The sequence below is a fragment of the Spermophilus citellus genome (assembly GCF_964194105.1).
Source record: "Spermophilus citellus genome assembly, chromosome: 10".
NCBI classification, from domain to species: Eukaryota; Metazoa; Chordata; class Mammalia; order Rodentia; family Sciuridae; genus Spermophilus; species Spermophilus citellus.
In genome coordinates this window covers 131390449-131519922 of record NC_138197.1, presented here as the reverse complement: position 1 = coordinate 131519922, position 129474 = coordinate 131390449, and the positions used below count along the sequence as shown (strand labels likewise).

General features: G+C 50.4%; 1 protein-coding gene across 8 annotated transcripts; it reads left to right on the top strand.

The window, feature by feature from the left end:
• Positions 1-13329: 13329 nt before the first annotated feature.
• PACSIN2 (protein kinase C and casein kinase substrate in neurons 2) lies at positions 13330-127098 on the top strand. 8 transcript variants are annotated; one of them, XM_081311126.1, is made up of 12 exons: positions 13334-13487; positions 90661-90731; positions 98950-99088; positions 108180-108336; positions 110055-110290; positions 111392-111547; positions 115349-115524; positions 117581-117701; positions 119980-120101; positions 122330-122452; positions 122997-123193; positions 125465-127098. In XM_081311126.1, the coding sequence occupies exons 3-12, from the start codon at positions 99029-99031 to the stop codon at positions 125575-125577; spliced, it is 1461 nt and encodes a 486-aa protein (XP_081167252.1). In that variant the 5' UTR covers positions 13334-13487; positions 90661-90731; positions 98950-99028; the 3' UTR covers positions 125578-127098. The 8 variants fall into 8 exon arrangements, with proteins under 8 accessions (XP_081167249.1, XP_081167253.1, XP_081167254.1 ...); XM_081311123.1 differs by lacking the exon at positions 90661-90731 and having other exon boundaries at positions 13330-13487; XM_081311124.1 differs by lacking the exons at positions 13334-13487; positions 90661-90731 and adding an exon at positions 62177-62339.
• The last annotated feature ends 2376 nt before the right edge of the window (positions 127099-129474 follow it).

Sequence of the window (129474 nt, the reverse complement as noted above, 5' to 3'; positions counted from 1 at the left end):
GGTGGGCGGAGTGATCCGGCAGGAAGGGGACCTGGTGAGTTAATGAGCAGTTCTCTGACAGGTCAGCAGTGGGAGGAGCTGCTTCACTAACAATTCTTCAGGAAGGGCACCGTTGGCTGGGCTTTGGGGGACATTGACATTTCCATCTCCCACCAGGCAGTCTCCAACCTCTGGGACCCAAACTAGTTGGTGGATTTTCCTCCATCTGGCCCGATTTATCTATCTCCCCTGACTACCTATTTTTTTTTAAGGACACATTCATTCAGCGTCATGATCAGACTATTGCATTTAGCAATCAACCGCACGAGTGCCAAAAAGAGTCTACATTAAACCCTTTGTTGGAATGTTTACGCTTTCCACAGAACAGAACTAAAATAACCTGTTACACAATTAGTCACAAATACAGAGTTTTGGGGCTGGGGATGTGGCTCAAGCGGTAGCGCGCTCGCCTGGCATGCGTTTGGCCCGGGTTCGATCCTCAGCACCACATACCAACAAAGATGTTGTGTCCGCCGGAAACTAAAAAATAAATATTAAAATTCTCTCTTTAAAAAAAAAATACAGAGTTTTGGGCCCACACACATGAGCACTGTCTGAACCGTGTCTTTGCAGCAGCGAGGCCCGGCCACCACGGTGCTTGGCTGAGTTCACAAATCTGTGACCTGTGGCTTCCCTGTCACTTCCTGGTTCTCCTCTCCTGAGAAGCTCTGTTTCCTGGCAGTATCAAAACCTCTGCCCCCGCCAGAGCTCCTGCTGCCGCTGCTGGAGCCCCCAGAGCCACGTGGGTCTTGTGGTGTGGCAAGATGTTGGCCTCCTCCACCGTAAGGTCCAGAGCTTCTGCCTCCAGAGTCCCCCGCTTCAAGGATCCTTGTAACTGCCCAAATCACTGCAGCTTCCACCACCTCCAAAATCGCTCCCGTCATTACCAGATCCATTGTAGCCATCCCCACTGCCACCATAGCCACCACCACCACTGAAGTTCCCTCCACGGCCGGAATTGTCATTTCCACCAACACCACCTCCACCTCCACCTCCACCAAGGTTTGCAGAACCACCTCGACCTCTTTGGCTAGAGGAGGCACCAGCCTTCTCTTGCTTGGACCTGGCTTTCCTCACGTCACAGGTGTGGCCCTTCACAGCAGGGTCTTTCTGAATGACAGTCTTATCCACAGAGTCACGGTCATCAAAAGTTACAAAAGCAAAGCCCCTTTTCTTTCCACTGCCGCCGTCAGTCATGATTTCAATCACTTCAATTTCCCCTACTGTTCAAAATGATCTCGTAGGTGATGTTCCTCAGTGTCTTCTTTAATGCCACCAACAACCATCTTTTTCACAGTTCAGTGGGCCCCTGGTCTTTGAAAGTCTTCTCTGGAGACAGCCCTCTGAGGTTCCACACCTTCCATCCACCTGTGTACGAGGTCTTGCATTCATGGCTGCAGCTGTTATGCTTGAATTCGGGACCCCCGCAAAAACACAAGAGACCAAGATCGATGTAAGCAGCAAAGAGGTGTTTATTGGGAGCTAGCTGGGTCCTCCGTGCACACAGCAACTGGTGACGCTGAGAGGCCCCGAGCCCAGGGTTTGCAGCAATTTTATACACTCTTTGGAGAAGGCAGGGACCCCACATACATCATAGCATCTCTCAGCAAATCATCACACACCGCAGGAAAATCAAATAACAACTCTAAAACATGATTAGCACATTCACTGGCAGGAACAGTTGGGTAGGGGTGATTGGTTAGTACAAGAGGGGGATTCATTTGAACTGATTGGTTTAAGCCAAGATGGGTGTTCATGACGAACTACATGGTTTCCCAACACCATAAACTACAGGGAGGGTCATCTGGCGTCCCAGGTATTTCCCTGTCTCGTGCTGATTGGTGGCTGCTAGGGGATTGCTATGGGTCCCCACCTAGCCTAACTGAGTCAGGGACACCTGGCTCCTCAGATCTCTCCTGTTATTTGTAGATAAACATCTTAGCAGGGTGGCAATGTGCCTAGGAGTGCTCTGTGGGTCTTTCCAAGGACAAAGGTCATGTCCCTTCCTTGGACAGGCTTTGCTCTGAGGTAGAGGCTGGTTTTTCACAGCCACTTCCTCCACAGTGGCATAGATGACAAACCCAAAGCCCCCAGAGTGTTTTGTGTTTGGGTCTCTCATGACCACACAGTCCGTGAGTGTCCCCATTGCTCAAAATGGCTTCTCAGTCTCTCCTCAGTTGTTTTAAAGCTCAGTCCTCCGATGAATAGCTTCCGCAGCTGTTCGGGCTCTTTAGGGGACTCTGATTTAGACATGAGGCAGCAGGAAGAGAGATTTTAATGATGCTTTCTCAGCGGCATCCACGGGCAGAAAGGACCTGACTACCTATTTTTAATTCTGGATTCACTAATTTGCTGAGGCTGGCCTTCAACTTGCAATCCTCCTGCCTCAGCCTCCCCAGCCGCTGGGATTACAGGCGTGTGCCACCGCGCCCAGCAGTTAATATTTTTGTTGTGACTTTTGTTTAAGATATGGTGCCTGTCCTCAAAGAGTTACAAGGCATATTCAACAATGACAAAGACAGTGCAGGCTCAGTGCCAGAGAAGTGGCATGGATGAGACACCCCCCACAGCTGTAAGTTGGGCTGGCTGGGCGATGGGGGGCTACCTGCTTGTCACTGCTCCTTGCAGCTCAAGAGCTTCAGAATGGGTGGAAAGATTATGAAGGATTTGGGATGCCTGTCTAAGAATTTGCACCAATTCCTTAGGGACTAGGGAGCCACTGAATGTTTTTGAGGAGCAGAGTGATAAGATTGGTGTTCCTAGAGATGTGACTCTGGGGGCAATTGAGGGGGTGGTGGAGGCCAGGAGACTGGCAGGAGCCTGGCAGTGGAGGCAGATGGGGAGCTGAGGATGAGAACCAGGGCAGACTCGGAAGACCCAGTGGGGAGCTGGGCACTAGGAGACTGCTCACAGGCAGAGGGCGTTGTCCAGAGCAGTTCTCAGCTGCCCAGCAGGGGGCAGACGTGTCCAGGGGCTGGAGCCTTGAGAGAAGGATTGCCAAATAACACCCCCTGCAGGAATCCACCCCAAGGCCAAGAAGGCTCCGATTGGCCCAGTTCCTGCGTCTTGGATAAGTTATAACAAAAATCAGAATTTGGGGAATGGGAATTAATTGTAATGGGAAGCTGGACCTGAAGGCGACCCTCCCACACAGCCGTCCCAGGCACCCAGCATCAAGGGCAGGGGTGAGAAGGGAAGAGCAGGAGAGGAGGCCAGAAATCAGGGGCCGGCTGGCAGCTGCTGAGGGTTTGGGAGCGGCCAGGCCTCCCAGGTGGTTTTGAAGAGCTGCTGGGCTCAGGCCATTCCTATCTGAAGAGGGCCCTGGGCTCAGAGGGGGCCCCATAGATGCACCTGTGCAAATTGGGCCAGGGCTGGAGCTGCTCTCCAGGATCCAAGGGGCTAAGTTCATAAGGTTCCGTGTCCTTGGAGATCCGCCCAGAAGGCCCCTGAGCTGGCCGCCTGGCCCAGGCCTGCCCAGTGCCTCCCTTTCCTCTCCCGATGGCCCAGTGCTTCCCAGCAGTGGAATGCCCCCGGTGTCCTTCCGGATCACCGCAGCCCACAGACGTAGCCTGGGCTGCAGGGCCGGCGCCTGTTGCATGGAACCCAGAGAAACTTTTCCTTTTTATGTTGCTGGTGACGACCCCAGGCCCTGGGCATGCGAGGCAAGCGCCCTACACGGACCCCCACCAGGCGCTTTCGCTCCTCCTCTCCTTCCTTGAGACCCGGTCTCACTGAGTCGCCAGGCTGCCCTCGGCCTCTGAGTCACTGGGATCAGGGCTGTGACCACCACACGAGGCCCTCTGAGGGTCTAACCCTATAAAAAGTCGCCAGGTCACAGCGAGGTGAGCAGATGGAGAGCAAGGGGGGTGGTGGCCAGGAATGGGCCTGGGAGCTGAGGTCCGCGAAGGTGGAGGTGGGAGGGGTCGCCCGGTAAGAGGGAGGGCTGAGAGCCCAAGGGAGCCACAGGGTGGTGCCCGGGTCACGTGGCTGAGATTCCAGGGTGCCTTTGTAGGCAAGGGCAATGTCACCGAGTGGCATCAATGTCCCCAAGGAAAGGGATCATCCGCATAGGCAAGCCTTTCAAGGAGGGTGGCCAAGGGGGGAAGACAGGGGCTGTGCTCCCAGTGGGTCCATTAGGGTTCCTGAGCTACTTCTGTTCCCTGTCCCAACATTCACGGGTGCCCTCTGTGTGCCGTGAACTGTCCTAGGTGCTGGGGACACTTGGTTAAATGGGACGAGAAGGTCTCTGCCAATGGAAATGGGAGGAGAGAGCGTTCTGTGACCAGCTTTATGGAGGCATAATTGACATGCCATAAACTCATTCGCTTTCAGTGTGCAATTCAATGATTTTTAGAAAATTCACAGAGTTGTGCAATCATGAGCACAATCCAGTTCTGGAACATTTCCACCGCCCCAACAAGGTCCTTCATGCTCGTCTGCAGTCACTCCTTGTTCCTACCCCAGCCCCACAGCGCAATCCCAAAGCCACTGACTGTTTCTATATTTGTCTTTTCCGGAAATTTCCTGTGGCATTCTGGTTTTGAGGTTGATGCCTGCTGTAACATGAATCGGCATTTTGTTCCTGCTTTGGGCTGAATGGGATTCCATCATCAATGGATAGGTCACATTTTCTTTCCCTCCCCCCACGCCCATGACTGCCGCAAAATAAGTGGAGGGGGGGCGGGTGACGAGCAACTTAAGGGCTGAAATGGTGTCCACTATTTGGCTATGGTGAACAGATCTGCTATGAGCATTTGCACAAGTCTTTGTGTGGACGAGTGTTTTCACTTCTCTTGAGCAGACACCTTGGAGCGGTCTTGCTAGGGAAGGAGACATTGCAGGGTATAAACGGAGCGGTGTGTAGGCTCCCTGAGCCCTGGCCAGCAGGGTGAGGATGGGCCACCTCCACAGCTTCTGCTCACTTGCTGATCTGCTGCGTATCCCTGTCTCCCAGAGGAGGTCTGCCCCACAAGGGCAGCCCCCTGTCTCATTCATCACTCCTCCCCAGGGCTTAGAACAGTGTCTGGCACTTAACAGGTGTTCAATAAACCTCTGACTTCAAATCCTAGGCTCTAGATCAGGAGTCCCTGGGGAATACCTGTCCACCTCCTGGCCATGTGATCTGATCTGGGCTCTCCCATCTCTGTTCCTTGGCAATGGTGACATGAGAATGACAGGTATCCCTACCTGCCAGATGGGCAGCAGTGGTGACTGACCACACACCCCTGGGCCTGAGCCAGGCCCCGGTTCCCTCCCTGCTATTCTTAGCAGCCATGATGACAAGCCTGTTGTTGAGAGCAGCCCCTCCCCGTCCCACCGTCCCCTGGACAGGCAGTTTCCAGACCCTGCCCACTGCCCTCTGACTTCAGAGAAGGGCAGCCCAGCTGGTGGAGCCAGGATGTGGGTGTGTGCCAAACCGGAGAGGCTCAGGGCTGGGAGAGCCCTGGGCTGGGTGAGGGCTGAGTCACAGCCATAAAGCTGGGGGTGTGTCCTGGTGACACCAGACACCCACTTCCGGCCCTGAGGGACTGTGTCTCAGGCCTCCCAGGCCTCTCACGGAAAGCCTTTGAGAAATACAGGAAACAGGACCAATGGAAATGTTTGCATAACAGCTGCTCAGCCTGGGAGCTCCCTTCTGCTCTGGAGGTCTTTGACCTGTACCTGGTCTCACCTGTCACTCGGCCTGGGCCTGGAGTGGCTTTCCCAGTCACAGATGCAGCAGAGACTTCAGAGTCCCCTGCCTGGCCCTCCATGCCCAGCAACCCCTGCCCCCCCCCCCCAAGGGCCACCGCTATGAAGTTCCTGTTCCTGGCAGGCTTCCTACCCCACCCCCACCCCCAGCACTCGGTGGAGACCTTTCCCTGAGGCCCGAGGCCTCCCACCACCTTCAGACCCAGCACCTGTCACTGTCCTCTGCCTGTCCTTGACACTCAGGCCTTGGACACCCCTGGCGTGTCAGTGGGTGCTCCAGGCTCACCCCTCTGTCTCCAGCCACTAAATAAATTGTCCACGCCCCGCCCCCCACCTGTGTGAACAGTCATCTGATGACCTCAAACAGTTCCACTGACCTCCACTCACAGTTGCCCAATCTCTCATAGGGACTTTTTCCGTGGCCTTATGACAAAGCAGCCTGCCGCGGGCCAATAGCACTGTCCTTGGTGTTTACCAAGGATTTGGGAACTTAAGTTCACACACACAAAAACCTGTGCCCAGGGCTGGAGCTGCGGCTCAGCGGTAGAGCACTTGCCTAGCATGTGGGAGGCACTGGGTTCAAGTCTTAGACAACCTATAAATAAATAAAAAATAAATAAAGGTCTATCAACTAAAAAATATTAATAAAACAACAACAAAAAAAGCTGTTCCCAGATGATTGTAGCAGCGCCTTCGATAAGTACATTTTTAAAGAAACCAACTGGGCACTGTGGAACATGCCTGTAATCCCAGAAGCTCAGGAGGCCAAGGCAGGAGGATTGCAAGTTTGAGGTCAGCCTCAGCAATTTAGCGAGGCCCTAAGCACCTTAGCAAGATCCTGTCTCAAAATAAAAAAATAAAAAGGGCTGGGGAATGTGGTTCAGTGGCTACGCACCCTGGGTTCAATGCCTGGTGCAAAAAAAAAAAAGACGTGGCCCTGTTTTTCGCTATAGTGCTGAGAAGGCTCCTGGCCGCGCCTGTCCTTCCTCTGAGCTGCTAACAGAACTCACCACCCCTTTCTTCTCTCCCCTGAGGCCTCAGCCCTCACTGGAGGCATTTGTTGGCTGACTTGTTTTCCTTCCTCTCCTTCCTGCCGCCTTTTCTTTCTTTTGATTGAACCCTGGGCTGCTCTACCCGGGGCCATAGCCCCAGCCATTTTTATTTATTATTTTGGAATAAGATCTTGCTAAGTTGCCTGGCCTTGAATTTGGATCCTCCTGCCTCAGCCTCCCCAGTCACTGGATTATAGGTGACGAGTCTGTTTTTGTGACAAACCCCCTCCTGTGGTAAGGACATTACTCCACTCACGAGGGGGGAGCTTCCATGACGTTCCAACCCTGTCACACTGGGGATCCAATTCTCAACATGTGAATTTTGGGGGGTCACATTCAAAGGATAACACCCAGACTCTTCTGCATGGCCTCGGGTCCTCGTCATCTGGTTGAGGAGAGGATGCAAGTATTTAAAAAAAAATGCAGACGTTACACAGCTGTAGTCTGACAAAGAGAGCAGGAGAAGAGGGAGGGGAGGTGACTTCTGCTCACTCAGAAATTGTGGCTGCAATGTCAGAGGTGGTCTGGGGTCTTCTGGAAGGTTCTTCCTCACCTTTGTCTGGGTGGGAGCGTTAGCAGTTGGGGTGGGGCTGAGGGGTCCGAGCCAGGAGGTGGGAGAGGGCTCTGCTTAACCAAAGCTGTGCTCCCAGAGGCCCTGGGTGTGAGAGCCTGCGGGAGTCCGGGCTTCTCTCTGTTGGAGACTCACCATGGCGAGGGGCGGTGTGGTGTTACAGGTGTGGCTTTGGCACCCTCTGAGAGCTGCATGACCTTTACCTCTCTAAGCCTCCGTGTCCCGAGTGCAGAGTGGGTTGTGGCTAGGTAGAAAGCACTGAGCTCCGAGGGGGCCAGCTGTGTGGCAGCCAGTTCAGCTCTGCAGCTCTTCCTGGGCTCACCCCATCCTGCAGGGTCTGTTCCAGAGGTGGCTGACCCACGGGCTGCATGCATGAGTGAGTGGGGAGCTGTGCCCCAGGAAGGGGCCGGCGCTGGTGTCCGGGTCTGGGCATGAGCAGGAATGCTCAGAGCTGTAACTCACCCAGGCCTGGCTTGGCCGGCCAACAGGCGCTGCCCGGGGCCCAGGCCTACTCCCATCAGCCCTCATGAGTGCACGTGCTGCAATCTGAAACCCTGCCCCCGGCTGGAACCAGTTGCACAGAGAATAGAGTTGTCACAACAGGAAGGGTGCGTCCAGAGCTGCAGAGGGACATGGGGGTGCAGCTTACTGCACTCCAGGCCCCTGGAGCAGCTGGGACCCAGATGCCTGGAAGAAGGCTACTGAGAGGTGCCTTTGGCAGGGCACTGGGTGAAGGCCCTTCTGGCCACCCTGACTGTGGTCTGGAGCTGTAGGGGAGACTGTGCACTTGTGCTCTGGCACTTTACCCTCTCTGTCCCTTTACCTGTCCCTCAGACACCCTCCCAGTCCTTCTTTTTTCTGAGGAGCTGCTGAAAGTCCTCTTCCCAGAAGCCTCGCAGGACCCCCATGCCCTGCTCAGCCCACCTCTGGAGCACAACCCCTCTCCGGGTCTCCACCCGCCAGGAGTCACTTGGAAGTGGGGGTGCTTCTTAATTCGGGCCTAGTGTGTGTTTCTGGTGAATTAAACCAGACAGAAGAGGGAGAGAGTTTGGTTCATTGAGGGAAGAACTAGAGAAGGAGCCTGGGGGCCCAAGTTTGAGGGGGGCCTCTGCTCTCTGGGAGCCCCCTGGCAGTCTCCTGAGTTCCCTGGGCCTCGGCTTCCTCACCTGGAGGCAGGGTAGACCTCCCTCCCTCCTCTTTGGGGTCCTCTGGCTTTGCTGTTCTGTGGCCCCAGATGCTCATCAAGGCCTTGTCCTGCCACTCTCTCTGACCAACCCACTGCTGCCCAACAGGACACTTGGATGGGAAATTGTCACCCTGTTCTAACTTTCTGACCACACGTTATGTCTACTCTCTATCATTCATGCTCCTGAAGAGGAGGGGAACCGTCTTTCATCGGTGTGGGGGCACACCCCTAGGTCCGGTGACTCAAATAGATGGTAGGCTTGGGCCTACCATCGCCTAGACCCAGAGGCAGGTGGAAGCGGGTGCCATGGGCAGTCGTCTGGGCAGGAGAGTTGCTTAAAAGGGACATGGAGTTGGCCTCCCCACCTGCTGCCCCCAGGGGCTACTTGGGGTGGAATGTGGGTCTCAGACTAGGTCTGGAGGCTCTTGCAGAGGAGGGCAGGAGATGAGGCTGGGCAGGAATGGAGCCTGGGAGGAGCAGCTGGCTGTGGGTGTGGGATGCAGGGTCTGGGGCAGAAGCCTGGAGGGGGGGGAGGGGGCTGCCTTCCTCTGCCCCCGATAACAGCTGGGAGAGGGTGCAGACCTGAGCCCCAAGCCCAACTCCACTGCCACTCGTCCACTATTGAGTGGCAGGAGGCCTCAGCCACACTCCTCCTGGGGCAGGCGGTATGGGGGGCGGGCAGGAGCCACAGGTCTGAGCTGCAAGCAGGGCACTTCATCTACTTGAGGTGGCGTGGTCACAGCACTGGTGGAGAGAGCACTGACTGTGTGCTAGCATGGCCTACAGGAGGAGAGGGACTCAAATGCATCTTTGTTTTTGTCCCAGAATGGCAGGAAGATATGTCATCTAAACTCTAGGCTCAGGTTTATGGAACAATTTTCTCTTTTCCTCCCTTCCCCTCTCTCTCTCTCTCTCTCTCTCTCTCTCTCTATCTATCTATCTCTCTCGTTCCCTTTCCCCCAGTATGAAAGGTGTCTGTGCTTATGACAGTCTATGGAGGCCATTTTAGAAAAGCAGACAGGAGAGGGGAACCTCAGCCATGGCTTTCTCCTGCCCAACACTGGCACAGGAGTTCATTTCCTGTGGCTGTGGTGACAAAGTACCACCAACTGGATGACTTACAGAAATTTACCTTTATAGTTCTGGAGGCCAGAGGTTCAATATCAAGGGCAGACAAGGACCTTGGTAAGGAGCTATTCAGGGGACAAGGGGGTCCTGGGAGCCAACAGGGATCCCACTCTGAATCCTAAGTGTCATTTCTCCTTTTTCAGGGTTCTGGATTGAAAGGCACCCTGCGGTGGTTATGCAGGAGCAGAAGGTGCTGGGAGAAAGAGTTCCTGAGGGAATTGATATTTTTATCAGGTATCCAGTAAATCTGACTTTGTCAGGTCTTCATTCAAAGTTGCAAAAGGTCAGTTTGGAATTCTTGACACTTGGCTCACGTTGGTACAAACGGTAACATTGTAACCTTAACCCCAGCAAAAGAGATTTTTCACTTAGTAAAAGTTAGACAGTAACCATCCAGATTTGGCCCTCACACAGCAGGAGGCAGAAGAAGCCACTGAGGAACTCCTGAGAAGTCGGGTGATCCTGATTCTGGTCACCCTGGTGATGCCCCCTGGGGAAGCCCTGTCCACTTGAAGTGTCATATCCCACTGCCTTTGGGTGGTGCAGGCTCCAGTCGATGGATGGCATGTGTGTGAGCGAAGTGTTGTACTCGCTGGTACAATTTTATGTGAGCAGAGCACATAGGCCAGGGAACAAACCAAAACAAAGCAAGAAGGGCTGCAGCAATTGCCTCCTAATCAATGACACATTCCTGAGGAATTCAGATATTTACACACTTGGCAGGGAAGCTTCATTCCTAGGTACATCCAGAAATGTATTGCTCCAGCTGCAACAGTTAACGCTTTGGTGTCTGCAAGATATTAACATGCGAAGGACATGTTCTGTTTTTCCTTTCTTTCTTTCTTTCTTTTAATCTTATTTATTTATTGGTGCTGGGGATTGAACCCAGGGCCTGGTGCATGCTGCGCATGCTCTTTACTACTGCACTATATCCCCAGTCCTCAACCACAAGTCTTTTTTTTTTAATATTTATTTTTTAGTTTTAGGTGGACACAATATATTTTTATGTGGTGCTGAGGATGGAACCCAGTGCCTCATGCATGCTAGGCGAACACTCTACCACTGGACCACAACCCCGGCCCATCAACTACAATTCTTAAAAAAGTCGAAGCACTTTTACAAAAGGTGTAGGGGTCTTGGAACACACAGAACAAGTGGAGACTGTTTCAGGCCCCATTCCAAGACCACTACATGTTTAAATTCAGGCAGCTGCAGTGACTTGCCCAAGGGCCCTAGCTGGAGAAGGGCAGAGGCTGCAGGGGGCTGTAGGCTGCCTGAATAGGGTTGAAGGAGGTGGCTGGGCTGAGATACTGTGAAATGATCCCAGCCTGCAAAGAAAGGGGAGTTGCATATGAAAACTACCTGGATAAGCTGCTGGGATAAAAGGTGCCCCAACCCAAAGAATTTAGCAAACAGTATCAAACTGCTGGGCTCCAGAAAACAAGAGGAATTTTGTTTCTTTTGAGGAGATGGGGAGATAAGAAGAGATAATAAGAGTGTGAAAGGAGCCAGATGCTTGCAGAGCAACTGTATTTCTGCATGGGTCACATGACCAGTCAGTGACCCCTCACCCCTGGGGCCAGGAGGCCAAAAGGGCTTGATGCCTTTCTGTGGCTTCCAGTTTCCAGGACCCCTGATGGGATGTGTAACAGCAGAAGGGTGATGGTGAGGCCAGTGAGCACTGGGCACAGGAAGAGCAAGGGGCCACAAGAAAGACTGGTGCTCAGAAACCTGGGTGGCACCTCTGGATTGCTCAGGGCATGGCTCTGCAGCACCAGCTGACCTTAGGCAGGTCTTTAGGGCAGGGAACCCAGCTGATGCCTGGGTCCACTCAGGTGGTCTAGAAGTCCCTGTGGACAGAGTCCCGGAGAACACATGGGACTTCTTGGCAGTGGTTTGTCTTATCATCAGGTTCTTTACTCTCTTTTACAATTTGTGTATGTGTGTATGTGTGTGTGTGTGTGTGTGTGTGTGTGTGTGTGTGTGTTGCTGGTTGGGGATCCAACCGAGGGCCTCACACATACTAGGCAAACTTTCTTGGTTCTTTTCTTTTTGGTACCAGGGATTGAACCCAGGGATGCTTAAGCACTGAGCCTCATCCCCAGACTCCTTAATATTTTATTTAGAGAAAGGGTCTCCCTGAGTTGCTTAGGGCCTGGCTAAGTTGCTGGGGCTGGCTTTGAACTCTCAATCCTCCTGCCTTAGCCTCCTGAGTCCCTGGGATTACAGGGGTATTACACTGTGCCCAGCTACTTTCTCAGTTCTTATAAGGACAATGCAACAGAACAGTCTAGAAGGTGAACAACCACTATTTCTTTGTGACTCTTCTAGTTCCTACCCATATGCAGTAATAATTAGAGAGTTTCCACCATTTTTAAATCTATCCTGCTTTTACTTTTTTTAAAGACACTTATTTATTTTTATGTGGTGTCGAGGATTGAACCCAGTGCCTCACACATGTTAGGCAAGCACTCTGCCACTGAGCCTAAATCCTAGCCCCTGCTTTTACTTTTTTTTTTTTTTTTTAGAGAGAGAGTGAGAGAGGAGAGAGAGAGAGAGAGAGAGAGAGAGAGAGAGAGAGAGAGAGAGAGAGAGAATTTTTAATATTTATTTTTTAGTTCTCGGCGGACACAACATCTTTGTTGGTATGTGGTGCTGAGGATCGAACCCGGGCCGCACGCATGCCAGGCGAGCGCGCTACCGCTTGAGCCACATCCCCAGCCCCCTGCTTTTACTTTTAACATTTTAATTCCAGCATTTTCCATATTGCTACAACAGTCCTCATTACCATTCTCACACGGTGATGTGGGACCAGCACAGGCCCCGGGTTTGGTCCAGAGGATCCGGGCTTCTAGTCCTGGCTCTGCCATTTGCTCTTAACATGATAACTTCATGTTATCCCCAGCAAGTTACCTGGCTTCAGTTTCCCAACCCTCACTTGGGCATACCCTTACCATCCTCTCTCACCAGAATGATGTTCAGGAAATGTTAGCCCATTTGACTCACTATTTCCCTCTGTACACAGAATGGGGTTAATATCCTACCCTATCAAGCAACGTTTTTTTTTTTTTTTTTTTTTTTTTTTTTGTGTGTGTGTGTGTGTGTGTGTGTGCTGGAGATTGAATCCAGGGCCTTATGCACGCTAGACAAGCCCTCTACCAACTGAGCTATACCCCCAGCCCCACTATCAAGCAAGTTTAGTGTGAGAATGAGAAAAAATGTGGGTATCTTGCCATCGAGATGCACTCTTGGCCCTGTTTAAATTAAGCTGGCTCAAGTGGATACATTCAGAGTTTTCTACGGGAAGAAACTTTCTGAAAGTCTACCTTCCCCGAGCTCCCAGTCAGGCACGGTGCTGCCCTGCTGCAACCCCCACCCCTAGGAGCTGATTCAAGCCGCAAAACGCGCGGACCAAGGTCTTCCTGAGGCTGCAGATCTTGACCCCCTCAGCCCTCTCAGTTCTTTAGGAAGGTACTCCCGCTTTGATTGATAGAGGAAACCGCCAATGCACGTTCAGGGGAGGCCCCTAGAGCTCGCTAGGGGGCGTGCCACCTCCTTGCTCCCCTGGCCCAATCCGAAGCTTCAAAGGGGCTGTAGGGCGGAGCTCGGCGTCTGGCAGCCAATGGGGCGAACACAGCGGGCGCGGCGGGGGCGGTGCTGTGGCGGCTGGCGGCAGAAGTGGCCGCTGCGGGTCTGGGCAGGGTTGGGCAGCGCGGCCGGAGCGAGCGGGGAGCTGGGGCCAGAGCCCGAGCCGTGGCTGGAGACGCCGTCACGGTAGGAGCCGGGTGCGCGGCGCGTCCGGAGGCGAGCGGAGGCCGAGGTGAGCTGCGCTCCGCGACGGTTGGGCGCCTGGGCGGGACGCGGGGACGCGGGTCGGCGGCCGGGCCCCTGCCTGACAGGCCGCCGCGCAGGGGCCGAGCCGAGCTCCGCGCCCCGGGAGCAGCTGTGGAGCCGCGTCGCGCGGAACTTCCCTTCGCCGTGGGAGGGGGCGTGTGCGGAGGAGCCGGGGCCGCCGGGAGAGGACGCCGCGGCCAGTGGGGTGCGCTTGCGGGAGGAGTGGGAGTTGGTGAGTTCTGGGGCGCGGGGCGCGCTGGAGAGGAGTCCGGAGCAGCGCCGTCCGGGCCCACGGGCCGCTCGCGGGGGGCTCTAGGCAGCCGCAGAAGTGGGAGGTGGGCGTCTTCAGGAGTCTGAGCGGAGCAGGGGCGCGATTGGAGAGAAGGCGGAGAGTCCCAGGGGCCCGCGGGTGGGCGAGGGGTGCCGGGCAGCGGGGCTGGAGGAGAGGTGTGGCCGGGGAGCGCCAGTGAGCGGGCAGGAGCCGCGGATGCGCCCATTCTGGGCTCTCTGATGACCGCCCTCCATTTCCTTCCTTTCCACCCTCCCTGTCCTGGCTCTGTGTGCGTGTGTCTGGGGAGGGTGGGAGAGCAAAGCCCTTCCATGTCAGCAGGACCTAGGATTGGGGGACCAGCAGGAGAGGCTTGAGTGTTTGCTCATTTGACTCTCCAAGTTTCTCCAGACTCATTGAATCCCAGATGGGGACTCTTGCTCTTTCTCTGGGGCTTGTAAGCTAGTTTATCCTGAGAGGTATGGTAGCTGCTGAATTTCAGCGATTCATTCAGTTTCGCTCACTCAGAGTCGGATTTTCTTTCCAGAAGGAGAGCAAGCTGTGCTGTCTCCTTGGGATCAGTACAGTCCATCTTTGGTGCCCCAGGGAGGCCACGCTCTGATAGGGTGCCTGAGGGAAGGTGGCCTTTGGGTGGGGTGTACACATCATTCCTGGGTCTTGCCTCTTCTCCTTTACCCCAACTGTCCTGAGTTTTTGTGGTCAAGGAGAGATGGCAGCTCACAGTCTCCAAGGCTACTCGTTATACTGTTTACCAAACACTCCCTGGCTGTCCTGATGAAAATCAAGAGACCAGCTCAAAGAATTTAAACCTGAGCTGCAGATGTGAGCTCACACTTTCCTTCCCTCTTCTTGGGTTCCTCTCTTTGTAGTTATTTCAGAATGCTGAAGTTCTGTTTTAACCCTCCTAGGATTGCCAGCTTGGATCCCAGGGAGAGGGGACCAGGTGGGTCTTATTGAGTGCTAGCCCTCTTGTTCCATCTTGAAACACTCTTATTCCCCCGGCTTTGCAAGCCTGCCCAGAGCTGCCTCATAAAGGTTTGAATGGGCGCCAGTGCAACTTGGATTTCTCTTGATTCACCTGGAAAGCATTGATCTGTGTTCGTTTAAACTTAACTGGAGTTGTTTGGCAGCCTCCTTTGTGAGGTTGTGCTGGTTGAGATACGAGGCCACTACATCAAAAACTTTCCTGAGGGGCTGGGGATATGGCTCAAGTAGTAGCGTGCTCGCCTGGCATGCGTGAGGCACTGGGTTCGATTCTCAGCACCACATAAAAATAAAATATTGTGTCCACCTAAATCCAAAAAAAAAAAAAAAAAAAAAACACAAACAAAACCCAAAAAACAAACAATAACAAAAAACTTTCCTGAAGTATGTTTTTCTTTTGACAATTGTCTTAAAGTTATAAAGAAATTGGCCATTAGGCCAATGATATTTATTACTTGGGAAAGTAATATAACACAGGAGTAGATGAACAACTCATTTGAATGGAAATGGTAGTTTTTTTAAATAATATTTTTTTTTCATTTTATTTGTTCTTTTTAGATACACGACATTGGTGTGTATTTTGACATATATAGGGAGTATAACTTTTTCTAATTAGCATTCCATTCTTGTGTTGTACATGACGTGGAGTTACACTGGTCTTGTGTTCATATATGAGCATAAAAAAGATATGACCGATTTATTCTACTGTCCGGAAATGGTATTCTTACGCTGTTTTGGGAACTGGAACTTCATTACTTTTAGCCCAGATGTTAAGAGGTCATAATATTTAAATAATTTAAAATTATGCATATGTAAAAAACAATATCTAGGTTTTCAACAGGGCCTGCTGCTGTGAAGTAGGATTGCCTTTACCTGGTCCTGGGTATCTAGTCCAGATTTCGGATAACTAGGTATTTCTGGGGTAGGAGCAGAGGGGTTCTTGTCCTTAGCCCTTTCATTACTCCTCTGTCACTTGAAAGTCTGTGCTGAGTTAAGACATAATGCCAGGCTTCCTGCTTCTGAAGGGATCATCAGTTGATTATTCCAGGATGTGTGGAATATCAAACAAATTAAAGTAATATTTATAATAGCAATGGCACCCTGTGTTTAGATGTTGCTGTAGCATTTACCAGTGCTCCCAGCCCCCCTCACCTGAACGGCCAGCTGACTCCAGCCTGCCTTATCTGCCATCTGATTGTATTTCAGCTTCATGGAGACCGCCCTGTAGATTATGTGGGTAATGGCCATGTTCACATGAGTGATAGTGTCAGTTCATTTTTTTTTTTCCCCAGTTGTTTGGAACTGCCACTGCATACCTGAATGCAGCAGAACCACCTTGCATTCCATAGGTAGAGTCCTTTATGTACCCACCTGAAAGCATTGCTCTTTTGAAACTTGGCTTCTGGTGGGTCTCAGTGGTGTTGTGATAGTTACGTTCTGCCTGCTGAACCTTACATCTTAAAACAATTCTCCAAGTATTTTGCACAGTGTGACATTTTTGACATCTGTGTAGTTTCAAAGGTAACTGCTTGAGGGGTAGTAGGCGTCTGAGAGCACACATTTTGGTATTTTGATTAAAATCACATGTAAAGCCGGGTGCGGTGGTGCACTCCTGTAATCCCAGCAGCTCAGGAGGCTGAGGCAGGAGGAACTCGAGTTCAAAGCCAGCCTCAGCAACTTAGTGAGGCCCTAAGCAACTCAGTGAGACCCTGTCTCTAAATAAAATACAAAATAGAGCTGGGATGTGGCTCAGTGGTCGAGTGTCCCTGAGTTCAATCCCTGGTTACCGCCCCCCCCTCAAAAAAAATCACATGTAAAACAAAGATCTTAAATCTCGGGGCTGGGGATGTGGCTCAAGCGGTAGCGCGCTCGCCTGGCGTGCGTGCGGCCCGGGTTCGATCCTCAGCACCACATGCCAACAAAGATGTTGTGTCCGCCGAGAACTAAAAAAAAAAAAAAATATATTAAAAATTCTCTCTCTCTCTCCCTCCTCTCTCACTCTCTCTTAAAAAAAAAAAAGATCTTAAATCTCTACTTAACTTATATATTGATTCATGCTTATTCTCATCAGTGTGTGTTTATTTTTCTTGCTTAATAAAGCAGAGTACCAGGTAATCATTATTTTTTTTCCTTAAAATAAAGTCATTTCCTTTTTTTCATTTTTCCTCCTTCCCCGCCCCCCCTTTTTCTTTCCTCCTTCTCTGTGATGGGGAACCCAGGGGCTTAGTTACACAACCTAGCACATTCTAGAGAAGTCCTCTACCACTAAGGCTCACCACTAACCATTTATTTATTTATTTAATTTAGTTGTAGGTGGATAACATGTCTTTATTTATGTTTATGTAGTGCTAAGCATTGAACCCAGTGCCTCTCATATGCTAGGCAAGCGCTCTGCCACTGAGCTACAACTCCAACTCCAACTCCCACCCCTAGCCCATTTTTAAAAATTTTTAATCTTCAATCACTCACGTTTCTTGGCTCCACACAGAGAATGTGGCAGTGTATACAAAACAAACTCAATTATCAAAGATCTCAACAAGAAACTTTAGAAAGGATAAATAAGGATAGAAACTTTGCTATAAATTTAGAAACCACGGGTGTGATGGTTTGTGTAACATGCTCTGTAGCTATATGAAATTTTTTTTCCCTCCCCAGAATATGGGATGGTAGTGTGGTAGGACATGATGGAGATCAGGAGCCCTAGGCTCTGTCCAGCCTTTCCCTGACTAGCCCTGAGGTCAAGGACAGTCAACACAGATCTTGAGGTCTCAGTTTTCATATTTTCTTTTAATATTTTTTAGTTGTAGATGGACACAATACCTTTATTTTATTTTTATGTATTTTTATGTGATGCTGAGGATTGAACCCAGTGCCTCACACATACTAGGTGAGCACTCTACCGCTGAGCCACAACCCAGCCTCATCAGTTTTTCATATTTTCTTTTGAAATTTTTTTGTAGTTGTAGATGGGCAGAATACCTTTATTTTATTTGTCTATATTTATGTGGTGAGGAGGATTGAACCCAGTGCCTCACACATGCTAGGCAAGCACTTTGCAGTGAGCTGCCTCAGTTTTCATATTCTTAAAATGTGGAGCTTAGAGGTTCTTAACCTTTTGAAACTCTGATAATAACCATGATCCCCTTCCCCCAAAAGATGCATGTGGCCAGCTTTGAGGGGCCTGGAACCCAGGGTAAGAGTGGGATCTGCTCCCCCCAAGCCGCCTCTCGCATGGCCTGGTGGTATCGTAATGGGCATCTCGCATGGCCTGGTGGTATCGTGGTGGGCTTCTTCAGCTGCCTCTTGCCTCCCGTATTCTATAACCCTATTTTCCTGGTCATCTTTGAGCTAATAATAACAGTGGCTTTTATTTATAGAGGACACACATTCCAAAGCATTTTCACTATTATTTTTTGTGTCCAGAACATTTCTGAGTGGATGGCAGTGGTAGATGTTCCTTTTTGTAATGAAGAAAGGGTCGCCAGGCGTGGCCACCACTCTGACGGGATCTCGAGTGAGGCCTGTCCTGAGACTAGAACTGGACTCCAGTTGCCAGCATGGTTTTTTTCCATTGGGTTTGCTTCCTTGGTGGTTGTCATTATGAGTTATGTTTGGCAGTGTAAATATCCCAGAATGTGTCACTTGCAGAGGAAACTATTTGTGCGTCTCCTGAAGGACTGTTTTTCTGTTGGAATTTGGATCCCTAAAAACCTTTCTGCCTGACCATGAAAAGGTTATTTATATATTTTTTTCTTGTCACATTTTTCAAAGGGGCAAATTTGTAGAGCTTGGGTTTTTGAGCGGATTTAATGTTTATTGATTAAAGAGTACATTGAGATGATGACTTCTCAGTTGCTTGGCACTTCAGAAAATTGTGAAATAAATGTTATTTGAAAATTCCAAATGTTTGACTTGTCCTATCCAAATATGTCCTCCTGGGCGAGACGCTCCCTGTGGCCTGAGGTTCCTCCCTGGGCCCAGAGTCTCTGGGTGGGTTTGAAACTTGGGTGTGGATTGTGCCAGTGACCATGACTGTCTAACAGTAGCTTCTTGGGGCCACATTCCTAACACCTTATGGATTGAGTTTTGTCGGTTTATAAGCAGAATAGAGAGCCTCAGCTATGTAAAGAGCACATGTATGTGAAAGAATACAAAACTTTTTAAAAAAAATATATTTATTTTTTAGCTTTTATTTATTTATTTTTTTAGGTAGTGCTGAGGATCGAACCCAGTGCCTCACACATGCTAGAGAGCACTCTAACACTGAGCCACAACCCTAGCCCCATGAACACGAAACTTTAAAGCTGCACAGATGTTAGATTGTTTATTTCTGATGAAAGCAATCATCCTAATCAGTGTTTTGATTGTGCAGCATGGAAGTTGGTAGAGCTGCTCACAGTAGGCATCACTCACGAGTGGCAGGTAGCAGAGGAATCCCCCATCCTCCTGACAATCCATGCTGGGGTCTGTCAGGACAAGGGCTGACTAATCTTCATCATTGAGATGTGGAAAAGAGATCTGTGTGTATCACAGACCATTCCTTTAAGATACCTGCGAGTACAAGGTGGCCATGCATGGCCTCAGGGACATTGGACACGAAGCCTCTCCCAGGGAAGGGCCTTCTTGCGGTGAGAGGAGCTGTTGGAGGCTCCCGCTAAGGCTGACTGGTGAGCAGTGGGCCACCTCCCAGAGCGGAAGTCTGGTGGGAATCCAGGCAGTCAAAGGCGACGCTGTGACGGAAAAAGAGCAGCAGGTTGTGCCACCAGGCAGGACGGTTCCAGTTACTGTGGAGTGTGGACATGGCCTGCCACAGGCCTGCTTCTCGGCTCTGCCTGCACTGGGGCTACTCTTCCCTGCAGCTACTCTTCCCTGCGGGTTGGCCCATCCCTTCTGTTGGCTTCCTCTTTGATTTAGATATCAAGGAGGGGGCAGGGTGTCAGCAGGGAGCTGGGGACACCGATAAGCTGCCATGGAAGTGCTGGGGTTTCACTACTGTCACACTCTGGGCTGCTTGGAGGTTGTCTTAGCTGCTGCTGTCTGGACGGGCATCAGTAGCTGAAGGGAAATGGGTGAGGTGCGGTTTGGGGGCTGCACTGGCAACTGTGTTTCTTTTGTGCCTCTGGCACCTGGCTCTGCCTGCCACTCTGGGCCCTGAGATTAAGGGACTGTTGTGCTCTGTGGAGTCAGCTCAGGGTCAGCAACAGGCCTAGAAACAGTTATGTTTCACGGTGACAGTGCCAGATAGGAGGGGGTGCACTGTGGGAGGGGAGGAGGGCAGGTGGGACTGCTCACGGGATGCGGCTGAGACTGGCCTTCGCCAGCACCTAGGTGGGATGATGGAGGAGAGTCTTGGGCAGACGGGTGTGGAGGAGGGAAGGTCAGCGGGCAGGCTGCCTGTGTGCTGGGCTTGGGTCTGAACCCCCTCCTGGGGACTGGGGCCCACACAGAGCCACTTTAGGGTATTCCACAGAGGAGGATGAAGGTCTTGGCAGAAGTGGGAGGTGGGTAATGGGTCAGCTGCCTGGGTCTGCTCTTTCCACATGGTTCATGCTCACAAGTCTATGAGGTTAGAATGGAACCTTCACTGTCAATTCCTGCAGGAAAAAGGTCATGTCGCATTAAGGAATCAGAGGTTAGAAACATGGCTTTGGCGCTTTTTTTTTTTTTTTTTTAGTTGTAGGTGGATATAACATCTCTATTTTATTTATTATTTATATATGGTACTGAGGATCGAACCCCGTGCCTTGCATGTGCTAGACAAGTGCTCTGCCACTGAGCCACAACCCCGGCCCCTAGAAACATAGTTTTATTTTATTATTTTTATTTATTTAGTTTTTCTTTTTTTAAGGTAGACACAATATCTTTATTTTACATTTATGTGGTGCTGAGAATCGAACCCAGTGCCTCACGCACGCTAGGTGAGTGAGCCACATCCCCAGCTCCTAAACATAGTTTTAAGTAAGCCCTGGGTTCTGTTTCCAGCTCCACCACCAGGTGACCCTGTGACCTTCCTTGGCCAAATGTATCAACATTTCTGAGACTGGGTGTCTTAGTTTGAGCTGCTGTAACACAGAGTACTTCAGACAGGTAGATTGTAAACAACCGGGATTTACTACTTCTCACAGTTCTGGAATCTGGAAGTCAGATCAGGGTACCAGTATGGTTGGGTTTTTTCCCAGATTACAGACAGCTGAATTCTGATTGTACCTTACAGTGTACCTTATAAGGCCATTAATCCCATTCATGACGTCACCCCCTGTTTAGTTCTCAGATCCCACCTTCCAGTACCATTGCAGTGAGGGGCAGGATTTGAATAAAGGAATTTGGGGGAGACATAGACATTCAGTTAATTGTACCAGGACACCGACAGCCCCTTTTTCCTAGGATTGAGGTAGGTCCTATGAAGTAACAGCCCCAGAGTTCATCATGTGTGCCTGATTGATAGTCCTGGCTTAATAATTTTGGTGTCACTCAAAGTATGTGTAAAGTGCCATGTTGATTTTATTATATACAATTCTGAAAATCCTTCTAAAATGTTTTGTTCTTCCTTTAGGTAGAGTATATGTAATGTGTTAGACTTCCCTTGGCTACAGGGGTCCTGTGTGGCATACCCTTGTATCCTGGCTCTCCCAGCCTGTCTCCTCCCTTCTCACCAACTCTGGGTTTCTGCCTGCTTCTCTCGACTTTTTGGGAGTGAGGCTGAGGTTGGACGCCTCTTCCCTGGGTTTTGAGGGCAGCCCTGCCAGGTAGGGGCCTTCCTCCCGGCTTGATGACTCTGTGCTGAGGGTCATGTTGGTGGCTTGCAGAAAGCCTGAGACTGGGATGAAGGGATGTGGTTGTGACTGCACATGGTGCCTAAGAACAGGAAGGGAGCCTGTGTGACTGTGATAATCACTCACATGTAGGCGAAGAAAAATGGAAGGACTTGGAAAAGTAAATGATAAGGGCAGGGACGCAGCTCAGTGGGTAGAGCACTGGCCCACGCACAAGGCCCTGGGCTCGATTCCAGCACCACCAAAAACTGTATGTGCACTGATCTGATCCCATGTAAAATATTATTAAAATTTTATGCAGCAGTGATAGTTAAGGCTGTGGAATTATGGAAAGTCTTCTTTTTTTCCAGAGTGTATCATTGCCCATTATGTTTCAGAATTAATATTTAAGTTATAACTTGATTTTATAATTAAAATAAGTATATAAAAACAATCTGGGGGCTGGGGTTGTGGCTCAGTTGGAGAGCACTTGCCTGGCGCATGTAAAGCACTGAGTTCGATCCTCAGCACCACATAAAAATAAAGGTATGTGTCTATCTACAGTTAAAAATTTTATTAAAAAAAAAACAAAAAATAATTTGGTTGCCAAGGTCTTTGCAGCTTATCACCAACTTCCCCACAGCCTTCATTTTGTTTTCAGAACAACCTTGTTGGTTTGTTCCCCTCTTCGTGGTTCAGAGGAGAAGAGGCAAAAGTGGATGGGTCAGTGACTTTGCCTGAGGCCACCGACCCAGACCCTGCCTGAGCCAGAGCTCCCAGGGAGGTAGTTGAGAGGCCCTCTGTCTGTACCTACAGGGTGGTCTGTAGTACATGAAATCAACTGTGGCAAGTGTTTTGAAGTTTCCTATTGAATTAAATGGAATTTTAGTATAAAGTGATGCCTAAAATGTAGTTTGTGAACATTTTCATATTTTAAACCATGTTTGTGTTCCATTATACTAAATTATGTTGCCACCAAGTGAGTGTGCCAAGGTTGTGAATTGCGGTCTTCAAAAGAACCACGGACAGGCTCTGCTCCCTGCACAGACCTCCAAGCCTGCTATTAGCGGTTCTGGAACTGGTTGATTTGCTGAAGCCGGCCTACCTTGGTGCCCTTTAGCTTGGATACGACCCTGTTTTGACTAAGCAGTTGTGATCCTGCACCAGCACCTGTATCATCATTAGGGAGGCTGGGCCTGGGTGGGAATGGGATCAGTGGTGAGAGGGTACCCCCTGCTGTTGGGTTTTCCGAGTGACCATAAAAGAAAGTTTACATTCTTGCTAGTTGAATTCTTGCAACAAGATAACTTTAATTCTACTTTACCCAGTAGTAAACCAAAGTTCAGAGAGATTAAGTCACCTTCAGAGGGTCAGAGTTGATGCTAAAGCCCACACTTAGGTCGTTTTACCCGTGTTGCCTAAGTAGATTTGGAGCCACTTGCCCTCAAATATGAAAACAATCTCTCAAAGTTAATCTCTCTCTACACCCCCTGAGAAACAGAAAATGAGGCAAATTATGTGGTCTTTGTTTAAGACAGTATCTGTGCTTGCGACTGACCTGATGAAGGTAATTTGAAAATTCTTAGTACTTCACGCAGCAGGACAGGTGCAACTGCTGATGTGTGGTCAAAACCTGGTCATCCCTGAGCTCATGCAGGTGGGTTGGTCAGTCATGAGGAGCACACCCAGGATTCCAGAGGCCCTGACTTAGGGGCCTCACCTTCCACAGCTGCATTCTAAGAGATGTCACCTGCTATTAAAAAGCAGGTAGTCGAAGGAGAAGAAATTGCATTTTTGTGTGCTTGTCTTACACTGTACTTTGTAAAACTGAGAAAGGCTTACATTTTGTTGATATCTTGTTATCAAATGAAGATGATTTGTGCAGGTAAATTAGAGCAGATGTTTTAATGCTTGTGATAGTTACCATTTTTATGCCAAAATGATTTTTTACTTGTTTTTTTTTTAATATATTTTAAGTTGTAGATGGACACAATACCTTTATTTTATTTTTTTATTTATTTTTTTATTTTTAAAGAAAGAGTGAGAGAGAGAGAGAACCTTTTAATATTTATTTTTTAGTTTTCAGGGAACACAACATCTTTGTATGTGGTGCTGAGGATCGAACCCCGGGCCGCACACATGGCAGTCCAGCGCACTACTGCCTGAGCCACATCCCCAGCCCCCTTTATTTTATTTACTTATGTGGTGCTGAAGATTGAACCCAGTGACTCACTTGTGCTAGGCAAGCACACTACCACTGAGCTACAACCCCAGCCTTACTTTAAGATCTTTTAAAAATTGAAGGAACATTTGGGTGTGGTGATATACACCTGTAATCCCAGGGACTCGAGGCTGAGTCAGGAGTATTGTGAGTTGGAGGCCAACCTCAGCAATTTAGTAAGACCCTGTCTCAAAAGTAAATAAATAAATAGGGCTGGGGAATGCCCCTGGGTTCAATCCCTGGTACTAGAAAGAAAGGGAGGGAGGGAAGAAGGAAGGACAACATAGAAAATGGGGTTTCCTGAAGAAATGCTTTTGTGTGTTATCTTCCATATGCACAGGGTTTGTTTATTTTTGTTTATTGTAGTTGTAGAAGGATAGAATGCCTTTGTTTATTTTATGTGGTGCTGAGAATCCAGCCCAGTGCCTCACACATGCCAGGCCAGCGCTCTGCTGTTGAGTTGCAGCCCCAGCCCTGCGGGTTCTCATGAGTCCTAGAGTGGGTACCAGAAGCAGGTGCTGCTGCCCGTGGACTGCGTCTCTAGCAAGCATTAGACAGGCAGGAGCAGCACCTCGCCTCTGCCATCTCACACATTGCTCTCGGGCTGTCAGTCTGAACGCGGGGAGCCTGTGGGTCAAAGATGGTATTCTTACTCCAGAGTCATCCATTGTAAATGGGGGACATTTGAAGCCTGCACTGACCTCAGGTGTCTGCCTTCTTTTCAGTAATCAACACTGTTATGGTTACATTTTTCAGATTCACTTAAATATTTTATCAAATATTTTCCATTGTTTTTCCTTCTCGGTCCCTCCATTCATGAGACTCAGCAAATATGGGGTAGGGTTGCTCTGCTTCTGAGGATAAGTACCAGGAGGCCTCCCCCATGTTCTTATCATCATCTTTAAATTTTTGTGTGTGTGTGTGTGTGTGTGTGTGTGTTTGTGCGTGCACGCACGCGCGCATGCAGGCTTGGGATCACCCCAGGGCCTTGTACATGCTAGGCAAGTGTTTACCACTAAGCTATACACCCGAGTCTACTCCCCAGTAGGTTTTTTAATGGCTGTATTATTCTGTTAAGGTAATGAGATTAAAACATTCCCTTGTGCTGGACATTTTAGGTTATTTCCGCTTTTTGGCTAATGTAGATGATTAACAGTTTTCAATTTCACTTTTCTTTTTCTGTAATTTGTTTCTGGGGATAAATTCCCAGGAATAGAAATCTTGGATTAGGCTGGGGCTATGGCTCAGTGTAAAATGCTGAGTACTTTCTCGCACGTGTGAGGCCCTGGCCCAACCCCTAGCGCTGCCAAGAAAGAGAAAGAAATCTTGGATTAAAGGCTATGAATATCTTAGAGTGTTTTGAAATCCTGCTCTACTGCTTGTAAGTCTTTATTTTTCTGGCATTTTGGGTGAAGAAAATAGGAGATTATTTCTCCTGAAGGTGCCTTGGTCTTTAGACCTTGTGCATAACTGTGAGATAAGAAACTTTTGTGAGGGTTTCTTGAATGAGTCACATTTCCTTCCTAAGTTTCTGGATATCTTTTTACTTGAGTTGGATGCTTTATTTTTGTGATGAAAAGCCCTTACTTGGGGCTGGGGGTATATCTCAGCAGTAGAGCTGGTGCCTAGTGTTATGCAAGGGCCTGTGATTCCCAGAGCGTACACACACACACACACACACACACACACACACACAGAGTCCTTCTTTATTATTAATCCCTGAGCTAATGTTCTACGTTCCCAAGGCTGTAAATGTTTATGGTAGCATTCCTTCATCAGTTTTGTCCTCAGGATACTCTGAACCACAGCAACTCATAGGACACGTTTTAGTTTGCTTTCCTGCATTTGCGTTGTGCATGTTGAGGACTGGGCAAGGCTATTTCTGCTGGTTTTACTCAAATCAGACACCAGCATGGTGACACAACCTGTAATCCCAGCAACAGGGAGGCTTAGGCAGGAGGGTCCGAAGTTTGAGGCCAGCCTCAGCAACTTAGTGAGACCGTGTCTCAAATAAAAAGGGCTGGGGATGTTGCTCAGTGGTAGAGCACCCCTGGAGTCAACCCCCACTACCACCAAAACCAGAAAACAACAACAAAGACTTTCATTTGGAAATCAGGATAGCTCTGGGTCCTGTGAGCCTGTGGCTGTTGCCTCTGCAGTAGCACTTTCTGGGTGCTGCTGTCCCGAGTGTCCTGTGTCTCCTCCTTGCTGGAGATGAACATGTCAAGAGGAGCTTCCTGGGGAGTGTGTCACGCTGGTGCTTTCTCTTGGTTTTGTTCATTTGCTTGTTTGTTTTTTCCATCCTAAAGTCCACTGTGGCTTTCTACCATGTCCCCTCCGTGGACTGATTGGCTTTTCCACCTACCACTGTCCTCAGGTATTCACTTTCAGACTAAGTGCAACCCTGTTTTCCTGTTGGCTCATTTTCCAGTGTTTGCAGAGGACAAGATGCGTAGTGGGGACATGGAGGGGGCCCAAGTAGGGAGCCAGGGGCAGGCCTGCCCAGCTCAGCTCTTACCCTCATCCCCTTCCTTCAGTTCCTGCTGTGACAACTGTGTGTGTGTGGGGTGTCCACCCCTTCCCTGGGGCTGTTTCCCCTTTAGTTTTCTGTCCTCCTCTTGGGCAAAAACTGGCTTTTCTTGGTTCCTCTTATCCCAGCTAAGCTGACATTCACAACCAAACCAAACCAAAGGACTTGATTCTATACTAAGGTGGGAATAAGAGGAACAATCACAAATGACACAAAAGCATAAGTGTTTTGTTCCCAGTGCAAGCTGGCTGTGGTGCCAGCCCTCCAGGGCTGGTCTACTCTCAGCTCTGCTGGGCGCTATCACTTCCTGCTCCCCGCCACCCTGTTTATTCTGTCAGTAGGACCAAATTTTTGAGTAATGCTTGGCTCTGTGCTTGGCTGCTGAGTTTTTATCACAAGTGTAGAGATTGTACTTTGCTCTGATTTCCACAGATGCCTAAACATGTCTGGGTTGCCGTTGCCTCGGCAACTGACTGAGCAGTGCTTGTGAGTGCAAAGGCTCTGGCCGGGCTAGGTGGGCACCCAGGTCATCCTTAGGGTGCCTCAACCAAGCTGAATGGTCACAGCTGAGTCCTTGAGGCACTTGCCCTTTGCTCCCCTTTGTCCATCCCATTTCCTTTTGATTTTCCTGAGAAATCTCTGCTTACCTGCCCCTGTTCTGCTGGGGGACATGGCACAGAGCAGGCGTAACCCTGAGGCACCGTTCCACAGCAGCCCTTGACCTGAGCATTATTCTGGGATGGTGCCCGGTTCCTCATGCTGTCCTGTCAATTTTCTTTTGCTTCTCAGACCCGGGGCTGACAGTTCCATAGAAACAGGGCCTTGTAGTGGGCCAGAGGGATAGTTCTGACTTGGCATAAGTCATGGGGAAAATGCACCGTGATTGGATCACTGGGCCCTGCAGTGTGTTTCCTTTTATGAAGACTGAGTGAAGGGGTTGGTCTAATGGCTCCCAGACTTACCCTTTGCTCTTCTCTCTTAATGTGGGTTTTGTTTCCTTTTGGGTTGCTTCTTGCTCTTGTAAGCCTGTGTCTGAAGTTGCTCGACGGTGGTGGAGGACGATGGGAGCCGTCTCATTGCCTCCCTTTAACGCTCAGGTAGGCTACTTTGCGCGCACACACATGCACACGCACCTCATTTCCAGAATGGGTATTTTGGACATGTCTGCTACTTCTGCCGGGAACGTGCGGGTTTACAATGTTTAGAAATAGTTTAAAATGGCTGTGCTCTTACTAATAAATAAAGGGATGGGACACCTCCTCGTATCCCTGCCCTCCAAAAACTTCATGTTAGCCGTGTGATTGGCAGAGAGGGAGACAAACTCAGCCCAGGGGGAACTCCAGGGGGTCCTGGGGCTGGTGTGTGGGTGGGGCAGCACCCCTTCCCCAGTGGATTGGGGAATCGCCAGCGCCGTGCACTTCACAAAGCCTGGGAAGTTTGTCCCCTCCCTCTGAAGGCCTGGGTCCTGACCTGGGACCCAGGTTGCTTTCCCTGTACGGAGCCCCTCTCCAGCAGTGGGATAGGGACTGGCCTCTGTTGAGTTTGGGTCTGGGGCCCGCCCAGGGCTGTGGGACTACTGGTGTGTCTGGACTCCTTGCTGGATCAGAACTCTGCAGTCAGAATCCTGGGCTTGGCCTGTCCCTGCCGTTCATTGTGGGACCTGCCTTGCCTTTACAGTGGAGTGCTGAGGGGACTGTTGTTTGTCCTGGATGAGTGCCTGTCAGGGCCCAGGCACGCATCGCCCACAGAGCTCCCTGTAGCACAGCTCTTGCGGCGGGACCCTCCCCTCCCTCCAGCTGTGTGCTTCCCTTCTGGGGGTGGACACTTCAGAACTCTTCAGACCCATGTTCTCGCTTCGGTGCATGGGTGGTCCCCACAGTGGCTCTGGCTCCCCAGGAAGTCAGCAAAGGTCTGCAAAGGACCACTCCTTCAGGGCTGTGCCCAGCAGGCATGGTTTAATAATCTGATATGTATGTGCTGCACCCCCATTTATACAAAAAACATTCATATGTTACTGTTATAAACCATGCTGTGATATGATGAAATACTAATTCATTTAAAAACTAGAATTTATAATATCCTCTTGTCACCTTGATTTCCTATGCCATTGAATGCAAAAAGTACTATCATCTAGTGATTTAGGGACCTTGTCAGTCTTACAGGACCCTTTTCTTGCAGGGATGGTTAGTAGGAGTTTATTGTTGTCTTTTTCCCTGCCCTCTGGCATCTGCGTGCCTGTTAGGTCAGGGCATGTTGTGCAAATGCGGTCCCTGGTGTGGCAGGGCTGAGCTGTGCACTGGAAGCAAGGTCAGGTGCCCCAAACCCGATCAGGTTCAAATAGGAGATGCCAGAGCACTGGCGGTTCCCACGGGGAGGGCCCTGAAGGAATTCTGCTGAATCTCTCCCTAGAAACGGACTCAAACATTTTTCAAGCAATTCTAATTGGTTTCTAAAGCCCTATCAATTTGTACAGCAAATATTTGAATATCTGCTGTGTTGGCACTGGAGCTACAAGACGAAAACAGTAGATGAAGGCATTACATTCTGATTAGGGGAGACAGAGTATAATTAAACTCCCTCTGGCCCAGTGTGCAGGGAAGGCTGGCCTCGGTGGGCTGAGGATCTAGGCTGGCTCCCTTCCAGCTGTCACATCCCTGTCCTGGATGTTTTTGTTTTTTAAATATTTTTAGTTATGGATGGATATGATACCTTTATTTTATTATTATTATTGTGTGTGTGTGTGTGTGTGTGGTGCTGGGGATGGAACCCAGTGCCGCCTCACATGTGCTAGGCAAGCCCTCTACCACTGAGCCCCAGCCCCAGCCCCTGTCCTGTTTTTGACCTTACCATAATGTTTTTTTAAAATTTGGTACATATTGAGGTTTATTTTGTGCCAGGTGCCCAGCTTTCCCCTGCCTGATTACACTTATCCTCAGGACAGCATTGTTTTGCAGGTAAGAAGCTGGGCTTAGAGGGGTGAGGTGCTGGCCCCCAGTGAGTATGTGCTGATGATGAGTGTGCAGTGTGGGTTTTGGCACTTGGGAGCCAGGCCTGAGCATGCCATCAGAAATGCCAGCAATAAGGAAGTGTGGGGCTGGGGTTGCGGCTCAGAGGTAGAGTGCTTGCTTAGCCCACTGAGGCACTGGGTTCGATCCCCAGTACCACATAAAAAAACTACATCAACAAAATAAAGGTATTGTGTCCATCTACAACTAAAAATGTTCTTAAAAAAATATTGAAGTGTGGGCTGGGGATATAGCTCAGTTGGCAGGGTGCTTGCCTCACATGTACAAGGCCCTGGATTCAATCAATCCCAGCACCCCCCCCCCCAAAAAAAAAAAAAAGAAAATAGAAAGTGTGTCCCTTTTGTCCTGGCTCATGACTATTCCTCTGTCACCAGAAATTTAATCTTCACTGTGACTGTCACATCAGGTTGCTTTGCTCAAGTAGGGAAGGGTGAGTGGAACATGCTTTAAGTTCTCTGCATGGTGGACATTACTGACACTTGAAGTTATTAAGTCTAACTATTTACTGTTAGCAAATTGTGTGATCTCATCCTCAGTCCCAAATAATTGCCTCATGAATGGCATTTGAAATGCAGCATTATTCTTGACTGAGAAGATACATGTGTACAACAGTTTTCTTGTTGTGACTTTTAAGGCACTGCCCACTGGACAGAGTCACTTCCTGAAGAGTTACTTTTAAAAAACACCTTGACTCTTTGAGGGTGGAGGGACACACATTTGCCCCTGACGTCAGAGTCATTATTCCTCCTGGAAGTTTGCAAGCTGCCATCTTCCTGGCTCTGGCAGCTGTGAGTTCTTTAAATATTTACACTTAATCACTTTGTGGCTCTGCCTTTTTCTAAGAGGTGCCTCACTTGTTGTGGGGTGCAGGATGCACGGTTGCATCTTTATGCCTATTTTGGAAGGGCCCCGCTGTCTGGGTTAGGTTTCTCCGCAGGTGGGAAGGTGCTAGCCAAGCACGCCAGCGTCCAGCCGTTCTTCTTGGCGGCTGGGGTGGGTGGGAGGGTGGTGGTGGTGCTGGGATGATGCCCTCTTTGTCTGTGTGATCAAGGGGCCATTGTTAGACAGTCCTGCAGTCTAGTGGAGTTTCCGGCTTTTGCAGGCTGCAAGAATGCAGCTCCAGATGTGGATGTGCAGGGGTGTTTAGGGAAGCCCCCAATATGAGCTTTTTTATATGCCAGGGTCACTGTGGATTGGCACATAGGACCTCTGGCCGGGACCTTCTGCAGAGAGACCATGGGGTAGTGCATACCTGTAACCTTCTATACCATGCATGGACACAGGGACTCTGGGATACCCTGGCCCAGTGACCCCAGCCCACTTAACAAAAGAACTGTGTAGGCTTCCTCCCTGAGTATGTCCCCCAGGGTGGTTTGTGCTCTAGGTGCACATGCCTGAGACCCACAATAGCCAAACAGTATGTGTGGCCAGAACTGCGATGTGTGGATTGGGGTGTCCCCATCAGTGTGTGTGAGGATCCTTGTAGTACAGGACAAAGACCCATAGGTACACTTGGTTTCTTGAAATAAAAAAGTCTATGCTTATTTATTTGGTGATGTCTGCCCCTCCTTGTTTGACAGATGGGGCTTGAGACCCTGCCTGGAGCCCTGGTGCCAGGGAACCTGGGTCCAAGAGCAGGCCTGCCCCCCTGGGCAGCCATTCTTTCCAGAAACCAGTAACACACGAGGAGGCTCACTGGCCACTGCCCATTTCCCCAGTCTTCCTTTAGGGCTGCCTGATATTCTTTGGGTTTTGTCAGCATTCTGGCAATCAGAAGGATTCCTGCCTACGCTGTGGTCTTCTTTAGAGCTCACATTTCATTTCCGCTTTAGCTCAGCAGATTTTAGCTGAAAGCCTTCCAGTGAGGAGTCTTCATGTTGGCGTCTGAGCTCTTCCTAGTGCAAACCCAGCCGCTCTGGCTCAGGGTCCTGCTGCTTGCAGAAGCAAGCCAGTGCCCCTCAGCTGCAGGCAGTGCTCTAGGAACCTTGTGGAGCCTTCTTTTTGTGATCTTGTGGGTTTTTTTTTTGTTTTTTTTTTTTTTAATGCAGCACTAGGGATGGAACTCAGGGGCATTTAACCACTGAGCTATACCCTAACCATTTTAATAATTATTTATTATTATTTTTAAAAATATTTTTTAGGTGTTAGTGGACCTTTATTTTTTTTATTTATATGCAGTGCTGAGAATCAAACCCAGTGCCTCACACATGCTAGGCAAACCCACTACCACTGAAGCACAACCCAGCTCCTAATTATTTAAGGTGGGGTCTTGCTAAGTTGCCAAGGCTGGCCTTGAACTTGCAATCCTCTTGCCTCAGCCTCCTGAGTAGCTGAGATTACAGGTGTGTACCTTCGTGCCTGGCCTTCTTGTGACTTATCCTCTGCTAGGGAGTGAAGCAGTGTCTTGGTCCTACAGTGCACATGGCCATCCCTGGCACTGTCCTTCTAGGAGGGATTGCCAAGCTAGCCATGGAGACATAGCAGGGAGAGCTTTGCCTTGGGCTTGGTGAGCCCAGTTGCATTCCTGCCACAGGGTCACAGGAAGTGGTTGGAATGTGGGTTCTCGCCCACATGAGAAAATGATAGTGGTCTTCACATATGTCTTATGAAGGAACCTGTTTTGGTATAAAATCATGATATTGAACCTGTTTTAAAATGTCCTTTCTTTTAGTATTGTGGATAAGAGCTGGTAGGGTTTTTTGGTGGTGCTGGGGCTCAGGTCCCAGGCCTGGACATGCTGGGTAAGTAAGTGCACTACATTGAGCTGCATTGCCAGCCTGGGACTGGTAGTTTCTGAAGAGAATACTTACTCGACAAAATGAAAGTTAACATAATTAACCCTATGTAATTCTCCCCGAACACTTCAAATACTCAGTGAGTTACAGTGAGTAGACAACAGGTTGTCCATATTTAAAGTGTACAGTTTGATAGGTTTTGACATATGCACACATTGTTGCTGTGACACACTGGAGAGTGAATGCGTGGTCACTCCAGGTTTCCTGCGGTGGCTTTGTAGGCCCTTCCCCTCTCTGCTACAGGCAGCCACTGAACTGCTCCCTGCCGCTGTAGATTGGTTTGCATTTTGGAGAGAAAGTAAATGGAATCATACACTGTGTACTCTTTGTAGTCTGTCGTTTTTGATTCAGCAAAACTATTTTGAGATTGATCCATGTTGTTTATTATTAATTTCTTTTTTCATCAGTTGTATGACTCTGTCCCAGTTTGTCCACTTACCCACTGATGGACATTGGGTGGATTCTAGTTTGGGCTATTGCAAATAATGATGCCATGTATGAGTTTTTGTTATGCATGCTTTCCCGTCTGTGGGGGCCTGGAGTGGACTGGGTGGACGCCACACCTTCACATGCTGCCGCATGCTCTCGGAGTGCTGTCCCGCGGTGCTGTGTGTGCAGTTCCTCTTTCCTTGCCAGCAGGGCCCAGCCGGTCTTTTCCCTCTTTGCTGTTCGGGGGGGGGGGGGGGGGGTCTCCCTGGTGCTCAGAGTGGTTTTAAATGGCATTTCTCCTGTTTGTTGTTTATGTCTTCCTTGGTGATGTGTCTTTTCAAATCATTTGCCCATTTAAAAAATTCAGTTTTTTGTTTTATTAGTTTTTTTTTAAATTTTTTTTCCAAGAGAGAGTGAGAGAGAGAGAGAGAGAGAGAGAATTTTTTAATCTTTATTTTTTAGTTTTCGGTGGGCACAACATTGTTTGTATGTGGTGCTGAGAATCGAACCCGGGCCGCATGCATGCCAGGCGAGCGCGCTACCACTTGAGCCACATCCCCAGCCCCTGTTTTATTAGTTTTGAGGTATATATTTTGGACATAGGTCTTTTATCAAATAATGTGATTTGCAGATATTTTCTTACCATCTGTGGCTTGTCTTTTCATTGTTTTTTTTCAATTTTTAAAAATTTTTAGTTATAGTTGGACACAATACTTTTACTTATTTATTTTCATGTGACGCAGAGGATCGAACCTAGGGCCTCACACATGCTAGGCCAGTGCTCTACTGCTGAGCCCAACCCTGTTTTCATTCTTTTAACAATGTCTTTTGAAGTGTAGAAGCTTAAAAAACTTAATGAAGTCAGTTTGTTCTTTTGTGGCTTGTACTTTTTTGGCTGGTGTCACACCTAAAATCTTTACCCAATTCAATGTCACAGATATTTCCTCTGTCTCTTCCAGAAGTTTTAGGTTTTGCATTTAGGTCTGTGACCCATTTTGAGTTACTTTTTGTGAATGGTAAAAGGTATGAAATGAAGTTTATTTTTTTACCTCTGGATATTTAGTCGTTTCAGCACTATTTGTTGAAAAGTCCCCCAAATTTGGGGGAAAATCTTGAACCTGGGAATGAGGGTTCTGGCACCAAGGTCTCTTTCCTTTCATGAGTGTGGATTGTTCTCTGCTGCTTCATCTGGCCTGGCCTTGTCTCCTGGCGTCCTTGGCCCCTGGTAACTGGGTAGTGGGTGAGGAAGGGACTGGTGTCCTTCTCCCTCTGCTCCACGCTGCCGGGAGCCCTGGGCACAGAGGCGTTAGACTTCCTGGTTGGTGGGTTCTGGGCAGCAGCATCATTTCCAGAGGCGACTGTGGAGGCTTGCCAGGAGAGAGAGATGAAAGGACAATAAGCCTTCTGTCCCTGGATGGGTGGCTCCCAGGCTGGGGACGAGGCTGTGTCTGCAGAGGGCGGGAGGGGCTGTTCCTTGTTCTGCAAGGGCTAGCAGTGGTGTGACCTGCTGGCTCCATTGTGCCCTGGTCCTTCATGGCCAGCTGGATGACCATGTGGGTGGCCCAGTGTTGATTCCTCTTTTCACTTGAATCTCAGAGTGGCTTGAGGAGTCTCACGATAGTTACCACTGCAGCAGCTTCCAGAAGGTGGGTGGCCTTCGTTTGCTTTGGGACCTGAGGCAGTGGGTCTTGGTGATGCAGGTGCTGTTGGGGCCAGCACCGACAGTGCTGCTGCCACCCAGCAGTGATGGAGCTGTGCCGGGTTTCTGTTCTCGCAACTAAAAGGCTCAGGGGTCACTCCAATTAAACTGGGCTAACTGGGCTGCACGAAATAACCACACAAGAGACACTTTGGGGTTGCTGTGACGGCTCCTCTGACCTTAAGGGTCTGCAGAAAGAGAGAGAGCGAGAGCACGTGCTGATCCCTTTTATTGAGGAGAAGTTATTTAAATAAGGCAAGGGGTCAGGTTTCAGGGGGCTGAGTCTGTCTTCATGATGTCCACTGTCAGCAGGTTGACTGACACCTGGGTAGACCACACCCCAGGGCACAGTAAGAGAAGGGGACACACACAAGGCACTTCCATGGAAGATTCTATCCTAAACAGGGCAAGGGGTTATATTACAAAGGAACAGGTGAGTATAGCTTCACCCATGGGGCTGTAGCAAGACACACCCATTCACTAGATACTGACCCTCAAACCCAAGAAGGGTGGTGAAAGCTCTGCCACATTTCTGTGACTGAGCGCCTCAGCACCCAGCCGGGGAGTTTGACTCAGTCACGTGTAAGGATGGTCTCCCACAGAGCTGCTTCTCTGTTCTGAGCTCTTGTATATATTGCCCCCAGTCAGTCTTCACACAGCCTTATGAGGTGGTGACAGTCAGTTTTCCAGACAAGGAAACTGAGGCATAGAGAAGGCGGCCATGTGTAAGAGGTCTTTGAGCCATACTTGTCATTACTGAAGGTGGAAGGATTGAGTTGCTTCATTTTTCACTGACCCTTTTATTTAGTTAGTTTTTATTGGTACATTATGATTATACACAGTAGTGGGATTCGTAATGTGATATTCGCATATAGCATAGTGTGATCAGTTTCATTCCTTGGTACCTTCCCCTTCTTCCTCCCATTTGTCACCAACTCTTGCATTAAATAGAAAGAGTGCTTTGGATGGTTCTCTTTGGATACTGCATTTCCTTATCAGCAACAGGGAAGGGTTGGGCTGTTTGGATTAAAATTTTTCAGTGGCACCTTATTGCCTGTGTGTGTGTGTGGGGCGGGGGTAGGCACATCCGCAGCTCTTTTTATTTTTTAAGTTTTGAGACAGGGTGTCACTAAATTGTCCTCCTGCTTCATTCAGCCTCCCGAGTCTCTGGAATTACAGGCATGTTCCATAGCACCGGAAAAGGCTTCTCACTTTCTATTTTTAATGCTGGGGGTGCTCTTCTACTGAGTTTTACCCCCAGTTCTTTTTTTTTTTTTTTTTTTTGGTACCAGGGATTGCACTCAGGAGCACTCAATCACTGAGCCATATCCCCAGCCCTATTTTGCATTTAGAGTCAGGGTCTCACTGAGTTGCTGAGTGCCTTGCTTTTGCTGAGACTGACTTTGAATTTATGATCCTACAGAGTCTTGTTAACTTGCTGAGGCTGGCCTATAATTTGCCATCCTCTTGCCTCAGCCTCCTGAGTTGCTGGGATTACAGATGTGCACCATCACACCTGACCTTTTTTTTTTTTTTTTTTTTTTTGAGACAGGGTCTGACTTAAGTTGCCCAGGCCTGGAACTTTCAATCCTCCTGCCTCGGTATCTCAAGGCACTGAGATTATATGTGCATGTCACAGCACTGAGCTCTTGTTGCCATCTTAATAAAACCCTGCCTTGTTGACTGGCCCTTGCTTACCACTTGGCCTTCTCTCTTGACCCACTGCTGAACTTCTGGCATTTCTCTTCTGATGTGCTTCCCATAAATCCTCTTATCTCTGCTGCAGCTGCTCTTTCTCCCATCGTTGCTTGCTGAACTCCTCCTCATCCTTCAAAACCCAGCTCTGATTTCATCCGCCCCTTTCCCCGGTGTCCTGTCCTGTGGCCTGCGGAGCACATGGTCCACACCTGTCCCAGTGCTCCTCACTACAGGGTGACTGACCTCCTGTTTGCCTTCTCCCAAGGGACCAGGAGCTGGGTGAGGCAGAGGGCAGGCACTGCTTGTTACTGGTGTCTAGTTAAGCCCTGCACTGGCGGTCCCAGGCGGCAGGCGTGACTGAGCAAATGTGCACGTGGGGGCTGTGAGGATCTTCCAGTTCTAAGCTGTGTCATTCTCATCAGTGTTGAGTAGTTTGAATTTTGAACTGGTTTACATAGCTTTTTCTTTCTCTAAGGACAGTTTCATTTCTTTGACTTTTTTTGATCAGGGATTTAACTTCTACATTCCCCCCACGTGTCTGTTTTCATGTAAGCTCAAAGAAACGTCTCTGTGGAATTGGGCAGTGAGGCCACTGTGGATTAGAAGGGATCAAGCCCTTGTCTCTGATGGGGAGAACTCTGGTGGGAAACATGAACTGAGGTGTTTCCTGCTGTGGGAAGCGGGCTCTGAAAGGTGCCTTGCCCCCTCTGCCTGCCCCCTCGGCTGGCGGCTGGCCTGCGCTGCTCAGCTCTGCTCTTGCTGCTCCTAGTCGAGGAGGTTTCTATAGTTCAGGGGGCGGTTAGACTTCCGGCCAGTGGACTCTTGGGGGCTCTTGAGGTCTGAGCCTTGAACCAGATTCTCAGTTCATCACATAATGTATCTCTCCCGTTAGCTACCGGGAGGAGGTTTCCTTCTCACCTGTCTGCCTTTGTGGTTGGTGGGTGAGAGGAGAGGATGGTAGAGAAATGGAGGTGGAGTTGTACTTTTATGAAAATGAGGTCAGGTTTTGTTTGGTTGGGGTCCGTTATCGTGAGGCGGCTAGCACCTGACCAGGGTAATTTTTCCTGTGTAGGAGGGGACAAGCCACCTGAGAAAATAGTCAGAAATAGTGAAGAAATAAAAGACAAAGTCAGAAAAATAGTTTGAAATGCAGAGCACCTGCTAGGTCCAGCCCGCACAGGAGCTGGAGCTGAACAATTAGAAAATGATTCTGTGGTTTTACTTAAGGGGCACATCAGAGGCAGGGATGAAGTTTCGGGGTGGAGTCCTGCTTCATGAGGCCTTGAAGTCAACAAATTGACTGGCATCTTGGCAGGCTACACCCATCTCAGAGGGGCTGTGTGGCTGCAACAGGTCACCCCATCTCTGGTGCTGTGAGGGACCTGGCAGAGCTGAGTAGGACTCATGCTTACCTGTGCGATCTGACCAGTGGGATTGCCACTGGGAGTTCCCAAAAAGCAGATTAGCAGATTTTCCTATTCATTGTTGATTTGGTCCACATATAGTCCACGGATGGCTCTCGACAATCCACTCCTGTTCCTGGCACATGGCTGCCCTTTTTTTTTTTTTTTTTTTTTTTTTGGTACCAGGTACTCGGAGATACTCGACCACTGAGCCACATCCCTAGCTCTGTTTTATATTTTATTTAGAGACAGGGTCTCACTCTCACTGAATTTCTTAGTGCCTCACCATGGCTGAGGCTGGCTTTAAACTCAGGCTCCTCCTGTCTCAGCCTCCCAAGCAGCTGGAATTACAGGCGTGCCCGACTGTGCCCAGCCCACATGGCTTTTTTAAAAAAAAATATTTATTGATTTATGTATCTTTAGTTTTAGGTGGATACATTAGTTTGTTTTTATGTGGTGCCCAGGATCGAACCCAGTGCCTCCCTCATGCATGCTAGGCGAGCACTCTACCACTGAGCCACCACCCCAGCCCCACATGGCTGCTTTTTTAGGCTGAGTGTCCCTCTGGAAAGTGTCCTTGTCCTTGTGAGCTCTCTGACCATGAGGGGACTTGGCAGTAGCCATGAATGACAAGTATTCAGGGACTGTCTTCTGTCTTTGATATCTGGGGCACACCTAAATTTTCCCAAAGGAGTTTTCTTTCATGTTCTTTGGGAACAGGTATTTTAAATGAAATTCCTAGAGGTCTCAAATTTGAATGTAGCACTGTTCTCTGAGCATGGTGGCGTGGGTGTGTGTTTGGGGGGTGGTTGTTCCTGGACTCTGAATGGGCTGCCTTGAGCCACTGTGGTGGGTGTTCAGTGAGGTCCCTTGTTTAGTGATATCGTCTAGGGGCTTAAGAAGCAGTGCTCTGTGGCAAGTCAGCAGCCCATGCAGAGCAGCGTTGGCCAGTGTTTGGACACTGCCACGTGGCTGGCCCTTCACTCTCTTGACTTCCACTGTTCACCATAGCTCTGCAAGGGCGGTGTCACAGGGAAAATGTGGGCTCACAGAGGTAGGTGAGTCACGTAACTAGGTCTGAAAGGTTAGCCCCTGTGTTGTGTAGATTCAGTCACCCCCAGTCACGGACAGTGACTTCTCTTTTCTGAGTATCAAGGTAGCCTAGTGTCTGCAGGCTGTCAGGAGGTCCCAGGGGATTGCTAGTCAGCAGGGCTTCCTGGTGGAAGTGGAGTAGCTCTCCCTGCTTGTAGGTGTGTGTAATTTACATACAGTGAAACCTGCCAGGAGCCTGGGTCTCAGGCTTCACTGTTCAGGAAGTGGAAATCAACAGAGGCTTTTAACCAGGGTGAGGCCAGACCTGGCCTGGGAAGGTTTTCCTGGAGTGGGTGGAAAAGGACAGGGACTGGATGGGGACAACGGAATGCTTTGTGCTGTGCTGCTCACTTCCTGGAACGTCCTTCCTGGCCTTCAGGTCAGAGTGCCAGAGCCCCTGCTCAGTGGCATTTAGTCTAAGGTTGCTCCCTCCCCAGCGTCCCTCTGCCGGGTGCTGACGTTACTGTTTCCACACGGGTTTTGGTGCAGGTCTCCATTCCTCCATGAGATGTCCACAGTCATGCAGGTGTGGCCAGTCTCTTTCTGTGGCCTCTACTCTCGGGGTGCTGTGGGCTCTCAGAGTGCCCAGTGAGTTCGTGGCATGGGGAAGCAGCGCAGGGCTGGGCACTGTGATGTCAAGCTGGTCTGGCAGGAGCAGGATGGGGAGAGGGAGCCAAGGTCATTTTTTGGTATTTAGTTTCACGTGACCAGATTAATGCTACCCTGGATCCATACTTGTGCTGTTTCAGTTGGGTGGCCACTGCTCTTTCCCAAGCAGCTGGGATGTCTGCCAGACTCATGGCCACTCCTGCAGCCAGCTTTGTGGCTTGTGACAGCGGCATGGTTTTGCTGAGTGTGGGTCGCTTTCCCTTCGGGTTGGGCGAGTTTCTTTTGCCAGCCATCGTTTCCCTCTTTCACAACCTCCAGTGTGGCTCCTGGGCTCCTTTTCCCTTGTCAATACTTACTTTTTCTGTATTCTAGGAAAAGCAACTTGGGGTCTCTTGACAGAGACTGCAGGGCGGGGTGGGGTGGGCAGGCTGTCGACCTTGAGATTCATGGTCAGTCTCCTAACTCAGGACTTTGTGCTTGGTTGGCTGAACCTTGAGGCTTAGTCAGGGTGACCTTGATATGTCCTTTGTGCTGCTGGTGTGGAGGTGAAGCCAGGTAGCCAGTGGTAGTGGCCCTCAGTCCTGCAGTCAGGGAGGGAGGGTGTGGTGGGGTGGGGTGGAATGGTTCAGGAAGAGTTAGGAACCAGTGGAGTCTGGGTAAACATGCGGGTTTGCTCAGTGATTTCTGGGTGGAGATGGGGGGGAGGGGAAGGCTCTGATTTCAAACCTGTCCCTGGCTCCAGAATGTGATGTGGTCCTGAGGAAAACAGTTAATGGCAGCTGTCTGGGCCCTTCCCAGGAGTCGGCTGAGTATTGTCTCATTGTTGGGGGTGCTGGTTAGTAAAGGGTGACCTTGCTGAGTCTGGAACTGGGCCTGGGTGTGGAGGGAAGCCAGTTCCAGGTGTTGGGAGCACAGTAGAGCCTCCAGGCACCTATCTGTGTCCCCAGCGGGGGGCTGTGGAGCCCATTAGGAGTGGCGTGAGAGCCAGCCAGCCTCTGGGGTGTGCACCCCATCACTAGAGGTATGTAGCCCAAAGAGGAGAAGTCTCCTTCTGGTCACATGGATCCTGCATACTTCCTGATTCCATATTTATAGGAAGCAGCCTGCGTTAGCTTTCCTGGCCTTTGGTTACCAACCAGAACAAACTAAACCCACATATATCCATCTCTAAGGTTTAATTTAGAATAACAAATACTAAATATGTGCCCCACTTTGGTTTTCCACACCCCACTTTTTTGGGGACCAGTAGTTACTGCTTCTGGATAAGCCAGTCACAGCTGCTTGGCTGGAGGAGCTCACTGTTGGGAAGTCGGGGTGCTGCGGATGTGCCAAGGGAGGCCGTGTCTCTCTGTAGTGGGAGATCCCCCCTTCCCAGGGTTAGTGAACCCCATGACTGGCACAGACGCCGCAGCTCTGCAGTCCTTCAGCTCAGTTGAGGTCCATTCCCAGTGGTTTGCTTTGCTCCTTTCCCCATTCCCAGTGGTTTGCTTTGCTCCTTTCCCCACATGTCCCAAAGCACTGGTTAAAGGGAGCATTGTTTGCACCTGGACTGGCTTTGGGTCAGGTGTAGCCAGCCTGCTGTTCTGGGTCAGGCAAAGTCACCTTCTCTAACAGGACAGTTTCTTCCTCACTCCAGGTTGTCCTGGGAGATGACGTGGGGCAGGCTGACTGTCCACATCAAGAGTCGCCGAGGGAAGCCTGTGTCCTGCAGCTTGTCTTTCAGGCTGGCAATTGAGAATTCTGCATTTCTTCTTTCAACAACTGTTCACTGAGGGCAGGCAAGGACATTGTTAAGGTCTTGCTGTGGCCTGTGCAGGCTCCTCCCCCTGCCCTCCCCCAGGCTCCTTTCTCCACTGTCTCCTCCCCAACACTTGCCCTGACCAGCATTTGTCTCAGGAAACTGGGACCAGCCGCCAGTGGGCTGCTGAAGAAGCTTCAGATAGGTCTGTGTGTACACTCGCTTATGAACCTATGAAATAGTGCACAGTTGTTTGTATGAAAACTAGAAGTTGTTAATTTTTTAAAATTAAAAAATATAAAGGCTGGGGTTGTGGCTCAGGGGCAGAGCGCTTGACTAGCATGTGTAAGACACTGGGCTCATCTTTGCACCTCATAAAAATAAACAAATGAAGGTATTGTATTCATCCACAACTAAAAACAAACACACACCTGCTGACCACATTATAGGTGTGGGTGAGACAAGTGTACAAGATTGGGTGAAAATCTAGAAAACTTGAGGATTCTGTGCTCATTTCTGTCTTCAGTCATCTTTCAGCAGAAATCAGAAACTCAAGAGAATAAATTATGGATATGGTTTTTACAAAACCATACCTGGCAGTTCTGGTCAGTGAGTGAGCCCTGAATGTAAAAGGAAAGGCCTGTGGGGTGGGGCATGGCTTAGTGGTGGGGCACTTGCTAGCAGGCACAGGCCCTGGGTTCAGTCCCCAGCACCCAAAAATGAGAAGGCCAATGAAGGATTGGCATGTGAGAGTGCATTAGTTTTTTTTTTTTTAGTTAAAAATAAAATGCCTGAACTATGTTGTTTTTTTGGCACTGCCGATTGAACTTGTGGGCACTCGACCACTGAGCCACATCCCCAGCCCTATTCTGTATTTTATTTAGAGACAGGGTCTCAGTGAGTTGCTTAACACCTCGCTGTTGCTGAGGCTGCTTTGAACTCTCCATCCTTCTGCCTCAGCTTCCTGAGCCTCTGGGATTACAGGTGTGCACCACCACTGTGCCCAGCAAACTATGTTTTTAAAAACAATTATCTCTTCTGCTTCTTCAGTTAACCAGCAAGTGGCCAGTGTCTCACCTGAGATGAATCCTGAGATCACTTGGCCAGGTGTTATGTCAGTGCTGGGGACGGTGTTGCCTCAGAGAGGAGACAGGAGAAGGTAGGGTGAGAGCAGGTGGAGGACCCTCCACAGGCCGCCGCACAGCACTCGGCAAGACCTTAAAAATGTTCTTGCCTGCCCTCAGTGAAACAGGACAGCTACGTAAGTTGTTTAAAGATAAGGACAAATAAATGAGAGTGTGTATATTGTACATTTACAGTAAGAATCAAAATTGTCATAAGCAGAGACTTGAGGACAGACAGGTCCTGCACACTGGGCAGCTTGCGGGTCTGTTTGCCACATTTAGTAAGTAGGGGTCTTCCCTTTAGTAAGTAGGGGTCTGTATTTAAGTACCCACACCACAGGTTAGGCATGGCAAATGTGCCTAAAGAGAGGACCCTACCCCAGCAGGACAGCTCAGATGCATAGAGAAAATGGCATTTGCCCCAGGCCATTAATTTCTTTTTGTGTTTAGTTGACTATTTTTATATTTAGTTAAATATTTACATTTTTCTATGAATAGAGATGTAAACAGATACAACTGGTCTTGGGCTGGGGCAGTGACAAGAACATCCAGAGTTCCTTGTTTTCCTCTGGTATTGGGGGATGGAACCAGGGATCTGTGCTAGGCAAGGGCTCTACCACTGGCCACATCCCCAGCTCCTTTGAAGGACTTTTGAAATTCCTGGGTCGCAGCCCTTTGTGGAGGCATGTCTGTTTTTCCTGGGTGACAGAACTCCATAATTCTGTTGTTTGTACTCTGTTGCAGGGGATTGGTCAAGAGGGACAGGTTTGATGGGCGCGGTGGCACATGCCTGTAGTCCCAGTGGCTCAGGAGGCTGAGGCAGGAGGAACTCGAGTTCAAAGCCAGCCTCAGCAACTTAGTGAGGCCCTAAGCGACTCAGTGAGACCCTGTCTCTAAATAAAATACAAAATAGGGCTGGGATGTGGCTCAGTAGTCAAGTGCCCCCGAGTTCAATCCCTGCTACCAAAAATGAAACAAAACAACAGTAAGAAAAGAGGGACAAATTTCTGTCTGTCAAGAGTTCAGTAACCTGATCAGAAAAGCCATTTTCTTTGGAAGAACTGGGTGGGGTGGCCTCACCGATTCAGAGAAAACCTGAAGAGGAGCCGGGGGGAGGGACTGTGGTTTCCAGGGGGAGGGAAACCACTGGCTGGGGTGCTGGACACAGTGTGCCCATCTGTCTGGAAGTGCTTGTGCAGCACCTTGTGGAATAGGAACCAGGACCACGAGGGCCAGGCTGCGTCCAGAATGCCAGTACCCCCCCCCCCCCCCCCGCGGGGTCTCAGTCGAGTCTGCCTGAACGTCTGGAAACCAAAAGTGCAGCACACCCCTCACAGGACCTCCCTGAGCTCCCAGAGGCGGTGGCTGTGCAGGGGAGACCTCGCCAGTGTGCCTGTGTGGGTGGTGCACTTCGTGCAGGGGGGCCACAGCACTGGAGGGCCAGTCACTGGAACAAGGTGCCTCCTGGCTGTCCCACCAATGCACCGTGGGCCCTGGGTTCTTATTTTGTCCTACGTAAACGAGGGCTGTTTGTACTATTTCTTATTGGATTTCTTAGAGGTCTTGGCGTTTGTTGTGTGCTCCTGCCAAGTGAAAGGAAAGACGGTCAGCAGCTGGAGCCTCAGCCTCAGCCCTCAGGCGGGCTGGCCAAGACTGCTTGGGGGAAGAGGGACCTGCGCCTTCCCTTGTGTTTTAAGAGGACGCTCCGTGAGCATCACCAGCACCTTGCTGTTTCCGCTTCCCTTGAGCTTCACATGCTTGAACTTAAGCGCTCTGGAGGAGGCGGGTCTGGGAGCGCTGGGTGTCGTGGGTGCTTGGTGCTGAGCGGCTGTGGTGTGCTTGCATCTCTCCAGGTGGCTAGTTTTGTTGGCTTTGCCAGAACGACTTGCTTCAGCCTCTGGTCGACTTGTGGCCACAGCATGTGGGCATACCCCTTTGGGCACCCCACCAGCACTAAGGTGTTGTTTTATTCCAAGGTGAGAATTCCTTTGTTGTTTTCGTTAAATTTTTCCTGAATAATAGTAGAGTGGGACATCATTTTTCGTGTTTTTTGATTGTTTGTATTTCTTTTTCTATGAATTTCATATCCTTTGCCCCCTGCCAAAGGACTGCTTTTCTTTTTGATTTCTAGGAATTCTTGGGTTGTTAGGCTCCAAGTCATTTATTGCATGTATTGCCAATACGCCCCCTGGCTATGGTTTCTATAATTTGTTTTTACTTTGTTTAGGTGTCTTTTGCCATAAAATGTTGAGGTTTGTATGTAGTCAAATATGCCTGTCTCTTTTTTATAAAAATATTTGCATTTCCTATTCTACCATGGTCTAGAGAAAGCAGTAAGACCAGTTTGATGTGTATGTGTGTCCTTATGCATGTATGTTTATACATATTTGCTGCATTTCTAAATACATCCCTCAATTGAAAAATCTGAATACAGTACTATATTAGAAGATGAATCCCCCTCGAACAAGTAAGTGTATTCTGTAAATGCAAGGGTAGCCAAACACCAGGGAGTGTAGTAGCCAGAGAAAGTGTCCCAGCCATGCCATCCACTAATTTTCTGACTTTGGTCAAATTATTTAGTCTAACTAAGGCCTAGTCTCCTCATCTGTAAAATCGGCAGGACAAGAATAGTACTCCTGTATAAGGATTGAATTAAGGACCAAATGGGATAATTCCCCTTGCGTGGTTAGGACAGGGCCCGGTACACGGTAAACGCTCAGTTAATTTCATATATAGCAATTCTCTACATCAAATTAAAGTCGGAACCCATGTGACCATATCAACAGATGTCTGAAAGGCATGTAATATGATTCTATAGCTAATCCTAGCAAAAATATGAGTAAAACAGTCATAGAAGAGATCTGTGTCTGTATAGAAATATTTACCAGAGCAGCAGTGAGCACATGGTGGCTGTTCTGTTCCACTCCAGGCTGGACGACTGGGAGGCGATGCCTGGCATTGGCAGGCTTTGGAGCCTGTGTGGGCCTGTGGCTCCTGCTGTCCAGAGCAGCTGGCCCCCAGGCCTGCACCTCCCTGGGCCTCTCACAACCCTGGGTGTGGCCTCTGGCCCCACCCTGTGGAACCTGGAATTCCTGGAGTTGGGCAGGGAAGACCTGAGGAGGTCCTCCCTGTGATGACCTTCCAAGCGATGACCCTCCTCAGAACATGCAGAGAAGCAGAGGAACAGGTTGTCCTAGAAGGAATTTTGGGAACCCAGAGAGCTCTTTGGAGCTCCCAGGCTTAGCAACAGGTGGGCTGGCTGGGCAGGAGTCCTTGGTGCTGTATCCCCTGTAGGCGAGGAATTAGCATAGGACTGCAGGCCAGATGCCACCTTGCAGACTGGGCTGGAAAGCTGGGGGCTGGGGGTGTGTCTCAGCACTGGCCTGCTTTTGCTGAATATCCGTATTTACTTCTGAGTCTGTCTTGGGACATTTGTCTTGTTTACTTCTTATTTAGAAATGTTTTATTAGCTTAAACTTCACGTAAAACCATAGAGATGAATGTGTAAGAGTGTGTGTGTGTGTGTGTGTGAGAGAGAGAGAGAGAGAGAGAGAGAGAGAGAGAGAGAGAGAGAGAGAGAGAGAGATACTGGGGATCAAACACAGGCCTGGCTCATGCTAGGCAAGGGCTCTGCCGCAGAGCTGCACCCCCAGCCCTTTTTAAATTTTATTTTTGAGATGGGATCTAGCTAAATTACCCAGGCTTTGCTTGAAGTTGTGATCCTCCTGCCTTAGCCTCCCAAGTTTGGTATTATAGGCTTGTGTTACTGTACCTGGCTGTTTCTGTAACATAATGATAAAAGCCTCGAGCCAACCTCCCAGCTTCAGAAGGGAACCATTGTTCCAGAAGTTAGCTTCTGGAGGGTGCATCAGGAGTGGGCTTGGTTCTGGACTTTTCATAATTCCCTTGTTGTTTAGAATACTTATACACACATATATGTATCTGTAAATAATACATTCAGTTTTTGTATAAAGTGAGAATTATGAATAATCTGCAGAGTGCCTTTTCATTCCTTTTTGCTGCTAGATAATTTTCTATTGTGTGCATCGTATTAGGGATCTCCAGAAACAGCCATGTATCCCCTGCATGTTGTGTGTGTATGTTTGTATGTGTGTATGATTTATTATAAAGAATTGACTCATGCATTTATGGAGACTGGCAAGTCCAAATATGCTGCGTTTGCTGTCAGGCTCTAGACTATGGTAGCAGATAGTGCAGTTCTAGCCTGGAGGCTGGCAGGTAGAGTTCCTCAATGTTCCTGTTCTGTTTAGGCCATCAGCTGATTAGATGGGGCCCACCCACATTGTCGAGTGCAGTCTTCAGTCCACTGATTAAAGTGTTAATATCATCCAGAAATATCCTGGTAGAAGTATACAGAATGTTTGACTAAATATCTGAGCATTCCATGACTGAGTCAAACATGCACAGACCATATTTTTGTTCCATCAGCAGATCCTGAGTTGCTTCCATTTTTTAAATTATTATGAGTACTCTGGCTGTGAGCCTTCTTCACCAGTTCTCTTGGCACACAGAAATCCTCATTTTTCTTAGGTTTGTGCTTAGAAGTAGAGTTTGGCTCGTGGGGCGGTTTGCTCAGCATGCAGGGGAGGTAGTGAAGTAAAGCTTGCCTCTACCCTGTGAGGTCAGAGGTGCAGTCTTCTTTGTGACAGCTGGAGAAGCTGAAGCTCAGAGGTGAACTGATGTGTGATTCTGCAGCTGGGGGCTGTGCACTGGGTTTGAACTGGTCTGCGCTCCACACTGAGACGTCTGCACCTGGGCTGTGTGCCCAGAGCTCAGGCTGCCATTTCTCTTATGGACTTTTCTCCATTCTTCTTTGGGTATATGCTGGCCCCATAGGGCAGTGAGGTGTGATGGAGATGAGCATGGGGAAAGGCCCAGGCCCAAGGACCAGACAGAGAACAGGCCGCCTTCCATGGCCGCACAGGAGGGGAGCGGCTCTGGGGAAGGCCATGTCTGGGGATTGTGTTAGGCTCGCCAGACCTGGGTAGAGAGCATGCAGTTGGCCTGGGAGCTGGCCACAGCTTTACAGCCCCCCCTCCCCTCGGTGTGTGAATTCCAGGGGGTTTGGAAAGTTTCCAATTAAATAAAATACTTTTTTAAATGAATGGGAAAAGCTCATATAGCCTTGTTCTTGCTGAGAAGATAGGGATGAAATGACATGGTGTTGAGCATGGGGGTACTGTGTGGATTCCCAGATGCATAATCCGGAGCATTGGGGAAGTCTTGAAAACATTTTGTCAGAAACTCATCAAATACTGGGTAAGAAAAAAAGTTGCTCAAGAGGTCTTGATTCACTGGGAGAAGCACGTCAGGCTCTGTTATCTGGAAACTTGTTCTGGAGAACAAGTGTGACCTTCTTTAGATTGCCTTTTCAAAAAAAATTTTTTTTAGTTGTTGATTGACCTTTATTTTATTTATTTATATGCGGTGCTGAGAATCGAACCCAGAGCCTCACATATGCCAGGCAAGTACACTACTGCTGAGCCCCAGCCCCTAGATTGTACCCCCCTTTAAAATAAAAAGATAATTTTAAAACATCACTGCCACTTGCTCGTACTCCTTCAGCAGTCTTGTGGGGTGTTTTGAATGGGCATGCTTCGCAGAGGTCCTCACTGGCCAGCATTCTCAGGCCAGGCGTGTCTGCTCCCTTTCCCGGGCAAAAGCTTTGTTAAAAGTGCTTGCCTCTGGCTTGACCCCCACAGCAGAAGTCGTCATAAATCCAGTTCAGAATACGTTCAGCCCCCGTGTGGTGGCCATCACTTGAAATCCAGGTGTGTGATTTGGTTTCAAGGATCTTGTCGTGCTGTTTCAAATGCAGGGAGACATTTTTATGAAGACGCACATCCAAGACTATTTAAGGGCCTGGTGGCATGTGTCTGTAATTCTTGCAACTCTGGAGGCTGAGGCAGGAGGATCACAAGCCACTAAACAAAGGAGGGGACTGGGCTTTATACAGGTTATGGGTGATTTAGTGAGCATGTCAGTTTGGGCACTCAGGAATTTGGGTCTTTGGGCTGGGGGGTTGGGTTGGTGGCCAGCACCTGGAGAGGGTGTATCTGGGTATTAGTGTTCCCTAGAGACCATCACTCTAGGTGTGATGAGACACTTTCTCCCTGCCTGCAGGAGGATTTAGCTTGGCAGAGATGAAAGCTGTCAGTGCATGGTTTTCTTTTTCACTCCGTTTCCCAGGCCTCACTATTTGGGGTTTTTCATTTTCCGTATCTAATACTAGGCATGTAGCTCAGTGGTAGAGAGCCCTCGGGTTCAATCCCCAGCACCAAAGTTAAATAAACAGATAAAAACATGACTGAATTCTTTGCCTGCTCGAGGCAGCTGGTAGGCTTAGAGTTTTTTTTTTTTTTGTCCTCCCCTTAATTTTTTTTATATTTATTTTTTAGCTTTAGGTGGATCCAATATCTTTATTTTTAATTCTTTATTTATAATTTAATATCTTTATTTATAATTCCTGAGTGCCCAAACTGACATGCTGAGGATCGAACCCAGTGCCTCATGTGTGCTAGGGGAGCGCTCTCCCACTGAACCACCACCCCAGCCTCTCCCTTAATTTTGAGGTAGAGTCTCATTAAGTGGCGTATTCTCCTGCCTCTGCTTCCCCTTTAGCGGGACTATAGGCACATTGCCTATAGATGTTTTTCTTTTTTCTCTTTTTTTGCACCAGAGATTGAATCCAGGGGCACTAAACTACTGTGTCACATCCTCAATTTTTTTTTTTTTTTTAAATTTCAAGATAAGTTCTCACTAAATTGCTGAGGCTGGCTTTGAACTCATAATTCTCCTGCCTCAGCCTCCTAAGCCGCTGGGATTACAGGCCTGTGCACTGCACTCGGCTTTTTTCCTGTTTTGTCTCAGCAGTCCTAAGTCTGATCTCCGGATCAGAAATTCCAGAGGCAGGCTTTTACTTCAGCTCCTTCTCGGCTGCCCTTACTACGAGGCTGTGACTTCAGGTGTCCTGGTGCTGAACTGAATCAGTTTCTTTTCCCTGGATAGACGGAGGGAGAGCTGTTTTTGTAGTGTGGCGTCGCAGGGTGGTTTGTGATGCCAGCTCCTCTTGTTGTTCTCAGCTTAGTGTTAACCCTCAGAAACTCCAAGTGGGTGAGGAGGGTGCTGGGTGGGCTGCAGCAGAGAGGGCTGGGGGTCCGAGGGAGGTGGGAGTCAGTGGGCCAGGGAGCCCGCGCGCTGCCTGATGAACACCCTGGGCTGAGTGAGCAGACCCTGCAGGGCAGCCTCGTGGTCTGGAAGTCACCCTGACTGATGGCGCCATCTGTGACTGTGGTCAGCTGGGGTGGTTCATCCTCCTGTGTGACCTTCAGCTTACAGAGAGCCTGGCCTTCGTTTCCAGGTCCTCACTTTCTTTGAGGTTTTTAACAGATTGTTTTCTTACATTGGGCTTCATCTTACCTGGATAAATGTTGAAATGAAGTCCACGTTGTCACTGACTCTGTTTACAAAGGACTTCATAAATATTCATTAGGCAGTTTACATTTTTATATTTTTGTAATTAGCTTTTCTTTTTGAAAAATTTTTACAGATACAGAAGAGTTACAAAGCTGACGGAGGTTCCTGTATTTCACGTGGCTTTCCCCAGTGTTGACATCTCACAAACCATAGCACATCTGTCAAAATTAAGACATCGACATGGCTACAGTATTAAGTGAATTATAAACTTCATGGATTTCATCAAGCTTTCCCTACATTCCCTTTCTGTTGCAGGATGCCACCCAGGTTCCCGTGGTGCTTAGCTGTCACGTCTCCTTAGTCTCTCAGGTGTGACAGTTTCTCAGACTGTCCTTGTTTTTCACGACCCCAGCAGTTTTAGGAGTGTGAACTGGGAATTTGGTTGAATGTCCTTTAGCTCGGGTTTGCCTGGTGCTTTCCCATTAGTGGGCTGGGCTTCTGGGTGGGGTGAGAGTCCCCCAGAGGTGGAGCGCCCTCCTGTCACAGCATGTCTTGTGACCTCAGTGTGACTCCTGGGAGGCTTGTTAGCCTTGTAGGTTTGCCCTTGTCCTTCCTTGGCTTCACGTGTGTGTTAGGTGCCCTGATTCCCCACAAGGGGGCTGTCCTTGCACCCCGGCTGCTTGCTTTGTGCCCCTTCCAGGGTGAGGCTCTGCTGCACCAGTCTGTCCGGGTGCTGCCAGGTCAGGTGGAGAGGTGCTGGGGGTGTTCACAGCATGAGACACAGGATTGGTCAGGTGTTGACCATTGTTGAAGTTGGGAATCTTTATTCCAGTCTCTACTTTTAACATTTGATATTTTTCATTGAAAAAGAGAAAGAGTAAAAACATCTCCAACGCAGAGCTAGGATGAGTCCCAGACTAGTTGATGTAGGTGTTCTCGTCTCAGTGGCTGCCAGAGCCCTGAATGCACTGGGCTCTTTCCCAAGGCCTCTGTCAGCACAGCGTGCATCTAAACCAACAGTAGGCGGCCCTGCTAGTGGCACTGTATAAGAATATTCCTGAATATCTTTGAGAGTGAAGGATCATTGGTGTGTCACCAGAAAAAAAATTCCAATTAAAAGGAGGTTACAAATTAGTTGGAATAAATTTATAGAAGAAAAAGAAGACCTTATCATATAACATCATGCTAATTTGTTGGCAACATTACCTGAATCTCACAAATTTGGAAACACCTTTTTAAAATAATCTCTGTGGTATTTTGATGCTTCGAACTGTGAGTACATCCTTTCAGTGAAGTAGCAGAGAAGTTCTGATACCACCTATAGATCCTAGTCCAAGCTCCTGAACCCCAAGACAGTTATTGACAGTGGGGACTCTGAATGGACCGGGAGTGGTTGCGGGGGCCAGATCCATGGGCCTAAGGTCTGGGTTAGCTCATCCTGCCGCTGTGGTTGCCCGGCTGTGAGTTGTGAAGGTGAATGACACAAAATGTATACAGAACAAGCACACTTGGGGGCTGGGGCTGTAGCTCAGTTGCAGAGCACTTACCTAGCACGGTGAGGCACTGGGCTTAATCCTCAGCACCACATAAAAATAAACAAATAAAATAAAGGCATGCTGTCCATCTACAACTACAACAGTCAAACAAACAAATAAACTACTCTAGGCAGAACAAGAACACTTGTAGGGTTGAATTTAAAGAAAATGTCCACCGGTATGTGGTCAGTACTTAGCACTCTGAGCGTGCCAGTCTGTCTGTTGATTTGTTCTGCTCATCCAGCAAACTAACACTTATTCACAAGAAGGTCTCCCTCCTGCCTACCTCTGCCTGGAATCAATTCATGTCGTTGACATCAGAGAACCTCCAGGTGACATGGCAGCCTGCTGATTCCAGCCTCGCTGGAGTGGCCGACGCCCTGGTGGAGGAGCTCCCTGGGCTGTGGACTCTGCCTTGAGTCTAGCAGAGTCCTGACTCTCCCTAGGCTTTGTTTCACAAAACCTCCCACTTTGCATCATGGAGTAAATAGTGCAGAGTGACCACATTTTTCTCCCACATGAAATGGATGAAAGAGGCTGAAGCCGGCTGTGGGGTGTCAGGCTTTGGTTAGTAGTAACTGTTTTTAGTGTTCATCCAGCATCAGGGATTTTGTGAAAGCCCTGTGACTTCTCTGTGCCTGCTTTGGAGCAGGTGGCTCTGAGCCCCTCTGTTCTCTCTGCAGCTCTCTAGTGCAGCCTGGCTGTCTGTGCAGGTTGGAGTCAGGGAATTCCCGCGGCTTTCCTTTCTCCCCTCTCCCACCCTTTTTGTAGTACTGGGGATTAACCAGGGATGCTTAAACACTGAGCCACACCCTCAGCCCTTTTTATGTTTCATTTTGAGACAGGGTCTCACTGAATTGCCAGGGGCCTTGCCAAGTTGCTGAGGCTGGCTTTGAACTTGCAATCCTCCTGCCTTGGCCTCTTGAGCTGGAGCTGCTGGGATCACTGGTGTGCACCACTGTGCCGGGCTGTGCTAATTTCTTCACTGTCAAAATCAATGCCCTTGGTCAAAACAAAATATTCAAAAGAAGAAAATCACTGTCCATATCACACTTTTCTAGATCTTTGTATTCACACATACACACAGTGATTTTTTTGAATATTTATTTTTTAGGTGTAGATGGACACAACACAATGCCTTTATTTTTTTATGTGGTGCTGAGGATCGAACCCGGGTCCCGCCCGTGTTAGGCAAGAGCTTCTACTGCTGAGCCACAATCCCAGCCCCACACACAGTGATTTTTTAAAGAATAAAAGTGGAATCATATTATTTTAACTGTTTTGTAGCTTGTTCATGTTTAGCTTTTAGTTTCACACATGAGAGAGAAGTGTCCTTTGTCTACCTGACACCTTGAGTCAGGTCATCTGTCACAAAAGCATGTGACTGCCTACAGGGCCATGTTCCTTGCTTTCTCCCCCTGTGATGGCTGCTAAGATGGCCAGCATCATGCTTGTCACAGCAGTCCCCACCCCTCAGCAGGAGCCCCAGAATCCCTCTGGAGCTCATCCAGTCAGCTCCTGGTGAGGTGCCGTCCCCATATTTTCCTTCATGTGACCTCTGAGCCAGCCCTGCCTGTACCTATGCTTGGTTCCTGGTGGTCTCTCTGGGCCTAACAGTCACTCCTGTGTGGACTTTGTGGCATGGATTATACTTTACGATTCATTGCTGGCCCACTCTGAGTTTCCAGGGGTTGACCGTGTGCCGGAGCCACGGCTGCTGTGCCTGCCCTCCTGAGCTTCAGCCCTGCTCCTCGAGGCCCTCTTGGCCTCTTCTGTGGTTTTGTGCTCGGCCTTTTTGGGAGCTTACCTCAGTCACCAGGAGGTGGGCTTCACCTTTCTCCAGGTCACACATTGTGCCAAGCCCTAGGTGCACACCTTCTCATTTAATCTCAACAAGCCCACGAGGTGGTTATCGAGCTCTCTACTGTAGCACAAGGGGAATCGGAGGTGAGAGATTTCCTGGTCTCGCAGCTACTCACAACCCCCTTTGGTTATTTTATCTGCTCCACTGTTTCCCACACAAGTGCATGTGGAGGGGCTGCTGGGACCCAACTCAGCTAGTTACTGTCCAAATCCTCTCATCCCAAGCCCAGAGACCACTGAAAAATTATTTAAAAGACTTTAAATATAATGTACTCCAATTTTAAGTGGCAAAAGTAGAAGAAAGATAAAAGTTATAAAATGAGACACGTTAAGATCGTAGTTGGTAGTCTGTAATATTCGCCTTATTTCATGGAATGGAAGCTTTTAGAAGTCAGCAGCCATGCCTTTTAAATCGTACTTAACATAACACCATGCCCAGGCTTCAGTTGTATGTTTGTTCCATACCAGCTTGAGATACAGCATTGAAAGTCCCGCCTTGGCATGTGGAGTACTTGGTCTTTTCCCATCTTTCCCACTTCTTTTTCCTTGGCATTGGTCCAAAATGGAGAAGGCGCAAGGGGAAGTCTGGAAGGTCTCGGGTGGTGATTGCATTTATTTACATATTTTTACCTTTCCTGATTTCACAAAGGATTTGAGCTGGTGGTTGTTGGGAATACAGGGGGGAAAAGAAAGACCGACCTCCTCCTTCCATCCCCAGATCAATGACAATAAGATAAATGTTTCATTCTACCATGCACCTCAGAGATCACCTCGAGCCCTGTCCCACTGTCCCCTTGTGTGTCCCTTGGGTTTAGGGCCCAGGGCACACTGTGCTGTCACACATAGCAGCTTCACGCACTGCCACCTCTGTGTGACTGTGGGCAAGCCACTTCCCCCTGAGCTGCGTTTTTCCCATCTGAAAATGGGCCAGTGCTCCTGTCCTGCACAGCTAACATGAGCACAGTCACTGTACACAAAGGCCCTGGCAAGCACGTCTGAAGTGTCACCAAATACACACTCAATAAAGTTGAATTGGATGGAATTGTCCCCTTGCAGGGTTCCTCAACCCCAGTTCACGATGGTATTTTTCATTGTCATGCAGCCCAAAGATCAGCAGAACGATTATTTTATAAAGCTAAAAATGCTTAGTTTAAGCATTTTTTATTTATTCTGAGGGTATACTACAGGTTATGCATTCTGTAACCCCAAATCCAAAATACTCCAAATCTGAAACTTTTTGAGCACTGTCATGACACTGCAAATAGAAAATTCTACAAATGAAATTTTGTTTCGTGGACAAAATTATTAAAATATTGCATAAAATTACCTTTGAGCTATGTGTATAGGGTATGCGTGAGGCAGATGAGTTTCATGTTTGGCTTGGGTCTCACCCCCAAGACCTCTCATGTATGCAAATATTCTAAAATCGGAAAAAGTCTGAAATCTGAAACACACTTAACCTGTAACTGTTTTAGTGTTCAAATGCTTTTTAAAAATTATAAAATGGCTTTGAAATGAAATAATGGGAGGTAATAGGTTTTTCCTTTTATTAATGCCCTCAGTGGGCAAAATACAGTTGGCAGCCTGTGCTGGCAGCTTTAGCTTTACTTGTCCCTAGTAAGAGATGGTGGTCAGCAAGTTGTGAGCTCCTGTCTTGCCTCTGCTCTCCCTGGAGGAGGAGGAAGCTGTAGCCAGAGAGGGAGAGGACAGCCGAAGCGCAGGGGACGCAAGCCCTTGTTTGCCTGGCTCAGCTGAGCACTCTCTTTCCTGGGACTTGCCCACATGTCTTCCTTGCCCCGGCCCCAGCCCCAGCGTGGCTCCCTGCTTAGGTCTGCTCTGTGGCCCCTGTCATTCCGTGTGGTCCTCTGGGCAGTTGTTCATCTGCCTTACTGTAGGCTCTGAACTGCTTACGGGCAGCAATGGTGAATTATTGAGTCTGTGACTTCCATAATAAAGAGGGTGCTGATTGCAGGTTTTCAGATGATATTCGCTTCCCGTGAGTGTAGCAGATATCTGAGCTACTCGGCTTATGAAGAGCAAAGGTTTGTTTTGGCTCACACTCAACAAAGTTGAATTTGATGGTATTGTCCCCTTACAGGGTTCCTAACCTGTTTTTGGGAATTTCATTCCATGGTCAGTTGGCCATGTTGGTTTTGGACTATGGCAAGAGCGTGTAGCAGAGCATAGATGCTCACCTGATGGCTGGGGTGCAAATAAGAGAAAGAGGAAGAGTCGAGGGCCCCATAGTTGCCTTTAAGGCTACACCCTCTATGACCTGAAGAATTCCCACTAGGCTCCACGTCTTTAAGTTTCTGCCATCTCCCCAAATTGCCACACTGGGTGGGGACTGAGCCTTTAACACACAGATTTTAGTGGGGACAGTCAAGGTCTAAACTTCAGTCGGCACAGTGGTGCATGCCTGTAATCCCAACAGCTCAGGAGGCTGAGGCAGGAGGGTCCTGAGTTCAAGGCCAGCCTGAGCAATTTAGCAAGGCCCTAAACGATTTAGATTCTGTCTCAAAATAAAAAGAAAGCTCAGTGGCACAGTGCCCCTGGGTTCAATCCTAGAACCCCCCCCCCAAAAAAAAATCCAAAATTTAGCAGATGGCTGAATTAGAATATAAGTAAATGAGGGAGAAAATCATGTTACAAAACATTAACATAGCGGGCTGTCTAACTTTTCCCGAAAATGCCCTGAACGCACTGTGAACCTTGCCTCTCGAGGTTTCCTTTCTGAACTTAGAACTCCTTTTCCATCTTCAGTGTATTGCCCAAAGGAGGCCTGAGCTTTCCTGACTGCGTGCAGTGTGGCATCTCAGCCACCACGGTGACATCTGGACCACTCAGACGTGTTAGGAAATTAGGTGTTGCTTTTCCTGATGGCCTTTGGGGGTTTATAAAATGTGTAAGAAAAAGCTTAGCACATCCTCTCTGTCCTGCGTGTGCGCAGGCGAGCTTTCTGAGGAGCTTTCTGCTTTGATTGTCTGGCGGCAGCTGCTGCCTTCTCTCCCTTCCTTCCTCTTCCCTCCATCTTTGGACAGCTGCCAGAGTGGAGAAGTGAGGTGAGGGACTTCCACTTTGCTTTGCTTTGCCAAAGATAGAACTGGTACTCAGCTTTGTCCTGGCACCTTCTTTGATAGAGAGTGCTAGAAATCTGGCTTGGTGTACCCCTCTTTATGGGTGGTGGGAGGAGCCCAGCAGGATGGCTCTATTGGACGAGGGGCTGACAGGATTTGAGAATGGTCCCCACCCTCCCCAGCCCGCCCCCAAGACTGACCCATCACAGTGTTTTCACATGATCTTAGTTATTGGTAGGCATTTTCCAGAATTTAATGTTTACTTAGCATTTGAAGACAGTCTGCACGTTAGCTTGGTAGCTGTGTGGTGACCGTTGGAGCCCTCCACGGAAAGCTGCCATTTCTGTCACTTCCCTGGTGTTACCACATTCTGTTGCAGTGACAGTGGCGGGAACCCGAGTTAGGCTGGCTGGCAGAGTGATGCTGGGCACATCAGAATCCCTGGTGTGTGGCAGAGCGCATTGTCCCAGGGCTTGAGACGCAGTGAGGAACACTCAGGCCAACACTCGTTCTAGTCTGTGACTCCGGCACCTTGTGATGCAGTTCGTGGTCAGCGCCATCTCCACTGCGGCAGAAGCAGGGCCGGGGGGGGGGGGTGTCTGTGGAGGGCTTTTCTTCCTGCTCTCCCCCTCTCCCGCCTCCTTTCCCCTTGTCCCCCTTCTCCCTTCGGTCTTTCTCTTTGAGATACTGTGACAGACAACTGAATCCTCCAGGTGTGGACCTTGACTGGGGGACACACCTGTCCAGATGGAGCATTTCCACAGCCCTCAGAAGTTCCTGGAGCCCTTTGTAGTCCCCGCCCCGGCCCGGCCAACAGTGATGCGGCCTGCAGAGGGGTCTTGCCTGGCTTGGGCTTCATACTCTCAGGCAGATACAGCACGTGCTGTTCGCATGGGGCTGCCTTTGCTCAGCGGAATGCTCTTGTGATTCCCCACGTCTGTCACTTGGTAACCCGTCCTTTTTCATTGTTGAATAGTTTTCTTTCTTTCTTTCTTTTTTTTTTTTTTTTTTTGAGAGAGAGAGAGAGGGGGAGAGAGAATTTTTTAATATTTATTTATTTATTTTTTTAGTTCTCGGCGGACACAACATCTTTGTTGGTATGTGGTGCTGAGGATCGAACCCGGGCCGCACGCATGCCAGGCGAGCGCGCTACGCTTGAGCCACATCCCCAGCCCTGTTGAGTAGTTTTCTATGCGTGTCACTGCCACACACAGTTGTGGTGCGCGTTGAAGTCCTGCCACTGCAGGGGTATACGCGTGGTCCTTTTTAGTCCCCCACTTCCTCCCCAACTTTCCGTAGGTTTATGGCAGGCAGAGTGACAAGCCAGATTTGGGGCTTTTTCATAAAGGCCTGGAGTCCTGGGAGTCCCTACGCAGTTTGGCTTCTCAGAACAGCTCTACGCTGGCTTGGGCAGGCAGTACTGTTGCGATGCTCGCTCTTCTGGAGATGGGGACATTGGATTCCTAATGGCTAACGCTTTGTAGTCAGGGGCTCCTCCTGGGCTCTTGCGTGGCTTCTGACATCCCTCCTGATGGTGGAGCACCTGGCTCTGCATTTTGGGCTCCTTAAGTTCAGGGACCCAGATATGTGCGGATTGTGGAGGCTCTCCAGGTGGGACTGCCAGACACCTCCCTCCCCTGTGGCCACTGCTGTGGAGGTGCCCGCTTTGTTCTCACCTTGTTCTGCCTCATCTTGATCTTTAGTCTTGTGGGGTGGGGAGACTGATGGATGGGACAGCAGATTAATAACCCAAACCAAATATAGGCAGAGACAGCAGGGTTGCAGGGTTGAGGCCAGCCTCAGTAACTTCAAAGGCCTTAAGCAACTGACTTGGACCTGTCTCAAGATTTAAAAAAAAAAAAAAAAAAAAGGTTGCGGGGAGAAGGGGGCTGGGGATATGGCTCAGTGGTGTAAAAAGCTCCCTGGGTTCAATCCCTGACACCAGTCAACAACAACAAAAGCCATGACCCAGTCTGTGTGCCCGCCACCCTTATGAATACGGTGTAAGAGGCGGGCTGCCTGGTGCCGGGGGGAGAGCTGGAGGGGGGAAGGTCCACTGATGAGTGTGGGCTCTTCTGAGGTGATGGAAACACCATACGTTGAGGAGGTGATGGTGCATCCCTCTGTGGGTATGCTAAACACACGGGATTGTGCTCTGTAAATGGTGAAGTGGGTGGCATGTGAGTTAGATCTCAATAAAGCTAGGAAAAAAAAAAGGACTAGGGCAGTAGCTTAGTGGTAGAGCACTTGCCTTGCATGTGTGAGGCATTGGGTTGGATCCTGAGCAATGCCTAAAAATGAAACAAATGAAACAAAGGCATTCTGTCGTCCTCGTAGTCCTCGTCCTCCTCCTCCTCCTCCTCCTCCTCCTCCTCCTCCTCCTACTACAACAACAACAACAACAACAACAACAAAAACAGGACAAGGTGACTCTAAAGCAGGGATAGACCAGTAGAGGTTCAGGGGGAAGATCATGCTGTATAAATTTTGTCCCTTCCTCACAAAACATGCCCTGTTGCCAGATATCCAAATTTCTGACCTGAATGTGATAGAGGATATTCTTTGAAAGAATCACATGGGCCTGAATTTGACTCCTGTTCTGGCTTGTTAGCTGACAATTTACTTAGCCTCTCTGTTGTGGTCGCCCTTCCTGTAAAACTGGGCTAATAGTACCAATCTTATGAAGTTGGTATGTAATTATTTATTTTTCCTAGTTACTGGGGTCAAATCCAGGGCACTTTACCACTGAGCTACATCTCCAGCCCTTTTTATTTTTATTTAGTTGTCAAGGCTGGCCTTGCACTTGAGATCCTTCTGCCTCAGCCTTCTGAGTAGTTGGAGTTACTGTAACTTGTGAACTTAAGCCATTTCACTGTGTAGCATCAGACAGAGGAACAGCCACGTTAGATCCTTGACCCATTGTCTTTTTTTCTTCTTCTCTATTTTGGGATGGGGATTAAACCCAGGAACACTTAACCACTGAGCCATATCTCTAGCCCTTTTTATATTTTATTTAGAGACAAGGTCTCACTTAGTTGCTTAGGGTCTTGCTGAGTTGCTGAGGGTGGCTTTGAACTCACAATCCTCCTGCCTCAGCCTCCTGAGCTGTTGACCTTACAGGCATGTGCCACCATGCCTAATAGTCCCAATGTCTTTGAGTTTGGCTTGCTTAATACTTCTATTGGCTTGAATTGCTACCAGGAGACTTTCCATCATATGATGTGCCTGATGTGTGGGCACTAAGCCACTGGATGAAGACCAGGTGATGGACAGCCCTGGTCATCTTTAGCAAACTGGCTGGACTTTCAGTTGTTGAATTTTTTTTTCCTGCCTTAATCCACATAGTTTGAGTGGGCTGAAGGCAGGTTCTTAGAGAATCAACTCCTTTGGGAAGACTTCCCTGACTTTGCTACTAATTCTGGATCATTGCTCCCTTCCTTTGCAATGTCCCCCAGCACTTGGTACATGCTAGGTTCTAGCATTTATCTGCTGTCACCGTTTTTACTTATTTACAGTTCTGCTTGGCCCACACACCGAGAGCCAGTCCAAGGCAGGGACTTGGCTGCTTCAGCTGTGGGGTGCTAAGTCCCTAAGGACTGTCCCTGGCACTCTTTATTGAATGAGTGCCCAGTGACTTCAAGTCTTTGGTGACAGGAACCAGATTGGGACTGGAAATACCAGCCGAGGTGTTGCGTATGGAGGTTACCAGGTGGGTTTCTGGGGCGGTGTTTCTGTCCCAGCACTGCGCCCGGGGGCTGTGTCCCTCCCCAGAGCAAGACTGCTGCCTGAGCCAGTCCTGTCCCCTGCCAGAGGGGCTACTATTCCTCCTGGAGTCCTCTGTTGAAGCGTGCCTGATGTTATTGCCAGGCGAAAGTGCCCCAGCCATGCTGGAACGTTGGGCTGGCTACTTCATAGTCCCACTGCCGTCCGTATTCTTGATTCAGGTTGAATTCAGAGGTTTATTAAGTGGCAGTTGTATCAGAGACCCCGTTCTGATCCTTGAGGAAAGCCAAGATGGAGAAGCAGTGGGTGTAGCAAGCTGAGACTCAGATGGCTTACTACTATGGGAGAGGGGTTCCAATCTGCACCCCTCTCCCATAGTAGCTGTGGGTCACGGGTAAGCTTTGTGACCTCTCTGTGTACCCTCAGTTATCAACTGTGGAAAGTTGAGCTGACAATATTTCCTCCATAGGGTTATTTTCACAATTAGCCAGAAATAAAGTAAGCACTATATAAATGTTTATTGAATAGCCTTTGTTTGTTTGATTTTTAAAAAGATAGAATGAGACTCTTTTAAAACAAAATTTTTTTAGTTGTGGATGGACCTTTGTTTAATTAATTTATTTATATGTGGTGCTGAGAATCGAATCCAGTGCCTCACACATGCTAGGCAATTGACCTACCACTGAGCCACAACCCCAGCCCCAGAATGAGACTCTTGAGATGATTTTTTTTCTCTTTTGGTATTTAAGAACCCAGGGGCTCTTGAGCACTGAGCCACATCCCCATCCTTTTTTATTTTTTAAATACCTTTATTTTATTTATTTTGATGTGTGCTAAGGATCGAACCCAGTGCCTTGCATGTGCTAGGTGTGCGCTCTACTACTGAGCCACAACCCCAGTACCACCCCCATCCCTTTTTATTTTGAGACAGAGTCTCATTAAATTGTTTAGGTTGGCTTTGAACTTGCAATCCCCTTGCCTCAGCCTCTCAAGCCGCTAGGATTATGGGCTGCTTCACCAAGCTTGGCATATTATAAAAGATATTTTTTTTTAAATTAAAAAAAAATTTTAGTTGTAGATGGACACAGTACTTTATTTATTTATGTGGTGCTGAGGATTGAACCCAGTGCTCGACACATGCGAAGCAAGCACTCTACCACTGAGCCACATCCCCAGCCCTTTTTTATATTTTATTTAGAGACAGGGTTTTACTGTGTTGCTTAGCACCTCAGTAAGTTGCCGAGGCTGGCTTTAAACAGGCGATCCTCCTGCCTCAACCTCCCAAGCCTCTGGAATTACAGGTGTGCTCCACTGTGCCCTTTTCCAATTTTATTGTGAGAAAGTATCTTGCTAGCTTTCCCTGCTATTAAACTTGTGATCCTCCTGTTGCAGGGTAGCTGAGATTACTGGCATGCATCATTGCGTCTAGCTAAAAACTCTTTTTTAAAATTTACTTCTTCACGGATTGGAGTGTGAACCCAGGGGCATTTTACCACTGAACTATATCCACGGTCCTTTTACAATTTTGAGACAGGAACTAAATTGCCAAGTCTGGCCTCAAACTTGCAATCTTTCTGCTTCTGTTTCCCAAGTCTCTGGGATTACAGATGTGTGGTGGCTAAAACTCTTTATTGAAGAATATCATGCATATACAACAGTACCCGATCACAAGTATGCCTGTGCCTGAACTTTACATGCAGTGTGCACATAACCAGTTCAAGGACCAGAGCACCCTTGGAAGCCCACCTGGACCTGCTCCTGCTGCTCTTCTCCTGGCTATGACACACGGGGACTTTTGCCTAAGGGGACTCAAGTGCTATGCGGTCTTGTGGGCACATACATCTTAGAATTAGGAAGGATTTGTTTCCTGCCTAAAGTTACTTTGTTTTTTTTTTTTTTTCTTCACTTTCAGTTCTTTCTCAGAATGGAAGATGTGGGGTGTGTTTCCTGTTTTACTCTACGAAATGACACTTGACTATTTGAGTGCCCTCCCTCTTAGGAGACAGTGTAGGACCCTGTGTCCCCAATCCTCTCTCCGATGTCAGGGTCCACATTTATTCTGCTAACAAGCTGCATTGCGTGATGTGTGCAGCATGGAAAGACGTGGTGCTCTGTGTGGGGGGCAGTGTGAGAAGAGTGCCCCCAAGCCAGTTCCTGCCACTGGCTCCTCAGATACAGCTGTGCCTTTTTTATTGTTGTTCCTAAGCAGACCTATCCCAATACAAGAAGGGGGGCTGGGAGGATAGTGTAAGTTGGTCTATATACAAGTTGACCTTGGGGCTGATGTTATATAAATTTCTTTTTTTTTTTTATTATTTTATTGTTGGTTGTTCTTTGTCAGACTCCTTCTTCCTGATTTCCCATGGAAACACCAAGGTTTCTGTGGCCCCTTTCTGAAAAGAGCTTTTCTGTGCTGGGCGCGGCAGGCAGGAGCCTGCAGAGCCCTCTGAGAGCCTGGTGCTTTACAGTGACTGCAGCAGTGTAAGGGAATGACCTGATCTCGGCAGCCAACAGGAAATGATGAAATGTGCTGGAGAATTCGGCAGGGAGACGGAGGTCAGACTCACCAGCAGTGCTGGGCAGAGGCAGGTGCGGAAGCTGCTGGCAGTCGGGGGCAGGAGCGAGCCAGCTGCTGGCCAGTGTGCATTTCCGGAAGGTAGACCTCCTGCAAGACAACGTTCATGGCTGGGTTTTGCCAAGCGACTGGTTTACCAGCAGTCTCAACTTGTCAGCAACCCAGGTAGTTTCGGAATTCCCGGAGGGAAGTGTCCCCTTGGACCAGTGCTAACCGGTGTGGACCTGCTGTCCTGTGCGGTGAGTATGTTCTTGGTGGATAGGTTTTGGACAAACTCAGGAAGCTTGTGCCTTAGCATTTGGGGCTGGTTTTAGAAGGTGTGCTTGTGGCGTGACTTTGCTTTTGGTCTCAGCCTGGCTGCTGCCTCCTGCTGCTGCCTCCGGCTGCACTTTCTTCTTGCCGGGAGCTTGTGAGTTTCCGAGCTCGCTGTGCTATAGGCTGGCTTGTCCCTCACTCAGACACGTCATGCTTATCACATGCTACCAGCGCCTTCTCACCAGCCACCTCTAAGCTGGAGGTCTGGAGAGAAAAGGAACAAGGAGCCTGTCCAGTTGACCGCAGTTGCTGTTTCTTGCCTGCCCAGGCTCTGAGTTGGCATGCCACCTGCGCCAGCCCCATCCCTGTCCCCCTGAGTCAGCGCTTTTTAATTTCCTTCTCAGCTGGACCCTGTGCCCTTGTTTCCATCAGAGGGGCTGCCACCAGGCCCAGTGCATGTCCTTAGCAGATAGTGAAATGTAGAAGTTTTATTATTTTATTGTCTTAATACAGAGCAGCCTCACACACACATTTTTAACTGTTTCTTTTCTTAGATGTCACACTCTGGAATTGAAAAAGCGTGGCTCCCTCTTTCCTTTATGCAGCACTGCAATTCTAATTAGAAGGTTTTTTTTTTTTTTTTTTAACCCCAATACTGAAGTAATCACCCCTAAGCAAACTTCACTTATCAGATTACCTGTGGCCATGAATGTCCACGAGGCAGGGTTCTGTTGCTGTTCTCCAGAAAACACCATGCTGTGTGGTCTGTGCCACTTGGAGAAGCATGTTTTGCTGCTGGGTTGGTACCTACTGTGATTCGTGTATGTCCAGTACTTTCATAGGGTCTCAAAGGAATGGTTTCTAGAAACCTCTGAGGTAAAATGCATCTGTGAGACTTTAATTTGATCCGCCAGTTTTGTCTTTTTTTTTTTTTAATCTTTTTTTTTTGTTTTGTTTTAAAGAGAGAGTGAAAGAGGAGAGAGAGAGAGACAGAGAGAATTTTAATATTTATTTTTTAGTTCTCGGCGGACACAACATCTTTGTGTGTGGTGCTGAGGATCGAACCCGGGCCGCACGCACACCAGGCGAGCCCGCTACCTACCGCTTGAGCCACATCCCCAGCCCAGTTTTGTCTTTGTTCTTATAGCTCTGCATAGTTTTTCTCAGATCCTGACCTTGACAATAAAATATACTGAATTCTAGACCAATTTTAAATGGTACATTTATGAAAATAATTAAGAGGTTTCTTAACTTCAGAGCCTGCCCTGCAGGTGTGAGATTTGTGCCAATTAGTAAAAATAAGCCTCTCTTTCTGTGCTTTTCTTTTTTGTACAGTATTAGTCCTTTGACTCTCCTCTACCCACAAATTCTTCACATTTGGTGGCATGATTTAAAAGGCGGAACACAGTACTTAGCATTGTAGTGGCTGTTGGGATGGGTATAGCCAGGCCCCTCATCTTAACAAAGGAGTAGGACCTCGAGGTGATGTGGCTTGTTCAGGGTCCTCGGCCTGCAAGCAGAGTGAGTGTGGAGCCCAGGTCTCCCACCTTCTAGGTCGTGACCTTTCCACCCACATTATTGTCTCAAGATAGCAGTGCTTGGCTGAGTGGCACTTTCTTCTGCTCACTTTTAATTTGTTTCCTTTTCAAATACTCAGCTTTTGTTCAATAACAATTTCCCTGTAGGTACTATTTGACACAGGTGTGTACTGAGTACTGTGTAATAAATTATATAGTGCACAGTGGAGTGCTTTTAGTACAAAGAGCATTGAGGTTTTTGCTTCTTACAGATGCATTTTCTAAAGAGTTGTCTGTTTCATAGTTTTCCTGCCTCTCCCCTCAGTCAGGTCCCCATCAAAGAGGACTTCACTGTGTGATTATCTGCTGTATGAGGATGCCCAGCTAAGATCACAGCTTACACGGAGCAGACAGATACTCAGTTCTTATTTGAAAGAGGATTCCTCGGGATGTGAAAGGAAAACCCTGAACTTTTCTCCCCCATTTCTCAGCATTTCGGGTCCCGTAAAGATCTACCGACAGCGCTCAGAAGGCCTTGAGAGGGACTGAACAGATTAGAACACTGTAGTGGGATGTAAAGAAAGAGTGATTTTATTTATAAAAAGAGAATTTACTCCCAGCTTCTCAGGATCTCTAAAAACAGTCTCTACAGGGGCCTCGCTCAGCCGTAGGTCACTGAGAGAGTGTGAGGCCTGGGGTTCAATCCTCGGCTCCGGGGCTCGCATTCACACAGAATTGCCTAAAAACTGAATTTGAAATCTTCTGGAAATTCAAGTACGAAAATAGAAGTGCACTGAGAACAGTAGGTGACTTCCCTTAGACCTTGGCATGCCTCCTACTGTCTGTGCAGAGCCACCGGCAGCGCCCCAGGTAGATTCATATAATGACAGGCGTTTGTATTTCCTGAAGTATTCAGTGCATATGGTGATGCTTGAGGAATTTTTGAAATAGATACACTCCAGGAAAGTGTTCATTTTCATACATGTTTTAATTGTACTTGAAATTGAATTTAATAACTTTATACCTATTTTAATTAAAGAGCTACTAGGATGAAGAGGGATACATGAGCAATATTTTTATGCAACAGGACAGAACTTCCCTCGGGAGTTCTGGTGGGCAGGATTTGTCAGCATCCTTGAAGAAGTTGACTCTTGGATGGTGAACTGGATGGTCACTGCTGGTGGTCAGCAAGAGGACTGGGAGCCGCCCAAGGTGCGGCTCAGGTCACTTCCTTGTCTGGTGACTTGTGTCCCCCGCTAGCACTTCAGACTTGCTGCTGTCTTTTCACACATGGGGCAGCATGGGTACTGCTTGGTACCCTTTCTTTCTGTCCCCTATTTTCTACCTACATTAATGTTGTGAGACTGAGAGTCGTGAAGGGACAGCGGCTCTGCAGTTATGGCTTTGCTGCAGACAGGAGGTTAAAGGGTAGCCCTGGGGCTGCTGGGGCCCAGACTTCTCTGAGAAGTTCAGCTGTCTGTCAGCACACCATCGTGCCATGGGGGGGGGGCGGGGGGGTTGTTTGCTTCCATCCCTGCGTGGGGCTTCTCTCCAGACCAGAGCTGAAGAAACTTCTCCCTGCTGCTCTAGGCCTGTGCTTTCGGTATGTAAGATGGTCACTGTAAAACAGAGGTCATTGATTTGAATGAAAGAGTGAGTGGACTAGTGACTTGCAGCCTTCTGTCTGTATGGATTTTGGCTGTTGCTGCAGTGCCTGAAGCGTGCTGGAGAAGGCTCTGCAGCTGAGCTCTCTCCCAGCTCGAGGTTTGTCTTGAAGGCACTCTAGTGGTCTCGACACATTTGCATATCTCAGTTGTGTCTTGATGCCCTGGACAGGCTGGGTGTCTATTTGATGTCTTCCTCAGCCCTGGGAATCTGGCATACTTTTCTCATTCGACCCCTATCATCCATGAATCATAAGAAAATGACTCTCTGTGTGGATTCATGAAGCATATTGTTCCATTTTGGGAAACAGAATCTAACAAAGTATTCTGAATTTGAAATGTGTGCCGGTGGTCATCACAGTAGTACGGGATTTAAGCTTTCTTTTTGTTAACCTAAAGCTTGGACTGTGAATTTCATAGTCTCATTTCCCATCAAAATTTGTTCTATAGTGCAATCCTTCTAGGAGTGCAGGGGATGATTTTATTGGAAATGGTTACTTAACAAGACATTAATGTAATTAAGCTGAAATGTTGAACTTCCCTAAATTCCTAACATATAGTGGTGGCACTAGTTTAAGAAAGTAAATGAAGCACAGGGCAATATGGGGACAGTGAAGAGCTTTTTCTTTTCTGATTTTGGGAAGAAAAAATGGTGCAAGGCACAGTGGTCTGGCCAGCAGTACCTGTTGACTTGGAAAGCTCACCTGTGGAGGAGGTGAGCTCAGGGTCACTTAGATCCAGTCCTGCCTGTGCAGGAAGAATGTTAGAGCAAGGTCATGAAGAAAGCAGCAGACAGCTTTTAGAGGTGAAGTCTCTGCATTCTTGACATTGAACTCTGTAAGACATTAAATTTATTCTTGGGCACATCCAATAAACTGCTAAGATTGAAGACTTTGAATTGGGATAGCAGAGGTTGTACTGATGGACATTCTTTGTGAGAGGCTTATGCAAACTGTGATTGTCCCAGCATCTCACTGCCTTTGTTGATGGACATGCTAATATCTGAGTGAGCTCCGTGCTTATTTCCAGCCATTGATTAAGTTACTACCTGGAGGGACAATCTACCAGGATGCTGGCTGGATGGACTGATTTGTTCATTCATGCACACATACATTCATTCATTTAATCCATCCATTTGTTCTCTTGTTCACATCAGACACTGCTAGACCCTGGGATCCACAGATGGTTGAGACTGAATTCTTTCCAGGTCTGGTAGCACACATGTAATCCTAGGTACTCAGGAGACTGAGGCAGGAAGATTGTAAGTTTGAGGCCAATGGGGGAACAGAAGAGGGGGAGGGGGGAGAGAGAGAGAGATTTGAGTTCTTTTTTTTAAAATATATTTTTTAGTTGTAGTTGGACACAATACCTTTATTTCACTTATTTATTTTTATGTGGTGCTGAGGATCGAACCCAGGGCCTCACATGTGCCAGGTGAGAGCCCTGCTGCTGAGCCGCATCCCCAGCCCTGATTGAGTTCTTGTCTATGAAAAGTCATAGACCAATGGGGAGAACACGTCTATTTTATTTTTTTCACCCAGTAGTGGGATTGAATCCAGGGATGCTTTATAATTGAACTACATCTGCAACCCCCTTTATTTCCTGAGACAGGATCTCATTAAATTGTCGAAGCTGGCCTTGAATTTGAGATCCTCCTGCTTCAGCCTCCTGAGCTGCTGGGATTATAGGTGTGCACTGCAGGGCTTGTGTTGGGATAAGCATTTCTAAACTGCAGGGTGGGGAGTCTTCTTATAGCGCTAGAGGGACCTTATTCTTCCATGAATAGAGGAGGTCATGGAAGACTTCTCAGTTTGGGGATGAGTTTTGAAGAGAGGTTTTGTGAGGTAGACAGGGGAAGCAGAGGAACAGTACATGCTTGAGAGTTTGATGTCCTCTAGAGCTGTGTTGTCCCAGTTGAGGGCTCTGGGGCTGCAGCTCTGGGGCTGTTCTTGGCTCTTTCCAGGGAAGGCTCCTCCGTGGTTTGGATCCGTTCACTCACTGTGACCTCCAGGAGCACACACCTGTGGAGGCCTCCGCCAGGAGGCCCCTCTTGTGCTTCCTCATGTTCATGGCTCCCGCCGCCTCCTCTGCTTCTGGTCTTGATGCTGTGTGTCATCTCCTCCGGTGTGCGCTGTTCCTGCCCTCTCTCTGTTAGAAGTACATCCTTTAGAATTCCTTCTCTGCACATTGGTTTTGGAGGTGTGTATTTTACATGCCAGCAGTCTAGTTCTCTAGACGCCATGTGACCCGGTTCTGGCGGGCGTGGCTGCTGCTCAGCGTGTTGAATGGCGTGTTCCAGTACTTGCTGCCCTCGTGGTGCTGTTAGTCCAGTTGTGATCTTTTTGAAGGGCGCTGTCTTCTCCTTTGGCTGTGTTTACAATCCTCACTGAGCCTGGGAGGTGTGCGGTGAACTGGTCTTGGTGACTCTAATTTAAAGTCTTGCTTGGCTCCTTGGACTTCTGGACTGGATTTAGTGTCTTTCAACTTTCTGAAATATTTTCTTTAAATTCTGATTTTTCCTTTTCATCAATATTTTTTCTTTCTGGAATATCATTAAATATAAGGTAGACTTCACTATTTACTAATAATCTGTTATTTCTCGTTTTTCTGTTACCTCAGAGAGAAAGCTGACTTATCTTCTTATTTATAACGTAGAGGCTTTTATTTTTTGCAGTGCTGGGGATTAACCAGGTCTTCGCATATGGTAGGTGAGCTACACTCCTAGCCCCTGATTTCTGCTTTCAATTTGCTACTTTGGTGTCTTTAGAGGCCCTTATTTTCTTGCCAGTTCAGTGACACGTCTATTTTTTATTTAGCTTTGAAAGTCCTTCCACAGGAGAGCTACTTAGACACCTGACTGCTGATGACAGCAACAGGGTCTAGCTGCTGCGTGTCTGCTGCGCCTGCACGTTGCTGGACTCGGTCACCCAGGTGTGACTGTTGATTGCCTGTCGCCCCAGTGCTGGGAACTGAGCAGTGAACAGGAGGAGAGAGACGATGTATAAATACATCATCTGGCAGGTGGGAGATGCAGCAGGCTGTCAGAGGCTGGGAAGGACAGGGCAGGCTTTCCTAAGAAGGGTGAGTTTGAGCACTAGCTGCCTGGTGCTGGGTGGCGGCAGACTGAACCTGGAGACACAGAGGTGCCAAGGTCAGCTGGGCCTGTTGAATTTGGGGAACCATAGGCAGCTTGGGGGGGGGAGCTTGGTGCTAGAAGCAGGGGCCAGATCACAGGGACCTGTGGGTCGGGGTGGGGAGTGTGGATAACTGATGAGCAGCTCTTGGCAGGTGTCGAGTAGCTGAGGCTAAGATGGTGGGAAGTGGCCACGCTCCCGCTGGCTTAGGGTGCATTGCAGGGGTGTGGGCATGAGGTAAAGGGCAGTTGGGATGACCCACCAGGGTGTTCTCCAGAGAGGGGCAGATTGATCGGGGCTGGAGTAGCGGGAAATGGGTTTTAGCTGGTGCCTCCGGGCCGGGGTGTGGGGGGAGCTCAGGGAAGAGTCAAGAGGCCTCAGCATGGGGACAGGTTTTAAAGCCACCAGAGTTTTCTAGGCTTTATTCCTGGGTAATTGTCCACTTATATGTTTTTAAATAAGCTTAAGAGTCCAGCTGTTTAGATGTGGTTTGAAGCTACTGCAGGTCATCTTTGCACTGGCTGGCCGTTGGGCTTGTTTTCTGAGTTTCCACAGCAGTGGCTCAGATGTTCCCAGGGTTCCTCCGCCCGCCTTGGTCCAGGCCTCCTCTTCCAGCTGCTCATGTGTCTGCCCGTGCTCCCTGCCAGCCTGCCAGGGTGCCCGTCTCCCCTCCTTAACTTCCAGTTCCCCGCCATGGGCCTCGTTTTCACTGCCATCCTGGCTCTTAGCAAGGCTTCCAGCTCTGAGGGTCATCTTTACAATTATTTTTATTTTTATTATTTATTATTTTTGGTGGTGCTGGGGATTGAACCCAGAGCCTGGTGCATGCAAGGCAAGCACTCTACCAACTGAGCTATGTCCCCAGCCCTAGAATATTTTATTTATTTATTTATTTATTTATTTTAAAAGAGAGAGAATTTTTTAATATTTGTTTCTTAGTTTTCGGCGGACATAACATATTTTGTTTGTATGTGGTGCTGAGGATCGAAACCAGTGCCTCACCCATGCTAGGCGAGCACGCTACCGCTTGAGCCACATCCCCAGCCCCCTAGAATATTTTAAGTAAAGAAAATTGGGAGAAATATGTATGTGTGTATATTATTATTAGAGTGTGTTAAATATATAATGTTAGAGACAACTTTTGATTTAATATTATTTTACTCAGCTTTTTACAGCAAAGTTAATATTTTGTTCAAAATAATTAAACATTTGGGATACAGGTTATTTCACAGGTCAGTCAGACTGACACATTTTATGAAGGATCTTTGTGTGTTAGAGAGAAAAGCATTATCTTTGAGGTTAGATAGTAAGCAAGATATTTTCTTCAAGGCTTCCCAGATAATATTTGGCAAGACAGGTCTGGGAATCCGGCATTTTGTCGTAAATGTGAATGTCATTGGGGGCTGGGGATGTGGCTCAAGCGGTAGCGCGCTCGCCTGGCATGCGTGCGGCCCGGGTTCGATCCTCAGCACCACATACCAACAAAGATGTTGTGTCCGCCGAGAACTAAAAAAAAAAAAAAAAATATTAAAAATTCTCTCTCTCTCTCTCTCTCTCTCTCTCTCTCTCCCTCTCTCTTTAAAAAAAATAAATAAATGTGAATGTCATTGATTCTCTCCTTCATAAAGTGGCCACTGGAAATGTTTATGGGGCAGGTAGCATGTGGAAAACAAAAGTTTTCAGGGGTCAGCCAAGGCACGAGGGCTGCTCGAGCCCTGCTTGCTGAGGGCGTCTGCCCCGTGGAGGGACAGCAGGCCAGAGGGGCGGGCAGGAGTTATGGGGGACAAGGGGGTCGGGCTTAGGGAGCCTGGCATTTCCTAAGTACCTAGTATATGCAGGCCCTCCCAGGGGTCACCTAAATTCCTCATAACTTCCCACTGAAGTAAGTCAGCCATATTTATCCCCGTTTTTGGATAAGAAGGAGGCGGCTTAGAAATTGACCTGTTCCTGTGCCAGGTACCGTGGAGTTCTTGCCGCTTTCCTCATTTAAGGGAAACCTGTGATTAATTTATGCTTTGTTTTAGCTTGGCAATTTCAGAATGTTAAAGTGGGTTCTTTATTCATTTTTCCATGTTACTGGAAAATGAGAACTCAGTTTTCTGTATGGTCACACCAGGTCCAACCTGGCCCTGTGCTCTGTGCTGTCTAGAGGAGAGCGCTTGGCTCCAGGCAATGCCTGTGGACGGCTAGAATGATTTATTGAGAAAGTGGCACCATGTTGAACGCAGAGATGCTCACAAAATAGTTAAAAATCCCGTCTTTGTGGGGTTTGCACGACTTGTTGACTTGGACGACGCTTGTTGATGGTCTAGCTTGAGAAGTGCCTGAGCGGTTCCTTGCCTGTCAGTGACGAGTCGCCGCATGTCTGTTTCCTGCTCTCCAGTCTCCTCGTGCTGGGCTGGGGGCAGGCCTGGGGGACAGGCTGTGTGCTCTGGGCTGGAAGTGCTGCTCTTTTATTGCTGGTTGGTGGGGTGGATGGAGCAGAAGTCACTCTTATGGTGACTTGCGTTACAGGCTGTACCCGTTCCTTGCACCCTGCTATTTGTAAGTCTCTGTTTCCTTCTGTCAAAGCCACAGCTTCTCAGGGCTCCGTCCAGGGCCAGCCAGACCCTGAGCCTGGCGCGCTCTTGTTTCATCACAGGTCTCTTCCTGAGATACACTCCCTACTTTTCAGATCAGCCCTGGTCACCCTTTCTGATCCTGTCCACATCCCCATAATGTCTTTGCAGAACTTTTTCCTAGTGTGTGGCCATGGTGTTGGAGGAGGTTGTGCCTGTGCCTGTCAACCCTGTGGGAAGGCCCCCCCCAGGTGATGGGCACCTAGCCATGGGTGTCATCCTGTGGCTGCTGCTGAATTTGAAGACCCTTATTCTCCAGAGGCCGTGCCAGGTCCCAGAGGTGTGCCATTTTATCTGCACAGCCTCTTAGGCAGATTGGATTCCATTTTACAGATGAGCAGGTATTTTTCTCTGAAGTGCTTGGAACATTAGAAAGTCCTGTCTTGTGGAGAATCAAAGTTAGGGCCGTGGTTGTGGCTCAGTGGTAGAGCGCTTGCTGAGCCTGGGTTGATCCCAGCACCACATAAGACTAAACAAAATAAAGGTATTGTGTCCATGTATAACCAAAAAAAATTAAAAAAAAAAAAAGAATCAAAGAAGCAGATTCCAGAGACTGTCAGAGCCTGCATCCCAGCGCCCCGTTCTGTTGCATTGCTCTCTTGCTGTCTCCGATCTCTCATTTTCCACTTTGCAATTTATACCCTTATCCAGAGATGTCCCTCCCTCGAGGGTTCTGCCCCATCAGAGTGTGGGGTGGGGAAGAACCCCAGAAACTGCTGCCTGTCTGCACAGGAAAAGCATCCGCTCCTCCTCTGTGGACAAAGGACCACAGAGGCCCTTTGTGTGACAGGAAGTCCTGTGTCTAGAAGGGGCTGCCTCAGAGTGGAGGGGTTCAAAGAAGCTGGAGGGGTCGACCTGGGGCCACTCTGACTCATGCTGTTGTTAATAGTGCCCTTTGTCTGTCTTGGGAACCTGGGTGGCTCCTCCACGGCTGCCCCCAGCCCCTGTTCCAGGCGGTCAGCGTTTTTCTTCTCCCTCTTCCCCCCTCACGTTTGCCCCCGTGGAGAATGCCCCCATTTTCTGGCCTGAATAAAGGACAACCCCTTGACCCATTCTATATTTTTTTCCCTTCTACTTTTGCCAAAGATTATTTTCTGAAAGATTATTTTCTGATTCTTCTGGGTCTATGTAGGTTTTTTTTTTTTTTTTGGTGCTGGGGATCGAACTCAGGGCCTTGTGCATTCGAGGCATATCCCAGCCCATGTGTAACTTCTGTTATAGGGGTTTTTATTTTTGGTGCTGAGGATTAAACCCAAGAGCCACATCCCCAGCCCTTGTTAAATATTCTATTTAGAAACAGGGTCTCCTGAGTTGTTCAATGCCTTGCTAAGTTGCTGAGGCTAACTTTGAACTTGCAGTCCTCCTGCTTCAGCCTCCAGAGCTGCGCTATCATGCCCGGCCTTTTTAGGATTTACATGTAGTTCTTTTTTTTTTTTTTTTTTTTTTTTTTTTTTTTTTTTTTTTAAAGAGAGAGTGAGAGAGGAGAAAGAGAATTTTTAATATTTATTTTTTAGTTCTCGGCGGACACAACACCTTTGTTGGTATGTGGTGCTGAGGATCGAACCCGGGCCACACGCATGCCAGGCGAGCGCGCTACCGCTTGAGCCACATCCCCAGCCCCCTACATGTAGTTCTTGAATGGGAAACTCTGCAGCTTAAGGAAGAGGCACCCACGAGGAAGGTGCATCTGACTGAGAGGGGATCTTCAGGAAGTGCTCGATGTGACATAACAGCTGGCCCTGGTGGTACCCCTCAAAGACTGGCACAAAGGGGAGCAGAGACTCGAAAGTGCAGGGAATAAAGATGAAATGCAGTCCCGAATCAGTATTCCAGTCCTCTACAGCCTTGTCACCTCTCTTGTCACTTTGGGGGACTGTGGCTAGGATGTGAAGACACCCTGAAGTGAGGGGGTCCTAGTGTGCTCAGTCCTGACGCCTGGCCTGATGTCAGGGGAAAGAAGCCTGTGCACATGTGTGTGATGCAGGAGGGCTTCTGAGCCCGTGTGGGAGCACCTCGGCGGCACGTGTGGCAGAGCTGGCGGGCTCCCTGCTGTGCGATGTCGGTGAGTTGAAAGCACTGTTCCCACAGCCCTCAGTGAGTGGCTGCGTGTGGCGGCCTGGGCAGTCAGGTGGCTGCTCGTGTCTGTGGGCAGGAGGAGCTTCTGTCTGACGTGCCTCACTGGAGCTGAGATTTTTTGAGATCTCAGTGACCGTGGGTGGGCATAGTCTCCATGTTCAGAACAGGAGAAAATCAAACTGCAGAAACGCAGTGTACCCAGCAGGCGGGTTAGAACCGGGAGGAGGGGGCAGAGCGATGGTGGGGGTCAGTGTTCACCAGGAGTGAGCAGGAAGGAGTGGGCATCAAGGACTGGCAGTACTGCTTCTGTGGGGCTCTGAGGCTGGGATGAAGATGGAGCAGCGGCCAGTGCCAGACAGTGGGTGGTGGGTTCCGAGCCAAGGACCGAGGAGGGCTGACCCATGAGGCACTGCTCTTCAGGTTTCTGGTGTGTTATCCCATTAATGCAGATACCAGCTCAAAGGAGGAGCCTGATTCTGTGATGACCGGCAGGAGCCGAGGCAACGAGGCCTGGGCAGGTCTGGAAGGTCTGGATGATGAGGTGCTATTGTGTGGGTTTCTGGAGGTGCTTTGGCCCCTACAGGGTAAGGGGAACCCAGAGGGACCTCTCCCAGGCCTGACAATGCCAAGTGGCCTGCCAGCCCCCCTCTGAACTTCAGGAACCCCACTATGGAGGAATTCCTTCCTGGAATTCCTATGGAGGAGATTCCCCGTGAAGGAGGAATAGCATTTCTCCTTGTTTATTTCAAACACACACATCTTCTACAGAACAGAGGCTGCCGGGCCTCGGCCCCTACCACCCTTGTCCCTGCCAGCCTGCTTCACTGACTTGGCTCATCAACGTGGTTAGGGTTGGTTCAGACATGCAGTCACCCGGCAAACATTTGAGTGTCCATCTATAATATAATAGGCCCTCTAGGGAGGCAGGGGAGAAAATGCCAACCCTCGCCCCTGACGCTCACATGTGATCAGTGTCTGTGTGCAGTTTTGCTTATGCCCAGTCTCAAATGCAGAACGGCTCACCTGCTGTCCTTTATGGTGGCCATGCAGTGTCCATTCTTCAGTTTACCCTGGTGTCCTTGGTGTTTGAACTTGTAACTTGTCTCCAAATGTCTGCTACTGGGATGAACAATCTGTTCCAGCTCTTTTCCCTTGGGACTTATTTTCTCAGAGCGTAGTACCCAGAGGGGACTGCCGGGTCAGAGGTTGGTGGCTGTTAGCTGCCTTGTTCTGTGTTTCCAGATTTTTCCATGAAGCCTGTCATCAGTGTTGAAACACCTTCCTACTCCCCCCAGCCCCACCCAGCTGGCATTGTCGAGTTTCTTGTATTTTTACAAGTTGTTCCCATTTGTTGAGGAAGTTGTGCTCTCTCTGCCACACAGCAGTTGGTTGTGTTGTATTAGGCTACGTCATCCCCCAGGAACAGGCGGACCCCAGATTTCAGAGACCAAACACAGATGTCTTTATTTTCGCTTTGCAGTCTCCTGTGCTGTGGCTGAAGTGCCGTCGCACGCAGCCACCCAGGGGCCGGGCTGCCTCAGGAGCCCACTGTCCTGCAGCTGCCCCTCGAGGCCTGCTCAGTGGCTGGGACAGCAGCAGGAAGGAGAGGGCCCGGACTCTGTGCGGCCTTTCCACCCGGCATGTGACCCAGACAACTGGCCCAGCCTGGCTGAGCAGCTGGGACTTCCACCCCTCTGGCTTGGTGCGCTCTCCTCCTCTTTGTCCCTCTCAGCTTCTAAGATAGTGGAATTGGATCCCCAGTCTTGGTGGCCATCTTTAGAATATTTTTGGTGATGAGATTTTATCAGCTGTGTCTTATTCCTTTCTTTGCTTTCTACATTATGTCGTGTTATGCAAAGGTTCAAATAATTACATGTTTGGAGCATATTCTTGTTTTTCTCTGATATCTTTTTTTTTTTAAACATTACAAACTCATCTTCTCAAGGCCAGAGAAGAACTGTTTTCTTTGAGTTGCTTAAAATGGATCTTATTTAGTTCCCAGGATGTTTCAAGTTAATCAAAGTATGTAATGGCAGGTCATTGTAATCCAAGGTAACTTTGGTCCCTCATGATGCCTGTTTGTTCTGAAACATTAAACTTACATGCACAACATCGCCATACTCCTTAGGATCAAAGCACTCAAACGAGTTAGGAGTAGCTTGTCTGGGTGGAGGGCATCAGCAAAAGGCAGACCTTCCCCGTGCCTGGGATTAGGATGATGACTGCTCTCTTGCTTCTTCTGTTCAACATTGTGTCAAAGGTTCCAGCAGGAAAACTAGGCAAGAGGAAAAAATAAAAGGCGTATAATTGGAAAGGAAAAAGTTAATCTGTCTCTGGTGACAGGTGGCATGATCTTATATAGAGAAGTCTTCCTTAAACTTGTAGTCCACCAAAACCTAATAGGTTTAGTATCCTTTATCCAGAATGCTTGGGGGAAGAAGTGTTTCAGGGTTTGGAGTTTTATAGATTTTGGAATATTTGTGTGGACTTTATTGGCTGAGCATCCTTCACCTGAAAAACCAGTATCTGAAGTGCCCTCAAATCAAGAGCTTTTTGAGTACCAACGTGACACTCCTCAAATTTCAGATTTTGTATATTTGAAGTAGGGATGCTCAATCTGTATTAGAACTAGTACAAGTTCAGCAAGATTGCAGAATACCAGGTGTGACGGTACACACCTAAAATCCCAGCAACTCGGCTGAGGCAGAAGGATCACAAGTTTGAGGCCAGCCTCAGCAACTTAAGTGAGGCCCTAAGAAACTTAGTGAGACCTTGTCTCAAAGTAAGAAATAAAAGAGCTGAGGATGTGGCTCAGTGGTTAAACGCCCCTGGATTCAATTCCGAGTATAAAAAAAGAAAGCCAACAAGCCAGTTTGGAAATTCCTAAAATTCAGGGACCTAGAGTACTTAAAACAGTTTTAAAGAACCAAAACAAAGTTGGAGTACCCACACTTTCAAATTTCCAAATTTTTACCAATATTTTGTGCTCTAGACAGTGTGGTACTGGCATAGATGAACACACAGAGCAACCGGGTAGAATTGAGAGTGTGTAACAAAACTCCTGTATTTGTGGTCACTTGATTTTGGCAAGACACTGAGCCGATTCAGTGGAGGGAATGATAATCTTCAACAGGAGGTGCCAGGATGACTAGATGTCACATGAGAGGAGCCAGTTTGAATCTCTGCCTCATGCTGTGCATAAACTGAACTCCACATGGTAGACCAGAGACCTCAGCCAGGCTCTGTGGTATGTGCTCAGAGGCTGAGGTAGGAGGATCACAGGTTCAGGGCCAGCCTGGGCAACATAGCTGACCTTCATCTCAAAAAACAAACAAGGCTGGGCTGGGGCCGTGACTCAGCGGTAGAGCGCTCGCCTTACATGTGCAGGGCCCTGGGTTCGATCCTCAGCACCACATAAAAATAAACAAATAAATAAAAGTAATGTGTCCAACTACAACTAAAAAATAAATATTTCTTAAACAAAACAGGGCTGGGGTGTGGCTCAGTGGTAGAGCACTTTCTGGCATACACGAGGCACTGAGTTAGATTCTGAGCACTGCATATAAATAAATAAAGGTCCATTGACAACTAAAAAAAGAAAAATAAAACAAACAGAAAGACTTAACTGGATCAGAGACCTAAATGCAAGCATGAAACCTGTAAAACTCTCAAGAATAAAATATTGACGTAAATCTTTGTTACCTCGAATTAGATGATGATATCCTAGATATAAAGCCATCAACATCAAAACACAGACAACAAAAGAAAACGTGGATCAGTTGAACTTCGTAAAAATCAACCTTTCTGCTTCCAAGGATGCTGTCAAGAAAGTGAAAAGGCAAGTCACAGCACGGAAGGAAACACTCTGAAGTCACACATTGATCCAGGACTCTTAAAACTCAACAATGAAAAACAGACAATTAAAAAACGAGCAAAGGGTCTAAAGAGAGACCACTCCAAAGATAGTGCTCAAATGGCAGTCAGCACAGGAAGACATCAGTGTCATCAGTCATCAGGGCAACGCAAACCAGAATCAGCGAATCAGACGGTCATGAGGAGAGCGAATGCTGGTGAGGACGTGAGAAATGGGAAGCCTCACGCCCGCTGGCAGAGTGGCGCATCCGCTGTGGAAGACGAGCGCTCTGCACGTCGGGAGCCCCCGACTCTGGGAAGCAGCAATTCCTCTTGTAAGTTTCTACCGGAAAGAAATGAAGACACATGTCCACAAATCCTCGTGGTCTTCTTCATACTGCCCCACAGTGGTAATGGGTAAATAAGTTGTGGTGTGTCCATTCAATGGAATATTCTCTAGAAACGAAAGGAGTGAAGTATTGATAAGGCTGCAGCAGCCTGGGCCTCACAGAAATTGTGCTTAATGAAAGACGCCAGTCACACAAGGCCACACTGAAATGTCCGGAACAGGCAAATCTGGAGACAGACAATAGATCGGTGGTCGCCAGGGCCCTGGGTGACTGCTAAAGGGGGTGAAGCTTCTTTTAGGATGACAGAAGTATTCTAGAATTAACCTACAAATCACCATGTGCAAGCCAGACACCGTGGCGCATGTCTGTAATCCCAGTGGCCTAGGAGGCTGACGGAGGATCACAAGTTCAAACCCAGCCTCAGCAAAAGCGAGGCTATAAGCACCTCAATGAGACCCTGTCTCTAAATAAAATACAAAATAAGGCTGGGGATGTGGCTCATTGGTCGAGTGCCCCTGAGTTCAATCCCTGGTCCCCCCCTCCAAAAAAACAAAAAAACAAATCACCATGTGTATCGTAAGTGGCTGGATTGTGTGTGAGTTCTATCTTAAAGCTGTTAGTGAAACAGCAGAACTTCCTAGTGCTCAGTGCTCAGCCGTTGGCCCTCCTGAGCAGCTCTCCTGGCTACGCCATTTCATTTCTTTATCTATTCTGGACAGACTTGCACGAGGCCCTTACAGCCAGACTCCTTGGCACCCTGCATCCAGGGTGGTGCAGAGCTGTAGGGGACTTGCGCAGTGGTCCACGGTGGTGTGTGTTTGGGGGGTCAGTTTCAGACTTTGGCCCTTTTTAGTGGAGTCTGCAGGGACTCAGGACAGGATCTGTGGCTCGGGAGTGAAGCACCTGAGGAAGTTGTCCCCAGGAGCCAGTGAGAGTAAGGGGACAGAAGGAGCATTTTTCCAGGACCAAAGGTTTCCCTTCCAGCAGTGGCCGCAGTTAGTTACAGGAGATGAAGAAAGCTGATGGCCATCAGCCCGGCCCCTGCACAGTGCCATGAACATGAGGCCTTTGAAAAGACTATTCGTCTGGGCCAATGTCAGTTTTCTTTAAGGTAAAATCATGGGAAAAAACTGTGAAATCCAATTTAAGTTTAATCAGCCAGAACAGAAGCAGTGAACAAACCCTGCTGAGCATAAAAACCATCAGGAGACCTTTTCATTGTAGGTACAGAATTTCACTCTTTTTGAACCTTCTAAATTGTCTTCCAGAATGAAACCCGAGGCCTCAGGGCAGGGTAGGCTGAGGGGGTGCTGTGCCAGCTCCAAGGGAAGCCCAGGGGTGAGCGGGGCTGCCCTCCCCAGGCCATGCTTGTGAGGGCACTGTGTCCCTGTCCCCTGGCCAGGCCTGCATTCTGGGGGCACACTTCCTACCTGACTGGCCGCTCTCCCAGCTTTCATCATCCATAAAAGAGGAGTGGACACCGAGCTGAAAGTGCTAGAAGTGCCTAGTGCACGTGCCTCTGCACGCAGCCCACACCTTAGGCAGAGCCCCAGTTCCCAGCTTCTGCTCAGAGACGAAGACAACACAGGCCCACAGCCTCGCGACTCTCTGCCAGCCACTTCTTTCATTGCAGAGTCGGAAAACCTATTTTTGGAGTAAAATGACTGTTCTAATGACTGAGTAGTGGAGAGCGAGTTTGAGTTTTTACAAGCAAGTGCTTCCATGTAGCTGTAGTCTGTCTCCCCTGAACAGCCGGCTGCGTCACAGGGGCTGGGTGCAGGTGCGAAGCCCACTAGGAGCGCCTCGGCCTCCACGGAGCAGGCGCCTGGTGCGCAGGCAGGAGGACTCAGCTCAGGGGTCTGTGGCGGTTCTGCTGTGCAGCCTCCTCCTGCAGGTCATCAGAGTCCTGCTCATGCCCTCCTCCCTCTGCAGTCTCCAAAGAGGCAGGAACACGCAGGCACTCAGGACACCTGAGTGACCCAGTGAGAGACCGCAAGAGGCAATGATAGTGACCTGTCATTTGGCCTAACTGCTGGACAAGGCTTGTCCCTCCCTCTGGTAGTGGGTGAGGAGACGGAAGCTGCTGGGAAGTGTAAAAGCCAGGTTTCCCGACTCACCCTCACACTGTGCGTTCTGCCCCTCAGCCTGGAAAGCAAAGTAGTTACATGTTTCTCATAAAAACCCTCCCTGGGGGTGCGCACGGCTTCCCACATGGCTGGCCCTCTAGGAGCTGGAGGGCACCGTGGCCGACGCTCTGGTTCACCTAGTGCGGACGTAAGTGGGTCGCTGTGGATCATTTCTCTTTCAAATCTTTAGACTGTTCCTGTTCGTTTCCTTGCACTGCTGTTTACATTCTCACATTAATATCCGACTTGAAAACTGTGTCCTTTTTGTCCTTTTTAAAGTAACTCTATTTTAAATCTGTGGAACAGTGACTCAATATTTAGGCTGGAAAATCTTCAGGCTGAATCTCCATATTCCCAGGGTCCTTGCCAACCAGATGTCTAAAGAAACATTGCTGTACAGTCAGCCTAAGGCACAGATCTGTCAGCTGACGTGTTTCGTTATGTAAGAAAAAATGATGCTGGGGACATTTCTGACCATGCTGCGAGCGGCAGCCCTTCACCAGTTCCATCCTGGGGTGAACCGACAGCTGAGACCTTGTGACTGTGGGCCTCCTCCTACCTTTGCTGTTGGTTCTCTGTACCCTGAGGCTGCCACACCCCAGAGCATATCTAAAATGACCAGACGCCTGGCCGTCAGCTTGTCTTCTTGCACTGTTAGGTCTAAAAGTCATTTTAGGGGCAATAGTCACTTCAAGGGGCAAACGGTTATTGTAATGGTTACTGCATGCACCCACACCCACCATTTGTTTCATATTTCTCACAAACAGTGTTTTTTTCACAACACCTTTATTCTATTTATTTTTACGTGGTGCTGAGAATCCAGCCCGGACCTTGCACGTGCTAGGCGAGCGCTCTACCACTGAACTACAGCCAGCCCACGAACAGTATTTTTTTAATACTGACTTCTCTACCTTCAGGATCCAGGGCCGACAGCCTCTCCTCTCCTCCCTTCCCTGGCCTCCCTGCTCACTTCCTGAGCGCCTGATTTGGGTCCCACATAGATGAGCAGAGCAGAAGCCCTTCCTCATGGAGCTCCAGGTGGAGGATGAGGAAGACATGCTATGGGAGGCCTGGCAGGGGTGGCCCACAGGAGGCAGAGAGGGGTTCAGAATTGCTTGAACCAAGCCAGCAGAAGCCCCCAGGGGTCCATGTCTCTGGCCTCTAAATGGTGTGGGACCCCTGGGGTTCTGGACCTTCTTGCTTCCTGGAGCTGTGTTGGGTAGAGAAGGCTCAGGCCATGTTCCTGTTCCTCACCCACAGGGGGCCTTGAAGGGACAGTCGAGGTGGGGGCCACAAGGGCTTGTGGTAGGGTGGGTGTGACTGTTGAAAGCCTTGGGTGTGCTGGTGTGTGTCCAACCCCTCCTTGTACAGGACTCAGGGCAGGGCCACATCTGCATGCACACACAGCAGCTCCTGAGCACAGGCTTGCGGATGATTGTGCCAGGAAATCTAGTCCAGGCAGGGGTCAGTGGTAGACATTGAGGGTGAGACAGAAGTTGCAAGAACGAGGTCATTTTGTTCCTTAAACTCATGCGTTGTCATCGCTCCTACTGTCTGGGTGGTCTTGGCGTCACCCTCTCCCCTGGGCTCCTGCAGTAGCTGTCTGCCCTCTGCAGACACTCCAGCAGCCTCCCTGGCCGCGGCGTGGGCTCTTCCTTTTGCCTGGGCTGGAGGCCCAGACATCTCCTCCTCCCAGATCATTTCAGGTGTCAATGAGGCCGCCCCGGTCATTCTGTTTAAAGCGCCTCTTTTCGGCTTCCTCCTGGTCCCTTTCTCCCACCCTTTTCCTTGCCTTCTTTCTCTGCCTAGCAACTTCTCTGTCAGTCACCTGTACCAGAACACACACTCCACAGGTGCAGGGATTTCTGTTTTTTTCTGTACCTGGTGGATTCCCCAGGATGTACTTGGTTGGGGAAACATCCCCAGAATGTTCTTGGCTGCATGGATTCCCAGTGCTGGGTGTGGGAAGAATGGAAAGTAAACAGAGGCTGGGTAGATGACCAGTGTGTGCCCAGTAAGTGTATGCTAACTTAAAGGAAAACCGCCTCTCATTTGTTTATTTAAAAATCATCTGTTTTGACACCAGGTGCACAGTATGTATTCTCACTTATGACTTCCAGCAAGTCCATCCTTTGCCTGTGCTCCCAGCCTCCCCTCAGGTCGTTAGAGTCTGAGCAGACTGAAGGATCACCTGCCTTAGGAACAGGGAGATCCAAGGTCCAAGGAGGCTGTGCCCTGCCCCCAGGCATTCTGCTCAGCCTCACTAATTATGCCAGAGCCAGCGAAGGGAGCCTCTGCGAGTCATTGCCAGACAAGAGGCAGGTGCCTCCCTGTAATCCCTGAGCTAAGCCTCAGGTCATCCCCACTTTGGGTAAAGACTGAATTATCTCGGAGACCTGTGCACTCACTGGACACTCGCACTCCCACCATGGCTATTAAACTTGATGGCTGAGGGTCCTGTGGAGCCCTTCTGGAACCTGCTCCCCAGGACGCACATTGATGTTGCTGCCTGCAGAAGGTCTGGTGCACCTGCTGATAGCATGTTCTCGTCAAAGGAAGTAGTTGTCCCTCCTTGAAGTTGGTGTGCATTTGGGTGGTTTCCTGGCGTTTTGGAAACAAGACAAATTGAAATTTCAGTGATTATGCAACTTAGTGAATAATTTTTGTTGTAAAAGATTGAAAAACCAGGCTTACAGAATTGATTTTCAGGGGCTGCCAAAGTACAAGTCGTTGAAAGGGCTCAGCCAGCAGCAGAGCTTGTTCTCCACAGGTGTCCTGGAGCTCTGGCTCCAGACCTGGGGTGGGAGGGGACCTGGTGTGTTCACAGGGTTGCAGGCAGAGGGGCAGTTGGTACCCGAGAGTGTCCCCCCCCCCTTTTTTTTTAAATGGCGAATGAGAGAAGAGATGCTGCAAGTTAGGGCAGGGAAAAGGGAACGGGGCGGAGGGGCATGTCCTGGGTACAGCAGTCACTGAGCAGCTAGCTGCAGGTTCCATGCAGGCACCAGGGCAGCCAGGCGACTTGAGTATGGTCCCTAGGAGCTGACGGCTTGCTTGGGGGAGCAGCAAGGTGGCCAGGTATGGGCACTGTGTAGGACTGTAGCAGCATGGAAGAGGAGGGGTGAGGTTCCAGCCCGGCCTTGCAGCTGACAGGAGTGGACTAGGAAGGGCAGTCAGGCCACAGCATGCCACATGTGAAGTACGGGAGGTCAGGGCCGAGCAGGTAGGGCAGGCGTGAGTGGGAGGCCCCGAGGGTTTCCTGTGTGAGGCGGCAGGTGTAGTTAGAGGTGGTGCGGGAAGACCGGATCCAAGGTGGGGGGTGTTCACACAAGCCAAGAAGGGGAGCACGGCATTGTGCACAGCTGCAGCTGGAAGGTAGAAGCCATGCCATTGTTCTTGAGATTCACTGATTTGGACAGTGGGTTTGGCACACTCTAGGGCCCTGGTTATTGTTTTGAATTTAGTTTGCTCTTATGAAGGGCCTCAGTGCTCCCGATGAATGTTCATTTCTCTACTCCCAGCCCAAAACATAAGATCTTATTCATGTGATAAAATTAGAGAAAAGTTCAAAGCTGCCTTTTTACTCCTGTTTGCCTCACGTTTCTGCAGTAGGGGAAATGCCTGGAAGACAAGAACGGGCTGTGCTCCAGCACTGAGGGGAACAGGGTGAGTCAGTGTAGCTTTTTGCTGGTATTTGAGTATCCGGTTTATTTTTAAACAGCTCTGCGCAACTGGAGTTTCTTTGGTTTCTGTTACCATGGCTCCATAATATTTCTTCAAATCTGCTTGTTCATACTTTCACACACTTGAGCATCAACTTTACAACCCTTAGACTCAGAACCTCTTGTTCATAATGTCCATGTTCCTCCAGTTGTGACGGCAGTTTTCTCCACAAGGGAGGGGTTGGTTGTTTCAGTCACCTACAGAGGTTGGGAGAGGGAGGGTTGGCTCTGTGATGGCCCATGCAGTGGGCATGGGCTGGGGGCTCCACTGGAGTTTGAGTGGACAGGTCATGTCCTCTGCAAGCAGCCACTTCCACTCCCGGGTTCATGGTGTGAGAACAGGCTGCGTGGGCCTCATGGGTGCAACCACTGTGCAGTGTGGTCCAGACAGCCAAGAGACCCTTGGTTCTCAGGCATCATCAAGCATGAGTATACTTTTGTTCTCTTGATCTTGTTTAGTAATTTGTTTTTGGACTTGACTGAGACTTCCACTTTGGGCAGATCCATTGCTTCAAGAATCTGTAGTCTAAAGAAAAACCATGTTGGTCTTGTTATTCTCTGGCCACGTTTGCCTTTCCCGTTCTTCCAGGCATTTGGGATCATTCTAGGAGATTCTTCTCTGCATTTCAGTGCTTTGAGAAATGTGAATTTACTGAAGAATTGTTCAGGGTTTAAAGAAAGCCCCAAGAATGCATGGAACCGTAGAGCTAGTTTGTGTCTAATCTCTTGAGGTCTGTGACCACCTCCACTTGAGTGATTCCTGATGCTTGAAAATTTTGAGTGTAGTTGATTGACGTATTTCCTGACAAAGTTGGTTCTCCTGGTGCAGAGGGGATTTGAAGAACAGAAGCAATGCAAACATGTGGCCTTCTAGAGGTGTGTGCTTCTGGGATGTTCTGGAGGCAACAGGAGGCTCCAGATGGGGAGGGCTTCTGACTTGATGGGCTGCACCACTGGCTGTTGAGCAAGAATTGGCATTTTGCCTTTATTTGTTTATTTTTTTAAGGATTGGCTCTTTAAGGATCACCAAAAAAAAAAAAAAAAAAAAAAAAAAAAAAAAAAAAAAAACTTAAGTTTTACTCTCAGCTCAAGAAATGTCTTTGGTTAATCTGAGTCTATTTTTTTTTTCTTTCCTGTGTTATACAAGAGTTGTTAATATATAGCCTTCATGAGTGAAATCGATAGTGTAATTACTGTAAAGTTCCTGACCCTGATACGCTTTTCTAAAGTCAACACTTTACTCTTCAAAGACCTCAGCATGTGTCTGCTAGTTTGACGGGCAGGGAGGACCTGTCACCGTGGGTGAGGGGCCCGTGGGACCCCCTCTGGGAGAGGCCTGCTGTAGACAGCACCAAGCTCTGCGGTGGTGTGTGCTCTGAAGGAGCCTAGGAAGAGTTAGGATGAGAGCAGCGGGTTAGAATGGTGGCGGTGGGCTAGATTAGAGAGGATGATCAGGGAGTGTCCCTGAGGAATGGCCCAGTGGTCTCGGGGAGCCAGCCATGCAGTTACTTCAGGGAAAAGCATTCCAGGCAGAGAACAGCATGTGCTTGTGCCCCAGAGTTCTGAGGTGGCGAGGTAACAGTGGGACGATCGCCGTGCTGGAGCAGAGCAGGACCAGCAGGAGAGGAGCATGGAGGGGACCGGTAGGAGGGCAGGCAGAGCCGGCCCCGAGTGACCTGCCACAAGGGGAAGGAATCGGGGTTTAACAGTGACGCAGTGCATTTGGAGCAGGAAGGTGATGTGATTTGAGTGTCTGCACAAGTTACCATGAGGAGACTAGAAATTGTAAAGGAGGGTGGGTTTTCCTACCTAACGTTGATATTCCTCCGGGAAACATCAAACTTGTACTTTCATTTCGCTTTGAAAATGTGAAGTTATTGACATATAACTACCTGTATCTGTTATGATCCGGGATTCTGCAAAGTTTTCTGGGCTCATTTGGAAGAGAGTGTTGTGTCATTAAACAATAAGAGCGGCATGATCTGTGTGGTCCTGGTAATTTAAAACAGTATTTACAGCATGTAAAATAGTTCTTAGTCTAGCCAGTAGCTGGACAGTTACGAAGTGTGACAGTGTCTCAAGTTTGAACCACACAGGGATTTTGGGTAGAAAGACCCCAGTTCTCCCTGCCCCCTCACCCCATCCCCTCTGGGCTGGCACCAGTGTCCCATGGACACTGATGCCTGTGCCCTCTTCTGCCCCATCCACATCCCACCTCCACCCTTACCTAAGGTTTCCTGTCTGGGGCGCCTGCCCCTCCCTGTATACCTGCGGTGTCACTGGCTGGGAAGCTGCTTCCTTAGAACCCTGGGTGGCACACAGCTACTTCCACCTTGATTGAGGTTCATCTAATCTTGACCTTGAAGAACAATTTGTCCCTTGACCTCATCTGAGAGGCACTTCAGGGAGGGAGATAGTGTGAAAGGAGGTGCAGAGCCCTGACAGAGCAGGGCTCTCCTTGGAACCCTGAGGTAGCAAAAGCAGCCTGCAAACTGGACCAACTGGAAGTAGGTCACCATTGTAGAGTGGACATCCTGTATTTGACAAGATACCCAGCTGTGTGGTCAGTATGACATCCATTCTAAGAGTGGGCAAGCTGACCTTGAGAGAAAACCGGGTGGGTAAGTCACCTGCAGGTGCGCTGTTCCCAACTAACCTTTACAACCCACTGACCCCTGCTGCGACCGTGCCTGGCCTCCCAGAAGCGTCTTCGGTGAGAAGTCTTGGGACCTGGGATCAGAACACCCATGAGTTCTCGAGGCAATGTGTGTTGGTTGCTATCAGCTTTCCCTTTGAATTTTAGCATCTGTAGGCATAAGACGTGTTGGATTGTTGAGCTTCTGTGTTCACTAACGTTGTAATTTCTGTGATGTAGATGTGCTTGGGAAGCTTAGGCTTTGTGTGGCTTGTTTCACATGAGACCTCGGGAAAGAGTTCAAACCTGGACACTGGGGTCCTGGTGCGTTGGGATGTGCTCAAAGGGTGGCTATAAGGCTCAGGTGCAGTGAAGTCCAAAGGCATTGCATCATTAAAGTCAACACAGATACACACTCTCCTCGTTTCTTAGCTTTACTCCATGCAAGTTCTTTCACAATCTCTTCCCACTAGGAGGCTCTTCTAAAAATTTTTAATTTCATCCAACTCTGTTCTTTTCAAATGAAGGCGATGAGATGCTAAAACAATAAGGGGTCTGTCCAAAGTCCCACAGCTGTTTGATGGCAAATTTGAGACGAGTCTTCCAAATTTGAGCCCTGAGAGCCCTTTGTGATATTAAAAAAAGATTTTTGAATCATTAAAAATTATGTTCAGTGTAGCTTTCTTCATTTTGTTTATTTGCAGATATGTGAATGCCTGGGATATTTTTCTTTTAAAATTGGCGTTCCAGCTGGGTGTGGTGGTGCACGCCTGTAATCCCAGAGGCTCAGGAGGATGAGGCAGGAGGATTGAGAGTTCAAAGCCAGCCTCAGCAATGGCGAGGCACCAAGCAATTTAGTGAGCCCCTGTTTCTAAATAAAGTACAAAATAGGGCTGGGGTGTGGCTCAGGAATTGAATGCCCGTGAGTTCAATCCCTGGTCCCCCTGCCAAAAAATAAATAAATAAAATAAAAATTGGCATTCCAGGCAGTGTACACCAGTGGTTCCCTTCTCCCCACATCTAGGCCACAAGCGCACTATACCCATTCTTACCTATTGGGTGCACTTAATCCCGTTCAGATATTGGCACGTCCTGCCAAGTTCAAAGGAGTGGTCCCCGTGGGTATCTACAGATGAAGCACTCTGATAGCTGATACTAAATAAGTTTCATATTTAAGATTTTATGAGTGTCATTTATGTCCTTGATGTTTATTAAAAACCAAGCCAGCCTGATTCCTGTTCCTGCCAAGAGTGACTCCACGCAGCCAGCCCTGCTTTCCTGGGAGCTCTCTCTACTTCCTCCACTCTGTCCATTTCTTACTCATCACCAGTCATGTTTGGCTTCCTGAAACCTCCTCCTGTAAGGTGGATAGCGAGTTACGGGGTGCTGTAGGCGGCGGGGGGTGGGGGGAGTTACTGCAAGGACTCCCAAGACGGCAGCACTGTGTGCCGCGGAGTGTCTGTGGGGGGTGGTCTTCCCGCTCCTCTCAGGGTATCTCCCACTTCTTAAGGGGGTGCGATCTGCCCTTTAAGTGGAGTCATGGGACAAAGGCGCAGAGCTGTACAGGAGGTGCCCTGTCCCCAACCTTGGCTCTGACAGGACAACCTGAAATGCTGACATCCGATGTAAGTGCTGGACCACAGGGTGATGTGTGAAAGCCGTTGAAAGTGACAGGGAGACTGGTGGACCTCAGGGAGAGGTGCCTGCCATGCGGCTAAGGAGCAGGCCACAGGCTGGTTGGCTGTGATGACAGTGGGGCCGGCCCAGGACGGCAGAAGAAAGGCCGGGAGGCAGCACCGGCGCTGGAGCAGAGCCTGGTGTGGAGTGCCTGTGGGTGGTGCCCTCGTTGGCTGTGACAGCTCTGTGCTGGCTGAGGGATGGCATTTGGATTTTCAGTTGTCATGGGCCTCACAGTACTGGTGGCTGGAAAGACAGAGCTAGAGGGATTGTGCCCAAATGGAAGTTGGAGGCTTCGGCACGGAATCTGTGTCTCGGCTGGGTTCTTTGGCTGAGAGGAATCTGGATTCGCTCTCCTTTCCAGGCTGAGATTTTTCTCCTTGCAGGAGGAATAGGACTGCTCTGCTATGTTGAGTAAAACAAAGTAAGAGGCGTTTCCCTACATTTCCTTTTCTTTTTAACTGATATTTCAGCCTCTGAGTCACGCTTGTGTCTGGGGAACTGGCCTGTGTCCTGGTGGACTCCTGACGTGCCCCACCTCTTGCCAGCCCACCCTGCAGCTTGCTGTGGATGGTCTACACCACAAGGTGGTTTAAGATCCTATGCTAGCCAACCTGGTTTTCAGGTGAGGGTTTCCAGGGCAACCACAAGCTGTGTCTGCCTAGGGGCGCTGACTGTTTTTCTAAAACTTTATAGTCCTACGGTTCTGCTGTTCACAGTTGTGAAAACGTACTCTGGCTCTTGCTGCCCAGGACCGGACAGCCTTGAGCCTCAGCGTCCTCCTCATAGGGGTACCTTTAAACTCAACGTCTTGCAACCCAGTGTTTTTTTCCCAGTCCTGAGTTAAGTGCACCACGCAGTGTTGCAGAGATTGCTGATCTGTATCTCTTCCCTTTGAGGAGTGTTCACTTTTCCAGATGAAATCATTGGAAACAAAAGAGGTTGGGCCAGCTACTTGAGCTTTTACAGCTAGAGGCACAAAGCAGTGCACTGGCTCAGCCTTCCTCCCGGAGGCTAGGGGGCTAGAGAGAGGCAGGAGACCAGTGCGGCAAACAGAAATGGCCCATGGCCAGGCTGGCAGCAGCAGGGACTCGGGCCTGGGACCCTGGGCTGTCGGGTAGTAGGAGGGCCTGCTGGGTGGCTGGGGGTGGATGGTGGCCGAGCTGCATGTCCCCCACCGTGGTTACTGAGTCCGTTTGTGGTGTGGTGTAACCTGTACCGTAGTGTTCATCACATAATTCTAACCACTGGAGTTAAAGCATCTTCAAATAAACGTGCCAGTTAGTTTCCATCTGTGGATCTTCAGTCTGTATGAATGACTGGAGTCTTCAGTTCAGCTTTCCCCTTTCTCCCCTTGTGCTGGTGCTGGGGACTGAACCCAGTCCTTTACCACTGAGCCACATCCCCAGCCTCGTTCATTTTTTCTTATCCTGAGTTCCTCTCACAAGTTTTATTTTATTCTTTAAAACTTTATTTATTTATAAATAATTTTTAGTTGTTGATGTACCTTTATTTATTTTTAATTTATTTATATGTAGTGCTGAGGATTGAACTCAGTGCCTCATACATGCCAGGCAAGTGTTCTGCCACTGAGCTAAAGCTTCAGCCCCTCCTCTCGCAAGTTTTAACAGTGACTGTTACTGTGGGACTCTGGCTGCTGGCGCTGTACCATTGAAAATGGCGTCACCAGCGCCTGCCCTCCTGGAGCATGCATTCTACTGGGCAAGGCAGATAGTGAACAGAATAGGGAAGTAAATCCCGTAGCTTGTTGGGAGGCCATAGTGCTTGGGACAGCAAAACAAGGCTGGGCGGGGGCTGTGCCAGGCCACGGAGGCAGAGGGGGCCTCACTGAGGTAGTGGCTAATACGGGCCTGTGTAGAAGGAAGGCCACTCTAAGGAGGGGATGACCAGTTGGCTGTGCCCCTCAGTGCCACCACCAGTAGAGTTACCTGGCTGGAGCTGGGGTTGTGCTGGCCGGGGAGAGGCCTGGGGACCCGGTAACTTGGGGGAGGTGAGCAGAACACAGCTGGAAGGATCTGGGCCCTTTCTCTGCATGAGGTCACTGCAGCGGCTTGGCAGGAGCCATTGGGAGGGCCCATTGTTGAGAATAGACTAAAGTGGGGCTGAGCATGCTGGGAGGTCTGCTAGGAGACAGATGACAGCAGTCACACGAGGGCAAAGTGAGTGGCAGTCTTGATGGTAGAAAGAAGTCACCTCCTTGGGTTTGCAGAGGGGAGCCAGCCCAGGAGTACAGGTGGGACCCCAAGCTCTCCCAAAGCCCCAGCATGTCCTAGGGTGGGGTCCCCCTCCCTTCCAGCTCAGGCCAGTCACAAAACAATGGGGTATTTGCTGGGGTTTTATTAGCTAGTTTGTATACTAGCTCATACCGATGGTCAACATCCTAGAGTAGTTTGGGAGGTTACCAGGTGAAACCTGAAGGTCCCCCCTTACTCCTGTGACATATCCCTTGAGACCCTGCACTCGTGTGCACCAGCGAGCTTTTACAGATACCTGGTCATTTTTTTAATACTATGGGATGACTCTGCTTGTGGGGCTGTGACTCTTTTCACTCTGGGGCACCCTCACAGGCTCCTGGTGTCCCTCCGCAGGCACACCTGCACTTTTTACTCTGGATGGACACATGGTAGCTTCAATTTTTTTGTTGTATTGATTTTATTTGTTGCTATTGAAAGCAATGCCATGGCGAACTCTTGAATTTGGCTCTTGGGTGAATTTATCTGTAGGATAAACCTTCCGAAGAAATAGCTGGGTCCAAGGGTAGGGCTGGGTCAAGCGCATCTCGCATTGAGAAGGCGTGCGTCAGTGCGGCTGCCTGGCTCTGAGACGGCGATGACAGGAGAATGCTTGTGCTTGGGTTTTATAGCATTTCCTTTAAGTAATTGAGGCTTTTATTTTTTTTTTATATTTATTTTTCAGTTTTTGATGGACACAACATCTTTATTTTTATGTGGTGCTGAGGATCTAACCTAGCGCCCCACGCATGCCAGGTGAGCACGTTACTGCTTGAGCCACATCCCCAGCCCAAGGCTTTGATTTTTTAAAACCAGAGCATAGATATTAAAATCCTAGTTAGCAACGATGCCATGTCACCCTTCCCTGGAGCCCTCAGTGCCACCCTTCTGCCCTCCCACCCTGCTGGGTGCTGTGGCAGGCCCAGCACTAGTGCCCTCTGCTTCTCCTGAAAGTAACCCTGGCCTGTCTTTCCCATGCCCACTCCTCATCTTCCTGGGGTCCTCCGAGAGACCACAGGGGTATCAACAAGCCCTCTCTCATGCTCTTTTTCTAGAGCCCCATTCCTTTCTGTTCTAGTGTTCCCACATGCTGCAGCTGCATGCCATGTGCCCTAGTAGGACATTAGCCCCAAGAGGGCAGGGACCATGTCTGTCCCACTCACTGCTGCATCGCCAGGCTTACAAGAGTACCTGGTCCTTGGTGGATGTTTGTAGCACAGATGGGTAAAGAGGTGCCTTACCCAAGGAAGGATCCTCCCCTCACCCGGGCAGAGCAGTAGCAGGAGAGCTTCCAATCACTTCCCAGTTCCTGGAGAACATTCCATCCCAAGTAACTTTCTTTGCCTCCCAGGAGGAGAGAAGCCACAAGCATAGCCTTGTACTCCGTGAGGCTGCAGTGCAACCCAGATCCTGGTCTGCCCCAGGGACAGGCCCTCTGCGGCTCTGTGGTTAGGGATGGGAGGAGGCTCCCAGGGAGACTGGCCAAGGAGTACTTTGTACGGAATGTTTTTGCTTTAAGCAATGGCCTTTGACCCAAAGAATGACGTACGTGTGTGTGTGTGTGTGTGTGTGTAATTATTTAATTCATTAATTAATGAGAGAATAAATAAGATAAACTGTTCAAGTGAATACTCTCTCCTTTTTTGGGGGGGGTATTGAGGATTGAACACAGGGGCACTTAACCACTGAGCCATATCTTTGGCCCTTTTTTATATTTTATTTAGAGACAGGGTCTCACTGAGTTGCTAAGTGCCTTGCCAAATTACTGAGGCTGGCTTTGAACTCACAATCCTCCTGCCTTAGCCTCCCAAGCTGTTGGGATTACAGGCATGCACCACCATACCTGACTCACTCAATTAATTTAATTAATTAATGTTAATTCTAAACATTTACTGTGGGATAAAGAATGCTGAAAGGACTTTCACAGATGGGCAAAGCTCACTAAACTGGCCAGTATCCACAGAGCAGTAGTCAGTGGCATTATGCTTGGCACAATTTACATTTCTATGGACAGAAATGATCCTAATTACTATGGTTAGCTTCATTTCTACAGTACTATGAAATAACAGGCAAAGGCAAAGGCAAAGGCAGAGGTAACCTAGATTGCTGAGCTAGGAAGCATGACCATTAAATTTCAAAATCCTCCACAATTTTCCCTTAGAAATATGTTGTACATGCTGGGAGAAAGAGCACACCAGGAAAAGGCCAGGCAAGAGAAGACTATTCGTTCTTTTCAAATTCATCTAAGCTGTTAGGAAACTTCACTGGGGCCTGATTCTTAAGGTATGTGATTCCCCATATGTGTCAGGGTATCTCCATACAGTCATAACTTCTTACTGTTCCCTACACGTCATTCTTGACCTTGTAGAATGTAGAGTGTCTTTAGCAACAGAGAGATTAAACCCAGACTATTCCAGCGCTCCAGGGAGTGGTGTACTCACAGGCAGAGCCCAAGATCCCCGGGCATATGAGTGCCAGGGAGGAATGACCTCTACTGGTTTTTCTTTTTGGAACAAACTAAGGTGATTAAAGGGGACTAGAGGTACTTATGCAATGTGTATCTTTTGTTTGCCTGATACCTGTTATCAGGCCCCAAGGGGAGGAAGGAGGTCATGCCAGCTTCCAGCTGAGGCCAAGGGCACCCTTGGCTTCCTGTTCACCTCTGAGACTGCACGCACTCAACCTCAGCGGCGGCTGACTGACGGTGTTCACGGTCCTCATGGCAGAAGTCAGTGGAAACAGACATCCGGGCCCCTTTACCCAACCCAGTCATTCTGGATCCCTGAAGAGTGCCTGTTAGAATGTGGGCACAGTGAGCATCTTTGGAGGGCTTACTGTGAGCCAGCCTGGAGGACCCTGAGTGTGTTTTTCAAGAGGATGGGGTGGGGAAAGGTGGTGATCTGTACATCTTACACTTGGGATTTTCTTGCAGTCGAGCTGTGGTTTGCTGCTTGTCCACTTTGATGAGTCCGGGGGTGCACGCTGTCATGTGAGTGGGAATGTTATGGTCTCCAAGGAGCTGACCTGAGGGAGCCACCCATGAATGTAGTTTGCTCAGTGATCATAGCAGCTCTGTACTCCTCCCAGCGGATGATAGGAGGGAGGGGAGGTCGGGCGCTGCTGTGACCTGCCCACACCCTCACCACCCAGCCTTCACTGAGGCCCTCTCACAGGCAGTACTGTGGGCCCCCTGAGCTAGAGGGGAAGTGGGGTGCACAGAACAAAGCTCCTCGTCCCCAGGCCTTCAGGACCTCAGATGCTCCTCCTGGCTGCCTGCACTGACCCTTACGTTTCTCTTTATCCTCCTGTTTTATGGAAGAGGAAATTCCTCTGGTTTTATCATGCAGGTCACTAGCTGCTGCTGCTGCTGTTTTTTCTTTCTGTCTTTTTTTTTTTTTTTTTGAAACAGGGTCTTTATGTGTCCCAGGCTGGTCTTGAACTCAGCTGCCCAGGTAGCTGGAATTACATGCATGTGCCACCACACCTGGCTACTAGCTTCATATTTAATTTTGTTTATTATACTAAAATTACTTATTTTGGTATTTAATAAAGTTCTAAAAAGAGTAAGGTTTCCTGACTTCTGCTTTTCCACGGCAAACCATTCATGTCTCATGGTGATGCAGTCATCCTTGACGCCCTAGAGAATTCTTACCAGAGTTTTGTTGGGTTTCTCCCTTGTCCCCTGCCTGGCAAGGCCCCTCCCCACCCCTGGTGTTTGCGTGGTTCCTTTGTGTTCTCTAGCCTGGTCCATCTGCTTGCTTCTAGTCTACCCTCCATTCCTGCGGCTCTGCCTCTTTCTTGTGTTTCTGCATTGTCAAAGATTCCCTCTTGTCACTTCAGTGGACCCTCGGCAGCAGGAGTGTGTCAGCTATTTTAGTGTCATGGTTTTGGAGGAAACAGTTTGTAGAAACACACTTTCTTGCCTTCGTATTTTTCTGCAGTGATGGGAAAGAATCTAGAGTAACTGGGCATTCAGTACCCACCAAAGGCTCGTTCCAGAATTAGTTGTGTGGAGTTCAGATGGCCACGTGGCTGTGCTAGCTTGTGGGGCACGTAGCATAGCCCGTGAGATAGCATCAGGGCTAGGAACCGTTCCAGGGCCAAGAACTCGTGCAGAACGTGTCAGGGCGGGAACCCTCTCCTCACCCCAGCACGAGTTGTCTGGGTATTGATTTGAGTATTGCAGCTCGATTTCTGTAGGACGAGATCATCAGTCAAGTCCTGAGGATCAGATAGTGTGAACCGTGCAGAAGTGCCAGCCCAGGCCCTGGCATAGGAGAGAGCAGTAACGACTCATTTGTCTGTCGTGTCTTGTTTTCCCAGAGTTCTCTTGTACCTCTTATTGCTCTGGAGCCTCTCGGTACCTCAGGAGGTGACAGGGCCTGTGATGCCTGCCTCACAGAGGACGGTGACCCTCATACAGACGAATGCCTGAGTTCCAGAGGCAGAGCGGAGGCCCATTTTCTTCTCAGCTTCCCGCTGTCTTTCTGGAACTTTATCTTCCAGATGAGAGGCAGCAGTTAATTATCAAATGCACAGTCTGTATTTTTTGGCATTGATGGGGAGGGGTTAGACGTGTCCAGTACCTCCAGGGTTAGAGAACAGCCTGTCCCACAGCGTGTGCCCAGGATGGGCAGGTGCCAGGCCAGCTCCTGCTCCTGGGAGAAGGGATGGAGCAGAAGCAGCAGCATCTCTTCCTTTAGCAGGAAGGTTACCCCTCGTTTCCCCAAACTAGGGATTTCCTCAGCTCAGAGGATACTGGAATCACAACCATTTAAATGGTTAAGGACATTTGTGTGTCCCTGCTGTCCTTGGGGTGCTGTGGGGATCCCTACCAGTAAGAAGCTCTGCGACTCCAGAGCAGAGGGAGCTCCAGCCAGCACTCCTGAGCAGAGGGCTCTGGACCAGGGCTTTGAATCCCTCGCACCTTGGCTGCTTTCCTGGGACAGTAATATACCTGTGGGGGGGTTTGAGGAACCAGAAATAATGTGTCAAAGCTCCCTGGAACAGCTAGCAGTGCCGAGAGGTGCTCAGAGCACAGTGCTACCTTGAGGTTGGCTTACTCCACCCCTGGAGAACGCTTGCCCTGGACTCTGGGTGGAGCAGCAGACCACACCTGTGAAGCGAACACGGAGCTTCCAGTCAAGAGAGCCACCCGTGGGGGTGTAATTCAGTCACCAGAGAGTTATTAAACACCTATGTGATGTCGTTAGGCAGCTAGTTTAGTTCCTTCCCTGGTGGCTTGTGTGTGGAGTTCAGCGTGGTACTTTTTGGGGTACAGCCTGCCTGCTATGGTCCAGATCAGCTGCTAATACTCACTTAAGAAGGGAGACCCTCACAGGAGGGTCTGTACTAGAACGGAGAGCCAGTGTTCATCTGCTTATGAGGGGCATTTTGTTCCAGAAGTGCATTTCCTCTTAGAACAGGGCTGCGTCCCTTGCCCTCTCCTCTCACCTCAGAGCTACTTGTCTGCAGCTCTAGGTACCAAGTCGTGTGTGCACCCACTGTGCGCACTTGCCTCCTCCCGTGAGAGGGGACTGTGGCGGTGCCAAGAGGCGAGCTGGGAGGGAGTGTGGAGCTGTGGTAGGCCTTCTTCCCTTCTTCCCTTTCTCCCTTCCTTTCCCTGCCAAACTTTCTTCTCAGTGCTTTGTAGGGAAAACGGGTTACTTTTTTTCCTAAGTTCTAAATCCATTAAAAAAGATGATGAAGAATGTCTAAGTTGATTGGTACCTTAACACCCCTTTCACATTGGGTGTTGGCATTTTTCTTGTGTAAATATGTAGAGCAGACATCATGAAATTTTATTCTAATAGTTATCAAACATTTATTACCAATTTTACTCATTTACAGTGTTATAGAGCAAATCCTTTCTTCTGTTTGCATTTGACAAGATTTAACATTTTGTTCTTATTTCCTCACTGTTAGTCTAGTTTTACTACTAATTTTTTAATTATTGTTTTTTGAGGTGAGGTTTCACTTCAGACTGATCTTGAATTCCTGGGCTCAGTGATCTTCCTGCCTCGACTCCCAAATAGCTGGGCCTGGAGGCATGCACCACCGTGCCAAGCTGTATTTTTGAACTTTATTTAAAAGAAATTGAAGTGTACGTAGCTCATGGACTATCTGCATACTTGGCACTAGCACAGTTCCTGAAACTTAGATACTCACTCAATGGATGAGACTTGCCCACAGCAGCTGGTAATGGCAGGTTTCCCCTCTTCCCTTTTCAGGTTGTCAGGGACCCTTGTGTCCTGAGCCACATGACGGTTCCTACTCTTTCCTTCTACTCTTGCTGACCCAGCTCTGTGCCTGGGTGTGTTGATGTGACTCGAGGTCACTTGGGCCCAGGAGTAGACCATATTGAGTCTGTGGTACCAGTCAGTCTCATTCATTGTGTAGAATATTCCTTTTGAGCATAAAGCTTGAGAGCTGATTCTGTCACATATGTGAAACCACGACTTGTGGATTTCCAGGGACAGAGGAAATTTCACTGGTCCCCCTTGACCCATCTCGACCACCTTTATAGAAAGGAAGCCCTTCCTTTCAATACTTGAACAGTTCCCATCTGCCTGTTACCCCTTTCCCACCTTTCCCTTTGTCCCATGGAGGAAGAGACTCCTGCCCCCTTGGTATTTTCCTGGTATTTCATTGATGATAACCATGAATTGCTAATTATATGTGATGTACTATTAGATGAAGAACTCAGATTTTAGAACCTGGTTTTCAAGTTTTCTCTCTCAAGTTTTATTGTGAGCTGTGTGACCTTGCATAAGTAACTTGACCTTCAGGCTTTCAAATCTGTTCTTGTATAGCAGGAACAGGCATCCTCTCCCATAGATACCCTTGGTGGCTCTGGTGTCTTGGATTTGTTACCCCTTCACTCTCTTGCCCCTAAAAGTTGGCTGTTGTGCTGAGCCTCTTCTTGGCTCCAAGTGTTTAGCAGGCACTTAAATTTTGTGCAGAACTGATCTTCTCTTAGCATCTGAACCACAGCTACATGCAGACAGAAAATGGCCTGGTGGGGCCACCGTGAGGCTCACCCCATACAAAAGTCCTGGTATTCCCTGAGGGCCTGGAGCAGAGACAGCTGCTCTAGCAGGGGACTTTCTGCTGCTGCAGGAATGGGCTGGGTGACTCCAGAAGATCCCTGGCTGGTAGCATAGGAGTCCATAGGAGAAGGGAACACTATGAAATGTGGCACCTAGGCAGGGTGGCCTTTGTGATATTTTAGCAATTTGCAGAGTGGAGCCCCAAAGCAGGAGTGCTCACTGGGGGTCCTCTCAGTGAGAAGAGCCCACTGTCGGGTGCATGGCTGTGACTGGCTCTGCCTCTTCAGCCTGAGTGGTTTGGAGTGCCTGGCTCTAAAGTGCCCTAACCTGTTCCTGCTGGGTATCGATGACCGCGTTTACTTCTGGAAGCTCTGTGGTCGGCCAGAATGAACCCTTTCCACCGGCAATTAGCGTTTAGGTGATAGGACACCTGACTTATCTAAGTTTTAGGTTATTTTTTAAATTTTTAAAATTTTTTTAAAGAGAGAGAATTTCAACATTTATTTTTTAGTTATTGGTGGACACAACATCTTTGTTTGTATGTGGTGCTGAGGATCGAACTCGGGCCACTCGCATGCCAGGCGAGTGTGCTACCGCTTGAGTCACATCCCCAGCCCTAGGTTATTTTTTGAAAAAGTGTTGGTATAATGGAGAGAACACTACAGGGTGCTAGGTATTTAACCTCCGGGAGCATCAGTTTTCCCATCTGTAACACAGACAAAAGGAATGATAGTAATTATAATTACTTTGTAACCATAATGACAATAGTGATTAGTGTTCACAGTTTTTAGTGTGGATCAAGTATTGTTCCAAGCTCTCTTTGTACGTATTTGACTCACAGCAATCCTGTGATGTAGGTTTCATTATTATCTGTCTTTTATAGATAAGGCAATCAAGTCACAGAGAGGGTAGGTAACCTGCCCACTGTTGCCCAGCTGTAAGTAGCAGCTCTGGGATTGGTGCCTGGGCAGCCTGATTCTAGAGCCTGTGTTTATTACTATATCTCTAGGTTGTCTCCCAAGAAATGGTGAGGATTAATGGATGACATAGGGGAGGTACCTAGAACAAAGCCTTGTACCTTGTAGGTGCTCCAAGAAGGAGCATAGCCGAGACCAGCTCCTCCCACTGCTAAGCTAAGGCACTGGCCTCTTGGCCCTGTAGCTCGGGAAGTCATTGTCTCACCTGGCTTCATGCAGGTTGCCCTGGAAAATCCATCTGTGCTATGAATGTGGAGGGCCCTCCATCTTCCTGTTAGCAGGGGAAATGATTGCCCCTTGCCTGGGCCTGCCTTGAGTCTATTACTCAGAAATGGTGGGTTTGTCTTTCTCTTTCTAGTTAAGCCTCACACAGAGGGTGCGAGACTAAACTGGTGTGAATTGGGCTTTCTCCGGCTGAGTCCATCAAGATGGGGAGTGGGATCAGTGCTTAGCCAAAGCGGAATGTGGTGGAAACTCTGGAGAATGAGGTCAGGTGTTGAAGGTGGGCCTGTGTCCACCCAGGTTTCATCCAGTCCTCGCCCCTCCAGATGGTTAGGATGGGCTGGGGCAGTCCTGACCCAGGGGCCCTGCTCTCTTCCACATATTCTCCATACATGATCTCTGTCCTTTCCTTGAGGGATGGGGAAGGTGATTCAGCCAGGGTATCAATCGTGTTGGTCTGAGAACATGGACTGTTCTTCAGAGAGTTCTTTAAGCTTTTCAGGAAGATGTTGAGGTTTCCTCGATAACATGGAGACAGATGGAGGAGCTTGTGCACATAGGCCAGTGCCCAGAGCTGCTTACGTTCACGACTTTCTTTTTCTTACCCAACAGAAACCTTTCAGCCTGTGTGGATGGGTAGTGGAGAGCATGGAAGTTCTGGATGGGGTGACTTCCTTTTTTCCTTGAGAATGGGAAATTGCAGTGACCTGTGCTTTTCCTCCTTAGGTGTGTCTGCAGATCTTGAGCATCTGAAGCTGACCCCTGAGTCCGGAAGCTCGCTGCTGCTGCCTCACCCTTTAGAGAGATGTCTGTTCCCTATGATGACTCCGTGGGCGTGGAGGTGTCCAGTGACAGCTTCTGGGAGGTAAAGCCTGGCACCCTGCTGGTGATGCAGAGCCCAGCCTCAGTCCTGGCAGCCTGTGTATTGGTCGAGATGATGAGATGAACACACCCAGAGGCCGCCAGGCACTTGTGGTCAGGTCTGGATGGCAGCAGGGAAGGGACGGTGTTTGCTGTTGGCCAGTTCAGGCTCACCTTCACTCGCAGGGAGGTGACGCTGGTCCTGCTGGGAGTCGGGTAGCTGAAGAGGTTGGGGACCTTTTCCATTCTAGATGTTTCCTTTTCTGCTTTGCAATTTTGTGACCAGGAGCAACATAGGCTGATGACCCAACTTAGCCTGAGGCAGCTTTACTTTTGTTGAAATGGAGACACAGACAGCTGTAATGTGACATCATGCTGCAGGGTGCAGGCAAGTGGCCAGAGGACTGACCACACTGCCCTTGAGCCCGGTGCAGCATCTGCCTGCTGCCCTGTGCCTGTGAGGAACTCCCTTCCTGGCTGCAGTGTGAATGTTTGTGTTGTGTTTTGTTCCAGAAGCCATTCTTCCTGAGCCCCACTTACTTTTCCTGCCCACTGATGAAAGGAAAGTCAATTGTGTTGTTTGGGTGGTGCTGGGGAGGGGACCCAGGGTCCTGCACGTGGGAGGCAAGTGCTGTACACTGAGCTACACCCCCAGCCTAAAAGTCAGCTCTTGATCTCCTGTTGTCCCTGGGGCAAGACCCCTGGAGCTTCTTGGCAGCTGTGGACTTCATGGAAAAAAGCAGTGCCCTGCAGTGGAAAAGACCTGGGCGTGGGTTCCAGCTAAGCCGCCACAGCTGTGTGACTGTGTGACTTTGGGCAAGTGGCTCAGCTCATCCGAGCCTCAGGGTCTTTATCTGTAAAGGTGGATACTGGTCCCCAGGGAAGACTGCCAGATAAAGTGGGACAGCCATCAGCACCGCACGGGCGCCCTCCTGACACAGGCGCTCTGGTGATGGAAGTTGAGGCTGATGTCCTGGTGTTGGCCAGGGACAGCAAGAAACAGGGTATCAGTTTGTGGCAAGTCGAACACGTCTATGTTATGATTTGATGGGGACAGGAAATCTCAGAAGCCCGGGGTTTGAGCCAAGGGGCTCAAATGTCCATCATTTGTACTCTCCTTTCCTGTTCCAGTGAAAGGCCCCAGTGGACTTTGGACTAAATCCTTCATTCCAGGATGAGTATGACCTGAGCCTGGTGCGGTGGTACATGCACAGTCCCTGCATTCCGGGGGCTGAGGCAGGGGGATCGAATGAGCCCAGGAGTTCAAGGTCAGCCTGAGCAAAGTAGCAGCCTGTCTCAAAGAGCTGCTTCCTGGAGCCACGAGCACATGAAGGGTTCTTTCTTCCAACCGGACCTCTGTTTCCTTCCCAGGGAGCACTTCCTCCAGGAGGCCTCCCTGGACCATTCCTGGCCAGCGTAGGCAGCCTTCGTGCCTGCTCATCCCGCATGTTGTATGGTCACTGCTTGCTTCTTCATCTGTACTATGAACTCCCTGCCAGCAAGGACGTGTTTCTCACATGACAGTCTGGGACTTAGCAGAGAGCCCGACTGAGGGAGGAGTGGCCGGGGGTGCGAGTTGATCTGAAAGGATGAAGCCAAACTGGGTGGTGTGTTAGGACTGCTCTCGAGATGCAGACAGATATTTGGAATAAGATATGTACTTAAATAACACTGAGCCGAAATCACTCTTTCTCTAAGCATTTATGGAGACCTGCTAGGTACCACGCCCTCTTCTGGACCTGGGGACACAGCATGGATAAAGCAGACAGAGGGACTAAAATGGTCCTAGTTGGAGGCTGTGTGGGTCTAGCAGAAGGCCCTGCCTGCCGACTCAGAGCACCAGCTGGGTTGGGGTGGCCCTGGGCTGCCTGCTCCTAGAGAGCGGTGACCCCCTGGCCCTGTCGTGTCCCAGGCAGGGCGCATCAAGCTTGTACACATGGGTGGTGTACTTTTGATCTGTGACCTTTTCTGAGGGCATGTTAAGCTTCAAGATGTTTAGAAATGGAAACCAGGGCTCTTGGTTGGTTTTCACTGCACCAGGCCCTGCAGTCCTTCCAAGGCTGCAGCTGCCTCTTTACAGGTGGGAAAACCCAGGCTCAGAGTAGTTTAGGACTGCCGAGTTCCTGTAGGGAAAAGGTGTGGAGCTGGGATTTGGGCACAGGGCTCCCTCCACTCGTAGCCTCCGGAGCCTCTGCCAGAAGGGAGTCGTCCTCTGCAGTGGTGGCCACACGTGAACAAAGCAGGGTCCTCTGTGGGCTCAGAGAGGTGAGAAGGCCTGATTGGCTTCCCAAGCAGTTCCGTGGCATTGCTGGGCCCTGCTTCCCAGGTCAGTCATAATGATTACTGAGAACCTCCACGAAGAGCCTCACAAGGCACATGACACCCTCTTCCTTTTTCCTCGACAGACTCTTTACCCTGCCTGATGTGACACACGCAGCATAAGCATGCTGCACTTGTTGGCAAGTGCACAGTCTTTATTTAAGGTTCTTCATATTTCTAGGAGAGTCACATTGCTGCTGATGGCCTTTGTTCACTCTGGGACTGCTAGACAGGCTGCTGTGGCCTGCTCTTCAGAGCTCTGTCCCTAGCTTTTCAGGAGTAAGTTGTGTTCTTGTGAAGTTCTTTTCAGCCAATGAGATAATGTGGTTTTCCTAAGATCCTGCACTTCTCTGGTGGGTGAATGTCTCCACTTTAGTCCTTGGTCCAGATGGTGAGGTGGTGTCCTGAAGGGTGCTGGGCTCCTAGACTCTGGGGCTGCCTTTGTCATGGCCTGATTTGTCTGGTTCTGGACCTCATGACTTACAGAATTTTCAGAATTAAACCTTCTGAAAATTCCTCTGTGATTTTACAGTTCAGAAGACATACATATGAGCCGTGGCTGGATGCCTCAGACAGCATCCAAACATCAGTGCCGGGCGTTGGCTGGGACTTTGATGTTAGAGCAGAACTCAGCCGGTGCTGCGCTCTCTGTCCAGCCAAGGGGTTTTTGGATGGGGATTCTGGGTTTTCTCCAGTCTTCCTTTATACTTCTTGGTTGTTCAGGTGAGCCTGTATGAGTTGAGCACTCATCGTGTGCCAGACCTGAGCTTGGGACATGTCCCTGAGGTGAATACGACAGGGACAGTTTCCGTCCTCGTAGAGTCCACAGCTAGCATCAGTGCCCTGGGTTCCTTCTGTTTTTCTGTTTTTGTTTTATTGTTGTTATGGTGGTGCTGAGAATGAACCCAGGGCCTCTCACCTGCTGGGCAAGTGCTCTACCCCCGAGCTGAGCCACACCCCAGCGGGTTTTGTTTTATGTTGAGCAAGGTCTTGTCGGGTTACCCAGGCTGTCCTTGAACTTGTAGAGCTGGGATTGTAGGTGTGCAGCGCCAGGCTGGCTTATCAGTGTGTGCTTGGTAGCCTTTAGCACCCTGCTGCACCTGGCCTTGGCTGCTGTCCTGTGGTGCAGCAGGAGCAGGGTGGACCTGTTGGCTTGTGATGCCAATGCCTACCACTGGGCGTGGGACAGGGAGGTACTGAAGGTCCTCCCAAGAGCTCTCTCCCTGCTGAGCCCAGTGTGTCCTCTGCGGGAGCCTGGGTTCAGGTGCAGAACTGGCCAGTTCTAGCAGGCAGCCACTGGACCTCCAGACAGCTCACTGCATGCAGGGTGGACACCACAGGGTAGAGCAGGCATGGCTGGTGCCAGTCCCCTTCACCTAGCTGCCCAGTAAGAGTTGAGAACCAGCCAGATGGTTCATTTTAGCTGCTACCCTGAGCATGGATTCTGTGGGTGTGGTTTCCGTTTGGGCCCTCCACGTGCCCCGTTTGCAGCCCTCTTGAGCCTGTGCATTCACTCATTGCTAGTGCTAGGGAGAATCGAGTCGTGCTTTTAGTGGGGAAAGGAAAGGTAGTGTTCAGGGTGCATCCCCACAGGGTAGACTCCACAACCAGGGTGGCCTGCTCCTGAATCGGGACCAGCTGCCCGTGCCAGGTGCCCCACATGCTGGTGCTGACTGGCACTGGACAAGCAGCACTGATCAGCATGTTGAATCCAAAGCCTCTGGTATCAGGGCAGAGCCAGGGTCCAAGGGGCTTCTGAATCCAAGAGGCCTCTGCAGCGCCAGTTTTGCTCTTACCTGGGCCCTCAGTGGTGTGTGTGAGCCTGGCACGTGGTGATAGGAGTGGTGGCAGAAGTAGACCTTCCTAGGTGCGGGCAGCCTCCTGGCTGTCCACAGGGTTAGAGTGGCTCTGTGCTTGCCTCCTGAGAATCCAACACTTCAGGGTTGTGCCATTGGGACACCACTTCTCTGAAGAAGAACTTTCTTTTCTCCCTGGGTTTCAATGGTTTGGAAGTAACTGTTTAAGGGAGACACATTTCCCTTTCTAACCAGTAGAGTTTAGAGTGGGAGAGGCCTTTAGGCTCAATGACACTGTAGTAGCTTGGCTCCGTTGTTGGTTTGGGCTGGCAGGGTGGGGTGGAGGTACCCAGGTGCAGTCAGAGGGGCTAGGGGTGTAGGGTGGCGGGAGTCATAAGTAGACAGGCATCAAGCTCAGGGGTCCAGGGCCAGGGTAGAGGTAGACTGAGGTCAGGGACAAGGGAACTGGGAGGGTGCAGGGGCAGGTGTTCCTGGAGGAACTCCCAGTGGTGATTCCCTACCAGAGGGTTTGGCTTTGTACCTTAGGGGCTGGCCCCGTCCCTGGTGTCTCCAGGATTGTTCCTGCCTTCTTCTGTGGTTAGTTGGGGGATGCTTCTGGGTTTCTGCTGAGAGCGGCTGGCCTTCTGCAAGCACTTACCCAGGAAAAGGATCTTGCCATCCCCTGTGGCACCTCGCTTGGGTGCAAGGGATCATGAAGACGACGACAGTCCAACCCCTCCACAGCCATGGATCATGCTTCTGCTGTTTGCCGGGCAGGGCAGTTGACTGAAGGACAAGTGAAGTTGTACATTTCTGCCCAGGAGACCAGGAGGTATAGGGGAGTGTCGGGGTGACTGCTCGCAGGTCTGGGGTGTACTGTCTGCGTGAGCACCTGGGTGGGACAGTGCGGGGGTGGGCTCCTGGGCACCACATGCCCCACATGCTCCTGGGCACCACATGCCCCGCAGCAAACCTGGCTCAGGAGGAAGGAGTTTGGCTCAAAAATAGCTTTGTTTAAACATCCTTCCTCTCGACAGTGTTTCTTTTATGTGTTCTGCCTTTGGACTCGGGATTGGCAAGTTGAAGTTTCTGGGTTACTAGTTCATCCACTTTCTAGTTTGTCATCTTGGACATTTTGATTAAAGATGGGTGACTTAGTTGATCTTTGAAGTTGTGGAAATCTGGGGGTTTTGTTTAAAACTATCAAAGGACGGGCTGCCTTTGCAGGATGGGGAGCCTTATCTTCTTCCCCCTTCCACCTGATGAACAGCAGATCCTGGAACAGAGGGTGGGGCCAGCCAGTGGGGGCAGGAGCCAAGCACCCAGAGTTGACCAAAGGAGGCCCCAGGGGAATAGCAGTAGTAGTGCTGGGTCAAAGTCAGCCAGGAACTTGCAGATCCAGCTCCAGATGGGCTGGACACGAGGCTGTTGGTGAAGCCATGGCTGTAGCAGCAGGCCCAAACCAGACCCTCTCAGGTGCTGCAAGGTAAAGAGCATCACCCTGTTTTGCAGATGGGGCCCCAGTGAGGTTTGGTGTTGTCTGGGATGGTGTTTCAGGGGAGCACCCAGGTGAAGGCTTAGGACACATCGGGATCGAAGGGTTGGGTGGAAGGAAAGTTGGAGAGAATCTGCAGAGCACCACCCTGGGAAGAAGGGACTCCGTCCTGAACCCTGCAGCCTGCCTGGGACACCAGTGGGCAAAAGCTTGTGGGACTCCCTGGACTAGACTTGTTAAATAAAAGGCCTCAGGTTATTCCATTGCCTGTGCCTCTGAGCTCTCAGCAACTCTTTGGTCCCCTCCTCCGTGGAACAGAATCCCAGCCTCTGCACTATTTGGGTACTGAGAAGACACTGTGGAGTGCCCTATGTGTGCCTAGCTTGGAGGATGGAGAGAAGGAAAGCTGCAAGTCTTCCCTTGCAGCCTACCTTTTCATCTATCTTGCTGTGTGGCAGCACAGCCCATGCAAGGGAACCGGGGTGCAGGAGGCACACAGAGGGAGATGTGTGCACTCAGGCTGCGCTGGCGGTGCTCACTCCTCTGGGCTGCCCTGACCACCAGAGTCCCCTTCCCATCTGTACTTGTTGTTCATCTGGCCCTCAGTCCCACGAGGGTGGCGACAGTTTGTTCTCCATTACATTCCTGCACCTCTTGTGTCCTTGCCTCGCAGATGTTTGTTAAGTGTCCGAGGGCGGCCAGAGGGTGTTGCCAGACCCTCAGAGGTTGAGAGTTAGGAATGCCATGGTGGCAGATCCAGCTCAATTGAGATCCCAGAACTGTAAAGGCTTGGAGTCATCCAAGCCTCGCATCCCCCCCTTCCCCCCAGGCTGAGTGGACAAGATGATTGAATGGGAACCAGAGGCCAGGTTGAGTCAAGTGAGGGCCAGGTGGGGAGCTGCCAGCCTGCAGTGGAAGTACCTACTGGTGCCCTGCTCTCCCAGGCTCAGCTTGGACCCCGCCTTTCAGCTGAAGGGGCAGAAATGCAGAGAGGAGACTCAAGGTCACACGTTTGGGGCAGGGCCAGATCAGCACTGCTCTCCTTGTGAGAGCCAGAGGGCAGGCGGCCCATAGGTGCGTGAGTTTTCAGAAGCTATTTAGCCCTCTTGTAACCATCTGTAGGACTGTAATTAGGAATCCCTGAAAGAGTCATCTTTCACCCTTGTCCTCCAAGCCTGCAGAGAGGGCACTAGAACTGCTCGACCACCTTTCTCAGCTTTGGGTGTACTGTCTGACTGTGGGGCTTGCCTGGGAGGAGGCTTAGCACAGCTGGCTTACTTTGAACCTCCTCACCAGGGTGGAGAAGACAGCTGTGGTACTTCCACACACGGTCACAGGTTAAGTGACATGATTGTTCTCAAGGTAAAATCAAGGGCATCCTAGTAAGTGGTCTTAGTAGGGTGCAAATTTGGGGTTCTTGGGATGAGCCTTGTTGGCATACAGTGGAGAGAGGAGCAGGGTCTGTGCACCACTTAGTGGCTCTATGCACTCTCTCATTGTGGCTCCAGTGGTGGCCCCAAGGCCAGCACAGTTTCCTCAGCCACCTCCAGGACCACCAATAGCTTGCACGGAAGCCTGGAGTGTGTACTGGCCTGGAGTGTGTACTGGCTGAGAAAGCCTTCCCACCTGTGACTGCCTTCAGGTGTCCCCAGTCCTCAGTTCCTAGTTGTACTGGGTGCTGATGAACCTATCAAAGCTTGGCTTGTGGGGAAATCCCTTCCTCCCGGGCTTTTGGAGAGCCCACCGCCTGCTGTGATGGTCAGCGCCCCGCCTTTGTGAGAACTGCTCGCAGCAGGAGATGAGAAGCCACTGTGCATCCCAGCTCCATGGCAACCGTGGAGGCTGCCTAGGCCTGTGATTATCTTTTTCTCTTGCCTCCAGCTCAGCAGTACTGAGCTGTGTTTAATCAGGGTTTGTTTGTTTTTTCATCCGGCTGTGTCAAAATGATAACAAGGCCCCATTTTAGGAAAAACAGGTACACTTCTAATTGGTTGTGAAAACACTTGGTTTTGCCTTGGGAAAGGGCCTGCTGAAGTTTGGAGCCACAGCTCATGTGTAGCTCATGTGTGTCTGGCTGAGCTGCTGGCCTTGCTGAGGAGTTTCCACCAGGTCACACCTGGGAGGAGGGGCGTCTGTGGAGGGAAGGACTAGGCACAAGGCGGGGGTGGTGGTGGAGGGCAGATCTGCTCCCTTGCTGAAGCAGATAGGCTGGAAATCAGGCGGTCCTCTGGAGAAGCTGCCCAGGCAAATTACCTGGGGGGGTTTCTGTGCTGGGCAGGGGTCATCCCAGCCTGTTTAGAGCGCCGGCCTCAGGGGACAGTCCTTCTCAAGGCACCACAGCCCTTTTCTCTCCCCTTGCCATCTGTGCGCAGGGCCCAGGGGCTGTTCCTCTGCAAAGTCTCACCACAGACCCACCCACCCACCCACCCAAGCCCTCCTCCTCCACTGGCTAACCCAGCTTAGGAAGGGAGAGACCCAGAGTCTGGGTGGGTCTGCGGTGGGACTTTGCAGAGGAACAGCCCCTGGCCCTCCGCACAGAAAAGGCATGTGTCCATCCTGTCCTCTAGGAGCTTCCAGGCTGGCCCTGAACACAGAACATCCTGGTGGTCAGCCAGGCAGAGACTGTTAGAAAAGGCAAGATGGATGAGAATTTTTAAGACAGTGGAAGAAAAAAGAATGAGAATATAATAGATCCTTGCTTTTGTCATTTCCTCTGGGTGCTCCAGGGTCAGCTGCCCTATACCCTTGCAGGTCAGTGACTCAAAGGATGAAATATTAAATATTTTGATTTTCACCCCAAATTAGACATTAAGGCTAATTCAATTACAGTTTTATTATTTCTAATTTAGGTGACTAGTTTCTCCTTTCATATGTAAAAATACGCAGTCAAAACTCACCTTGCCCTTGACAAAGCAGATAAGAATTAAACTTTGCTGGAATCTGTCCTTCTGCAGCCACTGGAAAACCTACCTTTAGCTCCAGCCCAGCTGCTGCAGCTTTGACATCTCAGCCTGGTTTGTTTATCTGAAAAAGAGGTGGTTGTTCCTACTTGGTAGTAGGTGGCAGTGGCTGGAGGTGTGCACTTCCTAGTCTGGTGCCTGGCTGAAGCTAGGTGCTCAGTAAGGGGGAAATGGCGTTTATTACTAAAACTGGCAAGTGATAATCCAGCATGTAATGACATCAGAGCAGGTTTACTTACAAGTCACCTAGTCTGGGAAGCCGTCCCTGGACCCTCCGTCTGCCTCCCTCCGGGGCCACAGGTGGCTTTCTGTCCAGCACCTGGCTGCAGTGTACTGAGGAGCTCTGGTTTCCTGAATTGCGCCCCCTGTGGTAGCACAGGCAGGGAGGCTATTGTCCAGCATGCAGGGTGTCTTTCAGACTGGGGAGGGGGAGCCCGGCCTGGTGGCTTGCCCTGTAGGCAGCAAGGGGCTGGCAGGTGAACAGCTGGCTGGGCGTCCGCCCCACAGCATGGCTCTGTCTCCTAGGTTGGTAACTACAAGCGGACGGTGAAGCGGATTGACGATGGCCACCGCCTGTGCAGTGACCTCATGAGCTGCCTGCATGAGCGTGCACGCATTGAGAAGGCCTACGCGCAGCAGCTCACCGAGTGGGCCCGGCGGTGGAAGCAGCTCGTGGAGAAGGGTAGGGAGGCTGGCCCTGTGCCAGGCGCTCACCGGGGCTCTGGGGAATGCTCCGCTCTCTGACCTGTGTCTCCCAAAGATCTGGGCAGCAGGATACCTTACATTTCTGTGGCTGTGATTTTCACGGGGCTGGTGGGAGCCTTTTGCCCACTGCATGAGCTTTTGTCCCTTTTCCTTGGGGACTCTGAACTGCTCTTTGCAAATAGCCCTTGAGCCTCCTGTTCCAAACCAGTCGTCCGCAGGCACTCAGCCTTGATGGCCAGCTCGGAACAGCTGTTGGTGCTGACTTGTGAGGAAGTTCCTGTCACCTGCAGGCGCTCTGCTCAGAGTCTTGCTTTCTCACACCAGAGCTGTTCATTTCTAAGCCCAGATCAGGCTAGATGGTGACAACTGGCTGGCTTTGTAGCTGGGAGTCTTAAAGGGAGTGACTACAGTGTCACATGGTGGACTTTTGTCCCTTTGCCCTCCCTACCAACATCTGTGTCCACAGATGCCACTGTGAGGGTGGAGCCCACTTCCCAGCCTAGGAGTGGGACTTGATTGAGTTCCTAGGAGGGACACAGCGTAGAGGAGCTTCTCGGGGGTGCTTGGGGTAGGCTCTCCCAGGGCCAGCTGACCTCAGAGGAGCCAAGCAGGGAAGCCAAGCCCCTGGGCATGGGTTCAGCCCTGCCTTGACCAGGTGCCTGTTCCTCCCCTGGATGCTGAAGCAGGTCATTTAAGGGGCTTACAGCACAGCCTGGCACAGGGCGTGTGAGCTTTTGTCCCCTTTCCTTGGGGACTCCAGACTGTTCTTTGCAAATATCCCTGTTCTAGCAGGACACACGCAGGCTTGCTGGCTCAGAACTCGGGTTCGGAGCTCAGGTTGTAGAAAGGCATATAGCCCTCGGCCAGTGGCAGCCCTCTGCTGCCTTTCCACCGCTGTCAGCGTCCGCCCTCGCCTGGGTGTCTGGAGGGCACTGTGACTCAGACAGCAGGCTGCTCATTTTGCAGTCCCCTCATTATGCAATCCCAAGGGATTAATGGTTCTTCTGCTGTTCCCAAGCATGAGTTGTGTGCCCCACTCCTCTGTCATTTCTTGGCCCGGTCACTGCTACTCCCTGTGAATACCTCAAGGACCTGGCCAGGGTCTCATTTTTACCCTCAGCTTTGTCATAGCTCTGCTCTTCCCCTGCCGGGTCCCGTTATCAAAAGTGACAGACCAGATTAAGTTTCCTTCCTGAGCATTGTGGACCAGAGCAGCAAGGAGCCGCTGAGGTGGTGTAGCCCCCGCTGCACTGCGAGATCACCATCTGGGCCTGTCTCCTGCTGGCCTTCCTCCCCTCCTCCCTCCTCCTCCAGGGACAGGATTGGTCCTGCCAAGGAGATGGGCCTCCATCCCAGCATTCTGGCTGCTGCTCCGGGCTGGGAGCCTGCCTGGGAGGCCAACAGCCACAGCGCTGGCCAGGGGCTGCCTGAGAGCCCCACCATCAGGTGTGGGTGTGGTGGGTGCAGAGCAGCCTGGGATAGAGGGGACCCATTTCAGAAAGCCTCCCCTTCTCTGACCATCTTTAAGCAAATTAATGCCTCCAAAGTATAGAAATTTGCATTTTTAAAGAGCTCATTGCCTTAAAAAAAGGAAATGCGTGTGGGCCAGGCTGTTCCCATGTGAACAGCTGCAGGGTGACAGGAAATCCCCGACACCAGCTGCGACCAAGTAACCCAGTTCTTGTCCCATGCCAGGGCCCCAGTATGGAACGGTGGAGAGGGCCTGGATGGCAGTCATGTCTGAGGCGGAGCGGGTGAGCGAGCTGCACCTGGAAGTGAAGGCCTCGCTGATGAACGAGGACTTCGAGAAGATCAAGAACTGGCAGAAGGAGGCCTTTCACAAGCAGATGATGGGAGGCTTCAAGGAGACCAAGGAAGCTGAGGACGGCTTCCGGAAGGCCCAGAAGCCCTGGGCCAAGAAGCTGAAAGAGGTGCCTTTCTCCTGCAGGCCACTGCTGGCTTGACCTCTGTCCTCCTGGCCACCCCACCACCAGGGCTCTCTCCTGCCCACACTCCCAGGAGCTCGTGCTGCTGCCTTAGCCATGGGAGGCCACAGATGGTAGAGGAAAAGCCACCCCTTAGCCCAGAATCTGAGTGACTGACATTTACCCAGATCGCAGACACGAGTGCTTTATGAACATTCTTTAAATGTAATCCCTACCAGCCCGACTTGGAAACAGGCTAGGAACTGTATATTAGTGGTGGAGCTCAGAGCGCAAGCTCTCACCCCCTAACAGTAGAAAGGAGTGACTTTTGGTATTCTTTTGCTTGGGTTTTTCTCCTAAATTTGCAAAGGGTACTGATATTCCATTTTCTAAAATGAGCAACCGGTCACAGAGTCTGTTCAGGCCCCTGCTAGCTGGAGGCCGACCTCAGCCACCCCAGCCTGCAGCTGTGCCCTGCACCCCGCTACAGCCTGGGCCCCCTCCCTGCTGGGCACACCTCCTTCTCCACGTGGCTTTTCTCAGGAGCTGTGCTGCCTGCCCTCTCATAATTGTTCAAAAAATGCCTCCAGTCTCTGGGTTTTTACAGCCATCTTTCTTTTCCTTCTCACCCCTGGGCCCAAGACCGATGCTCCGAATGCCTCTTTTTCTCTAACGTGAACCTAGGGCTCTGGAGCACACCAGGGACCCGCACTTTGACACCTCCGTGCGAGTGCGTGTGGAATCACAGGCGACAGCATGTGCGTCCTTCTCCCCCCCAACACACACAGCCCGCTTACTCGCCCACAAGATAGCCCCTTTGGAACTTCCCTGCCTGGCATGCACTGGCCTTGGATAGCCATGCCTCCTCCCTGGTGCTCCATGTCCGCTCAGCTGACTTGCTCCAGCCATTTGTGAGTCTGTCGGCCCCCTGGTGTTCCTTGGCTCTTGCCTGCTTTCTTGGTGGTCCTGTTTCGGAAGTAGAGTGCATGGAGCCTGTGCTTCCTTGTGCCTTGGCTCAGCAGCAAACACACGCCCAAGTCTGTGTGACCTCTGGTGAGGATCCTGGACTTTCAGCAACAAGGCCTTCAGAACTCATTCTCCTTGTAGGTAGAAGCAGCAAAGAAAGCCCACCATGCAGCATGCAAGGAAGAGAAGCTGGCCATCTCCCGAGAGGCCAACAGCAAAGCAGATCCATCCCTCAACCCTGAGCAGCTCAAAAAATTGCAAGACAAGGTAGAAAAGTGCAAGCAAGATGTACTGAAGGTAAACTGCTCTGTATCTGTCACATAGTAAGCTTTTGCAGTTGCTTGGTTGGCTGGGTGGGTGCAGAGATAGACAGCGAGAAACACCTCCTTCCCTCTGGGTACTGACCTTACTTCCACTGTGGTGCCTGCCCCAGGCGAGGGGCAGAGCCAAGTGCTGGGCAGGAGGGAAGGAGGTGCCCAGGGGGAGGGTGTATCTTGGAGCCCATAGGAAATTGAGGGCTGGGAGAGGGGTGGAGCTGTCCTGCATTCATGGCAGTGCCAAACCCGAGAGCACGGCAGAGGCTGTGGGAGCCTGGGCAGCAGGTAGTCTCCTTTGATGAGGAGACAGTCAGTGCCCAGGCAATCTGAAATCCTGGGCATGCTTCTGTTTCCCTGTAAAAGAAACTTCTGCCTCCAGGGGTGAGTGAGGAGATGACAGGAGATGATTTTGTAAAAGTGCTCTGTAAACTGAAGTGCCCCACAGATCCTGGGAGCAATTCTTCCTGGAAGATCCCGGAATCACAGGAGTCTAAAAACTAGGCAGCATGTTTAATTTTGAAGTTTCTTGTAAGTGAGGGGCCGGCCCCTTGTCCATGCCCCCCTTCCTCTGCTCTGCGGTGAGGAGCTGGCTAGAGGACGCTCTGCTGACAAGCTGCCTCAGGGGTCTGGCCAGACCTGGCTTTGCAGGAGCAGATGGGCTGGAGCTAGAGAGGGCTGCGCTCCACAGACAGAACTGGAGGCTACACGGAGCAGCAGGAGTCGTGGGCTGATTCCCAGGCCTGAGTCGAGCGTCACCATGCCCTGTGGATTGGGAAGTGGCACATGTGCATTGTGAGAGAGGCAGCCAAGGCCAGAGTTGAAGTCATATGTTGCCCAGTGGCTCAGGAGCAGGGGTTTTGATGCCGGGGCCAGTGCCTTTCCACACTATTCCCCTGCTGGGGAGGAAGTGTGAACCTGTGAGAGTCCATCAAATGTCAGAGTCCCTTTGGGGAGCAGCGCCTCTGGCCTCCATTGCTGGGGTGGGGCCAGGAATTAGGGGGTTTTGAAGCACTCCAGGTGCCTTCCTGTGGGATTAAATGAGGGACCTGGGCCTACATGCTGGATGTGGGGGGTGCCCCTAGGTTTTAAGTCAAGGAGCAGGGTACGCTGGCACACGCCTGTAATCCCAGTGTCTTGGGAGGCTGAGATAGGAGGATCACAAATTCAAAACGAGCCTCAGCAATTTAACAAGGCCCTAAGCAACTTAGCAAGACCCTGTCTCTGAATAAAATATGAAAAAGGGCTTGGGGATGAAACAACCCACCAGGCACCATGGTACACACCTGTAATCCCCATGGCTCTGGAGGCTGAGGCAGGAGGATCACGAGTTCAAAGCCAGCCTCAGCAATTTAGCAAGCCCCTAAGCCACTTGGTGAGACCCTGTCTCTAAATAAATATAAAATAGGGCTGGGGATGTGGCTCAGGGGTTGAGTGCCCTTGAGTTCAATCCCTGGTACCCTCCAGAAAGAAAGAGAGAGAGAGAGAAAGAAAGAGAGAGAAAGAAAGGAAGGAAGGAGGGAGGGAGAGAGGGAGGGAGAGAAAAAGAGAGAGAAAAGGAAAGAAGGCAAAGAAAGAAAGAGAAATAAAAGGGAAGGGGCCGGGAAGAAAGGAAGAAACAAGCCAAGGAGCGCTCCACCCTGGCCAGGGTGGAATTAGGTGCTCTCGAGGGCGCCTGGAAGAAGACGGAACCTCTTCTTGTGGATCGGTTGTGGGGTGCTTTCATGTTTCACAGACACATCAAAGCCATGCTTCTGCACAACAGAGGTGCAGTGTCTGTAGGGGGTTTCCTCCTGGGGCCTCCCCACCTCTGTTCTGCTAGTGATGTAGATGCCTTGGAGGTTCTTAGAGCCTTTGAGTCCTGCGGAGAGCCCAGTTCCCCCGACCCTTGAAAACGCCAGCATTGACTGGTTGCACAAGGACTTGGGTTTGTGTAGCGGCCAGGCAGAGATTGCATTGGGCAGTGTCCATCAGAGAGGAAGCTCTTGCGTTTGGTGCCAGAATACTCCAGTGCCCCAGAGGGCGAGGGCTGCCTCTCCATGCAGTCAGTGAATATTCACTGGGAACTTCCTGCGAGCTCTGCCTGTAGGTCTCCTGAATCGTGAGGACCCAGCTTAGCACATGGGCTGCGCTGGGGGAGAAGCGGGGCTCAGCACCATCAGCACAGCCTGGGGACAGGGGTGGGAGCACCGACTGCACTCCAGGGGCTCCCGGGAAGCCACCTGTTTCTAGCTCCTGCCCCACAACCTGGGTGCTTGAGCCCACTGCCCTGCGTGTCCTGTGTCTGAGCCAGGACTCCACACTGGGCTCCACACAGGGCTCCCTGGGCAGCGGGTGCAGGCAGAGCTGATGGAGACAGGGAATAACCACAGTGGCTGTGGAACTGTCTTCCTGCTGAGCATCCCCCAGCCCTGGCAGGGATGACCTTCTCCTGTGCTCTTGGAGGACCCATGCATGGCCACCTTTGAGAGCTCAGAACAGAAATGAGGAACCACAGATGCCAGGAGAGGGGCCAGGGAGGAGCAGGCCCCAGGGGATGGGTGGGACCTGCCCCCAGAAGATGGGGAGAGGCTTCAAGAAGAGGGACCTCTGCTAGACATGGTGGTGCACACCTCTAATCCCAGCTACTGGGAGGCTGAGGCAGGAAGATTGCAAATTTGAGGTGAACCTGGGCAACTTAGACCCCATTTCAAAATTTTAAAAAGGGATGGGGATATAGCTTACAGGTAAACGACTCCTGGGTTCTCTTCGGAATACAGAGGGGTATCCCAGCCCCTGAATCAGCAAAGGGTGACTGGGAAGGGAGCAGGATGGGCAAGGCTGGCAGAGCAGACTCGGCGTCCTGGGGGAGCAGAGAAGGTGCCTCGAGGCCTGCAGGCTTGGGAGGACTCGGTCCTTCCCCAGAAGGCCCCACACATGAACAAGGGAGACCAAAGCGAAGTTCCCAGGTGGAGCCCCTGGCTACCCCCTTGTTTCTCAGGGTCTCATGGTGGAGAACCCTGCAGGAGAGAGATGGCCCCAGCCCTGCTATGCCTCCCTTCATGCCAGGGGGCTGCCACCAGAAAGCAAAATGCCCTGGCCAGCAGAGCAGTGGGCCAGCATGATGTGGTAGGGAGAGAGTGGAGTCTGTGGACGAAGCCACTATCCCCAAACACCTGCCTGCCAGGCAGGAGCCTCACATGTTTTCTAGCTGTCCCTGGGTGCTCTTGAGATAGGGATGAAACCCCTTCTCAGGACCGTCTGGAAAAGAGCAGCCGTGTGGGGGACAAGGGATGAGACCTTGCAAGTGCCTGCTTCACCGCCTTGCGCCTGTTGTTTGCACTCAGAACCCTGTGAGGTGGGGAGTGTGCCCATTTTTTGCTAATGAAAGTAAGGCTCCAGGAAAACAAAAGAGCTCTGGGGTTCAGCCCCAGCCCTCTGTGGCACTTAGAGCTGTGACTTTGTTTCTGTGGTGACTCACTGAGCCATTGCTGCTGGGCACCAGGGCCAAGGCTGCAGGGTGGCCCTTCCCAAAGGCAAAAAGGACAGGTGTGTGTCACAGGTGGCATCATACACACTGAGCTCTGGAGTGACCCCTGCTTTGCCTGTGTCTGTCTGCCTGGGCCTCACTCCAGTGAGAAGCAGGGCAGGTGCACAGAAGCAGGACGACTGGGACTTGAGCTTGAAATCTGTCTGAGAGCTCCTGCCCTTTGGGTTTGAAATCCTGTGGGCCTGAGAAGCTACCCAGCAGGTGGGGTGAATGGAAAGGAAATGAACATCTTCTTGTGCCTGGGTTTTCATTTAGACCAAAGAGAAGTATGAGAAGGCCCTGAAGGAGCTGGACCAGGGCACTCCCCAGTACATGGAGAACATGGAGCAGGTGTTCGAGCAGTGCCAGCAGTTTGAGGAGAAGCGGCTGCGCTTCTTCCGGGAGGTTATGCTAGAGGTTCAGAAGCACCTGGACCTGTCAAACGTGGCTGGGTAAGTTTCCTTCTGCTGGAAAACACAGGGGAGTTGCTGGGGAGCGGAACTCGGGTGCCGTGCTGCAGGCCTGGGGGCAGTGTCAGCCAGAGGCCTCCCACTGCAGCCCTGAGCCCAGGGTGTCTCGTGCCAAGCCCCTCTGCAGCACTGCCAGCCAGCACCTTGTGCTTCTGGACAGGAAGGGGCCATAGCTGTGATCAGCGCAGCTGGGGGTCTGATTTCCCCCTGGAAGTGAGTCCCATGTTTTCCAGGCTGGGTGTCCCCTGTCTCTGGACAGGCTCATGCTGAGGTCCCTCATGAGGTCCTCTAACCCTTGCTGTCCACTCCCCTTCACAGGGGTCCTAGACCTCCTGGGGAGGCTCAGACCCCTCAAGGCTTGTTTCTGAACTGTGACACGGGATCTCCTGGGCCCTCCTTGTCTTTGGTCAGAACTCCAGACTTCCTGGGGCATTGAAAGAGTTCTACTTTCATCATTGATCTAACAGAGCCATTAAGACAGAAATCAGAGGTCAAGATCTGTTTATAGGAAATCACATTCTCCTTGTTATCTTCTTCATTTAAAAAAAAGAAAAACAACAATTATTGTATAGCCAACCTGCCACCATGCAATTAATCTTCATGACAGCCTTGAAAAGTACACAGCACTGTCCCTATCTTGTTGATAAGGACATGGTGGATAAGGGTTAAGTGACCTGTCAGGCCAGGGGAGTGGGTGTGTCCTTCTCTCTGCATGTGGGGTCATCTCTGCCTCATATGTGATTAACCTCAGACTGCAGCCAGGTGTGCGCATCTTGACTCCCTGTCTTCCAAGCCACTGGGTGAGGTGGCCAGTTGCATCCTAGGGCTGCTGTAACAGTTCCAAAATTTTGGTGGCTTGAAAACTGGAGATGTTTGTCACCTGACAGTTCTGGAGGCCAGAAGTCCAAAATCAAGGTGTAGGTTATGCCACACTTCCTCCAGGGCAGATCCTTCCCACCTCTTCCAGCTCCTGGTGTCTGCCAGAATCCTTAGCTTCGTCAGCTTCTGACCACATCACTCTAGGCCTCCTGGTCTTCTCTCCATGCCTGTGTCATCATGTCACCTTCCTTCTGTATCTAGTCCAAATTCCTCCTTTTAAAACAGCATCAGTCTTTATTGATTGATTGATTGATTGTGTTGGGAATTGAACTCGAGGGCACTTGACCACTGAGCCACATCTCCAGCCCAATTTTGTATTTTATTTAGAGACAGGGTCTCACTGAGTTGCTGAGGCTGGCTTTGAACTCGCAGTCCTCCTGCCACTGCCCCCTAAGCAGCTGGGATTACAGGTGTGGGCTACCAAGCCCAGCCCTTATTGGGGGTCTTAATGTTCTCGTTTGAACTTGCTTACATCTATTAAGACCCTGTTTTCAATCAGGTCAAATTTAGAGATCCTGGGACTAGGACTCCAATGTGTCTTTATTAGAGGACAAACTCAATCCTTAACAGAGGGCGACATGCCTGCTTAACAGAGGAAATGAAGGCCCAGAGAAGGGGACTCATTTGCCAGTGACGCAGATTATGAGTGAAAATACCAGGTCCAGCCCTGATCCTGGCTCTTGCTTCCTGGAGTGATCAGAGTAAGGCCCCACGGTACAGTGGGCATGTCCTGCCTCTCAAGCGGCCTTCAGACTGGACTGCCTTTGCACTCTGCCAACCATCAGCTTTCTGAGGGCCATGGGGCAGGGGGCTTTTGGCACTCTCCAGTTGCCGCTCCCTCCCCTCAATGTGCCCCAGTGCAACCGCACAGTGGTGCCCGCACAGCCCATGAGTGCCATCTGACCCGGAGCGAGGCTCACTGCCTGCCTTCTGCTCTGATCCACCGTCGTTTGTTGGAAGCAAGCTGTGGTGGGTGGTTGTCCCCATCTGTGCATGTGACAGCCAGCAGCCTTCGCCTACCGGGGAGGGCACTCCTGAACCCCTGGGAAATCGACTCATGCTAGCTACGAGACCTGGGGGCCTGCTGCAGCTGGCACCAGGTTGGGGAGTGGTGGCCGGCCCCATGTCCCACAGCACCGTGCTGCTTTCTCTGATTTAGCTACAAAACCATTTACCGGGACTTGGAACAGAGCATCAAAGCTGCTGATGCAGTGGAGGACCTGAGGTGGTTCCGAGCCAATCACGGGCCTGGCATGGCCATGAACTGGCCACAGTTTGAGGTAAGAGGAGGCTGCGTTACCCCATCTCCCAGGAGGGGACCTGGACCCATGGCCAGACTCTGTCAGCATTAGTCCTGGTTATTAGGCAGCCTTCTTGGGTGGCTATGGTACGGACCAGGTTTGATCCCAGGTGCCACAGGCAATACTGAAGGCCTTCTGAGTCTTGAGGGATGGTGCAAGGTAGGGACATTGACTGTCACGTGCTGACCACTGGCACTCCCTTCCTGCTGCTGTTCCCACAGCTGCAAGGACATACGGGACCTCCTGTCCTGCCCCTTCCTCCAGGGTTGGCTGGGAGGGCAGCAGCCACAGTGTCCCCTGGCCTCCCTGCATTGGGCACCCTCCCTCTCCTAGCCTCCCGTCTGTGGGATGAGCCTTCCAGGGTCTTTACATCACAAACCCCAGGGCCTGGGGAACTTGGGTGATGGTAGCATAGAAGGCAGTGGCCAGAAGTCCTGCCACCCCGTTCCCTGAAAGAGGGCGAGCCCCTCCTTGTGGCAGGCCTCGCCCATGGTGTCAGCCATGTCCCTGTGCGCTGGGAGGCTCTCTGACTCGCTTGCCTCCTGCCTCGCCGTGTTGCAGCCGTGGGGTGAACGAGCCACTTGCCCTCGTGTGGCTCAGTTTCCCGAATGTGAGATGGGAATGACAACCTGGAGTGGTGGGGCGGTGACCTGGTCCTGCTGGGTTATGGGCTCGACTCTGGTCCCTGAAAGTTGGCACTGGAGAATGCCAAAAGCCACCTCCCCCATGGCCCTTGGAAAAGCCAGGGCCACCACACACGGTCCCTTCTCAGTCTGCACTGGGGTCCGACCTCACCCTGTGCTTCTGTCTCTGGACTTTCACACGGTATCTCCAGTGCCAGGGTGGGGCCCCTGGGGCTGAGCTCTTCCCACCTGCCCAGCAGAGGCTGCAGAGAAGGCTGTGCCCCTTCTAGGAGGCTTTGGGGTTAGTAGGGGCCAGCCCTCAAGTGCAGGTGGCCCTGGAGGGGACAGGCAGCCTCCCCTCCCCTGGCAGCCCCCTGGGAGGAAGTGTGAGCTGGAGTCTGGGCACTGTTTGGCGTTCAGCCCACAATGGTGCTGCTCCTCCAGTGGCCTGGGACACTGTTGTTGGAAGCAACAACAGTGGGATTCTTCTGTGTCCCTCAGAGATGCCTGTTAATATCAAGAGGGGAACTGAGGGAGGAATATCTGACAGACTGTCTCCCTGGAGACAGAGCCCGTGGGTTCCCTTCCCCGTGCTCGCTGGGCACACATCTGCCACTGGCACCAGACTGCTTTTCTTTTCTCTAATGAAGTTATTTGCTTTTGCTTTTCATGCCACCAGGATGAAGTAAGTCTGATTTATGATTAACTCATGGCTTGCCCAACCCCCCATGGTGTGTGTCACCCAGCTCGACCCTGGGGGCGGGGGGTGCCCCTGCTGTGTGGCAGAACAATTGATGCCCCTTTGTGTCAGGGCTGTTAGCTGCTGGCCCTCCTTCCAAAATCACTTGATGCCAATCCCATCAGTCTTTGGAAGCCACCCAGGCAAGATGGGCTTATATTCAGAGGTCTCTGTAAGGAACAGTGAGGTTCCAGCTGAGCATTTGGTTGGGAGAATAATTAATAAACAAGGCAATCTGGATTTGAATTTGGCCAGGTCTGCTCCCTACCCTATGGATACATCAGGAGTGGGCCTTGGGGACCTGCGTGGCCGTAGCCCACTGGGCTGCCCCCTTTGTCGTGCCGTAGTCAGCCTTGGTCTTGTTGGCAGTGCAGGGTTGAATGTCCCCACTTGTCAGGGTTGCTCAGACCTCTGCAGCAGTTAGTGTGTAAGTGGGAAGGGTCCTTGGCACCTCAGGACAAGGCCATGTGTCCCAGTCAGGTCCCCAGAGCACTGGCTCCCTGTCTACTTCCCTGGGAGGCTTGGGACACCTGGCGAGGCAGACCAGAAGCTGAAAGAATGGTGCAGGAAGGAGTGGGAAGTGCCGGGGCTGGGTACTCGAGTCAGCCCTGGTTCTGTCTGCACTCCACACCCGTGTCGGGACAAGTGTGCTCGTCCCAGGAGGTGGGCTAGGCCCTGTGGTTATAGGGTGCCGACCTCCAAGCCCTGTAAACAGTAAGGATGGGCTCAGGTCGCTTGGCCCACAGGTGGGTGCTGGGGAGCCCGAGATCACAAGGGAGGTCACAAGGGAGGCCAGCAGCCATGATGGCAGATGTCACTGATGCACAGGGCTGATCACTGTCCTGCTAGATGTTTAGACCTCTGACTGGTTCTCTCCCTGACCCCTGATGCCTAGGAGTGGTCTGCAGATCTGAATCGAACTCTCAGCCGCAGGGAGAAGAAGAAGGCCGCTGATGGAATCACCCTGACAGGCATCAACCAGACAGGCGACCAGTCTATGCAGAGCAAGCCCAGCAGGTGAGTGCCAGGAACGGGCTCAGTCCACAAGAGGCCACCTGTGGGAGGGATCTCCTGGGCCATCTGCCTGGTCCCTCGGTGGCACCAGCTTGTTCAGCTGAAGAAGTCCTTGGTGGTAGAGGGACCCTAGAGGAAGGGTCCTCCACCCCCAGACATCTTTCCTGAAGCCCCCCAGGCTCCTGAGGACTGGGCAGTGTCTCAGTAAGATTGTCTTGCTGCCTGGTGCTGGAGCTGCTGAAAGTTCACAGGGAAGGACTGGGCATTCATGTCCACAGGGAACGGCCCTATGTGGACGTGGCAGGTAGAGGTAGCGCATGCAGGAGTCCTCCAGCAGGTCAGGTGCTGTCAGGGTGGATGTTTCCTTCCCACGCTCTGTACAGGTGCCAGTTGAGGGAGCGGCAGGGGACCCTCTAGTGTCCCCTTTTTAAACTACCTTCTTGCTGACAACATTGGTTATTCCTGGGTCAGGTTTTTTCTAAAAATTAGTTGTTTAGGCCAGGCGCTGTGGCCTGTAATCCCAGTACCCATCAGGCTGAGGCAGGAGGATCATGCGTTCAAAGCCAGCCTCAGCAAAAGTGAGGCGATAAGCAACTCAGCGAAACCCTGTCTCTAATAAATAAAAATAAAAAGGGGCTGGGGATGGGGCTCAGTGGTTGAGTGACCCTGGGTTCAATCCCAGTACCAAAAAGAAAGAAAGAAAGAAGAGTTGGCTGCACAGTTGTTAGATGCTTCTGGAAAGCGTGTGTGCTGTAGAAGGCCTATTGCAGGACTTGCCCAGAGGCCTCTCTGTAACACTTAGTCACTTTGTGACTGGGTCTTCCCAGGAAGACTCAGCCAGGCACATGGCCTGCCTGTCGCCCTGGGCACTGCGCCCACAGGCTCCCAGCAGATGTGGCTGGTCTTCGCTCAGCCGCTGTGCACGTGGTCTGGGCAGATGGGATTGGCAGTGAGCACTGGCTAGAGAGCAGGCCGGCCCTGTGTGCTGGGGCAGAGGGTAGGAAGGAGGCCTGCAGGCTCCTGGCTGGCCAGAGACACTGTACCAATGTGGGTGCCGGCGTCAAGCCCCCAGAAGAGTCTACAGAGAAAGGTGCCAAGGAGAGCTGCCTTCCCGTGGTCTCACCCCGTGCTCCATGCCAGACTGGACCCCATGAGGCAGTGGCTGCCATTCAGGCTGTTCGGTGGCATCCGAGGTATTTCCTTGCCTCCCATTCCCAGCTGTTCCCCAAAGCAGTGTTGCCCAGTAGAGGGCAGGACGTCAGCCCAGAGTTATTTGGTGGGCATCCACCGCCTTTTTTTTTAGTTGAATTTCTTTTAATCTTAGATAGACGCAATACCCTTGTTTTATTTATTTATTTTTATGTGGTGCTGAGGATGGAACCCAGGGCCTCGCACTTGCTGGGCAAGCGCTCTACTGCTGAGCCCCAGCCCAGCCCTCAGACTTCGTTCTTAACTGTTGTCCCCTCGCCCACCCCACCCGGTGCTTAGCACCCTGCAGCCCCTTCATCTCATCCCCCTCACTTCCAGTCTCTCTGGTCCCCACGCTGGGCCTGTCACACAGATGGTGGCTGATAGAGTTGGGAGAGCGGATGGTCTCCCACAACACTAGAGAGACCCTCCGCGCTTCCTGGAAAGGGTTGCAGAGGAGCCTTTGGTCCTGACTCTGGAAACTCCAGCCCCAGGAGAACCAGGAAGCTGCCGCTAAGCCTTTTAGTAGTGAAAGGAGGGGGCCTCTGAAAAGTCCTGACCACACAGCACGCAGAGCTCAGGGACCATCGGTGTGATCTGGAGCTGGAGAGCTCTGAATGGCCCCTGCCAGGCTGTCATCCTCCCAGGAAGGCCCACTGACTCTGCCCCGTTGGATCGGCCCCATGTGGGAACAGGGGGAGGGGAAGAATATGGAGAAGCCCCGAGCCAAGAGCAAGTCAGATACCAGCTGTGGGCCATTGCCCCCCACCCCTAGGGCCTCTGTGCATATCGATGCCTCCAGGTGGAAGGAAGGAAGGTGGGCATCTGGTTGTCTCTAGACTCTTGAAGTGTTTTGAACAGCTGAGGTTTGACTGCATGTTTTTCTAAAATAACCATTTTTGTCCACGTGACATATTCCTCCTCCTCTGTACGAGGAACTAGTTTGTCCTGGAAGGGCTGCGCTGTGATCCTGCCGCTGAGAGTCATCAGGACCCTTGGCGGGCCCCAGCTGGGGTCCCTGAAAGCTCTGTCTCTCCCCATAGCAACCTTAGTGTCCTGAACAACCCCGCCCAGTCTGCGCAGTCACAGTCCAGCTACAACCCCTTTGAGGACGAGGACGACACGGGCAGCACCGTCAGTGAGAAGGAGGACACTAAGGCCAAAAAGTTGGTGAACACACGTCTCCCTCTGGTCTCCGCCTCGCTCGCTCTGTCTCCCTTTCTCTCTGTCAAGGTTCTCTCGGGGTCCCGGCCGCTCCGTACTCCAGCAATGCATGAGGCCTGCAGGAGGTGGGCGCCTGCCGCTCTGCACGCCAGGCCCCTGCTGGCCGTGGACGGTCTCTGGCTTCTCCACTTCTGGGGAGGGCACAGCTAACGCTCTTTGGTTGCTTTTTCTCATCCTGCATTAACCCTTCAAGGCCCTGGCACCACTGCCACAGGAACACAGGCTGTGCTGGGGACCTGCTGGAGCAGGCCCAAGTCTGCCTCTGCAGCCACTGATGTGGGGCGTCTCTGGCCCCGCTGTTGGGGGCTCAGGACGAGTGCGAAGGGCATGAATTCTCACAGGGATCTGGCTCCACCCAGGCTAGTACGCCAGAGGGAGCTGTGCCCCCTCAGGAGCCCTCAGCCCAAGGGGCAGAGGCCCTGGGTGGGGGTCTCAGTCCTTTGCCATCCCCATGCTGAGGGCCCTGTGACCACCTCTATGTTACAGTGTGAGCAGCTATGAGAAGACCCAGAGCTACCCCACTGACTGGTCCGATGACGAGTCCAACAACCCCTTCTCTTCCACGGATGCCAACGGGGACTCCAACCCGTTCGACGAGGACACCACCTCAGGGACAGAAGTGCGAGTCCGGGCGCTCTATGACTACGAGGGTCAGGAGCACGACGAGCTGAGCTTCAAGGCCGGTGGGTGCTGGTCCTCCCTGCCGCCTCCCCTCTGTCCCTGCTGGGTGCCAAAACTCAGAAGACAGCCAGGTGCCTTCGCGTCTCTCCCAGGAGGCCCGCCCTTGCTGGCCACTGGCTAGTCATGCCGGACCCACTACTGGCCTGAGCAGCAGGCCTCACTCACTCTCTCTGCTCAGCACAGCAGCCCCTCAGGCCCCGAGCCTCGTCTCCCCAGGCCCCAGCTGCCAGGCTTTGCCCCAAACCCAGAGCCATGGTGCGCGCTCCTTGCCACGGACAGTCGGGGCCCTGTTCGCATGTGCTCTGCTGCGCATTTTCCATCCTGCTCTCTTTAATGCTGGCAGCATTTCACCAAAATGGGCCTGAGTTTGGTGAGCACTCCCTCAGAGCCCGCCCAGGAGGTTCCTTCCCTTGCCCTGCACCTCCCTAAAGCCAGAGCCACCCCTCCAAGAAGAGGGAGGCCAGGCTGGAGCTCAGCAGCAGGGCGGGGTGTGTGCCCCTCAGGCCCCACCTGTGGAGAGGCTAGGTGCCCGTCCCCTCCCCTAATAGCCAGGCTCCTGACCCTCCTTCCCCGGGGCGCTCAGTAAGGCCAGCCAGCTGCCCCAAACACCTGTGCCCAGCACTGGTCATCAGGCATCTCTGGCCTGCTGTCGACTACTCTTTCCTGTGGTGCTGGGAACCTGACCCAGGTCCTGCACGTGTTCTACCAGGTAATCATGTGCCTGGCCCTAGAAGTGTTTTATGTACCTTTAAGCCATCTTCATCCACTTTTCTGATTTCAGTGATTCTTGTGGTCACTCACTACTTTGTTGATTTATTTACTTTTAACTTCTAATCATTTTTGCATCGTACGTATTGGCCTTGGCAGCAATTTCATAGATTTCAAATGTGTCCTCCAGCTGTGAGTAAATTGTCAAAAAAGAAACGCTGATGGGAATAAGTGTTCTCTAGCCACCAGCCGCACTCCTTCGCTTTCCTGCCCGTCTCTTGTGGTTTTGCTTTTTTTTACCATGGAAAGTAGTGCCCAGCCGGTGCTGCTCCTCCTGTGTCCGCAGCAGACTGAGCTCCCTCTCTGGATGTGGTGCTCACAGAGCCCTACCTGGGTTCTGTCTGCCCAGTGCAGCATCACCTGCCAGCAGCCTCTGCACGGACATGGGGAGCAGCTGGAGCTGGGCAGCTGCCTCTAAGTGCAGCCGCTATGAGGGCTGGACCGTAGGCCGGAGGGGCAGGGGAAGCTGGCAGCTCATTGTGGACACAGACTCACGTGTTTCCAGCCCATTTTGTGGGAGCCCTGCTGCAGGGGTGGCAGGGCAGTGGGAGTCGAGAGCACAGCCAGCACCAGCCTCACTACCTCCCGGGCCCTGCATGTTGAGTGCGCGGGTGCACGGCACCTTCCCTCCGCAGACAGCAGATACCCCGAGAACAGGAGCTGCCCACGACGGCAGACGGCAGCCCCGGCTTGAGGTTTCCACCCACTGCTTGCAGCTGAGGACACCTGGGGTCCAGGCTGCTCTGCTTGCCCTAGCTGGCAAACATGGGACCTGGGACCCTGCCCCAGTGCCACCTCCCATCCCAGCTCCCATCGCCACACCATGGACCTTATTCCCCATCTCTCTGAGCTGGGCTCTGTCCATTTCTCTCATCTCTGTGTCTCTCCCTCCAGCAAGGCTGGGCCTGGAGCTGGGGCTTCTTCAGGTTGGAATAAACAAAAGATAAGTGAAGCCACACTAATGCACAGAGCCACAGGGAGGTTCCAGAATGAAGCCTGTGACTTCCATCTCAGCATGTAGAGGAGGATTGACGGGTGTCATCTTGCACAAGCCAGGGAATGACAGGTCTGAGTCATACATGATCTCTGGCCTCCCATAACATGGAGAGTGGCAAGGACAGGGATTAACAGAGACCCACAGACCATGGCCTCAAGAGCTAGATGAGATAGGAAGAGCTGGCTGTCTGGGATTCAGGAAGGGATGCAGCATTGAGAGCCTGAACTGTGAAGAACAGGGGACTGGCAGGAAGGCAGAGGCCAGGCTGGTAGTATTCGGCTCTGCAGCATCTTTGGGGATTATTATAGCAACTGAGAGCCGGGTGCTGCAGGGTCACTATGTGAGAGCTGTTTTCTTTAGATCCTGGGCTCCTGGGACTAAAGAAACATTAGAGAAATAACCAGGCCCACTGCCCCTCCACCCAGAAACACCCTTCACAAGCTCTCCTGTAGCCAACATCAGGTCAGTGTCACCCACCCTCTAAGACCACTCCCTCTTTATTTTGCAGGAGATGAGCTGACCAAGATAGAGGACGAGGATGAGCAGGGCTGGTGCAAAGGACGCTTGGACAGCGGGCAAGTTGGCCTGTACCCAGCCAACTATGTAGAGGCCATCCAGTGACAGGCTGTGAGCAGGCTGGTGGAGGGATGGAAATGGCTGGCCCTGAGCTCCGCTAGCCTAGGCCTGGGCAGCAGCACCTGGGTGCCCCAGCAGCCATGTGGCATCCACTCCACCTGCAAAAGATGGTTTCTTGGTCTCCTGGTGTCCTTTGAAGGCAGACAAGCTGATCGTTTCCCCTGGGACTCAGCCCCTTTCCAAGTGCATCTGGGGAGGACTGGGCACAGGCAGATGCAGCATGGAGAGCCAGGCCCCTCCCTGCCCGCTAGCTCTGTTGGCTTATCATGGATCTGTCTATTCTTGACCTCGTCTCCTCCAAGTCAATGGTGGTTACACTGATTCTTGTTCCACTGATTATTTTCCCTGATGAGTCCCATACCTGTAAGTTAAATGAACAAACTTACATGCCAATTTCTGAGTAAAGATTTTGAGGTTTTTAATTTAAAGGCGATGTACAGTTATACTTTTTTTTATACACCTGTTCTTCCATTCATTTGTACATAAGTGATGGTGAGACTGAGCCGCACCGTTCTGTTCTCAAGGACACAGTACCTCCATTTCCATGCCGTGCTGCTCATCAGCCAGACCTCTTCCTGGGCAGGTGCAGGACCACAGTCCTGCGACAGGGAGTGCCCTTGGCAGAGACCTGGCAGAAAGGTGGGGGACATGTGTGGTGAGGTTTCAATACAGAGTGCGCACTGCAGAGAGAACCTTTTGAAGAACTCCCCAGAGTCACCATATTTAAAAATTATTTTCATTCTGTTGCTTAAAACTTTACTCTTGTACAAATTAACATTCTATCAGTGATTGGGAAGGTTAAAACATTAAAAGGTTAGCTTTTCAGGCAGATGCATCTGTAGATTAAGATGCTTTATATTGGACTGCCATGTCTTGCTGTATATCTGTATATATTATTTGATATTCAGAGAATCTAAAGAGTTCACCTAGTGTTTAAATGAGGTTTAATAGCTTCTGAACGTGGGTATCATTATAAACTGCTTGAAGCCTGAGGTGACCACCTGGGGTGTGGCTGACTGGCTGGCTGGACCTCCTCTGGACTCTGAGGCGGCCCTGGCCTCTGGCTGAGGCGGTCCTCACTGGCCAACTGTGGCTCCAGCGCCTTGACAGGCCCCAGTTCCAGCTCCCTGCAGGGCACTGTGCAAGCTCCGCCACAGAGCTGGTTGGACTTGCAGGCTGTGCAGTCACCTGTGTTCCTCAGGAGCTAAGGGAGGCTGGGTCTCACCCAGTGCACAGGTCCCTTCGAAGTCCCAATGGTAGGCGGAGGGGAAGGTGCAGGAGGGCCTTGGTCTTGCTGCCTGAGCAGCCCAGCAAGCTGTGCACTTGCTCAGTGTTCGCAGCCATCGCGGGTCTTGCTTGGAAAGTGGGTGCGTCTGTGTGTCACGCAGCTTCCCAGCAGAAACCCTTGTGCCTGTGCTGCAGAGTTACCAAAAACTGTTGTCTTTGATTTTTAGATGTACAGTATTTTAGAGCAAAATCAATAAACAGTTGATCTCATGCTTCCCAGAGGCCTCTGCTGTGCATCTACCTCCCGCTTGCGTCAGTGGTTTTCTCAGGGTCATTGGCTTTGGAACTGGACCAGATCTAGGGCACAGGGCCTCTGCCCAAGGGGTGCCCCACTGCCCCCGACAAACCAGAGGTTGGGGTGGGCATCTGCCTAGCGTTTACCTCTCCACAGGCCCTCACAGCAGCAAGGCCAGTGATCACTCACCCCCCTAGCTGTCCTCAGAACATCTTTTCCTGAGCACCTACTGTGCGTTGGTCCTTGTGCTCCACTTTGTATTTATATCGCCTGCAAACAAGCCCTCAAACAGCTCCATGGGTGGGACTGAGTCCCTGTTCCTGTTTTACAGAGGAACAGCAGAAGCTCCCAGAGCCAGATCTGCCCCAGGAGGGCTGAGGTGCTCAGCAAAACCCCAGGGCCCACCCTTCCACTGGGCTGGGCAGAGTGGGGAGGTGGGCTGACCTGGGCAGCCCCTACTGATGTGAAGTGGGGCAGGGGAGGGGCGAGGGTTGCCACAGCCACACCCACCAAGCCCTGTGAGGCTGCCCAGCCAAACACCCCTGTGGCCATGGGGCTCTCCCAAAGGAGCCACCTAAAGGGGGGCAGCAGGTGGCACCTCTGCCCCGTGCTAGACCCATTCTTATGGCCACCCCACCGCGCAGGGACCTGTGGTGGTACCTAGGCCTACTGCCCTGTCCTGCTCTGCTCTTAGGGGCAAACTTGGGAAGCCCACCTCTTCTCCGGGCCTCTGTTCCCAGGCAGAAGGATGTTGGCCTTCCCCCTTGGAGGGTTTGGGTAAGGGGGAGTCCACAGGCGCTCAGGAGGCATCATTGTCCTAATTCTGAGGGGCACTCAGGTGGGGGCTGGGACTCTGCCATCCCTGATTGGCCTTCCCACCACCTCCATGTGGAGCTGCTATGTTCTCCTGGCTCCTCCTCATTCTGCCTCCCACAGCCACCATGCTGAGCCACAGCCACCACCGGAGCTCCACACTGCACTTGGGGGGGAGTGTCAGGGCCCCAACCTGCTCCTGAGCAGGGGCTTGGTTCAGGTGCCAGGAAGTGTTCCTTCCTGTTCCTCCCAGCCGCACCTCCCCACCACCTCCCACCATAATGCAGACCGAGCCCGGGGACCCAGGCAGGGACCTGACTGCTACACCTGAGATAAAGTGCTGCAGTTTTGCAGACAAGAGAGGACTGCCTCTGTCCCAGGCTTTGGGACATGGCCCTGAGCCACCCAAACATATGGAAGGCCTCTAGTCACTTGGCCTGGTCTTCTCTGAGCAGGCTATGGGTGGGGCTGGGCTACACCAAGGCCCTGGGCACTGGGACAGCCCGTCAGGGCAGGGATGGGCGAAGTGGGGAAGTGTTGAGAGCCACAGCCTAAGCAGCCCCAGCAAACTTCCAGCTGATTGGCTCCTCTGCGGTGATGCTCATTGGGCTGTTTCCCCGCCCTTTCAGACCACGGAGCTGCTCATTGGGGGACTCTTTTGGCTCCGCCCACGCGACCCAGCCAATCGGCCTCAAGAGCGGGAGGAGTGGGGGTTGAGAGGCTCCCCGGAAGCCGGTGGTGGCAGTTGGGCTCTGAGGGGATTCCTGAAGAGCTGTGTGGTGTGGCGTGTGTGTGTGTGTTCTAAAAATAAAGTTCGTTTCTGCTTGACAAGTGGCTTGTGAATTGTGCCCAGCCAGACTGCAGCATTTGGTGGCCAGCATGGGAACGACTGAGGGTAAGTGATAAGGTAAACTGTTCGCCCCTGAGGGCAGGGCGAGAGGATGGGTAGCCACTTTAAGATTATTCTTTCATTTTGCTTCACTTTTGTTTTAAGTTGCCTGTCCCTGGAGATGGGTGAGATGGAAGAAAAACCACTCACATCTGAGGGAAAACTATTTGCGTCTGAGGAACAGATAGGGAGAAAGGACGGATGGGCATTTCAGGAGGATAGAAAGGCTGATATAATGAATTTTTGTTCCATTTTTGTTTCATTCTGTTTCGATTTTGTTTGGTGTTATCTTGTTGGGTTGTATTATAGTAGAAATATGGGATCAGAAATTAGTAAAAAAACAAACCGAAAGAGTGTTAAGTAAATTGTTCGAGGAAGGAGGCACCCCAGTAAAACCAAGAACAGTCAGGGCATACGTCAATGCAATACAAAAATGTAGCCCATGGCTTTTTAAGGAGGAGTTGTTAAATATATCACAATGGGACCATCATGGTGAAGATTTAAGGGAGAGGGAAAAGAAAAACCCAGGAACTCTGCCAGTTGGCACATTGCCATTGTGGATGATGATACGATTTTGTTTGCCTAGTCCAAAGCCTTCAGTTCAGACTATGGTAGAAGACATATTAGATCAAGTAACAGAGAAGGTCTCTCGAGCTAG

Excerpts from the sequence above, each read along its gene's own strand:
- PACSIN2 (XM_081311123.1), top strand. The coding sequence starts at position 99,029 with ATGTCTGTTCCCTATGATGACTCCGTGGGCGTGGAGGTGTCCAGTGAC. Across the intron at positions 122,453-122,996 it reads GAGGACACTAAGGCCAAAAA|TGTGAGCAGCTATGAGAAGA; the intron begins GTTGGTGAACAC and ends TCTATGTTACAG. Across the intron at positions 123,194-125,464 it reads CGAGCTGAGCTTCAAGGCCG|GAGATGAGCTGACCAAGATA; the intron begins GTGGGTGCTGGT and ends TTTATTTTGCAG.